The sequence below is a fragment of the Desmodus rotundus genome, chromosome 8, assembly GCF_022682495.2.
Source record: "Desmodus rotundus isolate HL8 chromosome 8, HLdesRot8A.1, whole genome shotgun sequence".
NCBI classification, from domain to species: domain Eukaryota; kingdom Metazoa; phylum Chordata; class Mammalia; order Chiroptera; family Phyllostomidae; genus Desmodus; species Desmodus rotundus.
In genome coordinates this window covers 31,853,851-31,998,029 of record NC_071394.1, presented here as the reverse complement: position 1 = coordinate 31,998,029, position 144,179 = coordinate 31,853,851, and the positions used below count along the sequence as shown (strand labels likewise).

The 144,179-nt window shown below is 37.2% G+C and overlaps 3 protein-coding genes across 11 annotated transcripts; 2 read left to right on the top strand and 1 right to left on the bottom strand.

Annotated features, from left to right (window-relative positions):
* Nucleotides 1–30,906: 30,906 nt before the first annotated feature.
* CIBAR1 (CBY1 interacting BAR domain containing 1) lies at nucleotides 30,907–59,495 on the top strand. Of its 2 annotated transcripts, XM_024572033.4 has the most exons (9): nucleotides 30,907–31,057; nucleotides 31,502–31,736; nucleotides 33,950–34,018; nucleotides 34,982–35,083; nucleotides 38,165–38,170; nucleotides 39,313–39,417; nucleotides 51,254–51,367; nucleotides 56,509–56,628; nucleotides 58,308–59,495. In XM_024572033.4, the coding sequence occupies exons 1-9, from the start codon at nucleotides 31,032–31,034 to the stop codon at nucleotides 58,395–58,397; spliced, it is 867 nt and encodes a 288-aa protein (XP_024427801.1). In that variant the 5' UTR covers nucleotides 30,907–31,031; the 3' UTR covers nucleotides 58,398–59,495. The 2 variants fall into 2 exon arrangements, with proteins under 2 accessions (XP_024427801.1, XP_024427802.1); XM_024572034.3 differs by lacking the exons at nucleotides 34,982–35,083; nucleotides 38,165–38,170.
* Nucleotides 59,496–62,242: 2,747 nt separating this feature from the next.
* Nucleotides 62,243–69,974, bottom strand: RBM12B (RNA binding motif protein 12B). 7 transcript variants are annotated; one of them, XM_053929382.1, is made up of 4 exons: nucleotides 69,551–69,974; nucleotides 67,638–67,752; nucleotides 66,414–66,468; nucleotides 62,243–65,829 (listed from the first exon to the last, which is right to left on the bottom strand). In XM_053929382.1, exon 4 carries the CDS (start codon nucleotides 65,799–65,801, stop codon nucleotides 62,868–62,870), a length of 2,934 nt encoding a protein of 977 aa, XP_053785357.1. In that variant the 5' UTR covers nucleotides 65,802–65,829; nucleotides 66,414–66,468; nucleotides 67,638–67,752; nucleotides 69,551–69,974; the 3' UTR covers nucleotides 62,243–62,867. The 7 variants fall into 7 exon arrangements, with proteins under 7 accessions (XP_053785357.1, XP_053785360.1, XP_053785356.1 ...); XM_053929385.1 differs by having other exon boundaries at nucleotides 69,792–69,974; XM_053929381.1 differs by lacking the exon at nucleotides 67,638–67,752 and having other exon boundaries at nucleotides 69,547–69,974.
* A 17,584-nt stretch (nucleotides 69,975–87,558) lies between these two features.
* Nucleotides 87,559–142,686, top strand: TMEM67 (transmembrane protein 67). Of its 2 annotated transcripts, none has more exons than XM_045181657.2 (28): nucleotides 87,559–87,808; nucleotides 89,310–89,398; nucleotides 91,217–91,310; nucleotides 96,471–96,570; nucleotides 98,239–98,308; nucleotides 98,412–98,486; nucleotides 106,326–106,388; nucleotides 108,666–108,820; nucleotides 108,932–109,040; nucleotides 109,624–109,710; nucleotides 110,132–110,197; nucleotides 111,946–112,102; nucleotides 112,688–112,811; nucleotides 114,669–114,774; nucleotides 116,450–116,506; nucleotides 117,549–117,647; nucleotides 120,274–120,372; nucleotides 120,626–120,712; nucleotides 121,820–121,919; nucleotides 122,014–122,153; nucleotides 123,637–123,777; nucleotides 126,773–126,853; nucleotides 127,335–127,451; nucleotides 137,521–137,637; nucleotides 137,742–137,846; nucleotides 138,411–138,513; nucleotides 141,508–141,650; nucleotides 142,317–142,686. In XM_045181657.2, exons 1-28 carry the CDS (start codon nucleotides 87,583–87,585, stop codon nucleotides 142,359–142,361), a joined length of 2,955 nt encoding a protein of 984 aa, XP_045037592.2. In that variant the 5' UTR covers nucleotides 87,559–87,582; the 3' UTR covers nucleotides 142,362–142,686. The 2 variants fall into 2 exon arrangements, with proteins under 2 accessions (XP_045037592.2, XP_024428080.2); XM_024572312.3 differs by having other exon boundaries at nucleotides 142,102–142,686.
* Nucleotides 142,687–144,179: the final 1,493 nt, after the last annotated feature.

The following is a 144,179-nucleotide window of genomic DNA, read 5'->3' as shown; positions in this document are numbered from 1 at the left end:
TGTTCTAACGCATTCAATATTTTTAAATATTGTTTTGTCGAAGGCCAACAAACAAGGATATGACTGAAAATGGGTGCAAGGTGTATTTTAGAGTTGATGAAAATATTCTAAAATTAGACTGTGGCAGAGGTTGCACACCTCTGTAGATATACTAAAATTCATTGGTTTGTACACTTAAAACAGATGCACTTCATGGTATGTAAATTATATCTCAATAAAGCTGTTTTTAAAAGCCAATCAGTAGAAGCTGTGTTTCAAACCACACACCAGTCCCCTCTCTCTCTCTCTGAAGAAGGCAGGGATCTCCAAATGAACAACCACCTTGTGTGAAGATGGCTTAGAGGAGCAGGCATCGGAATCCTGAATGAGACAACAAATGCCACAACCACCAACAAAATATGGAGGGTGATTCGAAAGAGATAATCAATATTCTCCACCTGGGGAGAATGAAATATTCTCGGAGACGGAGCCGTGGTCTCAGGAGGCCATAGAAAGAACACAAGGAGAGTCACAGGATGTGAATTAGAAGTCCCAGCAAAGAACTTCCCGCAGGGAAAGGGCCAACGTGGGCACACAGTGTAGCATCTGGAAGTGGCTCCATGACTCTGAACGAAGGATGAGTTGGATTTGAGTAGGTAAAACGAAGCTGGGGCAGCGGTGGCAGGAGCAAAGGCCAAGAGGTGGAAAGATCATGGAAAGTGTAGAGAGGCAGGGAAAGAGGTGCTGTCCCAGGCACGGTGCTGCCATTGTGGAGACAGTAGTCAGGATGACACCAGTTGGGTCAATTTGTTAAAAAATGTAACAGCAAATTCTGTATTTACTCTTACCAGCGATAGAGTCTAAACTCCAAGTCCTGGGGAAGATGAGGGGAAATATAAAAAAAGCAATGTTGTCAATAGACTAATTTAAATTTTGACCTGTCAAGTCAGATGTGAAGGGGAGAGCAAAAACACCCATTTTAACAATCCAAAAGAGGAACATTTAGGAAGAACTCAACAACCACAAGGGTTTAGGGAAGGAACAAGAGAGACAGAAGGTTCCAAATGTTACTGGTTTTTCAACCTGAAGGAAGAGACATAAATAAGGGGTTAAAAATACTACAGTTTGGCAGATAGAAAAGTTGGTTTGTGTCTGGGATATTGAACTTGAAAACAGAACATCTGAGGGAAACTTTTATCAAATCATGTCTGGTGATGAGAAACATAATGGGGAAGGGAGAAAGAGAAAAGATTACCTGCATTCTTACCTTTCCTGTTCTCATTCTTAGGTAGAAAAAAAATGGGGTTGGATCCCAGAAAATTTTTTGAGTCTTCAGAACTTCAGCTTTTAAAGATATTTGGTTTTCTCAAGTATCGTATATTTAGTTATGAAATAGTTAAATTATGAATTAACAAGAATTCCAATGTCTTGAAAATATAGTTCAACAACTATATGTTATTGCTAGTTAAAGAAATTTTCCAAGGCATGTACTGTTTTAGTTTTATAAGAACATCTGCTTCATGTGTTTTTTTCCTAGAAAATTAATAATTTTGGCAATGTGTTTGTGATGTTCTTTCTACCATGTATTGTACAGGATATTGTTGCAACTGCCGTTTTGTGTATTCTGGCTCTCCAAGATGATTTCTCACTGTTTGAATTTTAAATTGTGAGTTTTGCTGTGGCTGTGGCCAGAAAGCAATATCGCAGAATTAGAATAATGTTAAGAAACTTTTCTTGTCATTTTGGATTTCTAACTTTATTGAGAGGGAAAAAACCCTCCAGAATCTCAGAATTACAGGCATGTGAAGTACAGACTAATATTTTCCTTCAGATGAACAGTGTTTGCTAGTTCTGAGAGATCGGCGGGGCATATGCTGTTGAAACAGCTCATTCCGGAACGAAGCAATAAATCTAGAATTGACAGCTACACAAATCCATCGCCAAGGCAGAGGGGTGGTGGGTCCAGTGTGTAGGCATTCAGGTAATTGAAGAATAAGAGAACAACGGTCAAATGACAGGATTCCACTGTTGGGAGAGATCTTAGGTTTTTTTAGATTATAATCCGTTAAAAATCACCATATTCGAGAGTATATGAGAAATGTGTAAGTGTTTTCAATGCTAATCACAAAGCTCATCAAAAATTTAATTTATCTGCTAAAATATGTTTAGATTAACCTCTTAAACAGTAGCACAAGGAATTGATTGATATTTTTAAATTAAAAAGATGTTTTCCAGGGAAGCCAATACGATTTAGGTTTTGGTGGAAAAACTATGAGTTTTGAAGTCCTTTTTAGGAAAGTTAAAACCCTCTTTATTTTAATTTACATATTTAGGTTTTTGATTTTATGTGACATTTGATCAAATACCAAGGGGGAAAAGGAAGAAAGAACTTTTGAAACATGCATTCAATGAAATGATGTAATCGTATACTGGGAATATCTGTCGCTAGAGATACAAAAATTACAAATTTATTAATGATTAGATAAATTTCTTCAGACTCTGCATAATTTGGTTTTCCATGAAAATTCTTAAGACGCTTCCCATGAAGGTATTTTTGAAATTCTTACAAATGGTAGGCCGATCTTTCTGATGGCAGTATACTTTGTTACAGAGCGGTGTCTACCCGCTCTGCAATGCTCCCCTTGGCTTACCGGCACAGCGTTAGGACCACAATGGCAAAGTGTCCCCAGAAAAACTGATTCTCAACTGCCTCCTTTAAGACTGAAGAATGCCTTATGGCTTAAAGAGGAAGGGAAATATACAAAGGCATAAAAATCAAATGCACGATGCAATTTGAAAGGTTTCTTTTAAAAATTAAAACTAGAACTTCAAAGATTTAGCTAGGTGATATTGTCAATTATACAAGTTTTTTTGTAATTCTTAACCAACAGGCATTATGTCAATACCTCATGGTGGGCGGCATGATTTAATGAAGGTCTCTAAGGCAGAGGGCAAGTTTTCCTCACCCTTTGGCATCACACGAGAAACTAACTCTCCTACAGAAACATCTAAAACAAGGAAGCACTGTTTTGAGTATTTTACATAAATTTGTGAAATTGCTGCCTTAGAAGAAATGATTGCAAACAAATGAAAATAAGACATTTCTAACTCTAAGGTGGTTCGACACAGAACTTGCTCTAGGAGACCTGGGAACGCAGATGACAGCCAGGAAGACCTTTTTGATAGTACACCACCGCCATCTACTGTCTGGAAATAGCAACATCTTCTCTGGGGAAACAAATGGGAGGCTGGCTCAGGTGCAGCTAATTCTGGAAACCAGGATGAGTGTTGGCTGGTAAGGGGCTGAGAGTATTCTGCAGAGACTAAGGAGGAGGAAAAACAGAAAGAGGTAGTTGCTTTGGGTAAGTGGTGACCCCATAGCAATATCCAGCCAATATGAGCCTCTAGAAAAGGTTAAGAAGGAATGCAGGATCCTGGGGAAAGTGTCACCAATTTCCCTCAGGAGTTAACCCTTTTCAGAGGAAATTTCTCTCCTGTGCCATTTACTTCATATTAATTTCTTTTTTTTTCTCTTCTATCCCACCCTTCCCCCTAATGGCACCTTCTACAAATCTTTTAGATCTGGAAATCTGTTGATGATCCAAGGTTTCTAAAGTGCTTCATAAATTACAGAATTTCTGGCTTTAAGACAATACAGTAAACTTTGAAAACTAGACAGATCCTTACAGACCATCTAGCCTGCATTTAACATGTGGGAAAAGTGAAGCTAGGAACGTTTGGGTGACCTTGGGGTCACGCAGCTGGTGAGCGACCGAAGTCAAACTGGAAGGGGAGTTTTCCTCAATGACTGAGCCCTGTAAGAATAAAGCCACGTGGCCACACCTGCAAAAAGCTCCTCAAAGGTTTCCCCACCTCCAGCTTGTTTTTATTTGTTTTGCATATCTTTGGAATTTCAGAAGCTTAATAAAAATTATACACTTACCTCATATACACTTTTCTCATTTTCTTTGAGCTTTTTTAAAGAAAATCAGAATTTACTATAAATACATAGCTACAAGAGAAAATAAAATTGGCAGTTATTTCTAAGTTCATTATTCAAAACATTTCTGAAAAAATAAACTGATTTAACTCTGAATTTTGTGTTTTTATGGTTTTTTTCTAATTCAATGTAGCAAATGTTAACACCTAGCTTTTTATCTTTCATTCTTTCTATTTTTCTGTAACTTTCTGCCATAAGTTTCATTTATTATAAAATGAAACTTCCCAGAGTATAAGGATATAATTTTTTTTGAAACCAAGTAACTTCAGGTGACCTGGGTATTTACCTTTAAGGGAAAGTTTCTAGATATTAATTTTGATTAATTAATGCTTTAAAGAATTTATTTTCTTTGATAATTCTCATTCACAATTAAATATGCACTTCCTCTACCAGGCTGTCAGTTACCACATAAACCAGGGAAAAAAAAATCACATCCTTTAATACGTACTTTATCTGCCAGAATAAAGTTCCAAAGATGACTATTTCTTTTAATGAAATGTTTTATATATCACCTTTTCTTTTTCTCAGGGTTACGCAGGAAAGGAAATTTCCAATGTTAAAAAAAATTAGTAACCATCAGATTGTTTTCACTGTAATCCTTTTATAAAGAAGACAGAACAAGGCCAGCGCATTTTCCAAATTCATTCTGGGTAGAGAAGCTGACAGTGTTGAATTTCACCTGAGCCCTGTGTTCCTAGAAAAAAGCGGAGGTTAAAGAAATTCTCCCTCCCTTTTGCATCTGGAAAATGGCTTACTTCAGAGAACCACCCTTCCCCCATGACTTAAAACTCATGGGTGTTCCTCTTGCTTACCTATGACAAGGCCAGCCTTTGCCTCATAAATGATTGGCTGAACCCATGTCCCATTGATCAAAATGAAATGCTTGTTCACCAAAATTTGATTATGCTTATCTCCCTCCCTGAGGTGTCTGAACTTGAGCCTCCTCTCGGCCTGAGATAGCGTACAGGCCCTATTCGTGGATTCTTCCCAGGAAATAGGCTGGTGTCAGGGTAAAATATTCTCTGAGCTACTATCCCGTAAGCCATCGTTGCATCCCACGGCCCCACACCCAGGTTTGCTAGCCTTGGCCACTGCTGTTGCAAGAGAAATGCCCTCTTGCCTAACTCTTGATATCCTCGCACATCTCACTGTCACAGTGTTCTCCCTGGGGCGATAGCCCCTCGCAACAGTGCCATAGTTCCGTACCTGCCTTGCAATAATCCTTTCAAATAAAGGCTCTCCTTACCGAGTCTGGATTTCTTTTTTGTTTGACAAAACCAAGAACTCTAATTAAAGCTGAAGGAAATTGTCTAAATAAAACCGATCAGGATGATAAGATAGTCTTCTTGCTCTAGAAGCAAAGTCATATAATGTATTCATATTTCTCATATATTTTTCTCCACTGCAAGATAACATTTCAAAACTTTTTAAGGGCCATGCTTGCTGGAAAATACTTGCATTCATATAAATACTGATATTTTTTCTTTTACAAGTTCTACTAAAAGTTCCAGTATTTTCAAGTGTTGTCCTGGTGTATCAAGTTCCCCACATTTGCCCAGATCCAAGCTTACCTTCGATGACTGAAAAAAACGATTTACTAGTAGCTCACTAAATCTTCTTGCAACTCATTATTTTACAGTGGAGTGAAAAATCTAAATATCTGCATTCAAGATTACTGTCAATATTCCCAGTTCTCACTTGTTTGCCGAAGTAGAAATCTAACTTTTCAATGACGAAACCACACATCATAGGGCCCAGAGCTACTGCTAATCTGCAGAACATTTCTATGGTCAGAACTGACCAATACCATATGCCATATTATGTAAACAAATATGTACCAATGGGCTCAATTGTATAAGCCACAAGGGGAACCAAATATGATGAGCTGAACAGATGTCTTAGAAGCATAATCATTACTCTGACAATCCAGGAGACAAAGACCTGTGTTTCCATTTTGTCCGTGTAAATAGATTGGAAATCTTTATATGACCACTCTTTATGAAAAATATGTATGGTAAACACTAATGAAATGATTAGCTGGCTTTTCAGAAACTTAACGGGTCCAGGTAAAAGTGAATTAATTTAGCTAGTGCCCTTTTACACATGTTGGAAAGAATCATTCATTTCCCTTGAAATTAGTTCTAGGCTTAGATCCAATGCCTATAATACTCCTATTCATTTCTACTATGTTTATTTAATACTGCTATTTAATTATTCACTCATTTGTTAAATATTTGTTGGACACCTACTATGTGCTAAGTACTTGGGCTACAGTTCTGAACAAAATAGATAAAAATGTCTTCAATGAAAATTGTAATTTAGATAGAAACTAAACCAGGTAAATAGTAAAATATATAGAATGCTGTGGAATTTGTACTTGAGACAGAAAATGAACCAGGTAAATAAGTAATATAATATAGAGAATGCTAAATGTACTAAAAAGAAAAAATAAAGCAGGAAAGGGAACTACAAAATGCTGTGGAACAGAAGGGTTTTAGGCAGTGACAAGGTGATTTTTGTACCAAGATCTCAAAGAAGTAAAAGAGCTAATCACAGAGATATTTAGGGGAAGAACACTGGCAAAGGAAACAGTGTTAAGCACTGCAGTGTATATGCAGATAAATAAGCTCAAACAGCTTAAAATTTAGTAAGAGCCTTAAATACAAATATACTAAAACTGACATCAAGTAAACTGTTTTAACAGTTGGATGAGAGGGGATCCAAGATGTAGGCAGAGTAGGTGGAAGCTACACTCACCTCCTCCTAGGACAAAACTGGAGTTAAGACTACATTATAGAACAACCATCATGAATAACCGGCTGAAGACTAGCTGAAGAGGAGTGTTAAAACCAAGGACTTACAAAAGAAGCCACGTCAAGACCGGTAGACACGAAAAGAGCTGGCCCTATGGGTAGCAGCTGAGGTTCCAGAAGGATATCTCAGCTGCAGGGGGATACACTGAGAAGCGTGAGGCTAAACCCAAAGCTGGGCTCCCCAGCCCGGAGCAGCAGAGCCAGGAAGAGGCACCCACATAACATCTGCTATTGAAAGCAGCAGAGTTTCTGCCCACCAGGAAGAGAAGGGAATCTGCTAGAGATACAAGCACCCTCTTAAAAGGCCGATGCACAAAATTTCATTTGCAGCCACTCGCCCTCGGTTCTGGCAGAGCAAATAGAGTCATGTGAGGAAAGTTTGGGGTGTGTAGCTCTGAGGAGGGAGCTGAAGATACAGCCGCCAGGATTCCTGTGTTGAGTCATTCTCCCGTACCACAGATGCCATTTATCTTGGATTGAGCATTTACCTATGTACGGCATCAGCCGAGAGGAAAGCAATAGAGCTGAACTCTCTCTCCCCCAATTCTATAGAGCTTACACCCTGAGAGGAGTACAGCCAGAGGCTCTTTCAGTGACTGAGGCCCACCAGACAGCCAGGAGGCGGAGGCAAGCAGAGGCAGATCTCAGAGTGCCTTGGAACTTTTGCTGGCTTGCCCCTGGGTCTGGTGCAGCTAAAAGCTGGCCTTGATGCCTATCTTGGTCCTTCTCATGCACACCCTTGTAACCCAGCAGAGGCAGCCACAAACTTGTAGCTCCTAACTGTGGGGAACCATTCCAAGCATGGGAAATGTGGCTCAGCCCCCTCTTGGAAAAGCCAGTGGGGAGCGAGGTTGGCGGGCAGGACCCACGTCCATGGATAGGTTCTCCAGTGGGAAATCAGGCCTGCATTGTGTCTTGACTGCTATGAGACTTGCTCTTGCTAAAACTCCCTCACCCTGAGGCAGCAAATGTTTACTGAGTATCTTTATCTTCCCAAAATCTGAGCGAGACCTTCCAGATATGGAGCATTGCCTGTTTCAACCACTTCTCCCTTTACATTGCAAATATCCTCCTTTGAAGTACTCAGCGACACCCTCTCCTTTGTCTGCAAAAGATAACCACCCAAAACAAACCTTTGCATAGTAAAGGAGGACCTTCTTTGATGTAAGGGGCCTAGAAAAACAATAAAAGCCTGTCAAGGCAAGGGTAGGGGCGCTCTCCTCCTCAGGGAGTGGCCGCGCCGTCCCTTTTCCTCCACGGGATTTCTGTAGTCCACGTGTTTGTGTATATTGCAGCCACAACAGCAGATCCTGCGGGCTGGGATCTGCGTCATCTGGCGCATCCGCATCACCTAACAAGTTGCCAAGGTCCATCACAGCCACTGTCTTACATTGACCTGCACCAAGTCCCTCCCAAGAGATCCAGAACCAATACACCCAGTGGCCAGTTTAAGACAACATCAGAGCAGTATCCAGTGAGCTCCACAAACAGCACATCAAAAGGGAGATCTTGGCAGGTATCAAAACCTACTGAGGCAAGTTCCACTTCATGTGGTCAACATCTGCATAGTAGCTTGAACACTGTCAGGGTTCAACTTCATAGTCATCTAGCCTGAGGGTTGATCCCAAGCATGAATGGGCCAGTAGCAATCAACACTCAGTTACAATAGGTTCATTCCTGGAACACCACTGGACCCCATAGGACAGCTACTACATAAGACCACCCCACAAACCAGGAGCCATAGCAGATCTGTCCAGTACAACACAAAGAGGCAGCCGAAATGCGGAGACGAAGAAACAGGGCCCAAACAAAGGAACAAGCTATCTCTCCAGAAAAAGAGCTAAATGAAATGTAGACAAGCAATTTGTCAGATATAGAGTTCAAAGTAATGGTTATAAGGATGCTCAACAGCACGAAAAAGGACATAGAAACCATTAAAAAAAGGACCAGTTAGAAGTGAAGAATACAATATCTGAAGTGAAGAATATACTGGAAGGAATAAATAGTAGGTTGGATGAAACAGAGGATCGAATCAATGATTTGGAAGACAAGGTAGAAAAATATCCAATCAAAGCAACAAAAAGAAAAAAAGAATTTTTTAAAAAGAGGATAGTTAAGGGACTTGTGGAACAACATGAAGTGTAAACATCCACATCATAGGGGTAGCAGAAGGAGAACAGAGACAGCAAAGGATCAAGAACCTATCTGAAGAAATAATAACTGAAAACTTCCCTAACCTGGTGAAGAAAAAGACACACAAGTTCAGGAGGCCCACACCAAGACACATCATAATTAAAATGCAAAAGTTTAAAGACAAAGAGAGAATCTTAAAAGCCACAAGAGAAAAGCAGTTCATTACCTACAAGGAATCTCCCATAAGACTATCAGCTGATTTCTCAACAGACACATATCAGGCCAGAAGGTTTTGACATGAAATATTCAGTGTTGAAAAGCAAGGACTTAGAACCGAAAATAATTTACCCAGCAAGGCTATCATTTAAAATTGAAGGAGAAATAAAGAGCTTTCCAGGCAAGAAAAAAACTAAAGGAGTTTGCTCCACCAAACCACTATTACAAGAAATGTTAAAGGGTCTGCCTTAAGAACAAGGGGTAGAAGGAGGAGAAGCAGGAAGGGGAAGGGGAGGGGGAGAACAAGAAGAAAAGAGAAACATAGTTAAAAGAATAAAATGGTAACAAACATGCTCTTACCAATAATCACTTTACATGTGAATAGCTTAAATGCTCTAATCAAAATACATAGGGTAGCTGAATGGATAAGAAAACAAGATTCATGTATATGCTGTCTACAAGAGACACACTTCAGAATGAAAGATACACACAGACTAAAAGGGATGAAAAAATATATTTCATGAATATGGAAATTTTTAAAAACTGGGATAGCAATACTTACATCAGACAAAACAGACTTTAAAACAAAGGCTATATAGTAAGAGACAGAGGACACTAAGTAATGATAAAGCGGGCAATCCATCAAGAGAATATAACCCTTGTAAACATTTATGCACCCAACATAGAAGCACCTGAATATGTAAAGCAAATCTGGGTGGACATAAAGGGAGAGATTGACAGTAACACAGTCATATTAGGGGATTTTAACACTGTATTGATATCAATGGATAGTCTTCCAGACAGAAAATCAACAAGGCAACATCAACCTTAAATGGCACACTGGACCAGATAGATTTCATTGATATTTTCAGAGCATTTCACCCCAAAGCAGCAGAATATACATTCTTTTAAAGTGCACATGAAACATTTTCTAGGGTAGACTACATGTGAGAATACAAAATGTGTCTCAATAAATTTCAGATTGAAATCATACCAAGCATCTTCTCTGATGATTATGGTGGTGAAACTAGAAATTGATCACAAGAAACAAACTGAAAAACACACAAACCCACGGAGGCTAAATAACATGTAATTAAACAATGAATGGGTCAACAATGAGATCAAAGAAGAAATCAAAAGATACCTTGACGCAAATGAAAATGAGAACACAGCAACCCAAAATCTACAGGGCACAGTGAAGCAGTCCTAACAGGGAAATTCAAAAGTGAACTCAAGAAACAAGAAAAATCTCGAATAAACAATCAAATTTCACACTTAAAGGAACTCGAAAAGGAATCCCCCCCCAAAAAAACCCAAATGAGTAGTAAAAAGCAAATAATAAAAATCAGAGCAGAAATAAACTAAAGAGTCTAAAAAACAATTTTTTAAAAAATCAATGAAACCGAGAGTTGGTGTTTGGAAAAGATAAGCAAGATTGTGAACTTTAAGCAGAGTCATTAAGAAAAAAGAGAGAGGACTCAAATAAATAAAATGAGAAGGGAAAGAGAAGAAGTAACAACTGACACCAAAGAAATACAGAGGATTGTAAGAAAATATTATGAACAACTTTATGCCAACAAATTAAACAACCTGGACAAAAATAGATAAATTCCTAGAAACATACTCTCTTCCAAAACTACATCAGGAAAAATCAGAGAATCTGAATAGATACATTACAATTAGTGACACTGAAGCAGTAATCAAAAACTGCCAACGAACAAAAGCGCTGGACCAGATGACTTCACAGGGTAATTAACACCTATGCTTCCCAAACTCTTCCAAAAAAATTCAAGAGGAGGGAAGACCTCCAGGCTTCATTTTACAAGGCCAGCATTATCCTAATTTCAAAACTTATTTAAAACACTACAAAGAAAGGAAATTATAGACCAATATCCCTGATAAACATAGATGTAAAAATCCTCAACGAAATATTAGCAAACCAGATCCAACAATACATTAAAAAGATCATACACAATGATCAAGTGGGATTTATTCTGGGCACACAAGGCTGGTATAATACCTGCAGATCAATAATGTAATATACCACATAAACAAAATAAAGGATAAAAACCACATGATCATATCAATAGATGCAGAAATAACATTTGATGAAATCCAGCACCCATTTATAATAAAAACTCTCACTAAAGTGGGAATAGAGAAAACATACCTAAACGTAATAAAGGCCATATATGACAAACCAACAACCAACATCGTATTCAATGGTCAAACGCTGTGAGTGCTTCCTTGACATTTTGCCCTCACCTAACATCCTGCCCCCACCCTCGCCACGGCACTGGCCAGCATGCCTCATTTCTTTTTACCCCATGGTCATTCCTCGCTTTGGATGGTGTCTGCCTGATGGTTGAGAAAGAATTATGAATTCCCTCGGCTTTAAAATGATGTCCATTAGAATGTTAGGGATCCTGCGTCCCAATTCCAACTCTTTCCTTTGATTTGGGCAAATAAGATCTAAGTCTCAGTTTTCACATTAGGTTATTTAAGGATTACTCAGGTGCTATTTATTAACATTCTTTAAAGACCAACTGGCCCATTTTGTTATTCTGTGTATTATCCCTTTAAAAACTCTAAAAATAACCCCAAATCTTCATTTATAGTACCTAGCAAGTATACTCTTTTACACCTCAGAAAACCTAACTTAATATTTAAGTTGGTGGTCATTTTTTCCACACCACATTCTTCCTTTTTGAATCTTTAAAAAATATTTTATATACATAAATTTTAAATTCCATTTCTAATTAAAATACCCATTTTATTCCATTCTCTGTTTTTGAAATCAGCAAATAAAATATTTCTAAATAATACACATATCTGGCATCTTAAAATATAAAATCAAAGTGAAAAATATTAGAGATGCTGATATTTTTATAAATCAGATCAAGATGATAATCTTTCTGTAAATTTATTATTTTAAAGTAATATTTTTAAATGTTACTTTTAGCATGAAAGTAATTTTGCTCTAAAAAATAAAGAAAAGCTCAGGGAAGACTTCCATTTTCTTATTTGGGGGCTCATTATCTACAATTAAACTGTTTCAAAAGTGATCTGCTTTTTTTCATTTGCCTTATACATTGTTCAAAAGCAATAGTTTGCTGCCCCCTGGCTGTACAGAGATTCTTTATCTTTCAATAAAACTACTGTCTTTAAAAGAGTTACTGTATATTGAAAAAGTAAAGTGGAGAATTTGGGAAATTGCCTTCTATAGATATCGAGGCACTAACTGATACTGACTAGAACATGAACTTTTAGATCAGGCTGCCCAGGATGAAGTTCTGGCTCTGCCGTGTACCATATGTGTGACTTCAGTCAAGTTCCTGAACCTTTCTTTCCATGTGTTAATTCGTATTAATAAAGATAATAATGATGATGCCTACCTTATGTGGATAGTATGAGAACTGAGCTCAAAAAGTGCTGCACCTGTTTGGCTGAAGTGTTGGATATCAGTAGTTGTCATACTTGAAAGCAACAGGGAGTAGCTGGAGATTGTCCACCGTGGCACCAGTGCAGCTAATTGCTCTGACCCTGCTCTGCTTTCTTCTTTTGCTGCAGCGCTCATCACCTTATAACATACTATGGAATCGGATCATCTATGCCATCTGGTATTTTTTGCCTGCACTGCATCGCTACGTAAACTCCAAGGGCCCAGGGGTCTGTGTTTTGTTCTCTCGTGCATTCCAAGCACCATGGCAGACGCTGGCACATAGTTAAATATTTACTATTGAATGAATTCACTGCCACAATTTCATCAACAGTCATATAATCTTGGACTGTTGGAGTTGCAAAGAGTTTCAAGAACAGCTCATTCATTCATCAGCCTTTTCTAGACTTACTCTGTGACAGATGTTATTCAAGGGGCATGGTGTACAAAATGACTACCGCACAATTTGAGATCGAGGAGCAAGGGAAAACAAAAACAAATCATTTCAATACAGTAATAGAGTTAAGAACAAAACGTTGAGGAGTGAAAATGAGAGAACGTAAACCTCTGCAGGGGAGACGACTGAGCTGGAATGGGAGGGGCTCTCTGGGCAGCACACGGTGAAAGAGCACACCGTACCTGGGAGACCTACAGGAGCACAGGGGGTTTCTGGTGGGGAAAGGAGATGTAGCGCTGTAATTATTGGCTGAGATGCCCCTGGGCACACAAGGGCCATGTTTGTGATTATAGGTGTTAACAGTTTTGGGTTTGGTTTGGTTGGTTGGGTCTGATTTGTTTTGAATGAGGCGAGACTACAAGCTGAGAGGGAAGGTACCAGTGAGGGGCAGGGACCAGGCTAGCAGAGCCAGGTTGTTATAGTGAGTTAGTCCAGGTTCTTAGAGGTGGATAATCCAAGAACAAAGCAGGCCAAGAGCCAAGAAATTCAAAGAAATGAGTCACAGGGAACATGTAAAGGAGGTAACTACGGCTCTATTCTGTGTGGGGGTCCAAAGTATTATGGAAGTGCTTTGTTATATTTTTTAAAAGGTTTTGTGGATAAGTGTATCAGAACGACCAGCGGAAGGAACAACCAGAGGGAGGCTGGCCAGAACCTGGAAAGCAAAAGAAGGTCTCAGCCTTGGACCAGAATAGAACCTTGTTAGGCAGCCTCTCAAAGACAACCTGAATGAGGAGGACTTAACGTTAGTTCATAATCACCCTGTTGTTATGCCTGGATAGCACTACAAATTTGTTTTATTTGTTTTAGATATTAACGTTCCCTAGTTGTCTGAGTATGATTTACTCAACACAGCCTTTAGATAACTGAAATCACAAGTTGAATAGTCTCTCCTGGTATTAAAGGGGGAACCTGAACTAAATGGCCCTAACTACCATTGCAGCCACCACCCTACTGTCCAGAGAAGGTGGACCAGCCACAGGATGCTGTCCAAATAGACTATCCCTGCCTGGGTATGCCACCCCTCTCCAAGGCCAGGCAAGGCCCCCAGCAGGCAAGCATGCTGACATCTGATACAAGAAGGCCAGATCTTAACTGAGTGGCAGAATGTCAGTCCAACATTGGGTTTTAACAATCATCTTGCCCAGTCTTCCCATTCTAAGACATTCAGTGGTAACTCACACTACCCTCTGCTAACTTGCCTCAAGGTGAGGCAGTTGTTATCATGAGTTCAGGAAGAGAAAAACACCTTCAAACCAGTTACTCTGTACACAAAATGATGCATTGGTTGATGAATTTTTCCAGCTTTTCAATTGTTCTTCACACAGTACAGATTCCACCATATGGAAATGGAATCTCCTGCAGATTGATCATATTTGCAATCATGTAGAAATGTATCGATGATTTTTATTGTAGATGACTTAAAGGTGGGCAACTTCAACAAACATGCCATTGAGAATATTTTCAGGTCTACATTTGTAAAATGGTATTTGTGGTGGAGATGGGGTAATTTCCAATTATTTTAGATCCTTTCTTTAATGAGTATAAGTTATATAACACAGATAGTAGTGCACATGGCTCAGCAAGATATTTTTCTAAAGAACATATAGTCAATATTTTTTGCTTCTGAGCCCAACTGTTCTCTGTAGCAACTCCTCGACTCCATCCTTGTAGCACAAAAGCAGCCCCAGACACTATGCAAACAAATGGGAAGGGCTTTGTTCCAATAAAACTTTATTTTACAAAAACAGGCAGCAAGTTGTATTGTTTGTGACCCCTGATCTATATACTGTTTTGTAACTTGTTTTTCTCTTTCCCATATACCACAGAATGAATTTTACATGAGGACATTAGAGAGATCTCATTGTAAAGGGATATATAATAAGCTAATGTATAGATGTATAATAATTTATTTAGCCAATCCTATATTGATATACATTTTGGTTCTTTTCTAATATTTTGCTATGATAAATAATTGCCACAGTGAATTACATCTTACATATGTCTGTGCACATGTATGAATATATATGCTAGATAAATTTCTGGAGGCGGAACCATACAATTTAAATTCAGATCGCCAAATCGCCATCCAATTTTGCACTCCACCAACAACATTTGAGACAAAATGTCCTAGATCCACATCGCATTATATTGGTATAGAAGTAAAGTTAGTCTCCAGCTTTATTATTTTACGGTCCTGTAGAGGTGTGCTCAGTGGTCCCAAGATAATTATGTACACTGCCTTTGCCCAGTAATTTGAAGTGTTATTAAAGGTTTCTGCTTTTAATAGCAGTCAAGAAAAATGTTCTCTATCAAGATATGAAATAAAGAAATTAAAATCTGAATGTCATTTTCGTCAAAGCTACCTTCTCTTCCTTCAAATGTAGGAATAAACAATATTATTGTGATATTCTGATGTACCCATCTTTAAAAAGGAACACAGAGATCAATGTAGATAAAGATTATTCATAATCTAATTCTGAAAACATCACAACTAGCAATTGATCCATAAGGATAAGAAATTGTGCGTATTTTTTTAAAGATTTTATTTATTTACTTTTAAAAAGAGGGGAAAGGAGGGAGAGAAACATCAACGTGTGGTTGCCTCTCACTCACCCCCTACTGGGGACCTGGCCTGCAACCCAGGCATGTGCCCTGACTGGGAATCAAACCAGCGACCCTGTGGCTCGCAGGCCAGCACTCAGTACACTGAGCCACACCAGCCAGGGCAATTGTGTGTATGTTTTTATTAAAATACTATTATACTGTCTAATCCCTCTCCAAAATTCTGCAATTCTCTGAAAGAACTATATAAAGACCTGCACTCACAACCTTGATTATGTAAAAAGTCAGGTGTGATGGGAGAGGAAATCGTTCTTTGGACACTTGTCCTTTGGCAGCTGCACCCAAGCAGTGCAAAGCATTAAGAGAGATTACCAAGGGTCAGTCTAGATCTGCACTTTCCAACACACACACACCAGATTGTGCGTATTGGACCGTACAGTACCCACAAAGCACATGTGACTTGTGAGCACTTCAAAATGTAGGCGGTCAAAATGAGATGGGCTGCAAAACACACTCTGGATTTCTAAGAAATTATTAAAAACGAATATAAAATACCTAAATAATTTCACATTGTTTACATAATGAAATGGTAAAAATTTTGGACATATTCATCAAGTAATACATTATGAAAATTAACTTTACTCTTTCTTTTATTGTTCTAGTGCAGCTACGGCATTCGTAATTACAAACATGGATTGTGTTACCTATCTATTAGACAGTGGGATTAGTTCATGCCAGCAGAACCTATGCCCTCAGGATATGACTTGGAGGACTGCTGTGACTCTAGAGACCACAGATAGAAACTGCGACTGTAGGGATTCCCCCACAAAAGTTAAGTGTGAACAGTAGAAAACACAATGCACTAGGAGAAAGAACGTCATTCATTCTGCAAATACAAATTAAGCACCAGTTGTTGCCAGGAGCATGCTTGGCATTGGGCCAAAACTATAGACTCTTTGATGATCATATAAATTTGGCCTCGTAGACGCATTAAACTTCTCTGAGCCACGTGGCCTCTTCTGTAAAATTGCCCTTGACTGAAGAGAAGATATTGGAATGGATGCACTCTTGATATCTTTTTCTGCATAGAGATCTATGATTCTGAACATATTTCAATTTTGTAATCAAGGTCTTTAAATGCATATACAACCACATTAGAAAAGCTTATATCATAAATTTATAAACTACATTTTGGATATAATTTAGTATGAGCTTTTTTCTCAGCATGTAAATGTATTTCCTAAGTGTCTAAAATATTCAGTTCTGTAATCATTGAGCTTTAAAGACAGATAAAATCAAATATATTTATGTACTATATTTTGACAGTTTTATTTTAAGGTACATAAATTGTTTCATTCATTTATTCAGTACTTATTTAATAGAGTATGAGTCAAGAGGCTATAAAGGAAAAAAAAAACATTTTATAAGGCCAACGTAACCCTGATACCAAAAGCTGGCAAGGACAACACAAAGAATGAAAACTATAGACCAATATCTTTGATGAATACTGATGAAAAATCCTAAACAGAATACTAGCAAATCAAATACAAAAGTACATCAAAAATAATACATCAGGACCAAGTGGGTTGCATTCCAGGGATCCAAGGGCAGTTCAACATAAGCAAACTGATCAATGTAATGCACCACATTAACAAAACAGAGGATAAAAATCACATGATCTTATCAATACGTACAAAAAAAGCATTTGATAAAAGCAAACATCCTTTTGTGATTAAAACACTCATAAAATGGGTATAGAAGGAAAGTACCTCAACATAATAAAGACCATGTATGACAAACCCTCAGCGAATATCATACTCTGTGGTGAAAAACTGAAAGCTTTTCCTCTAAATTGAGGAACAAGACATGGACACCCACTCTCACCACGCTTATTCACCGCAACGCTGGAAGTCCTAGCCAGAGCAATCAGGCAAGAGAAGGAAATAAAAGGCATCCAAATTGAGAATGAAGAAGTAAAAGTGTCATTTTTTACAGATGACATGATTCTCTATACAGAAAACTCTAAAGGCTCCACCAAAAGAAGCTATTCGAAACAATAAACAAACACAGTATAGTTGCAGGATACAAAATCAATGTACAAAAATCCACTGCTTTACAGTATACTAACAATGAAATTTCAGAAGAAGAAATGAGAAAAACCAATTTCTTTTGCAATTACAACCAAAAGAACAAAATGCCTAGGAATAAATGTAACAAAGGATGTGAAGGATCTATATACTGAAAACTACAAAGCACTATTAAAAGATTTTGAAAAAGACACAATGAAATAGAATGGTACTTCATGTTCATGGGTTGGAAGAATCAACACAGGTAAAATGGCCATATTGCCCAAAGCAATATACAGATTTAATACAATCCCCATCAAAGTCCCAGTGGTATTTTTTATTTTTTTTTTTTACTTACCCAAGGACATTTTTCCATTGCTTTTAGAGAGAGAGGAAGGGAGAGAGAGAAACGTCAATGCAAGAGAGAAGCATCGATTCGTTGTCTCCCATCTGCGTTCGGACTAAGGAATCAAATCCACAACCCTTTGGTCACAAGATGACACTACAACCAACTCAACCATACCAGCCAGAGTCCAATGGCATTTTTTAAAGCAATAAAACAAAAAATCATTAGATTCATATGGAACCACGAAAAAAAAAAACAAACCTGAAGAGCAAAAGCAACCCTGAGAAAAAAAAAAAAGCTGGAAGTATCACACTACCTGATTTCAGATTATATTACAGAGCTATGATAATCAGAACAGCATGGTATTGGCAGAAAAACAGACACACAGACCAATGGAACAGAATTGAGAGCCCAGAAATAAAATCACAGCCATATGGGCAAATAATTTTTGACAAAGGAGCCAAAAACACACAGTGGAGAAAAGAAAGCCTCTTCAGTAGATGGTGCTTGGAAAATTGGAAAGCCACGTGCAAAAGAATAAAACTAGATTACAGTTTGCCCCATGTACAAATATTAATTCAAAATGAATCAAAGACCTAAATATAAGACCTGAAACAATAAATTACATAGAAGAAAACATAGGTATTAAATTTATGGACCTTGTTTGTGGAGAAAATTTTATGAATTTGACCCCAAAAGCCCTTAGGGCAGTAAAGGCAAAAGTAAATGAATGGGACTCTATCAAACTAAAAAGCTTCTATACAGCAAAAGAAACTGGCAACAAGACAAAAAGGCAAACAACCAAATGGGAGAAAATATTTGTAAACAACAACTCTGACAAGGGGCTAATATCCAAAATATACAGCTCAACACCAAACTAACAATTCAATTAAAAAATGGGCAGAAGACCTAAACAGACACTTCTCCCAAGAAGACATACAAAATGGCCAACAGATATATGAAAAGATGTTCAACTTCACTAGCCACTGGGGAAATGCAAATCAAAACTACAGTCTAAGATACCACCTCACATGTGTTATTACAGCTAGACTACAAAGCAAGTATCACCCAGATTCATCGGAAAATTGAGCTGTATGGAAGTCCAACAACCAAGAATTTAAAGAAGCCACACTCATCCAGACAGGTAGGAGGGAGATAAGGAGACTCACTGAGATGTGCAGAGAGGTGGAGAAGCACAAAGAGGAGCAGAGAAGTGGAGTGGCACTGAGAGGTGGTGGAACAGGCAGTCCCACATTCACATGGGGTGGATAAAAATCAGGAGGGACATTTCAGGAGTGAGAAATCCCAGCCCCAGACCAGGCCACCCAGCCCAGGGTTCCAGCAGCAAGAAGATCAGCCCCCATAACTTCTGGCTGTAAAAATCGGTAGGGGTTGGGGCAGTGGAAGAAACTACAGGATTCTCAGGAGACACCACTTAGAAGGTCCACAAAGGTCTTAGGACTTATGCAGACCCACCCCCTCTGGAATTCAGCTGGAAAGGTACAAGTGGCAAACGGGGAGAAAGTACATTGACTGGCAACTGGGAGACAGCTTTCTCCCCTGCAGATCTCCAGAGGCTAGGCAGTGGTATTGTGCATTCTCTGAGCCCTCCCTGACACAGAGCCGCAAAGTGGTGAAATGGGTTCCCTGGCCCTGGCTATTACCTAAGTCTCCACCCCATACAATTCACATGTGCAGTTTTCTACAATAGGCCACGCTACTAAGACAGGAAGTCAAAGTAACTTTACCTAATACACAGTAACAAACACAGGGAGTCTGCCAAACTAAGGAAACAAAGAAATATGGCACAAATGAAAGAACAGGGGAAAAAAACCCAGAAAAGAACTAAACAAAATGGAGACAAGAAAGCTATCAGATGCAGAATTCAAAACACTGGTTATCAGAGTGCTCAAAGAACCCATTGGGTACTGCAACAGCATAAAAAAGACCCAGGCATAAATGAAGGTTACATTAAGTGAAATAAAGACAAATCTACAGGGAACCAACAGTGGAGGGGATGAAGCTGAGAATCGAATCAACAATTTGGAACATAAGGAAGAAAAATGCATTCAACCAGAAAAGCAAGAAGAAAAAAAGAATTTTTACAAAATGAGGATAGACTAGGGAGCCTCTGGGACATCTCCAGATGTACCAACATTCGAATCATGGGGTGCCAGAGGAAGAGAGAGAAATTGAAAACTTATTCAAAAAAAATAATGAAAGAAAAGTTCCCTAATTTGGTGAAGGAAATGGACATACAAGTCCAGGAAGCTCAGAGACTCCCAAACAAGTTGGATCCAAAGAAGACCACACCAAGACACATCATAATTAAAATGCCAAATTTTAAAGATAAAGAGAAAATCTTAAAAGCAGCAAGAGAAAAGCAGAGAGTTACCTACATAGGAGTTCCCATAAGACTGTCAGCTGATTTCTCAAAAGAAACTTTGCAAGCAAGAAAGGACTGGCAAGAAGTATTCAAAGTAATGAAAAACAAGGACCTATGACCAAGATTACTCTACCCAGCAAAGCTATCATTTAGAACTGAAGGGCAGATAAAATGCTTCCCAGACAAGGTAAAAGCAAGGTAGTTCATCATCACAAGCCATTAATATATGAAATGTTAAAGGGAATAAGAAAAAGAAGATCAGAACTATGAACATTAAAATGGTAACAAATTCACAACTATCAACAACTGAATTTAAAAAGCAAACTAAGAAAATAAGCAGAACAGGAACAGAATCATAAATATGGAGATAATTTGGAGGGTTATCACCTGAGAGGGGGAAGGGGAAAAGTGGGGGGAAAAGTGCAGGGGTTAAGAAGAACAAATTGGTAGGTACAAAATAGACAGGGCAATGTTAAGAACAGTATAGGAAGTAAAGTAGGCAAAGAATTTATATGCATGACCCATGGACATGAACTAAGGTTGGGGGGATTGTTAGAGAGAATGGGGGTACTGGGTGGAGGGGGCAAAGGGGGAAAAATTGGGGTAACTGTAACAGCATAATCAATAAAATATATATATTTTTAAAAGATTTAGGATTCTGGTCTCATTTCTAGGCACATATTTTAAAGAAGCTTCCTTGTGACAAACAGAGGAAAAGAAATACATGGGGTCCCAAATTATCAGGGAAGACATATGTTATTAAATCAGTGTTTCTGGGAAAAATGACTAATTAGCCATATTGACCATGTATTGTGTTTATTCATAACTTAAAATGAAATAAATTTTAAAAGGATTAAAAAGTTAATGACATAAAATGAAACCTTATAGAAGAATGGGGGAGAAGAGGTGAATTTAACTCAAGTTGAAGAGCTTTCAAAATATAAAAGCAAATTACAATGGTAATATGGACCACAGTATATAATTATTTAAAATAGCCACGTAAATGTAATTATTCATTTGTTTGAAAGAATAACTTAAGAGGCAAATTACAAATTTGAGAATAATATTTTTAACAAATATGATTTGTTCAACAAAAACGTATTGATCATCTCTTACATCTAAGACACTGTCCCAGTTTCCGGGGCGTGCAGTGGTGACTGATGCAGCGTGTGTCTACGCACACAGTCTACCTGCCGGCAGGACAGACAGACACAAATACCATTCGTTACCCAATCAAGTATTCATGTACAATGGGATCATTGCCGCAGGGGAGAGCTGCGAAGTATCAGCTCGGGAGGGATTAAAAGTCTGCATCTTTTTGGCTCTCTTAAGATAATGTTATGACTCATAGAAATAAAGTGAGAAATATGTGAGAATTTTTTAATAAAATAAAAGTTTGAGGTACCCTTTTTAATAACAAATATATAGCCCTGGCTGGTATAGCTCAGTGGATTGAGCGCAGGCTGAAGACCAAAGGGTCGCCAGTTCGATCCTCAGTCAGGGCACATGCCTAGGTTGCACGCCAGGTCCCCAGTGGGGGCCACACGAAAGGCAACCACATACAAACATATGGATGTTTCTCTCCCTCTCTTTCTTCTTCCTTTCCCCTCTAAAATAAACAAATAAAATCTTTTTTAAAAAAATAATAAATATATACATTTTTTCTATGCTATAACATCACGTAGATAAAAAGTAATTGTTTCTGAAAATTATCTAATGTTTTGGTTACATCCATAATATATAGGGTCCAGCAGAAGTAAGGCCTGCTTGAGTGTGGTTGGTAGGGTAATAATATGGGTGTAATAATTTATGGTTTTAATTTGAACATTTCACCTAAAATGTCATATGGTGTGCTTGAGTATGATATTGTTATGTTACAGACTTATATGCTTATGATTTTGTAATAAAAGATTTTGTAATAAAACAGGGGCGTTATTTGTGCCAGACCCGGTAGATTTGGACACATTCTGATAAATGACTTAACTTTTCACTCCAAGGTATCTGTTATACAAACACTGTGTTTCTTAGATTCTGCTATCTATCAGAATGAAAAGTATGTCTAAAAACTGGTGATGCAAAGAAATATTACTCTTCCTTCCCATTAAGCTAAGCCAGCGAGTATATTAAACTACACTGAAGTGTCTCTAGTACAAGTACAGTGTATTATCTCAAATGGACTATTACAGAACTTTGCTTCTTTAGTTCAAAAGTATAAGAACACAACAAGCTATGATTTGACCCAGCTTTTTGGCTGTAATATTCAATTGTTTAAAAAGATCAACATACTGTTTCAGTGGCCATTACAGCTAACAGTCAAAATAGATGCATTCAACTTTTTACTCAGCAGGCTAGCTATTCCAAAATCAATCTCAAGAAAACGTTTCAATAAAGAATTTGGAGTTTTCAGTTGGAAGTGATCGTAGCTGTTCCGTGGAGAACTGGCTGTTCTCGGCCGTGAGAAAAGACCACACAGGTGAGCTTACATATCTTGTGCCAGAACCCAGGACATGTTTAAGAAAAATAGAAACGTGTCAAACACTGAGTCGTGAGCTGAAAAGGCTCCCCCCGGCCAACTCTTGGGTAATTGAAGCATCAAAAAAGAATAATGGCTGCAATCACTTCTAATGCATTGACTAAGGGAACCTCCAACTGCTCACCAAAAATACCTGTGAAGACTCCGAAAAACTCATACCAGCACTGAAAACCAATAAAGAAAAAAAATGCTTATGAACAAAACTATGAAGATAAAATGTGAAGCACAATTGGTTACTACACATCTGATAAGGAACATATTTAGAATATTTTTTTTTAAAAGCTCTAATAACTCAGCAATAAAAAAAACGAATAACCCATTTAAAATGGGTAAAGGATTTCCAATAGATATTTCTCCAAAAAAAGATATACAAGTGGCCAATAAGAACATGAAAAGATGCCCAACATTATTAGCCATCAGGGAAATGGGAATAAAAACCACCATGAGACCACTAACACCCACCACTAACCACCCACTAACACCCACTAGGGTGACTAGAATCAATAAAATCAGAAACTAAGCAGCCCTGGCTGGTGGCTCAGTGGACTGAGCTCTGGCCTGAAAACTGAGGGGTTGCCGGTTCAATTCCCAGTCAGGGCACATGCCTGGGTTGTGGGCTAGGTCCCCATTGTGGGGGTGCAAGAGGCAACGCCACATTGATGTTTCTTTCCCTCTCTTTCTCCCTCCCTTCCCCTCTGTCTAAAGGTAAATAAATAAATCTTTAAAATAATATAAAATGAAATTATATTTAAAAAAACTATTTAGTATTGGCAAAGACGTGGAGAAATTGGACCCCTCATATGCTGCCAGTGGGAAAGTAAAATGGTGCAGCTGCTTTGCAAAACAGTCTGGAAGTAATAAATCAACAAACAAGAAGTGTTGGTGAGGATGTGGAGAAGAGGACAGGGCTCTGTTGGTGGGAATGCAGATTGGTGCAACACTGTGGAAAACAGTGTTGAAGGTCCTCAAAAAATTAAAAATCAAACTTCCATTTGACCCAGCAATCCCACCCCTGGGAATATATCCTAAGAATCCCAAAACACCAATCAGAAAGAATGTATGAACCCCTCTGTTCACAGCAGCGTTATTTACAATAGCCAAGATCTGGAAACAGCCCACGTGCCCATCAGTAAAAGAGTGGATAAAACAGCTGTGGTATATTTACACAGTGGAATACTAGCTGGCTGTTACAAAGAAGAAAATTTTCCCATTTGTGATGGCATGGATGGACCTGGGGAACATTATGCTGAGTGAAATAAGCCAGTCAGAGAAAGACAAGTACCATATGATTTCACCCATATGTGGAATCTGATGAACAAACTGAACTAACAAGCAAAACAGATTCATAGATAGAGAGCAGGCTGACAGCTCAGGGCAGAGGAAGGGGAGCTTCCTTGGGTGGGGGGGGGGGGCGTGGAAGGGTTAAGCAAAAGAGAAAAAAGAGAAAGAACTCACGAACACGGACAACAGTGTGGTGATAGCGGCAGGGAGTAGGTGGAGGAGGAAGAGGATATGGGGGGATAATGGTCATGGCAAAAAAACTAAACTAAAATTAAATTGAATTAAAAACATTTGAAAAGAGTAATTTTTAAATGAATTTAAAATATCATACCAGTTATATGGAGTTTAAAAACATAAAGAAGTACCACATCACTAATGGATATGTACATATAAGGTAGCATACAAACAGGAACGGAAAGAACAAGCGCCACCTTGAAGACAGTGATTATCGTGATAAAAGTGGGAGAGCAAGAACAAGATGAAGGGGTGGGGCTTTACCTCATACAAAACTATGGCTTTTTTTTTTTAATCTGCAGCAAATATGGTAAAATCTTCCCAGTGAACATGTAGGGGTCAGTTAATTATTTTCTGTATGATATATTTCATAATGTAAAAAATTAAAAAGGCTCAAAACAAAATTTTAAAACACAAAAATCCTATTTTATAAGATTGTCTTCATGCCTCCTACAAATACTATAAACATGTGTATCTGAATGTATTTATATGTGTATACGTGTATGCTCTGTCTCCACCTATTTAGAAGATAACTATATAGATCCAGAAGAAGTAGACAGATTAATCTAGAAAAGTATTCATTCACAGTAGCATAACATTTTATCATAAAGCATTGGCATTTTTTCTTCATTATACTCAAGTTTTAATGAAACTGCTAGCAATGAATATGTGTCATTTTTTAAGTCAAAAAGCTTTGCTCTACTTTTTTCCATATTTTCCTCAGATTTCCTTAGTTTTTACCTGATGTCTATTTCATGTTCCAGGACTCCATCCAGGGTACCAGATTACTTTACTTGTCAGGTTTGCTTCAGCTTCTCCTGCCTGTGACGGTTTCTTAGACTTTCCTTATTTCTGATGACTTTGACAATTTTGAGGAGTACTAGTCAGATATTTTGTTTAAATCCCTGTACTGGGGTTTATCTGATGTGTTTGTCATCATTAAACTGGGGTTATAGATTCTGAAGAGGAAGACCACAAGTGGAAGGTACCATTTTCATCACGTAACGTGAGGGGTACATACTGGTAACGTGACTTATCACCTTTAATGTTGACCTTAACGCCTGGCTGAGGTGTGTTTGTCATGTTTCTCCACTGTACAGTCTCGCCCTCTTCGGAAGGAAGTCACTATGTGTGGCCACGCTTAAGGAAGGACTGGGTAGTTATGCTCTACCTTCTTTGAAGACAGAGTATCTGTGTAAACTATTTGGAATCCTCTGCATGGGAGATTTGTCTCTTTTTATTTATTTATTTATTCATTTATCTCAGCATAGACTCAGAGATATTTATTTTTTACTTTGTGTTATAATCCATTACTACTTTATTTTATTGCTCAAATTGTTCCAGCTCTGGTCATTGGGATCTCCATCAATGGGCCCCTCTCTCCCTTTGACATACCCTCTCTTTGGGGGAGAGGGTTACATTAATTTGTAAAAGTAATATGAAAAATTAATGTATTAATAATGAGATACATGCTAATAGTGTTTAGTAGGTGTCAAGCATAAGACCATAATTATAACTAAAATTACCAATATAACTTAGCTAACGATGTTAACAACAATATCATTTAAAACTTCTACTTTATTTTTTTAATTTTTTTTAAATTAGAAAACACTGACAAACCTATGATATTGACTTTTGTGGAGCACTTATTATGTTAGGTACCATGCTAAGCATGTACTAAATTCACCACTCAAATACTGAAAATTTAAAGAGCAAAAACTAAACAAAACCAAACAAATAAAAACTAAATCTTTTCCTGGAGAGAGATTTTATTTCTATTAAGACAATTTGCTTAAGCTATTTAACATAGAATGGCTGCATTTGAAGTTACATTGTTTAGGCATAATTAATAGCAAATAACTATAGTCTATCATAGCTAAGAACTGGAGGTTAAAGACTATGATGGACTGTGGTTCTTCATTTCTACAGTTCTTAATTTCCAAATGCGATGAAAAGGCTGGGGAGGGGAAAACTAAGACTGACAAAATAACATAATTTAAATAAATACCTGGAATAAGACGGAACGAAATTTCAAATAATGATCCCATTGTGTGTATAGCTATGTCCTTCCATTTCCCCAGAGCACTTGGGTTAGAGAGTGGTACATCCAGCACCTAGCACAGGACAAGTTCTCAGGGAATAGTGCTGGGTAAAGGAGTGAATGCGGTTAATGGACTCCTTGCCTCTACAGGATCTCTCTTAAACCACCCTCAATAAATTGGAATCCATATAATGTGATAAAAAATAAGATTGTTCTGTTTTTACAATAAAAATACAAATATCGTGTAGTAGTTGATGACGAAGTCTGTGAAAAGTCAGTAGTAGTTTAAGAAAAGTAACTGGAAAATCAGGTTATACTGCTTGTGCCCTGAGACAATAATCCCCAGAGACTTTGAAAGCTGTTCTCAATGGTTCACTGATCATGGACACACGCTCTCCCTGTTCCAAATAAGGAATGGCACTGGCTGACTGCTTAAAGTAATTTGTTTACATTTACATTTGTTTAAGAACTTTGCAAAACATCAACATAGTAGAGGAAAAGAGAGAGGGAGTCCGAGAAAGAGAACAGGGACAGAAAGATCGATCCCGATACAGTGGAAAGGACTTTGGAGAGGGAAGACAAAAATTTAAGGCCAGCCCCCTACTATCTCATCATTGGACATTGGCCAAGGGATTTGACCTTCCCATTCGCAGCTCCTCTTCTCTGACATGACGTGTCCTAGGAGGAAGTAGCAGTGAAAAGGCTTGAGAACAGTTGTGCTGATGCGTGCTTTAAAATGTCTGATGTGAGCTCAAAGAGCCCAGATCTCACAAGAAGCGTTTCTAGAACACATTCATTTCATGTATTTGTTTGAGATTGAAAAAGTGCAATTCAATATATATCTGTTCAACAATAACTATCCAATACATGAAGGCACTTGCTGAAAGTTATAAGAGTTACATGACTTGCTGAAACACATTCACATTGATACTAAGATAAGGACTATGATGTTCAATTTGTGTCAACTTAACTGGGCCACAAGATGCCCAGACTTTTGCCCAAATGCTGTTCTAAGAGTGTCTGTGAGGGAGTTTCTGGATGAGATTAATGTTTGAATTGGTAAACTCTATAAAACAGATTGCCCTCCCTAAATAAGTGAGGCTCAGCAAGTCAACTGAAGACCTGACCAAAACAAAAAGGTAAAGGAAGGAGAGGAACCTCCTCCTGCCTGACTGTGTAAGCTGGGATATTGTTTTTTTTATTTTTTCCCAGACTTCAGACTCAGCCAGAAAGATCAGTTCTTCTTGGGTCTTGAGCCTGCCAGCTTTTGGACTGGCATTTGTACCATCAGCTTTCCTAGGTCTCCAGCTTGCTGCCTGCAGACATTCCATACATCGGGACTTAGCCTCCATGCTCACATGAGCCAATTCTTTATAATAAAACTATATATATTTTTTCCTACTGGTCACGTTTCTCTGGAGAACTCTGACCAAACTCCTTAGCATGGTCAAAATGCCCAGTGGACCTGACCCCTACCTACCTCCCCCTCCAGCTATATCACATGTCATGACGCCCACCTCCTCCTCTCCAGCCTCACTGGTTTTCTCCCACTTCCTCACACATGCCATGCTCCTCTGCCATGGGGTTTTCACTCACGAACTCATTTATTCACCAGCAAACTCAAGTAATTATTGAGTTCCTACAATGAGTCAAGGACTGTGGTGGCGTGGGGAATATTATTATCTGTGAACAAGATAGCAAAGTGCCTAGTCTCATGGAGAATACATTCTAGTCATGGGAGACAGAAATAGCATATAAACAAATACTGTAATTTAAGAGCATTACCTGTGCTTCAGAGGAAACAAAACAGTGAGCTGTGGCAATAAGTAGGTGACCAGAGAAAGGCTTGCTCTGTAGCTGCCTTTTAAGCAGAATTCTATGTGGCAAGAAGGGGTTAGCTGTTACATGATGCTCTGAGAAAGGTGTGTTCTAGGCAGAGAAAACAATAAACACAAAACTGAGTCTGAAATGAACTAGAAAAGGAAAGATAGAAAGGAAAGGAAAGAAAGATTTCGTAGCTATATCACAGTGTAGTGGTGAGAGAACATAGAGGGGTAGGCAAGAATGAGGTAGGTCCTTAATAGCCAGAATAAGAATTTAGGTTTTTATTTTAAACATACCCAGTTCATTTGAGTTGCTACAACAAAAATACCATAAACTGGGTGGCTTATAGAAAACAGAAGTGTATTTCTCATAGTTCTGGAGGCTCTGGAGTCCAAGATCATGGTGCTGACAAAGTCAGTGTTTGCTAAGAGCCTCGTCCTCTTCGGTGACCATCAGTCTCTTCGGTGGCCGTCTTTTTAGTGCAACGTGGTAGAAGGAGCTGGGGAGCTCTCTGGGGTGTCTTTTTATAAGAACATTAATCCCATTCATGAGGGCTCCGCTCTCATGATTTAAGTACCTCCAAAGGCTCTATCTCCTCATACCGTCATCTTAGGGGTTAGCATTCTAACACATGAATTTGGGAGAGACACAAACATTCTGATCAGTCATCAGAGGCTTTGAAACGTTGGCATGAACTGATCTACATTTTTGATTTTGCGTCGCAGTGTGTAACTATGGACATGGAGAGACCAGTGGAAAGATTTGTAATAAAGGTGAATGATGATACTAGCTTTGATTATGGTAATGTAGAAGAAATGAAGAAGGGGGAAAAAAGAAAAGAGATGAAGAAGGAATGATCGAGGATGTTTATTTTTTGGAGGTGCCTTAAGCAAGATGGCCAGTGTGCCTGGGGTAAAGAAAGAATGTTTCCCAGGTTTTTGACTTGAACAATCAGCTGGAGGTTGATACCATCTTCTCAGAAGCAGAAGTTGTAGAACTAAGAATGGGGTTGGGGGGAGGGCAATTTGCCTTTATTCTCCCACTCTTTGGACTGTTTTTCCCTCTCTTCACTAAATTAACCCCTTCCCAGTCTCTGGATCTCAGCTCAAATGTCACTTTCTCAATGAAGTCCTTTCCCCGATCATGCAGCTCAAACCAAACTTCTGTATTACGTACATGCTCTCTCGGTGCCATGTACTTTTTCTTACTACCCGTGTTATGTTGCAAAAGTGACCACCAACATGTTGCCTCTCTTGCATCTCTGAGTGAAGCCATCCTAGCTCATCTAGCCAGCAACAGACCCACCAGCTGACCAAAAAGGTATGAAAGAGACCAGCTGAGCAGAACCAAAGTATAATAGAAGAACCACCCAACCCACTCAGAGAATCCTGAGTTAGCTGAAGAGCTGTTGTATGCCACAAAGTTTTGTGACGGTCTGTTATACAGCAAAAGTTGATACAGTAGCACATTCCTCATTTGCAGTTTCACATATGTGTTTGACTAGTGTCTATTCCTCAGAGACTGAGCTCTATAAAAGCAAAGACTCTTCTGATGTTGGATCACCATTCCATGCTCAGGGCCAGGCATAATATCTGAAATACACTAGGCATGCAATAGACAAATTGCTGAATGAGTAGAAGGGGAGAAGAAAGGTATACATTATAACATGAGAAAACAAGAGGACTTCTCTAAAAGAGGGAACAAGACTGGGGACATACGCTGGTCCAAAACAAACTTTGAGCTGTACAATATGCTGAGGAGTATAAGACTAAAATTGCATTTCCTCTGCCTCCAAGAGCTCTAAGTTTAGACTACAGAAGACAGTACAAAATACAGAATATGCTGCACGGGAGGGAGCCCCCATGGCTGTCTGGAAGAGGGGAGTGTGGGAGTTGTCTGGGGAGGTTTCTTGAATTGGAAAGCTTAGTCCTAAGGTGTTCACTTGTAAGAGTAGCACAGACAAGGCCAAGAAGCCAAGTGCATGGGTGTTTAAAGAAAAGTCTCCGGTTTGTTATATATCTCAAGGTATTGTTACGGTTTAAGTGTCTGTCTCCTGGGGGGAATGGGTCCTATTATCTTTTAATTATTCCCAGGGTCCAAAGCAATTTTTTCCACAAAATAGGAACTCAACAAATATTTGCGGAATAAATAAAAAGTTAAAGATGAGGCGGTCAGCCCTGCTCCTTCCAAAGGCAGCTTCCAAGGGCCACATTTCAGATTCGACACGGAGACTCGGACAAGGTGAACGAACCTATGTTCTAGGACTAAATGTCTCCAAAGCAGAGACTGGACCCCCATTAGCCTTAGTTTTGCGTTTCTGGTGGGTTGGCTTGGAATTTCCTTCCTCTGCTCCCAGTCCAGCCTGCACGTCCTGGAGAAGGGCGCTAGTTCCGTGCAGCTCTCCAGGAGGATGAAAGGCCCAGCACCGGGACCGGCGAACTCGAGGAGCACCTGCGCGAGGCACGCTGAGTAGCTCAGAGGTGAACGCCGCGGCCCCCTGCCAGACCCTCCGGACGCCACGGCTGCACTCGCGCCTGCTCCAGCTTAGGCCGCGGGGGCGCGCGCCGCGTTGCCGTAGAAACTCAGTGAAGACGCGGCGGCGCGCCGGGCGGGCTCCCGGGCTCCGGCAGCGGCGGCTCCCGCCCCTGCGCAAGCCCGGGCCCCGCGGAGCCCGGTCGTTGGACCCCAGTCCAGGGTCTCGGTGGTGCGCGAGGCAAGATGTTGAGGCGCAGCTTGGAAAACCGGTAACAGCCCCGGGGCCCCCGCTGCCCAGGGTGCCCCACACGCTAGGGCTCGGTGATGGGGGAAGTGGAATCTCTCTGTGGGGCCTCCGCATCGAATTCGACCTCGGGCCGGCGGCTGGGCCCTTCCCGCTGCATCGTGGGGCCTAGGCCTACCTCCCCGGGCTGCGGTGAGCCCCGGGTAGCAGCCGGGCGCCCCGGCTGAGCAGCCCTAGCAGCCGCCAGCCTGCAGCAACGTGGCTGCCGGAGCCGGGCCTCTTCGTGCGCCTTCACTGTCGGCTGGGATGTTAAGGCTGGGCCCGAATGGGGACCTAGGGGAAAGGGAATCCGCCTTGGGAGAAGCTGCAGAACGCCCAGGGAATATTTGCATATAAATTTAACGTGGAGATGAAGCCATCTTGTCCCTAATAAGAATGATTAGATTTTTTGTGTCATCTTTTTCTCTAGGGACGCTCAAACCAGACAACTGCAAAATGCTGTCACAAATGTGGAGAAGCATTTTGGAGAGCTGTGCCAAATATTTGCTGCTTATGTGCGGAAAACTGCCAGACTGCGAGACAAAGCAGACCTCCTGGTGAATGAAATAAACGTGTATGCCTCTACAGAGACCCCAAATTTAAAGCAGGGCCTGAAAAACTTTGCTGATGAGTTTGCCAAACTTCAGGATTATCGACAAGCAGAGGTATGGCGTGAGGTCACAGCGTCATTGTTATGAATAAGCCTGAAGTAGTGGATGAAGGAAACATGAAGACTCACTTGTAATCTTCAGTGGTGAACATGCACTTGATGATAAACCTACCTTTTTATGTCTGTAACATTGTGTGAGTCTATTAAAGGGAAGCTTCCTGGGATTTTGCCGTTTTCAAACTAAAACTTCAGGGTGTCTTGAATTTTCCCATTTCCTTCTCCAGCTTTTGGCCAAGGGGTGGCTATTACAGGGGGTCTTAAACATAGTGCCCATGAGAAAGAAAAGGAGCATGACTTGTGCCTTGTGGCTAGGTAAGTATAAAACATGTCTGGAGCTAGAGGATGTTGGGGAATGGTGGTGTGAGTGTGTAATAAATGAACAAAAGATCTTTGCTGCTTCCATGCTGGGGGACATTTGTGGGGACAGGGAGGGGAATAAGCACTGTAGAGATTTTTTTTTGCTGGTGGGGGAGAGGGAAGAAGTTGTCATTGTTTTTGTTCCAAAAGCCCATTTTTTCCTTTAATGACTCATAAGCAATTTCACTTATATTTATTTTAGGTTTCAAGACACAGGTTAACTTGTCAGAAGTTCCTCAAATTAGCTGCATTGCTCTTCTGGCACTTCTCTCATCAGTACTTTGGTCTTTCCCCCCCCCCCCCCCCCCCCAAAGCCTAAAACAGAAGGCTCAATTATTAAAAAAAAAAAAAAAAAACAAAAAACCACCTATAATGATCTTTGAACCTATAATTTCTATTCATACAGAAATTTGAGCAGTAATTACGTTTGGGTGTACATTTTGGAAAACTTATTTGTCATGTATTTCTTCTGTAATAAACAATTTTCAGTTATATATAACTGGTGACTATTTCAGAAATAATATATGTTCACAGAGAATCCTAAAATTCTGTGTTAGTCAATCATCTCAATGTCCCTTTCAGAAAACCTTTATGCTATTTATCAAATAGCAAAGTGAATTGATTCACATTTGTTCTCCTTTTTATTTCCCTTGCTTACCAAATGGTGGAGGTGCTAATGAACAATGACCAAAAGGTAGGCGACAAAAAGGAGAACAGAAAGAAAGACTTGGATAACCCTACACTGAGTAATCAGTGTATGGATTATTCAGAATGGTATAGACTAAACTATCCTGAATATTGATGGTTTTTACTTCAGGATTCCTAATATTTACATGCTCAATAAGAACTTGATTTTCTTTGTTTTTCCTAAAATCTTTTAAAATGAAACATTCAGATACATTTTATTTAAAAAAAATAAATATGAAATGTACTCACTGATTATTTAAACATGTATCATGAAAAAAAGCCCTTTTCCTGCTACAAAAATAACACATATTCCTCTTAAACAGTTAAATACATGTCATCTTATATTAACTATCCTGAAAAAAGAATATTTTAATGTCCAAGAGTTATTTTTCTTATGCTATGTATTTATCTGTTTTCTCCAGTGTTTTCCACTAGTGCTGTTAGTAAAAGAATTACCCAATATGTGATTAAAAAATTGTAATGTTTCAGAAAAACTGTTTACTTCTAAATAAAAGAGAGTGCAACCATACAGTTTGACAGCTCAGGAACACTTGAGACCATTTATCTTGTTCTCTCTGCTTTGATATTTTATGAATGGCTTCCTAGAAAAAAAAAATGCAGCTAATACAGTGGTCTCTAAGCATTCTTGATTTTGAGGTTTTTGTTGCTTTAAATATTTCCCATATGCTGTATCTTTCAGCTTTGCTTTTCTTGTCTGGAAGATTGGGCTATTAATTTTGGAGAATATATATTCAAAGTATCCAACACTGAGCTAAACACACTCAAAGAGATAACTCTTAAAAGTTGCGATGTCTTAAAACAGCCAAAAGCACCATCTTTGAGGTACAAAGTAAGACAGAGGTGATGGTATGGTAAGGATGAGCTCTTTGGAAACCTGAGACATTTTCTTGTCATAATGGGTACTAGGTCTTTTCTGTTTTGTTACTGAATAGCTTAACAGTTTTTAATGTGCTTAAGTTTAGATGCTGCGTGTTAACTAATTGTGATGATTATTGGAGATAAGTTGAACTGTGACATTTTAATTAAAATTGTTTTTAATTATTCTGTGTAATATGTTTAGGTTAAACATCACAGCTTTTATTTCAGAATTAAAATTTTGATCTGTGTTTCTTTTCAGTTATATTTTATAATAATTTTCAATAGGTTGAAAGACTTGAAGCCAAAGTAGTTGAACCATTGAAAGCTTATGGAACCATTGTAAAAATGAAACGAGTAAGTAAATTCATTATTTTTCTATTATTATTAGGTATTCCAGAGTATAAGGTTTCCAATAATTGTTCTTTTAATGAAAAGTACAAAGTAGTGTTCTATCATTTTTTTATACATTCTGAAGAGTCATCATTTCTTAGAACTTTGAGAATAATGAAATATTTTTAGTAAGCTTACTAAGTATAAAGCATTATTTTGTTTATTGTGGACACTTATTTCTTATAGTCATGAAGAATATATGAACAGAAATTATTTTAGTAAATAAATATAAGTTTATACTTTTGTTTTAAAGCAGGTAATAACATGTAAATGAAAAATGAGTGTGACAAAGTTTTATTTTTTAATTGAGGTATAATTGACATATTAGTTTCACGCATACAACATAATGATTTGATAATTGTAGATATTGTGAAATAATAACCACGTAAGTCTAGTTAACAACTGTCACCACACATAATTATAGAAATTTTTTTGTGGATAGGGCTTTGAGATCTATTTACTCCCTTAGCAACTTTCAAATATGCAATGCAATGCTGTTAACTATAGTCGCCATGCTGTACACTACATTCTCAAAGTTCTATTTTTTACATCAATTTTATTGAGGTATAATTTACATGCAATGAAATTCTCCCATTTTAAGTCTTCACTGAATTTTGACAAATGTATGTATACATGTAACTACCACCACAATCAAAATCATATATACATATATATATACATGTATGTTTTACACGGTTACAGTTTTGCATTGAAATTATCTTGTCTATGTCGTTATTTTGAGAGGATATTAAAGAAACACATGTGTGCACTCACACACAGAGACACACACTGATGACACAGTCATAATTCCTGTGGTGATGATGCCTGGATCGAACAAGGTGACTCTCCCATTCTTAAAACAGAGTGTGTGCATTTTTTTATTTCTAACATCACAGATTATTATTAACAAAAAATGCCTACTTGCAGGATGACCTCAAAGCCACATTAACAGCAAGGAATCGAGAAGCTAAACAGTTAACTCAGTTAGAAAGAACACGTCAGCGAAACCCATCTGACCGACATGTTATTGTATCCTTTGAATTCTGGTCTTTCAAAAAACATTTTGTAAGGTATGCAGTACAAAAGTAAATATATATGGAAATTATGCATTTCTACTTTTAAACATGCAGAGAATTTGAATATAGAGTTTGAAAAGAAATATGCATTTATGAATTCTCACTGTAGAATTGAGAAAACTTTGAAGAAAATACACCACTTAATTTGGTCCCCCTGTATTGTTTTTCACAATATGTATTCAAAAAATAAAACAGTCATAAATGCAGGTGTTTTTATAAAGAGTTAGTTCAAAATTCTGAGATTTGTTTCACATGATGACTAAGTGTTAACTATAAAATTAAAGATCTATCATTAATTGTAATTTCGCAATTACCATCTGTCCTGCTTTTGAGAACAGGAAGGAAAAATTTTTTTGCCAATATAATTCCCTTTATCTTAAAAACAAACAGACAAAAAAAACACTTTGTGGAACCTTAATTACAACTTCAGCCAAAACCTTGAGGAGACTCAAGAGTATAATTGATCCACAGCTGGACATTAAGTGATTTAGGCAGGAATGTCTACTGTAAAGTAATGAGGTTCTTCTGTTCAGAATAACTATTTTCTCAAAGTGGATTGTTCCTTGTGCTTGGCTAAACACAAGAATAGAAAATAGTGCCTGGCTAATTGCCAGCACCTGGGATAGGTGCAGTTGTATTGAAAGTACTAACTTATCCCCGCTGCCTCTTTTTCCCATTCCTTTATGTCTCCTTCCTACTTCTTTAAGGTTTTTACTGCCCAGCTCAGCCAGAAAGCACATGAGGAGTGGCTCTTTGGGGGCATTTGAGGTTCCAGAACACCTCCATTCCTGAGGTGAATCCCTTGAGCAGTGATTTGGGGCTGCGCCAATTGCCTGGTCCTTCTTCCTTTGGACCAAAGGTACATATGCCCAACCTTGTAATTAAAAAAAAAAAAAAAAAAAATGGGCAGCCACAGGGCTGGAACAGGAACATCTAGACAGTACTTGAGAGTTAAGATCTACAAACTGGAGATTATAAAGTCTAGGTTTTAAGTAAGTCAGACAAACCAGAGAATGATGGAAAATTTATGACTGACAAATAGCAACTAAGGCAGAGGCCAGGGGATATCACTAGTTTTTAAGAATTAAGCCAGAGGTAAAATTTCTGTTGTTTTGTTTATAGAAGAGTACATAAAGACAGAAAAAAATGTCACATCTGGAATCCTGAGTGTCTGGCAAGGTTGAATGAAGGGTATTAGTATTGACACTCAACACAGAAATGAATCTATTCCTAAAACAAGGATGTTACAAAGGTGACTTAGATGCCATTTTTAAACACTGCTGTGGAGAGAGCAGGCCTGCAGATTTATACGGGGAGAAAAATGCAACAACTAAAGAGCTTATTGCTATAGGTGAATTGCTGTGCTCACTGGGAAAAAAAATCTGTGAATCCAATGGATTTTGACAACCTGAGACAAGAAAATAAAGTATAATCTACATATAAATGAATTTGATATAAATATATTCTATCATAGCATGATAGAATATCTATGAGTCTAGGCCCTTAAAATTCATCGAACTAATCAAAAGAAGTCCATTAAAGTTCAGTATGTACCATATTCTGATGTGTATAATGTGCACTATTTTGCCCCAATTTTTGAGGGGAAAATAAGGATGTGCGTTATACATGGGTAGTACTAATTCCATATCTATATAAATGTTTTTAATTCTTTTATTTATGCTTATGTGTTAAAAGTCTAACTCTAGAAAGCAGTAACAATATCCATATGCAAAATAATACCCTGGAATACAATCATCAGTTTTGTTTCTAAATATAAATAAGTTGAATTTAAAAATCGAAACAAAAGATTTTTTTTCCTGAAAGTTTGGGCCAGAAATATGGGTGTGCATTATACATGGCAAAGTACAGTAAAATAAAATGGAGTAGTTTTGGTACAAGAGGATAAGGTAAAGAAGAATCCCAGGTTTTCTGCCTGCTCACCCCCTTGTGGCTTCTGAACAAGCTGCCTATAACACAGCTGGAAAAACATCAATCTGGCTCACCCTTTTATAAGCCATTTTGCACTCATGAGTACTTTTATTGAATTTACCGATATAAATAAAGTCATGTAGTATTTAATCAAAACCATTTCCTACTCAAATTGATACATTATAGAATCTTCAACAAAAGGAAGAAACAAATCTATACCCACTTTGTTAAAAATAGCTGTGTAACTTTGGGCAAGATGGCTATGCTGGAATAAAAAGATTTGAGACTAAGAAATGAAGAGTAGTTTTTGGAGGGTGGTAAATTAAGATACCTATGCCCCAGCTATCGCTTCGTCTACCCTTCCAACATTTAAAATGAACCTATTGATAAATGGTGAGGGGAAAGACATAAGTTAAAAGAAAATATTCACAAGTAAGAATTGCATGAGTCACATGTAATAAACAGTATTAAGAAATGAGTCCAGCCCTGGCCAGTGTGCCTTAGTGGATTGAACACCAGCCTATGAACCAAAAGGTCACTAGTTCGATTCCCACTCAGGGCACATGCCTGGCTTGTAGACCAGATCCCCAGATGGGACATGCAAGAAGCAGCCAATCGATGTTTCTCTCCCTCTCTAAAAGTAAATCTTTTTTTTTTTTTAAGAAAAATTAGTCTGCTTGAAACTCTCATTAGTAATAAAAGGTTAACATGCATCAAATAACTAAGAAATTTTTTCATATTAGTGGATCTTCAAAGAAGCTCTATTTTACTTTTGAATTTCCTGTGAAGTTTTTTAAAAATCCCCAGCCCAGTAATACAGAGAATTGTTTTTGATTACTAGGTATGATTAAAGTTAAAAGTTTATATGGTTTTAAAAAACTTTATACCTTTTATGGAAAACTTAACACACACACAGAGGTGTAAAAGAATGTATTTTTAAATGCTTAGTATCTTGAAATTGTTCGTGAATTAACCTAATTATCAGAGTATACTCAGTATACAGTTATAATTAATGTATAATTTAATTGTAAGAGTACATGATTCTAATTTATTGAAAAAAATTGTTCTCTTTGAAATGTATTTTTTCCTTTATGAAGAATTTCAGTCACAGGTGGGTAATAAAGTGGTGTGTCAAGATGGATCCTTAGAGTAAACCATTTTACTTATTTCAATTTATACATTTTCTTGAAAAAGAAAGCAAGGGCTAAATGTCAATATTATGTGTCAAATACATTGATGACAGATGCAGATTTTTCCCATGGATTAACTATTAAATGATGATGTGTGATACTTTTGAGGAAATATACTACTAGCATAGGACATAAAACTTTATTAGAAAGAAGTGAATCTGAAAATTGGACTTTTAAACTCTGTTACTGTTTAAAAAAAATCTTAAATATTTTTGGTTAATTATTGTCCTAAAGAAAGACTTGCTTTTTTAAAAGAAATGCATGATTAAATTGGAAATGTTCTGCACTGTACAGTACTGTAGCCACTAACTATATATGGCTATTGAGCTCTTGAAATGTGACTAGAGTAACTGAGAAACTAGATTTTAAATTTTCATTTAATTAATTTAACAATGAACAGCCACATGTGGCTAGATAGTATGAGTACTTATTAGAGTACATGAAGTATTGGACTTGTCATCTAATGTAGTAGTTACTGGTATGTATACTTCTTGTAATAAGTATTAACTAAATAGTGAGTGTACTATTGTTAGCTTATAATATACAAACAGAAACTTGATGCTGAAATAAATATTTGTAGTGTATATTCTACTCTATATACTACAGAATTAGAAACATTGAATGCATTTGAAGAACTAGAAATTTGAAAATACTTAAATCACAGGCCCTTTATTTTGGGGGGAGATAGGGTTAAAGGGGAGAGAAATGATAAGGAAAAAAAGAATAGTATAATAAATGGCACAGACCGTGAAATAGGTGAAAGCAGTAGAAAAATAGATCATTGTTTTTATAGTAAATCATCCAAGGGTGATGTAGGGAAAAAATGATTTTGTAGAAGGAAAGGGAGGAGTTTTGTTTTCTTTTGTTTGAGATCTTGAGACATGTCACTTAATAGATTTAACATTCTTTATTCTGCATGTGCTTGTAATATAGATCACTTTATTTTATGTGGCAAAAATATTATCAAACATTTACACCGTTATGCCAAAAAGCCAACAGACTGAAATGAATGGATTCTGACTTAATTTTCTTTCCTATCTTTTGCGGGGCAATGCTTCTGTAGGCAGAAACAGAATTACAGAGGGCTACGATGGATGCTACCCGAACAACTCGTCACCTGGAGGAAACCATTGACAATTTTGAAAAGCAGAAAATAAAGGATATAAAGGTAATAGAGTAGATGCTAAGGTACAAAACATGTTTTCAAACCTTTGTTTTAAATTTATGAAAAAGTTAAATTACTCTGATTTTTTAAATTTTTTAATTACAGTTGCCATTCAGTGTTATTTAACATTATTTCAGGTATACAGCGTAGTGGTTAGACATTTATATAACTTAAAAAGTAATCCCCCATCTGACACCATGTATAGTTATTATAATATCATTGACTACATTCCCTAAGCTATACTTTAAGTCCCCATGACTATTTTTGTAACTACCAATTTGTACTTCTTAAAACCTTCACCTTTTCACCTTCTGGGATTGCAAATTGATACAGCCACTATGGAAAACATTATATAGGTTCCTCAAAAAATTAAAAATAGAACTACCTTATGACCCAGCAATTCTACTTCTGGGTATTTATCTGAAGAAATCCAAAACACCAATTCAGAAAGCTACATGTACCCTGGGTTCATTGCAGCATTATTTACAGTAGCTAAGAAATGGAAGCAACTTAAGTGTGCCTATCAGTAGATGATTGGATAAAGAAGATGTGGTACATACATACAATGGAATAGCACTCAGCCATAAAAAAAAAGAATGAAGTTTACCATTTGGGACAACATGGACAGATCTATTATTTCTTTCTGAAATAATTCAGACAGAAAAAGACTAATATGATTTCACTTATATATGAAATATCAAGAACAAAATAAACGAACAAATAAAACAGAAACAGACCTATAGATACAGAGAATAAATTACTCTGATTTTTTTAACCCATATTCTGCATGAAAAAGATATTATAATAATATACCAAATGTTATTTTCTTATGGAAAAAATAGTATAAAGGTTCTACATTCCACCAGAGGCCAGATGTTCAACTTTTTATCACAAATACTATTTAATCAAAGGGAAATAACATTCATTATGTTTTTATGTATCAGGTGCTCTTCCAGGCACTTTATATAAATTATCTTTTAATCTTTACAGCAACTCCATGAAAATATTATATAAAAAAATTTTGAACTATAAACCAATTATGCATTTTAAAAATCTGTGCTTCCCCTTCTAATACAAATACACTATTATTAATTCTTTAATACATTTTATTATGTTATTACAAGTATCCCAATTTTCCCCCTTTGCCCTCCTCCTCCTGTTACCCCTTCCCTCCAGCATTCCCCCCTTAGTTCATGTCCATGGGTCATGCATGGGTTCTTTGGCTTCTCCATTTCCTATACTATTCTTAACCTCCCCCTGTCTATTTTCTACCTACCAATTATACTTGTTAATTACTGTACCTTTTCCCCCCTTTTCCTTCCCCCTCCCAGCTGATAACTCTGCAGATGATATCCATATCTATGATACTGTTCCTATTCTGCTTTCCTTAGTTTGTTTGGGGTTTTTTTAGATTCAGTTGTTCATAGTTTTGAAATTATTGCCATTTTAATGTTCGTAGTTTTGATCTTTTTCTTAAGTAAGTCCCTTTAACATTACATGTAATAATGGCTTGGTGATGATGAACACCTTTAGCTTTACCTTTTCTGGGAAGCACTTTATCTGCCCTTCCATTCTAAATGATAGCTCTGCTGAATAGAATAATCTAGGTTGTAGGTCCTTACTTTGCATCACTTTGAATACTTCTTGCCAGTGCCTTATAGCCTTCAAAGTTTCTTTTGAAAATCAACTGGTAATCTTATGGGAACTCCTGGGCAGGTGACTCTCTGCTTTCTCTTGCTGCTTCTAAGATTCTGTCTTTATCTTTAACATTTGGCATTTTAATTGTGATGTGTTTTGGTTTGGTCCTCTTTGGGTCCAACTTGTTTGGGAATCTCTGTGCTTCCTGGACTGTATGTCTGTTTCCTTCACCAAATTAGGGAAGTTCTTTCATTATTTTTTAAAATAAGTTTTCAATTTCTTGCTCTTCCTCTTCTCTCTCTGGCATCCCTATGATTCAAATGTTAGTACATTTGGAGATGTCCCAGAGGTTCTTTATACTATCCTTTTTTTTTTTTTTTTTTTTTTTTTTTTGAATTCTTGCTGCTTCTTGCTATTCTGGTTGAATGCTTATTTCTTCCTCATATTCCAAACCATTGATTTGAATCCTGGCTTCCTCCCCTCCACTGATGGTTCCTGGTAGATTTTTCTTTATTTCACTTAGGGTAACCTTCATTTCCTCCTTTATATTGTCATCATACTCAATGAGTTCTTTGAGCATCCTGATAACCAGTGTTTTGAACTCTGTGTCTGATAGGTTGCTTATCTGCATTTAGTTCTTTTTCAGGGTTTGTTCTGTTCTTTCATTTGGGCCATATTTCTTTGTCTCCTCACTTTGGCAGCCTCCCTGTGTTTGTTTCTGTGTATAGGTAGAGCTGCTTTGACTCCCTGTCTTAGTAGTGTGGCCTATTGTAGAAAAGGCACCTGTTAATTGTATGGGGCAGAGCCTTAGGTAATCGTCAGGGTGGGGCAACCCATTTCACCACTTTGTGGCTCTCTGTCAGGGGTGGAATCAGAGAGGGGACAGAGCCACTGCCTGGCTTCTGGAGGTTTGCCTGGCACTCACCCCGTTTCCAGTCACTTCACCCACTTCCCTTATGCAACTGGCACCCTTCCAGCTATTGCCCTAGTGGTGAATCCCAGAATGGGTGTGTTTAGGGACGTTCTAAGTCTGTGCGGGCCCTTTAAATGGAGTTATCTGAAAATCCAGCAGTTTCCTTTGCCACCCCAACTCCCACTGGTTTTTACAGCCAGAAGTTAGTGATTTATCTTCCTGGCTCTGGAATCCTGGGCTGTGTGGTCTGGCCTGGGGTGGGATTGCTCACTCTCAAGGTTTCACTCCCAATTTTTATCCACCATATGTGAATTTGAGACTGTCCATTTTGCTGCTGCTGCTGCTTCTCTGCGCCACACTGCATCTCTGCCAGTCTCCATGACTCCGCCCCCCTACCCGACTGGATGAAGGTGGCTTCTCTAAATCCTTAGTTGTTGGATCTAGTTGTAATTCTTTATATGGTTACACAAGAAGGTGAAGTGTCCTCATTTTGACTGAAGTCCCTATTATTAATTGTTATAGCATAAAGCTTTGTAATAACTACATGGTATCAAATAAATAGGGTAAGAACTGCTAACCACGTAAACTTGCGACCACTGTGATAAGGTGTCACAGAATTGCCTTATGCTATTGTAACACATTAATAGATATGAAACCGTTAGCATCATGGATTCCAGAAGGTCTTCAGTGACTTTTTCACAGATATCTTGGAAATATTTGGGGGATTCCTTATGACCACATTATGTCTTTTAAAACAAGTCATCTAAGGATGTTTTTTTACTGAAAATTTTCCTGGAAAACGTTTTAAAGAAAAGTATTTGGTCATTTTACAATTATTAACAACAAAAACATCCCATTTTCACAAGTTATGTTCTTATCAGTAAGCACTATCTACCACTTAATTTTATCATTCCTCTCTACATGTAAAATAAAATCCATTTATACCTTTAATGTTTTTTTTTAATTTCCTGCCGCAATTTCAAAGGATTCCAGAACTTTGCTTTTTCTGATAGCCAAGCTCAAAGTTCTCTGGTTTTGTACTGAGGAAAGTTTTTAAAGCCTCTCAATTCAGTCTGCATTCTGCTGTATGATGGTAGATTGCTACACATAACAGGCATCGCAGGAAGCTGCCCAGAGACAAACATCTTTCCTGAGGTGAGGGAGTATGAAGAGCAGATATAAACCTGAAAAATGAGAGTGAAGACTTGTGAGGTATGCCCGATTTCACTGCCACTGAAGGGCTTCTTTAGTGATGGGAGTCTTGATTTCCGGCTCTCACCAGTGTTCCTCAGGCCTGCAAAATTTTCTGTTACCCATGGCAGTCTGTCTCTGATCTTTGGGCTCACTTCAGTGTTCCTCCTGCATGCTGACTACCTCTACAAGGGTCTTTAACACTAACAAAACTAGGGCAGAGTGAGTGAGTGCTGAATTCCCAACTACAATTCCTAATACCTGGGTTTTCTTGAAGCAATAGGACATGGAGAAAGGGACTGCACACTGGAGGGTGCACAGAGAAGGGCTTCCAAGTTTCTCTTTGCCCGCTGTATCATGACACGGGAAGAGGGAAGTCTCCTGGTGGTCACAAAAAGACAGGAAGAAACCTACTTTTTTAAAAATTGAGGTGGTACATCATATACCATACAATTAAACCATTTAAAAAGTGATTTTTCATGTGTTCAGATGTGTGCAGCCATCACTACTCAATTTTAGACCATTTTCACATTTTCATCATCTTCAAAGTGAAACCTAGTACATTTAGCTTTTACCTCCCTGTTCCCCACTCCCACACCCCTACCCCAGCCCTAAGCAACCTCCTCTACTCTCACGTATAAATTTGGCTATTCTGAACATTTCATATGAATGGAATCCTTAAAATACATGATTTTTATAACTGGTTTCCTTCACTTAGCATAATGCTTTCAAGGCTCATCCATATTGTAGCATGTGTCGGTACTTATTGCCACATTTTACTTATCCAGTCATCAAGTGATGGACATTTCTGGTGTTTCTACCTTTTGGTTACTATGGTTAATGATACTCATCAAGTTTTTGCATGGACATATACTTTTATTTCTCTCAGGTATATACCTAGTTGAATTGCTGGATCCTATGGTAAGCTCTCATCATTTGAGAAACTGCCAGACTGTTTTCCAAAGTAGCTGCACCACAAGTATGAGGGTTCCAGTTTTCTCTGCATCCTCACCAGTCCGTCCATTAGACTTTTTCCTTATAGTCATCCTAGTGGGTGTGAAGTATTTCACTGTGGTTTTGATATGCATTTCTTGCTGATGCTAACTGGCCATTTGTTTTTCCTTCAAGAAATGGCTATTTAAATTCTTCAGCTATATTTTAGTTGGGTTGTCTTTATACTGAGTTAAAAGAGTACTTTGTATATTCCGCTAGAAGTTCCTTATCAGATGCATAATTTCCTATTCTGTGGATTCTTCTCACTGTCTTAATGGTATTCCTCAAAGCATAATTTTTTATTTTTAATCAGTTTTATTTATACACCACTGCAATAGGATTTATATGCTAATGCTTTAACTTTGTATAAGAGTTAAGGGAGTATTTTTTATCTCTAAAACAGATCAAAATAGAATTCTACCACAAAAGTCAACTCAAAACAGACTTCTCAACGCATAAGTTTTAATTCTGACAAAGTCCATTGTATTTTTGTTCTTATTGTCGCTTGTGCTTTTAGTGTCATACCTAAGAATCCATTGCCAGAGCTGAGGTCATGAAGATTGATCCCTGTTTTTTTTCCTAACAGTTTTTATAATTTTTGTTATTTCATGTCTTTGATCCATTTTTGTACATGATCTGAGCTAAAAGTTGAAAAACTTCATTTTCTTGCATGTGACTACCTGTTGTCCCAGCATAGTTTGTTGAAGAGACTCTTCTTCCTCCAGTGAAAAGTTCTGGCACCCTTGTTGACTTTTTAAATAGTTTAAATAATTAAATCAGTTGACATGGTTTTTGTTTCAGGTCTCTTGTTCTCTTTCATTGATTTATATGTCTTTCTTTATGTCAGTACCACACTGTCTTCATTAATTAGCATTGCTGTGTAGTAAGTGTGAGTTCTTCCTCTTTGGTCTTTTTAAAGATTGTTTTGGCTACTCTGGATATGTTGCAATTCAGTATGAACTTTAGACTCAGCTTGTCAGTTTCTATAAGAAGTTAGCTGGTATCTGATAGGGACTGCATCAAATCTGTAGGTCAATTTGGGAAGCATTGCCATTTTAAGATTAATTCTTCCAGTCCATGAACATGGGATGTTTTCCATTTATTTCAGTCTTCCTTAATTTAACAATGTGTGTAGTTTTTAGAGTGTAAGTTTTGTGCTTATCTTAAACTTTTACCCAAGTATTTTATAATTCTTGATGATACTAGAAATGAAATTGTTTCCTTATTTCATTTTTGAATTGTTGCAAATACACAAAAATACAATTTATTTTTTTAGTAGATTCCTTAGGATTTTCTCCATACCAGACCAGTCTGTCATAATGCAACCTAAACTTTTAATGCTGACCACAACTCTAATAAACTCCCCGAAATCAATACCAGAGTCTTTGACGGTTCTGAATCTCTGCTCTGTATGTCCTGCACTGCTCATAACTCTATTACCATTTTTGAGGTGGGATTAAATCAACAAGCCCATCTGAATTTTGGTAGCATTTATCAGCAAGATAGCATCATTTCTAGGCAAAGACTTTTCATAGGAACCTTGCAAAGAATTTGTCCTGTGAGAAAAGTTGGTATGAAACTTAATGTACAGAATATGGAAGAAAAATCACAGCCCCATTTGTTTTCCATATAATAGAAAGTCATCAGCTATATGGTGAGTGTCAAGAGAATCTCATACTTACGAAATGGATCTTGACCAGGGTTCACTCCTGAACATATAGGTACAGGAATTCAGAGTGTGGTAAAGTAGCTAACATGAGCAAGAAATATCTTCTAAATTTAATTTTTAGTAGCTTTATTTTCCTTATAATATAAAATCACCATACATTTTTTAATAAAATTGAGAAAAATATAATCCCACTAATCAGAAATAATTAGCATTTGGTTTATATCCTTTCATACTCTTTTACTATGTACTTAGACACAAGAAATACAGTAATAACACACATTTTTTTAGTCTTTGTGTCACAATTTGGATAAACCTCATTGACTCCTCATGACATCATTGTGGAAACTAATATTGTTACTCCTACAGTTATATTCAAATGGAACACACTAGCCCTGGCTGGTGTGGCTCAGTGGATTGAGTGCCAGCCTGCAAACCAAAGGGTCGCAGGTTCAATTCCCAGTTAGGGCACATGCCTGGGTTGCAGGCTAGGTCCCCAGTTAGGGGTGCACAAGAGACAACCACACATTGATGTTTCTCTCCCTCTCTTTCTCCTTGCCTTCCATTCTCTCTAAAAATAAATAAAATCTTAAAAAATAAATAAAATAAATGGGGACACACTATATATAGCATCTTTTTTAAATTTAACATATCGTGGATATATTTGTGCTAAGAAGATCCCTATAACCTATTAGTTTTAAACTTCAACTAGTTTGAACTAGTTGAACTAGTCCACAAAACTTGAACTAGTTTACCTGCCTATAAAACCTTGTATGAGCACTCCAATGTAACAATTAGTGGTATTTTTAATAGCCAATCTGATATGTAAAAAATCAAGTGTCTTAATTGGCATTGTTAGTATTGTTGAAGCAGAGTACTTTTTCACCTATTTAATGACACATTTTATTTCTTCCTTAGTAAATTATTCACACTTATCCTTAACCCACGTTTTTAAATGTTGGCATTTTTATTAATTTTTAGTTCTTTATATTCAGAAAACCCTTTAAGAAAAAATACACTGCAAATGTATTTTCCCATTTTGTTGCTTATTGTGTGTTTTTGCCACCTTAAGAGTTTTATTTTTGTTGTCAGGTCTATTAGTCTTTTTGGTTTCTGCCTTGGTGTCATGCTTAGAAAAGTTGTTTTCATCCTCAAGATTATATAAATATGTGCTTATATATTATTCTGTTATTTGTATGATTTTTTAATATTTTAAATACTTAATCTTGCAGTTGTGTTTTGATGTGGTATGAAAAGGATATGTGACCTTATGCATAGAAAGTTCTTCTGACATCATTTATGGAATAGCCTCTAATCTGGAGAGGGATCATTTCCCCTTTATTTGCCAAAATGTAAAAACAAGACCATTTATAACTTTTTTGTTAAATTATCCTGCTTGCTAATTAAAGCAGATGGAGGTTTTAATATTAGAATAAGGAACGTTTTCTAATTTAGCTGGTTTACTTCTTGAGCAATAAAAATACCTAATTTGTGTTGAGTACTTACTCTAAACTAATAGCCGTACTATACTTATTCCTGGATTAACTCTTTAATCCTTAAGACAATACCTATGAGGTTCATACTGTTCTTATCCCCATTGTGTATATGAGGAAAATGAGGGAAAGGAGCAGATATGAACTGTTTAATACTGCATAGCTGGTATGTTTCAGTCATGATTGAACCCAGGTTTATTTTAATCCAGAGTCCCTATTTTTAACCACTCTGCTATCCTGCTTTACAGAATACTTGCAGATGGGTAAAGAATTTTTCAGATTAGCTTTCTGCCCCCCACCAATAAAAACTGTCTTCTAGTCACACCAAATAAATACAAAAAGGGGTAAAAAAATTACTCTATCCCTGACCATACTGACCCATTCCAGATAAACAGACTACCTGAGATCACTGAAAGTTAGCCATGTTTGAGGAAAATTCTTTCTAAGTATGATTTGGTCCTAGAAAGTGCCACACTGAAATTACTGTATTTCAAAAGCATAATGCTTTCCCTGTTCTTGTATCATTTGCCATCTAACTTTATTGTTCTTTGAAATGTTATCCTCCTTTCTGCATGCTTTCAGTTATTTTATGAAATTCTAACTAGAAATAAGAATATAACTGGCAGTTTTCCCTCCTCACTATCCTCAGGAACATAATTCTCTATGGTAATCTTAAGGCTTCATGGCTCTTGGGTCAAAATTCCAAATCTAGGATACTAGCTTAGCAGTTCCACTGATTCCCCATCAGTTTTTGACCCCCCCCCCAAAAAAAACCCACTATAAAAAATTAACAGGGCTTATAGAGGTATATAATATAAATTTTGTCTAGAGATAAAAATTCAAACCATAGAGGACTAAACCAAAGTATCAGAATACTTGAGAGTTGAGTTTTTCTTCCTACCTCCATAGTAAATAATAGTCATTTATAGATTTAAAATACTTTAAACTGAAACTAAATTTTGAGATTGGAAGATGCTAAGAGACTCAAAGTCGATCACTCTTTTAAATGTAGTATGTCCTCTTACCAGAGGATATGTATAAACAAAAATAATGTATCTTCCTTTAGTGATAGGCCTATCTACGTATCTCAGGGCTTACTTAGGAACTAAGGAAAATGTAACTCTTGTAGAATGTTAGCACTGAAAAACTTAGTTCAGAGATGAAATTGCTCAAGAGATTTCAACCATCAGAAATTTAACAATAATCATCAAATATTTGAAAATTTTTGTTATTTGGAAATTCTCATGTATTCCACAAAGTTACCATAGTGGAGATTTGCATTAAGCCTAATACTGCCTTAGCTGTGATAAACTTAAAAATATTTGGATTTCACTAGGTATAAAATAGTGCGATGGTCTATTAAAGATTAATAATGTCTACTTGTAAAAATATCTAAAAATAGGAGTTAATACCCACCTCAAACTCAAATGATTTAAACTTCACTACTTACGTGAGGCTATTTTATTTATTTTTCAGGTGCTTTTATAATATAAGACAAATACCTCCTCTCTCGCCACATAAGTAAAGATAGACCTTAGAGATACAGTGGGTTCTGATCCAGACCACCATAGTTAAGCAAGTATCACAATAAAGCAAGTCATAACTTTTTTCATTTCCCAGTGCATATAAAAGTGATGCTTATACTACACTGTATTCTATTAGGTATACAATAGCATAGTGTCTTGAAAAAAAACAATGCACAGAAATTAAAACATACCCTATTGCTAAAAAATGACAAGCATCACCTGAACCCTCACGGAGTTGTAATCTTTTTACTGGTGTAGGGTCTTATCTTCAATTTGTAAAAAATGCAGTATCTGTGAAGCACAGTAAAGCAAAATGCAATAAAACAAGGTATGCCTGTAAACAGATCCACATAAGTAAACAGATGGTCTCTAAATCCTCGATTCAAGAAAAATTGAAAGTGTCTGACATTCTAAAATGTGTATTCTCCACCTCCCTCTGTACTCATCTTAAACAAGTCTAAGGGCTTATTCTACAAGTCTAATTTTAAGCCTAAATAATTAAAAAACAGAAATTTCTGTTCCAGCCTTCAATAAAGTCAAACTATGTCTATATTATTTTTATGTAGTAATTTACTAAATGTAGAGAATCTTTAAGATTCAGAAGGAAAGATGTAAGCCTGTGCTTGTTTTTATTACCTAAAATGAACTCCAGACCAAGAACCACGTAGGGATTCTTAGTGATTTGGCTTTTCACTGACTCCTAGTTATGCTATTTTCCATCTAGGATTTTCCATGCTCCTTTCTAGCTAGCCAACTGTCTTAGGAAAATTCACAATTACGAGAGTAAATCCCAGCCCTAGTCAAAAGACATTTCACCTCTAAGGTATTCCTGGGTATTTGGAAATTCTTAGTGTGAAATCCAAAATTGTACCTCGGCATAGTGCACTTTGTCAGTTGCCAGTCCTATATTCCAGAGCTCTCTGTTACCTACATGAAGTGATAGTAAGGGTCACTGTTAGTTATAAATCCCAGAGCCCAATATTTACAACCAGACCCACATATGTGCTTGGCAGCTCAGAAGGGATACTTTCAACTACAGATGGTCCCACTGATTAGTGATCAGAAGCCTGTTAGTACTACTTAAATATTTTTCTAGTCCTTAAGAAAAAAAAAAGAAATGGAGAAAAACAAAATTAGTCCATGGCCAGTGTGGCTTGACTGGGCATCGTCCTGCAAACCAACAGGTCACCAGTTAAATTCCTGGTCAGGGCACATGCCTGGGTTGCAGTTTTGGTCCCCAGTCGGGGCGTGTGTAGTAGGCAACCAATCGATGTTTCTCGTGTCGGCATTTCTCTTGCTCTCTCCCTCCCTTCCCCTCTCTCTAGAATCAAAAGAAAAAAATTTAATTTAAAAAAAAAGTCCCAGGACACTGAGAAATATCTGTATGACTATCTTCCAAAGTGCAGGAACACTCCTTATCTGGGTGGTTATCACAGAAGAACATTAATGAGGGAAGCAGATACCTGACTGTTGCCTCCTAGCCTGACCTGTCTCTTCTAACTTTAACCTTTCAGCACAATGTTTGATTGTATTTTCTACCCTGTTCTTATTCTGCCCACTTCTCCCTACATTAATGCTGATTTTTCACTTGATAAAGGACAAGATAATTAACAAAGGGGTAAGATCCTATTTTATTGAATTTGTCTAGTTGTATCTTCTCCCTGCCTACTGATTATCTCACCTGTTTAGATCAACAAGCACATCTTGATTCTCTTAGCTCATAATCTTCCTTGTCAGTTGTCATCATGCTCACAGATTACCTGCACAGTTATTTGTAAAGCAAATGATTGTTTACAGCAAGAACAACACAGTACAATGAGCAAGAGCTATTGAAGAATCAGATCCAAGCCTGAACATTACAACTGAACAACACTGGGCAAGTCATATATTTGTAAGCTAGGAAGCTTTATGCAACTGTATGCTGCTATTACTCAGTGATAGGAATATCATTATTACCAAGTAATTCCTTTGTGGTTAGAGACTGTAAGTAACATATATTCAAAAATATAATGGGATATAATTCCTATCCAAAAAAGCATTCTATTTAAACATTAGTTGTAGTTGCTAAAATACCAGCTTCAGAACTGAACTGATTTATCTAATACTCATAGGTATGTGGTAACAGTACATAATGTCATACATTTTAGCTAGATCTTTTTTTTTATCACAAATGTCAATCACAAGGTATAAAGAGAACTAAAAAAAAATAAGAGGTAAGTAAATGGTGATAGAAGATATTTTGTATAATTGGAAGGTTTTGCTGCAAAAGGTCTTGCAACTATTTTTTTATTTGCTCTGTAGAAAAACAAATAAACCTCTGTATTTCATAAAATGGCAAGCGTATAGTAAGGAATAACTTTACTACATTCACAATGCAATTTTATATGATTGCTTAAATTCAAATTTTTGTGTTTTTCAGACAATATTTTCAGAATTTATCACTATTGAAATGTTATTTCATGGCAAAGCTTTAGAGGTCTTCACTGCTGCCTACCAAAATATACAAAAGATTGATGAAGAAGAAGATTTAGAGGTACAACTATGTCTGTCTAAGTTCAGTTCTTCTATTAATATTGAAATATTTAAAAGATAGCATTAGTGTTTTGTAGTAAAAATATCTTAAATTAGATATAGGGTAAAAGTATCTTAAATTAGAATACTACAATGGTTAATTTGTCATTGTGTGCAATCCCAAAGAGCTGAACTCCTATGATTTTTTATTTATTTAACTTTGCAAATTAACCATGGTAAAGTTCCAAGAGTTAATTTATTAATAGCTAGCAAAACCTAATCTAAATAAAGCCATTACATAAAATAATGTATCATTTTGACTGGTAATAAGTCACTTCAGTGTGCTCAAAATGACATTCATTGATTTGAGCTAACATTGGAGTGTTTACACCATGCACAGTACCCAAAGCTTTACATGCAGTTCTCTCATTCACTCCTCAAACAATCCTGTGAAGTAGGTGCTGTTGTTATTTTCATTTTATAGCCACAAAAACAGGTTTAGAGGTTTTAAATAACTTGCCCATGGCCACGTAGTAAAAAGCAGAATCAGGTTTCTAATCAGCTTTCTGTGACTTAATCTGTAAGCTATGAAATAAATGTAGGCATATATGTATGACTTGCTTTGTACAGATAGTTAAATGCAAATAAATCTGGCTGACTAACATTAGAACAATTAAATATCAAAGCCTGGCAACAGTAAGCATATCTGAAGAGTATATGACCTACCCTCTTACCTTCCAAAAGAGAGGGGGAAAAGCACAAAAGTATTGTTGCTGAAATAGATAAAGTGAATATTCAAGACATACTTTGTACTGTTTCTACAAAAGTGAAAAAGGCCATGTTTTCTCAAGATATAACCATCTGTATTAGTAAGTGGTAGAATTTGGGAGTGTCTGCCATTTGACAATTTTGCAGATTCCCCCAATTTCTTTTTTACTAACTTCCACAAGCTTTTCACTGCTACACTGGTTCCAGTAAAACCCGATTATATAAAAAAAGGTACATGTTTAGTATGTGTAGATTTCCAATGCCAAAACATATCACAGCAGTTTTATCAGTTATGCACATGCGATTATACTTACCATTTGTCAACAGATGGCTTCCTAAGTGCCCATTCCTTCCAAATACTAAAACTAAGATTTCTTTTCATTCCTTTTCAGGTCCTATTTTTTTTTAAAAAAAATAGATTATCAAGCTTTTATCTGTCATTTGTAAAATAAAATATCAAATGCTTATATAGTGATTACTTTGGACCAGCAACTCATCTTATGCACTTTATTTTAATCCATCAACTTTGGTAAAAGTACTTATTGCTCTCCTTCCTATGGATGAGAAAACTGAGACACAATGAGGTTAAGAAACTTCCCGAGGTCCCATAGCTAGTAACATAGCTGGGATCCAAATCCAGTGCCTTATAACACTGTTTTTATCCTCTCTACACTATACTGCCAGAAGTGTGGTTCTTCATGAGTGACATGAACCACTTCCTGCAGAAACAGCACTTCACTGAGTAGCAGGTTCAGAACTGATGCCTTCTAATACCCCTGACATGCCATTTAACTGACACTAAAATTCCTTCAACCCTTTGAATCCCAAGATTTTCCTCCTCATTCCAGAGGCCCTAGATATATTTTTTGTCACACCATTTCCTTTAAAGCTTCTCTTGCCACTATTTTTAATTAACTAAGTAGCTTGTGGGATGAGAGATTCATAATAAACTAAAGATCTCAGGGCTGTGTGGTAGATCTGTTTTTGAGTATCACTTCCCCACTTTCTAAAGGTAAAATATTGAGCAAGTTAACTTTTTCACACTTCAACCTCCTTATCTCTAAAATGGAGGTACTTACAGTATTTACCTCATAAATGCTCATTCAACAACTATTTACTGAGAACTTATTATAACCAGGCACCATTCTAAGTGCTGAGGATTTAGCATTTTAAGTTAGAAATGGAGTTCAGACAATAAAAAATATATATACTGTATAACTATTTAAGTTTTATAATGTGATCAGTCTCATAGGGAAAACATACAGTGTGCTGTGAGTGTAATGTCATGGAGGACTCCAAATAGTATGAAGCATCAAAAGAATGATTTAATTAGAAGCTTGAGGGATGAGTAGGAGAATGCCTGGCAACAACTTTCAGAGAGATATACAAAGGTTCTGAGGCATAACAAATTATAGGTACAAACTATTACTATTATGTCATACAGAAACTGTGGAGAATAGTCTGCAGAGTGGTATAGCGCCAGGGGAAGTAAAATTATATCAAACGGGTACCAAGAGGAATGATCTTTTAAAACCAAGGTTTCTTGGAAACAAGTACAGGAAATATACAGAGAGGGATGGAGAAATAACTTGATGTTCTTCTTAGGTAGTCCATGCTTATGAGAACTATCGAGACTTATTCTGGCAGCACTTAATTTTGAGCAGTTAGCTGTATCACAAACTATCTTACCTTATTTGTTATTCACATAAAAAGTATTCTCTGGCCCATTTTTTCTGTGCAATTACTTCAGGGCATATTTAGACCTTGAGACTCACTGCTAGAAGAGATCTTGGGCCATACTGGAAAATGCATTATTGCCAATCTGTAAATCTGTTGTTTTGCAGTAAGAGATTAATTTTAATATTTAACTGGTTTAAAATTTTAAACCAAGGGTGTATATTGTTCTAACAAAAATATATCCCTTCCAAATACCTGTTGAATAGTAAGTCACCCAGCTTTTACATCACACCAGGATGCCAGTGTTCCATGCCTGGTGCCAAATACAATTGGGTCCTCAGTAACCTATTAAATAATCTAATTAGAATGCGTGAATTGCCCTAAAACACAAATCTTGCCTCTCATGTTAAGTTTCACGCCTTGATTCCTTTTTTGTTCCATACTTCTCTAAGGTTTAAAGAAATGCCATGTAGACATCCCCTAGTTTGGGTCTCCTTTTTTCCCCCAAAAACATTAGGATTAACTTCATGGTAACATCATTAATTTACCAGGTCACTGTCTTAAGCTAGGACAGATAAAACAGGGCTCCTTGCATTAGAGGAACTTAAAACCCGTTGCAGAGACGTAATTATGAAACAGTGAGATGAAGACTGTGAGGGTATGAATAGTAGGAGCTACTGACTAGAGAATAGGAGAAAGCAGAAGATGGAATTTGACCTGGCTCTTGAAGGTTCTTGGCTCTTGAGTGAATTCCAGGATGAGAAACCAGCATTGCAAAGTCATAGTATAACATGTTCTGCATGCAGGTATATAGGCTAGAAGTGAAAAGTGATGGGTAGGTTTGGGTAATCTTAAGCTATGGATGTCACCTAAGACATCTAAACTCTGGGTAGTCAGGAGCCACATAATTTTTTGGTATAGGATTCATATTTTGGTCTTTAGTAAGGTCATTCTAAGTAAGCCATAAAGAAAAAAATGTAGTCAAAAATAAAAATAGAAGTACAGTCAAACCTCAGTTTTCAAACATCTTCAATCTCAAACAGTTCAGTAACTGAGATTCCACTGTACCTCAAATAAGGAATTTAGGGAGAATGCTCAGGCTTCTAGCTTGGTCTACTAAATGTACGGTAATGTCTTTCATTGTGAACGTCAATCTAGAGCTACACTGTCCAGTATAGTAGGCCAGTAGGCAAGTGTGGCTATTCAAGGTTAAAATAAAAAAATTTAATTTCTCAGTCACAGGAACCACATTTCAAGGGCTCAAAAGCCACACACGTGGCCTTTTTGGACAGCCTAGAACAGTAAGCATTTCCATCATCTCATTAAGTTCTAGTGGACAGTGCTGATTGAAGAGAATAGAAGGCAGCTGGGAGCATAAATACAGCCATCAGAAGAGGTCCATAGAGAGCTAGTTGAAGGGTAGCCAGTAAACACTATAGGTAAGATTTTCAGAGAAAGGTGTCAGGAAAAGGGAAAGTGGCCTAAAGGAAGTTCTTTAAAAATATTTATGGTGCAAGGAATAAAAAAGAACATGTGAAGTAATACAGCAGCTGCACATGAAAAGTTCAGTGAAGGCATGCTTTGGGAAGTAAGTTTCAGTGCAAGGTCAGTGAAGATGACAAAAAAGTGACTGGTGGTTTTGCAAGAGCAATTTCAGTGGAAGGTAAAACCTAATTGTAGTTTACTTACAAATGAATAGACAAGTAGAGTGTTAAGAGAATTTTTTAAGGAGTAAAGTTTTATCTTAAAGTAAATAAAAAAGAAAAATTGATCTTGAGTTTGCTTGCTTTGGGAAGGGAACCTGTAGAGAGAGAAAGCTTTTATTTGCTGGTTTGGTTTGAAATTTTGGACAAAGGAAAAAAGCACCTTGGAAAGAGTCACAATGACATTTACTTTAAAGGGAAAAAAAACATGAGGTGAAGAGTTAAGGAAAAGGGGAAGGAAGTTGAAGAAATTCACATCTGATAACCATACCTTTTAGTCTACATGTTAGAGAAATGGGGCAAAATAAAAGATACATGTAGGAAGGCTTTAGTGGTAAGATCTGGAACCACAGCTTTAAGGAAAAAGAACGGACAAGTAATGGCAATCCAGATCCTAGTGAGATTGGAATCCATAAATTATAGTGGGTCTACAGTGGAGTTATATTGGTAAGAGTTGAGGATAGGCACAAAGAAAGAATCAAAGATGTGATTTGCAGCCTTCCTACTGGCTTGCATATTCTTTTGGGGTGGGAACTTTTTCATTTCCCCAGCAAAATCTCTCAAGTGACTGTTTCAGGACCCATCATCATAATATGGTTCAAATAGAATTTTTTAGTTTTCAGCTTTACAACTTAAATTTTTTAAATTTTTTTTTGTTTTAAACTTATACTAAATAATTGCAATTTTGTACTGGGGAATAGGGGTTGGGGGAGGTACTTTAAAAAAAATCTGAGCCCTGGCTGGTGTGGCTCAGTGGATTGAGTGCCAGCCTGTGAACCAAAGGGTCACAGATTCAATTCCCAGTCAGGGCACATGCCTGGGCTGCCGGCAAGGTCCCCAGTAGGGGGCACACAAGAGGCAACCACACATTGATGTTTCTCTCCCTCTTTCTCCTTCCCTTCCCCTCTCTAACAAATAAAATGTTTTTAAAAATCTTAACTAAGAGGAATTTAACATGGCTTTCTAGATTTCCATTATTTAATATCTACTTTATAACATTTTATCATTGCAACAGGTTTTCCGAAATTCTCTGTATCCACCAGATTATTCATCTCGTTTAGATATTGTAAGAGCAAATTCAAAGTCGCCTCTTCAGAGATCTCTGTCAGCTAAGTGTGTATCTGGAACAGGACAGGTAAGCTAGAAACCGTAACTTGAAAGAATTTGAGCTGCTGCCATTGGCATTGTTTAGTACTAAAAATGTTTCCCTTAAGTCATATGACCTCATGTAACTTATCTTTCCTTATCCTCTTAGACATAATGGTACCAGACTACACTCCATGCATCTGTTGTTTCTTTTATTATGTTTTATACGGTAACACATATTACTCTCTAAAGCAGAACCTTCAGAGCCAAGGTGGAAAGGACAGGAGAATGCTAATCTAGATCTGTTCTCTGGTATAATATGAAGAACATAGATTCTGAAGTCAATCTACTTAGAGTTTAAGTCCCATTATCATGATTATTGGAAATAATACCTAAAAAGGGCTTTTCCTGAACATTACCGTAAGTCCAGAAGCACAGATCTTTAGGTAAAGAGCCAATTTTCTCATTCTATATCCAGAAAGCCTGAGTTACCAGGTATGTAGAACAGGAAGGGGTCAACAACCTTCTTCTCTAAGGGACCACAAAGAAAAATAATAGATTTTGTGGGTTGTACATAAGGTCTCTGTCCCATCTAAGAGCAGCCAAAAAAAACAAATGGCTGTGCTGTAATAAAACATTATTTAAAAAATAATAAAAAAACGCAAACTGGGCCATGGCTTGCCAACTCCTATTCTGGAGAGCTATGTGTTTTTCACATCTTCCCTTCAGAATTTAAAATTGAGCAAAATATTTTCAAAATAAAATGTTTACGTAAATATGACCCAGCACCTTGTTTTCATCTGCCCTCTAAGTTCCTATATACTGCTTTATATTCATGTATTTCTCCCCTTAAACTATGTACCTTATGATTCCAACATTAAGTGGCATATACATATATTACAAAAGTTTAGTATTATAGTACCTATGAAGTTTTGTGTGACTATTTAGAGTTAATGATGTTACACCTAAGTTAGGTAACATCTCCATAGCACCTGAGAATACATTATCCCAGGGTTTCTCAACCTCAGCACTATGGACTAGGGGCCAGATAACTTGATGGAGGAGGTAGTACTGCCCTGTGCCTTGTAAAGATGTTGAGCAGCACCACTAGTCACTACTGAAGAGATGCTACACACAGAAGCACACACCCCTAGTTGTGACAATTAACAATGTCTCCACACGTTGCCAGATGTCCTCTGGAAGGTATAATCACTCTCAGAAAGGTTTGGAACAAGATGACCCAAGTGATAACAGTCAGGACTTAAAGCTAAGTGGTGAATTCAGACTATCGATTCATTCTATTTAAATTACTCTATTTTTAAAGTTTACTATTTCAACTGCCTAGTTGAACTGTCCTTGTGCTTTTGCCATCCCTTTGGTCATTCTTAATGTTTTGTGAACCAAGAATTGTTTAATCTAAATTTTTTTGGCATTCATAAATATACTGAGACTATACTTTTTTCTGAAAGTATTTTATGTCATTGAAGTACTACCATCCAACAGGAATGATTAATTTCACATTTTTATTCAAAAAATTACATGAATGGAAAACCTTTTGACTGGGGTTTCCACCTTAAAATGCAGTAATCCATAGGGAATTTTCATTACTAAAAATCATTATTTATGGACATTTTCCTGAAGTATTTGTTTTATGTGCCCTTTCCTGTAAGGGCATGTTTAAAATACCAAGCACGTACAAACATTTTTTTAAATGTGTTTTTTTAACAGGTATCTACCTGTCGACTAAGAAAGGATCAACAAGCAGAAGATGATGATGAAGACGATGAAGACTTAGATGTAACAGAAGAAGAAAATTAGTTTATGAGGACAAAGATGTAACAGAAGAAAATTCATTTTCTTAAGTAAACCTCACATTTCCATTTTTATCTTAAATGAGTTGGATTCCAAAATCACTAAATTGTAAAACTTTATACTGGTTTGATACATTAAACCTCAAAATGAAATCCTACTGGAAATGAAAAATAAAGGAAATTTATGCTGACAAAAATAAAGGCTTTAAAAAACATTACACACCAGTCATTTCAACATCCTGTCTAGCAGTATGTGATCTTTTCGTATAGGTTTCATTTTTTTAAAAAGATTATGTATTTTAAAAGTATTTCATATTAATTACCTAGTTGAGGTTACAACAGATGACAAAAAAGAAAATATTTAACAATACCACTTGCTTCTTTTAGGTTAGGACAAAGCCTTAATCAAAAAAAAAAAAAAATCTTTCACTTTTACTATAACCTGAAGTTTTATCTTTTAATACATAAATTTACTTTTCAACAAAAGCATAATCACCCTTGATTAAAAGTAATGGGAGCCTAGGATGTAAGTGTTCTACAACTATACATACAGCACACATTTTAGCTTTTAAAAGCCACATTCAGCCTGATTCTAGTTTTAAAACAAAACTGCTGTCATACTCGTTGTCGTGGTACTACTGCAACCTTTGGAAAGCTGTAATTTGGTGGAATTTGCCTAAGAAAACACCATGGAAAGGCATAAATCATTAAAAATTCTAAGAAAATTTTACCAAATTACCATCTAATAAAAAGGAGTATATAGTCACAATTATTCCTGAAAATGTAAAACTAATTAGAGCCTTTCAGTATGTCTGATGCTTTTGTTTCTTTGGATGGGGAACTGTACTTTGTTATTTCATGGATCACAATCAGACATATAAAAACTACTAAATTTATACAGTCATTTGGGAAAACAACAAAAGCAATCATTCATAACAGAAAAATAAAGACTTTCTAGGATGGTTCTTTGACTTTGTTATTCATGGTTCCGTTCTTAACAAAGCACTGTTTCCTGAGTGAATATTCCAATGTGATAAAATTACTTCAGTACTTTAAAATATTCAAAACATTTTAAAATCCTAAATAAACTGGAATTCTTAAGGAACCGAGATATCACTGCATTTTTATTTTCCCAGTACTTAAACCTAGTGTTGTACTTGAGAGAAAAACAAGGTTGTATTTCTTTTGCTGCAACTTCTCCTGAGCATCAGTTGCCCTATCTGTACAGTCAAAACAGTGTGTGACATGTAAAACAATCAGCAAATAATTGATATAGAATGTATGCTCTGCCTACCTCAAAGAAACATTCTAAGGACAAAAGGAATACTATACATGATAATGCTTTCACTGATGTAAAATTAAGTTGCTTTTAGATCAGACATAGGTGCAAACTTTTCCGTTAAAGGCTAGGTGGTATTTTTTTATATCAGTGAGCCAAAAGACAAAAAGCAGCCATTGAAATGTAACCGCCTTTAAATATGGAAAAACCTCTTTTACCTTGTAAAAAAAGCAGGCAACCACCTCAAGCAGTTACTTAGTTTATAGGCCTCCACTTCTTATCTCCAAAATAGGTTTGTTATTAGGGTTATTCGGATTACAGGATATAGTTAATTAAATGACAGCTAACATTTAATACAAACACGGAGGTGACAGGGTCACTACTTAACAGATAATTTATGGACTAAGTAACTCTTGGCCATGTTCTCAGTAAGTGGTAAAAGTGCATTCCTAATATGATTCCTTCCTACCTGCTGGTCATGGGCTTAGGTTTACTTTCTGGACAGGATCTATATTTTCCACATACCCTCTAGACAAAAATGTTTTTAAGATAATTAAAATGGCATTAAACTGAAGAACCAATATGCCCTAGTGTACCTGATATATCTAGCAGTAACAAAAAATAAAACTGGCTAGGAGATGATATTGAAGTTGGATCATGAGTATGTGGGGCTTTATTTAGTACACATATGTACTAAATGTGTACTCTTTTATGTGTTTGAAATTGGTGGTGTGCTGGTAAGCTGACGCCCTAGAGTGGAAAATGTCCTGATTTGTTGCATTTGCCAATTTCCATGGTGTAATACTCCTACTATGGCCAATTTCAGTCATCAACATACCACTGTAGAGTTGGGAAAAGATATGAAAAAATGGCTCCCAACCAGCAAAATCCAGCTTTGTAAGATAAACTTTTTATTTTAAAAAGTTTGAAAATATATTAAACTAGATTACAGAGTAAAATTAACTTCGTATCAATCCATTATTTTTACATTTATAGTCAAAATACAAAGCTTGTGTTTACTATTATTGGCCTATCATCCACCCCTACCACACACTAGCCTCCTTTCAGCAGTTCTACAGTGATATTTCACTTTTAAGCTTCATCTTAGCTTTTATTGATATATATTTGAGAACCATTTAAGTCTTCCATACATTTCTCAACAATGCTGACCAAATGAACTATGTATAGTCTTTTAGCATGTAAAAATATTCCTTCCTATTTTGTTCATTGTGCTTGGTTTGTATATTAGCTTATCATTCTCCTTGCTACTTATAAAAGCTTACTAGTTTGAAGAGCCATACTGATGTGCTTTTTTTGAACCAAACTTTTACTAGTTTACTCATTTTACTAGCAAGCAGAATATTCACTATTATTAAAAACAAACTTAAGGTTAGCTTCTCTCAGACTTCTTTAAATCACTGAAGATTATTCCAAAATACTTACAATACTAATTGGCAAAGTACTGACACCGTCAGTTTTCTACTTCTGCAATATCCTAATATTAAATGACAACTACTGTTCATCAATTCAGATTTTATACTTATTTGCTCAATGTGGGAAATCTCTGGACACAGAATTGAAAAAAATTACCTAACTTGTTTTATGTAACTATAAAAGGCCAAAGTCAAATCATGTTTAATAAAATTAATTTTAAGTTACAAGCCAATATATAATGTTAGTATCCAAGAGAAACCCTGGATATATAAAAACTTTTACTTTGTCTTTTGTTAGCAATGTTTGAGAACACTAATTTTATTTTTTAATGTCATTTTTAAAACTACAATGGAAGAAAATATGGTTCACTCTTGAAAATGTTTTTAGCAACGTCTCACTAAAATTTAAAGTACCATTCAACAAAGTTAGTAGGCAAAAGTGTATAGAGCATGAACTGAATGAAGTCACTGGTGTGTTCAAACTGGCTCCATGATTTACTAGCTGTGATTTTAGGCAAGTTATTTAACCTCTCTAAACTTTATCTCATCAATGAAACAAAGGTAAATAATACTTACTCTGTGGTTCTTACCATATTGAGATCATGCATGTAAAGTGCTTATACTTCCTAGCACACAGTAAGTGCCCAATATTTCTTAGCCATTAACATCATGAATATAGGAAAATCAAACCCAGTATTTGTAAAATTCTATACTAAATGTTGAATATCAAAAGTCAAAATTTGATCTCCTAAGTCTTATAGTTGTTTAGTCTTTTGATACAAAGTTTTGAAATTAAAAAAGGAGAACCTAATAAAAATAGAAGTTATATGAATCATCAAAAAATTCTTCCTAGAAACACAAACCACATCTATTTATCAGGTGTTCCCAGCACAAGCCTGAAAGTCTCTGTGTACCTACAATTACTTTATTTTTTGTCCTTTAAGTATTTTGAGTTAATCTTACCAGTTTGGTTGATGAGATGTTGAATAAACCATAGGAACTATACATAGTACTCTAGCATTACAGAATGTTTGGTCACTCCTATTGTAAATACTGTTTACTGTAACTGTTGAAAAACTTCACAAAAGAAGCTGTAATTCTTTTTTTTCCTTTTATACAAATCCAAATTAGTTGGTCTACTCAGTTGCAATTTTTTTATTTTTATAAAACTTTTCAAGTCATGAACATGGAAACTAAGAATCTTCTAACCTTTTTACATAAGTAAATTTCAAGTTCACAGTATGTTCATTTAGAAGTATTTATAATTAACAGGAAGCTTAACACAGTAATAGCTCAGACAAGGAAGAGGGCTTTAATTCTGCAGGCAGTCAGCAATGAAAATGCTAAACCTGAACAAATCAGTTACTGACCATTTCCTTATACATTTTGAGTAAAATATATAGACTACAGAATGTGAACAAAAGTGAATATAAAACTTGTCTTCCTCAAATACAGCTCTACTTTATACAGGTCTTGAGGTATACCCATGACATCAACAAAAATTAATGAACTCAGGGAATTAGTCCTCTTCCCCACTGTCAAAAAAACCCCAAAAAACCATATATAACTTTCATTAGAAAAAGTAAACAGCAATTTGCAAGCAAAAGAAAACTAGACTTACATTCCACTACTTACATTTGTTCCAGTCACAGGTCAAATTTAAAATGTTTTTCATTAGATTATTAAAATAAACACTTCTTAAAAAACAAATGTATTTTACTTCATCAATACTGTGGGGAGGTAACTCTGAATATAGACGTGCTCTCTAGAGCAAAATTAACCGAACTTTGCGCGGGCCAACTGGCCTATCATTCAGATCTTTAATAGCAGCCATAGCTTCATTATAGTTTACCATAGCGACAATGGCTTCCCCTGTAGGTAATCCTTGCTCATTATACTGTATCCTAACTGAATCAGGTATGATTCTATAACCATGAAAAAAGTCTAGAATTTCATTAACATTCGCTTTAAATGGAAGATTCATTATCTTAATAGGTGTTATTCTACCTGAACTACAATTTAATTTTGGATCAGGCATAAATCTCCCATCAGGAAAACTTCCCATATTACGCTTTCCAAAATCAAACTTGCCACCTTCTGGGCGACCGAAATTCACAAAAGGGCGATGACTTCTAAAATCATCTGATGGGCTCCTGAACTCCTCACCAGGCGGTCTAAAATCGTCAGGAAGTCTAGAGTCCTCCTCTGGAGCTGCCCTGAGATCTTCCTCCGGGAGCCGCCTGAAGTCCTCATCAGAAGGGCATCTAAAATCTTCCTCCCGGGGGCTCCTGAAGTCCTCCTCCAGAGGATTCCTAAAGTCTTCATCCGGGAGGCGCCTGAAATCTTCATCAGGTGGATGCCTCAAGTGTTCCTGGGGTGACCGTCGGAATCGGAAATGCTCCTGGAGCGGCCGTCGGAAATGCTCCTGGGGCGGACGCCGGAAATGCTCCTGGGGCGGCCTCCGAAAGTGCTCCTGGGGGTGCCGCCTCAAGTCCTCTTCAGGAGAACACCTGAAATCCTCAGGAGAACGTCTGAAGTCCTGTTCAAAAGGCTGCCTTAAGTCTTCCTCTGAAAGTCGCCTGAAGTCCTCCTTGGGTCGTCGCCTCCATTCCCCCTGGGGAAGCCGCCTAAAGTCATCCTCAAGGGGTCGTCTCCAATCCTCCTCACGAGGCCGTCTGAACTCTCCCTCGGGAGGTCGCCTCCACTCCTCCTCGGGAAGCCGCCTCCACTCCTCCTCGGGAAGTCGCCTCCAGTCCTCCTCGGGATGTCGCCTCCAGTCCTCCTTGGGAAGTCGCCTCCAGTCCTCCTCAGGAGATCGCCTGAAGTCCTCCTCGGGAGGCTGCCTGAAATCCTCCTCTGGTGGACGCCTCCAGTTCTCTTCCCTCGGGTGCCTTAAGTCCTCTTCCCCATGGTATCTGAAATCCTCCCAAGAGCATCTAAAGTCTTCCTCCTGAGGCCTCCGGAAATGTCCCTCTCGAGAGTGCCTGAATTCTGGGGAGCGCCTGAAGCCCTCTGGGGAGCGCCTAAAGTCTTCCGGAGCGCACCGATCCGGCTGCTGGAAATCCCCCTGGGCGTGCCTGAAATTGTCCAGCTGCCTCAAGTCTTCTTGCCGATGCCGAAAGTTTTCAGAAAGGCCCACTGCATATACCGGTGGGTCATTTGAGTCAAATGAATGGGAAGGGTCCTCCCGATCACACGATTTTGAATGGTCTTGTCTTCTCTTACTGGACAGCAAAGAAACATTTACATCAAACTCCTGCATTTGTGCCTCAGATATAAGTCTTAACAACACCTCTGTCCCCAAGAATCTTCGACGATTTAAACGTTCAGCTTTCATGGCCTGTTCTTCTGATGTGAATTTCACCAGTGCTTCCCCCAGACCAACGCCTTTGTCATCATAAAGCAAGTAAATGTCATCCTCATTAAGAGAAAAGTCTGCAAAGAACTTCTGCACTTCAACTTTTGTAACATCAAACGGAAAATTTCTCATATATATGCACAGTTTCTGGCCAGAGTAGCCTTCTTGAGAGTATTTTTGTGAAACATGTCCAAGCCTCTCTTTCTCTACTGATGCTGGCCTTTTCTTTTCATAACATTCAATGAACTTCAGCATTTGCTTTCTTGAAATTGGATCCACAAGAACTGGACGATATTGTAAAACAGTCTTATGTAAACCCAGAGCAGTGTTATAGTCTTTCAGCGTCTTGAACATCACAAAGGCATATCTTGTTCTTCTTTCATCTTTATACAAAAACCTAATCTGTTCATTAGTCAGATCAGTATCTCTAAAGAAATTTCTTAAATCTCTTTTGTTAATACTTAGGGACAGATTTTTTAAGTGAACATAAAATCCCAGTGGGGAACGAGAACGTGTTCTTCTGGGAGATCTCGAATGAGATCGTTTTCGAAAATGCCTATCATTTATTCCTCTTGGTGGAGAATGTTCTTCAGTTCTCATAGGAATGTCACCCTCCTTACTTGTGCTACCACCAAACTCAATCCACTGTTGTTCTGAGCCTTGCATTACTTCTATAAATCTGGAACCCATAAAACTTCTATGACATTTAAGACCTCCTGAAGCATCAACACACGAAGCAAATTTTACTATGGCATCACCATTATTTCGGCCATCATGATGTTTTAAGAAAATTACTCCATCCACACACAAACCAGAGAAAAAAACACGTACATCATCTTCATTTACTAAGTAAGGCAAACCTCGTAGAAACAAGTAAGGATTCTCCGCCTTTAATGGCCGTGTCTTTCTTGGCCTTAAATCACCATGTCCTGTACCATTAGTATGAAACTCAGCATCTTGATTAATCGGAGAGCCATATCCAGAATTACTTGCTTCTTCTTTAATACCCTCAACAAAATTAGATAAGCAGCCAACCCCTGATGCCCCAGATCCTGGTCGCTCTCTTCCTTTGTGATCAGTTCTTTTCATTTCTATAGTCTTCTGCATTTCTGCCTTACTACTAAGAAAGAGCTCTACAGATGAATCCTTGATAAACCCTCCAGAACGACTTATGGCACGTCTTGCATCTTCATCTGTTGCAAAAATAATAAAAGCCTCCCCAATTTCCCCTCCAATTATATGCACTCCTCCATCAGGAATAGTCAATCCCGTAAAAAAGTGACGAATATCCGCAGGCCCCGCAATAAAAGGAAGCCCCAGTAAACGGATGACTACAGCCATGCTGAGCTCAAATCACAGCAATAATGACCTGCAGACAAAAAGGTACACATAATAGCAAGTCTTATTTTTGAAGTACCTTATCTGACAGCTTAATAATTACTTGGTTCCTACTTTCTTCAGCACTTTATAAATGAAAACAAAATACGAGTTCACAAAAATACTGATTGTATCTAATTCTTTAAAAAAAATAAGTATTAAACTTTTCTCCTATCTAAACATACAAATAAACCAACTACTTTGAAGATACATTTTCATACCACCTATCCTATGTAGTATGAATATCAAAAATATAAAATCTTCTTTGTAAGTCTGCCAGGTACTGTTTCACAACAAGACCAAAAAATTTTCACTCACTAAGAAACATATTTTCTACTGACACATGAGAAAGAACTTTGTGGATGAAAGAATTTTACCATGATGAATTTTACATATTTATAAAAGCCATCTATGGTCAGTATATAATTTTTGCTCATTATTTAATAAATTGCTTACCACTAGTGCATCCCTGGCCAGACATAAAGTACAGAAGCCATGGGTATCTAATATGTATTATTCTACTTTTACATTTTTTGTCAAGCCTCTGTGAAAAGCCTTAAACTCTGGATATCTTACCTTTTTTTTTTTTTTAATTTCTTGGACACCTGTTAATTCTGTAAAAGCAACTTAACTGTGGAAAGAAAATGAAATATAATTAATCCCAGGACTCTATAGTTGATTTTAAACAACGCCAGATTAGGATATTCACTTCAGAATGACCTATTAAAAAAGTGAAGCAATATAAGGAACCACAATTATGGGCATTACAAGATGGTCTTCTTGTTCTGAGAGGAAGTAAATCATTCTTTAGCAAAAAGGGCCTACAAATTCTGAGAAGACATCTGCAAATTATTTTTTTAAAAACTTCCTATAAACTAAACTTGATTGGAAATGGTAGGAGGAAAGGGGTGACAGAAATCTTATACGTTTTAATTGAAGTGTTGGTTACATGGGTACATAAATCTATCAAAGCTAAATGAATTTTATCTTTAAGGTCTGTGCTTAAATTGTATATAAACTTTACATCCACTTTAAAAAAACAGAAGACAATCTTTCCACAAGTAAAATGAAATTTTAAATAAATTAAAAAATTCCCCAATTTAACAACAATAAAAACTTTCTATCTCTTCCAACCATGAAAAGACCAACACCTAACTCACTAATATGTCTGACACTTTTAATTCTCTCCCCTTTCAAAACGTAAGACCAAATCGAATTAAAAAGGCAACCATTCAAAATGATAAAATAAATTAATAAAACACTTCAAAAACCAATTTTTAAAGCAAAATCCAAATAATGGCTACCATTTGGATACAATTTTAAGTTCTACATATACACTTCCAAACATGGAACCAAATATAATTAAAGCAAATACTGGAATATCTCTAAAATCAAAAACTCAGCTACTACCATTTCTTATCTTAAACTCAACTATTACACTACTCTGTAAACTCCTAAAAGAAATCACTATTTATCTCAAGTCAAATAGAAAATGTTCAGACACAGAATCTTCTCAAGCTTATAAGTTTATTCCATTTCAAACAACTATCCTGGGTTCTAATGAATAAACCCAAATGACAATGTAGAAAAATAAAAATATCTGGAATGTTGGGGACTAACAGTAGGAACTATTGAAAAATCTCAACCTAGTGTTTCCTTAAAGAAATTCACATCTACTTTCAGAGATAACCTAACAATATTTAATCTAGTTTTCTAAATAAGTTTTTAAGAGCCATTAAATTAGTAATTATAAATTTGTTTTTAATGTGCAAGTAAGTGTTGCTTCAATTCAGTACTTACACTCAATTACCACTTTTCCACAAAGTGGGGTCTGAAGACGTATTCTTTAAAGTCTGCAAGGTTTATTTTCCTTTGAAAAGGGTCCAAGATTAAACTTTATAAACTACAAGGTAAACTAAAAAAAGATACCAAGAAATTGCTTAGCATCTTAATTATCAATGTCAAATTAATATTAAAAATATTAATGAGATTTACTATTAAAATATTTGCATGGTATATTTGGGGGCAGGGTAGGTATTTGGGAAATATCTATACCTTCTGCTCAAAATTGTTGTAAACGTAAAAAAACTGCTCTAAAAAATGGTCTATTTAAAAGAAAAATCTGCACAGTACCAAAAAAAATCAAGTATAAGCCTCGTTGTTCAACAAACCCAACATCCACACCAGCATTTTAACAAAAACTATAAACAGTTTATGGAATAGTTGTCCCCATTCAAGTTCTAAAGATTCCTTCTTACGCAAACTGACTTAGGTCCTATTTTACTTTTAAAGTGTTTTAGAAAACAGTGTAAGGTACATATAATGTATCCCTCTCAATTTTTTTTTAACTTTAAAAGGGATTTACCCTGAGAACATAAATAAATCTACAAGAAAAGTTAGGGATGTTTCAGGGAATAATTATGTCAAATTCCAAAGATTTCTAGTAAGTTATCCTAACTTAAAAACAGTATTTTAACTAAGTAGTTCCATGAGGGCAAATCTCATGAACTCCAATTCAAGCAGACTATATAAAAAATGTGTTTTAATTTGCCACTGTTAGACATAACTAATGCTTAAAATTTTTTGCCCTTCAGATACTAGGGTAACGTACCATTTATCTCTCTGCAATAACACAAGAGACCACCTATAAGTGACCTGATCTCAAATGAGCACTTTTCCTCTGGCTGCCAAGTAATTTCCTTAAGCAAATTCTCCAGAAACTCTATTTTCAGAACATTACACAAAAAGTGAAATACTCTAAAGCACTTAAAATTTTTCTACTTAAGAATGAAACAAAAGTATTTTCTGTGACTATTGATTTAAAGACAGTGATAGATTAGAACTTCAAACCTATGAAAAGAAGGAAATGGGTCCTCAAAAGCTCGTTTAAGGGCAAGTCACTGAAATTTTAACAAAATCATTTTAAACTCACTTTGCTGCATTTTTATCCAACAATTCATCCCCCTTAGTTATCATTATCACTAAACAATGAAATGTACATCTTCTAATCAAGCCTGAGAGGGCACTGGAGGCTAAATTTTTAATAGGTATCATTTCAGATCTATTTGATTTTAACTAGAAATAACAAAGTCATTTCCCAAGCATGATGAGGGAGCGAAAATTGCGACAATGTTTTAAATCTCAGTTATTTTAAAGCACAAACTCTAAACGCCTAAGTTTCCTCTGCAGAAAATAATCTACGCCCAGCCCACAATTATTCTTTAGGATGACCTGCCTTTTATCCTCTTATAATGTAATGGTTAAAATGAAAACCAAAGGCATGAAGACAGAGCCATAGTCCCCAATAGGCTCTGTAAATGAAGACGAATCCACACGGCACAGGATTTCCCATATCATCATCCATCAGTCCTCAAATGGGGATCAGCAGAAGGCATCGTTTCTATAGCCCAAAGCCTTTGTCCAGACTCCCAGGGGTCAGAGCTTCCTTTTTTCACGCCAGGCCCAGGTTGCTATGTGCGATCCGATGGTGTCGCCAGACCTTCCAACAAAATCAGCTTTCAAATTAAGCTAGACCGCCCCACCTCCGTGCCCTTCAGTTACCCGGTCCCAAGGGCAAATATTCCGCCCTAACTCGCCAGAGCGTGAACTTCCAAATTTAAAACACTTTGGCCCCTCTCAAGCCTAACGAGCCGGGCCTTCAGCGCTTTCCTGCCACCGCTAACTACAATGACAGAGGAAAAAAAAATACCTACGAAATCCCTGGAGATCTTCACTTTTAAGAAATCTGGAAAGCGCACACACAACAGCACATGGAGACTGACGGGAGAGTGAGTGTTTAGCAAGTAAAGACGGTGCCCTAACGGCAGACGCTAAGCTAGGTCCAGGCGCGGCTGCCGGCCCCGCCTTTCCCAGTTCTTCCGTCCCAGACGCCAACTCCTCCCCACCCCCGACGCCCCCAGGGTAACTGCTTCGCACTTGGCAATAAACACACACCACTGCTGCGGAGTCGGACACACAGGCCGGGGGCGGGGGACACTCCTCGTCGCAGCAGCCTCCCCAGAAGAAGTAGACAGAGCCCTCAGTGAGCCTAGAAGAAGATGGCGCCCACTCTCCCCGGCGCTCCGGACAAACGGACGTACAGTTCGCCCATGCGCTCTCCAGGCGTAACCCACCACCCCGGCGCCCCGGCCAGGTTTGCGCACGCTCCCTGACACTCACCCGTTTCCCGTTATCGGTGGTGAGGGGAGGCGCCAGCCCGAACCCGCCCGGCTCTGCTGAGCTTCTGCGCATGCTCGGATTCCAGCCAATCCGGGAGCTTCACCAAGGAAAAGAGATAATTCAACACAGAATTCGGGGATCAACCCGTACCTAGAATGAGAAGCTTCAGTGAAGAACTGCTTTAGTACGTTGGTCAATGGATAAATGTTCGTGATTTCTAGGAGTTAAGGAAAGGGAGGTAAAAGCAGAGAAAACTTGGCAATTTCTTTTTCTTTCAGCGCTGCAGTTAATGTGTGGCATAAGCATCTTCTCAAGGATCTTCTGAAAGGATCTGTGTAAACTATAAAGGGACACAAAATATTAGTTTTACTACCTTAGATATTCCCAGGATACAATGCCAACACCCAGGCGGCTTAATAAATGCATGCTTATTCAATTTGATAGACATTAATAACTTTATGTCTGGATTTGTTGTTCTATCTTAAGGTGTTTTGAAACATAAAAACAGGCCAATCATGAAAACTAGGAAGTGAAAAAGCACAATTACAGTCATGTTCTATAATGCCTGCTCTGTAATAGCTGGTGAACCACCTTGTGTTTGATTTTATTTTATTGTTTACAAACAAAGCAGCTCACCACGTTCATAACTACGTATGCATTATCATTTGATACAAAGCTAACAAAGCAAAAAAATCTTTAAAATAGTTACAGGTGAGAAAAATGTTTTCAAGCCCTCACTCACTGCAAAATACACATTCTTTAATTTAATATGATTGTGAGTAAGAAGAAGTAGTTTAAATGGACAATAGGTGGTTCCTGGAGTGAGAGCCACCATTTACTCACTTGGGCAAATTACTTAGCCTCTGTGCCTGTTTCTACATCCGTAAAATGAAGATAATAACAGTAGCTACCTCTTAGGGTTGCTGGAAATGCTGAATGTCTCCCTGTTTCTCTTTCTCTCTCTCTCTCTCTCCCTCTTTTCTCTCTCTTCCTGTCTCCACCCCCCCCCCCCCCCGCCTTCTCTCTCTCTAAAAGCAATAAAAAGAAGAAGAGGAAGAAGTCCATCATTCAAAATATAACAGAGGCCAAAGGGTTAGGGACATTTCCGAAGTGAGTGTCTTCGACACATACATGCCAAGCCATATGTGAAACTACATTACTGTGTGAGCTGTGCCATTCAGAGCAAAGTAGTCAGGAAACATTCTCGTGAAGCCTGGAAGGACCAAACACCCAACACTGATTTAGCACCCTGCAGGTGCTGCCCCATGACCTCCACCAAGGCCCACGTAAGGAGCTAGGTCCTTAAGGACTGAAGAAAAGTTTTCTGGAAAAAGATTAAATGGAAATTGTACTCAAAAAATAAAATAAAATAAAAAGCACGCAAAAGAAATTCTCCAGAATGTTAAATTGTTGATATTAATTCACAAGAATAAACACTATTAAAGTGAACCTGAGATGAACTCAGGCTGACCAGAACTTTCCTGGCTATGTACACTCTCTATATGAAGTCAAATGATCAGGGAGTTGTTTGCTAAGCATGGAAATAGAACACAAGTTACCTAATCTCAAAAAGCGTTTCTCTGTTAACACCTGGAAACACTCTGGTCTATTTTATTTTTGAAATTGGTTTTAGAAAGAGAGAGGACGGGAGAGAGAGGAACATTGGCCTGCTGCCCCACCCATTCACACACTCATTGGTTGACCACTGTGTGCACCCTAAATGGGGACTGAGGATCGAAATGGAAACTTGGTGCATCAGGATGACACTCCAACCAACTTAGCTACGCAGCCAAGACCATTCTCATCTATTTTAACAAGAATAACAGGTATCACTTAATGAGCACTTACTATAGGATTCATCTGAACAAGTGTGCTTAGATCAAACTGCCTTCCTTGGATAGGCTTGGATAGGTATTACCAGCCTCCTTGATTGTTCTGGGATGACCATTCCCTTCTATTCATTCAGATTTTCTCCAAACAGGACACTATAGTGAACACATGTCTTTCCTATTCTGCCTCTGCCTTTCTCAGATAACCATACCATTACAATTAAAGAATTCAGTCAAAGTATTTGGGTATAATTACATGACATTCTGGTTCTTGAATAATTGCTTGAACCTTTAATATATCAACATTAAAACCTGATCATTCTAGAGAACAGAGAGAACTAACTTTCTGGAACAGCAAAACATAAAACTATACCCTGAAACATGGTAACCACACCAAGCCTTAGCCATTCTGTGTCTCTACCTGGGTAATTAGCCCCTCTCCCAAGTGTACTATCACAACTACAGCACTACATACCTTTCTGGATGATTTTGGTATCAGACAGTTTTCAGCTGCCTTTCCTAACTCTTCAACATCCAGAAGAACAGTCTTCAATCACTTGGTCTCAGAGTTCCTTGATCCTGTCACCTCCAAGGTGCTTCATGTCTCTTGTACACCCTGACTCCCATTCAACTGGCACTTATTGAGTGTGGACTGTGAGTCAAGCCCCTTGCTTAAGGCTCCTGAAAGACAAACCTGAAGAACTCATAATTCTCTTTCCTCAAGGAGCTCATACTATAGCAGAAGAAAGAGCACACTTGTGCAGTCAGTCATCACATACAGGAAGATGTGTACAGCTTAGGAATTAGGACCACGGGCTCTTGGATCAGGAAGATCCACGTGTAAATTCCAGCTCTGCTATCTCATGACTGTAAACAATCCTTATCCTTAGACTTCTCCATTTATAGAGTGAGGACAATAGTACTCATAATACAGGCCCATTATGAGGATTAAGTGAAATAATACTTGTAAAGCACTTAGCACAGTCCCTAACATGTAATAAACTCCACTTAGAATCCAAGAAGGCTGGTTCAGAAATCAGAATACCATAGTTCCAAGCCTAACTCTGTCACTTATTAGCTGTATCACTTTAGTTGCTGAACCTCTCTGTGCCCTGATTTCTTCACTTATCAAATGAAGATGACAATAGCAAGATTGTTGTGTGGATAAAATGATCACACACAGACACACATTAAAGGTGCATAATGAAACACCAATAAAAGCTTATAACATGAAATCTTACTTGTTGCTCTGGTGGCCTGCATGCTCATTTCTTATTTTCCCTTGCAGTGGTCCTCAGAGGCACATCTGTAAAACTCCTAAGGGTCATTGGAACACTATTTGGATACCACTGATTAAATAAGGAGCTCCCTCAGTTGTGTGTGACTGAAGTCAGTTCTAAGAGACTTAACAGGATCAACAAATGAATGACGTTGGTAAATAAGAATTGAACAGGACCCCCAGGATTTAAGCTGGATAACTCCTTTCCTGAGGTAAATGGGAGTCTTGTCTCCATGGTGGAAAGACAGAGTAGACTGAGATCCTGAACATTCTATTGATGCTATAGGTTAATAAAGCAGGCATGCAGAAAGAGCACTGTATAAAAATCTTGATGTTTCATTCAAGGGTAGATAAACCGGGAGAAACATTTGGGGAGCGAGACAGACCATGCAACCCAGGGTTCCAGTGAAGGGAAATAAAGCCTCAAAACCTCTGATTGAAAATACCGGTGGGGTTGCAGCTGTGGGAGAAACTCTCAGCCTCACAGGACAGTTCATTGGAGAGACCCACAGGGTCCTAGAATGTACACAAGCCCACCCACCAGGGAACCAGCACCAGAAGGGACCAATTTGATTGTGGGTAGTGGGGGAAGCAGCATTGTTCCTTCTCGGACCCCTCCCCCACATACAGCATCACAAAGCAGCAATGTGGGTTGCCCCACCCTGGTGAACAACTAAGGCTCCGCCCCTTATATGTAACAGGTATCCCAAGACAAAAAAAAAAGGGTCCAAATGAAAGAACAGATCAAAGCTCCATAAAAAATACAACTATGGAACGAAGAGATAGCCAACCTATCAGATGCACAGTTCAAAACACTGGTAATCAGGATGCTCACAGAATTGGTTGAATTTGGTCAAAAATTAAATGAAAAAATGAAGGTTATGCTAAGTAAAATAAAGGAAAATGTCCAGGGAACCAACAGTGATGGGAAGGAAACTGGAACTCAAATCAACGGTATGGACCAGAAGGAAGAAAGAAACGTTCAACCAGAAAACAATGAAGAAACAAGAATTCAAAAAAATGAGGAGAGGCTTAGGAACCTCCAGAACAACTTCAAATATTCAAACATCTGAATCATAGGGGTACCAGAAGGAGAAGAGGAAGAGCAAGAAATTGAAAACTTATTTGAAAAAATAATGAAGGAGAACTTCCCCAATCTGGCAAAGGAAATAGACTTCCTGGAAGTCCAGGAAGCTCAGAGAGTCCTGAAAAAGTTGGACCCAAGGAGGAACACACCAAAGCACATCATAATTACATTGCCCAAGATTAAAGAGAAGGAGAGAACCTTAAAAACAGCAAGAGAAAAGGAGATAGTTACCTACAAAGGAGTTCCCACTAGACTGTCAGCTGACTTCTTAAAAGAGACCTTGCAGGCAAGAAGGGGCTGGGAAGAAGTATTACAAGTCATGAAAGGCAAGGACCTGCATCCAAGATTACTCTATCAAGCAAAGCTTTCATTTAGAATGGAAGGGCAGATAAAGTGCTTCTCAGATAAGGTCAAGTTAAAGGAATTCATCATCACCAAGCCCTTATTATATGAAATGTTAAAGGGATTTATCTAAGAAAAAGAAGATTAAAAATATGATCAATAAAATGACAGCAAACTCACAGTTATTAACAACCGCACCTAAAACAAAAACAAAAACAAAAACAAAAACTAGCAAACAGCTAGAACAGGAACAGAATCACAGAAATGGAGATCACATGGAGGGTTAGCAGCAGGGGAGTGGGAGGGGGAGAGAGGGGGAAAAGGTTCAGAGAATAAGTAGCATAAATGGTAGGTAGAAAATAGACAGGGGGATGTTAAGGATAGTATAGGAAATGTAGAAGCTAAAGTACTTATATGTATGACCCATGGACATGAACTAAAGAGGGGGGCAATGTGGGTGGGAGGGGGAGTACAGGGCGGAAGGGAATAAGGGGGGGGGAATCAGACAACTGTAATAGCATAATCAATAAAATATATTTTTAAAAATCTTGGTGTTTTACTGATAAGGTGAAACTTTGACCCCCAAATCTCAGTGTAGAACCCACTTTTAGTGAATGGTCAGGACCATGAAATGGGGCATCTCCTTTTGCATAACTTTCCTTTCCCTGAGTTCCATCCAGTTCCAGGAAAATAAAATAACAAAAAAGCAAGAGGAAGACCTAAGAGTCTACAGAGAAATTTCAAAGACAGAATATAAGGAGAAAACGAAGAAAGAAAATCCATAAGACTGTGTTGGAAAAGGCAGCCACATAAGAATGGCCCTTGGGCCCTGACTGCTGTGGCTCAGTGGGTTGAGCATTGTCCCACAAACTGAAAGGTCACCAGTTCAATTCCAGGTCAGAGCACATGCCTAAGTTGAGGGCCAGGTTCCTGGTTGGGAGCATGTGAGAGGCAATGATCAATGTTTCTCTCACACATCAATGTTTCTTTCCCTCTCCTTCTCCATCCTTTCCCCTCTCTAAAAATAAACAAATAAAGTATTTTAAAAACAAAGAATGGGCCTTGGGTCTGGAACAGTTCTTAGCAAAGGTTAAAAGCCCACATAGATTGTGTGTGTTTATCACCTCGTTTAGTAATAAATTTCTTTTTTTCAGGCTCAATGAGTACTCTTTTGTCTCTGCTTAGAGTGTGTGCATCATATGGCACCTGGCCAACCCCATTGTATATCTGCCCTCCAAGGGAAGGAGGCAAGATTCCTTCTATCGCTGCATGAGGCCAATTACCCTGTGTCAGCAACCAGGAAAGGCCTGCTGGCCATGAGAGACCAACACCCACTATTGAAGCTGATCTTGCTGTCTCTTCTCTCTGTAAGCAAAGTCTTGTCCTATCTGGTGCTTGAACGTATTGTTTTTGGGGGGAGTTTTTTGGCAACTCTGACACCAAGATTCAATGGGCAGAAGTGTTTGGAGTCTTCCCCTGGGATTGGTAACCAGTGCACAGTACTCTGCTTGACACCATGCTATATGGACCCAAAAAAATCTATCCGTTAGGACTATGGCCAGAGGCCTTATAGTTAAGGCCAAACCCTCATTGGTCCTCTCCTAGGGATGAAATGAGGGGAGACAGCATTGAGCTCCCTTAGAGTTTGGAAGATGACAATAAACTAGAGAATTAGGAAATAAAGCAAGTTTTGATTTCTTCTTTTCCACTCCAAGAAATGTGTATTAAATCCTTACAATGTATTATGAACAACTCCAGGCACTAAGGAGACAATGGTGAACAAAAATGGATATGGTGCCTGCTCTCATGAAACTTGCAGTCCAGGAGAGGAGAGGAACACTAATGAAAGAATTATTAAATTAAATGTAAATTTACAACAGAGATAAGAGCCACGAAAGAGAAATACATGGCACTGTGAGAGTATTTCATAGGAGAGCCTGGCCTGGTCACAAAAGTGAAAGGAATTTGCTAAAGAAGTGATGTAGGATGAGCTACAAGGAAAGGAGGAGTTTACAAAATAAACAGAAATTGCTTGGGAAGGAGAGGGAGGAGGGATGCTCCAGTCAGTAGAATGCACAGAATTTGTGGCATTCGGAGAACTGAAAGACCAGTGCGGGCAGAGTGCACAGGAGTGCGCAGGACAATAAGAGGTTGCAGGAAGAAGTCAAATCCTGCTGGGGGTTACTGTTTATGTTAAAGACTTAAGCTCTCCACTGGAAAACCAATGAACTATTCTAAGCAGGAAGGTGATATATTATGTACTTGCATTTAGAAGATTACTACAGCTGAGGTATGGAGAATGGATTAGAAGGTGACATGTGTATGAAAATAAGAACATGTGTATGAAAAGAGGGTAACAGCTTATTTTCATTTCCAGTTTAGGTGAACAATTTTAACATAGGTACTTACTTCCAGTCCTTCCAGAAATGCTAATAAAACAACAGAAAAAAAAAAAACTTTCAAAAGAAGCAAAAACTGATAAGAATGAAGATCATAGGGTGGGAGGAAACAGCAACAAAATTTTGCAAGCAGGAAGCAGATGGGTAGATGATAATTTCTTTCAGGAATCCAAAAAGGTTGAATACTAAACTGGTGGTGGGAAAGCTAAGAAGCAACTTGATATATACCAAATAAACCCTCAAAGGCTTGGGAGCCTTCAATATCTTCTCTTCGGGAAAGAGGTGAAAACAGAGTTCATTGAACATCAATTTATAAAGCATTATATACATGCACTTTAGAATTTTTCCTTCCAACCAGGAAACCTATCTGTCCCCAGTTAGCATAGAAAATTAAAAGTTTATTCTCTGGAGGAACTATGACTAAGGGACAACAGATACAGATGAGATCAGAGGCCCTATATGTTGTATAAAAGAAGCATATTACATGAATGATGAAACTGAATGATGAAACTTATACTCTCTTTCTTCACTAAACCTGGCAGCTAGATTTAAGTCCTCCAGGGAAAGGATTCTTTCTGGGGAATTTGATGAGCACAGTGGGGGCAGAGCAGGGCGGGGATGAGAAGGAAGAAAAAATACTGACATGAGGAATGCCCTGTGAGAAAGCCCAAGCAAATATATATTGTCACTCAGGCAAGAAACCCCAACTATCCTTACAGAGCAAAGGTTAGCTTTTTGGTGTGTTCCATTCTAATATGCATATAATTCATAGGTATATATATGTGGGGGGGGCTCCGCCTGTAGGGCCCCCCCAGCCACCACGGATGAGAATAAGTCTACCAAGACATGATCTGCTTAGGGAGGAAAGGTGGCCAATTTCTCAAAGGAGAAGGGCCAAGAGCCTTTTCCTCAACGGGCTTTTATTGGGTTCAATTTGCCCAGGAATACAGGTAAAGCTCATCAATAACTGTCAGGCAGTAAGGATCAAACAATAGATAACATACAAAGAACTATGAGGGCTTTTTCTGAGTCAGGGTCAGCTAGCTAAAGGGCTATAAAACTTTGGGAAACAAACTCATTTCTTGCTTGGACCCTTATCAGAAAACTGAGAGCATTCTTAGCAAAGCAGGTTTCACTGGGTTTTATGTATTCTTTTTTAGGCCTGATCGCCCCCAGGGAATCCACCCTTTCCAGCACAGGGCTGCACCACCCTCTGTCATTGTTTCAGGCTTAAATCAGGCAGGGGAAGTAAGGCAGCCAAGAGATTAGGAGACTTCTTGCAGACAGAATGAGGACTCGGTCTCTGTCAAAGCCGACGGGCGAGGGTCCATCACCCCCTTTTTCTATAGACACCCAAGTCCTTCCGTGAGGGCCTCTTTGTGACCATGCCTGTCTTAGGTCATCCCTCCCTTGAGGAATCTTACCCATCATTGGCTAACTGGTCAGGCTCAGAGCCAAGCAAGGTAAAGTAAAGTGCGCAGAGGCGGCACCCCTGCCAGGGAGATAAGCTTTGTCTCCCTAGTGGCTTATGGTCCCAAGGTCTCTGACTCAGCCTTAGCCATGGGGGTTTACAGCTTCTGAAATCAGGCAGGGTGGTTCCCAACATACATATACATAGATATAAAATACATATAGATCAATAGCAAAGGGTCACTAGACTTATGAGGACATACTCTAAAACAAAACATAACTTCAAAAAGATGAAGATTATGTAGGCAAACGAAAACTTTAAAACATTATTCATAATGTCCTCAAAGAGTTAAAATATTGCATCCATGAAAGAATACTAAGGTGTTATAAATAAAATATAGTCAGAAAACAAAAAAGGAACCTGAATTAATAATAATGAAAATGAAAAGTTCAAGAAAATGAAAACAGAGAAAGCTTAGAAATATTCCAGAAAGTAGAGCCAAGCAAAATAAAATAGATAATGAAAAGGATAATATATAAAAATTAGAGGAACAGTCCAAGAGGTCTAATATCTGAAAAACAGGGTACCCAGAAAGAGGGAATAGGGAAAAAGGAGAGATCTTCAATGGAATAGCTAAGGTCTCACAAGTGCTTAACACAAAAAGACAATGAAACACCCCAAGATGCTTCACTGTAAAATCAAGAAAAATGAGGGTGAAGGGACATTGTAAAGACTTCAGAGGATAAAAAACAAATTACACACAAAAGATTAATGAAAATGGCAGTATTTTTCAACAACAATTTTAGAAAACAAAAGAAATAGGAGCAATGCCTTTAAAATTCTAAGGGCAAATTATTTCCAAACTAGCATTCCATGCCTTAGTAAAATAATAGGTTTACGAGGGAGAAGAAGGACGTTTTCACATACCTCTCATGCACCATTTTTCAGCAAGTCGCTGACGCGTTCTACCCAAATGAGGAAGTAAAGTCAAGAGAGAAGAGGATAATGCAATCCACTAAACTTGAGATCTCTCTTTAACATCACTCCATTTTCCCCTTCCAGCTTAAGAGATTGCACATTCTCTTCATTCTTTGTTTACTGTCTTGAGAAGAGACCACAGAACATAGAGGTTAATAACATGAATGCCTGAGGCAACAAAAGCAAAAATAAACAAGTGGCACTACAACAATAAAAATAAAGTAAAATAAATAAATAAATAAAAATAAAAAGCTGTACAGCAAAGGGAACTATCACAAAATAAAAAGGCATCTTATAGAATGGGAAAAAATATTTTCAAATCACATATCTGATAAGGGGTTAATATACAACACATATGAACAACTCAATAGCAAAAACACAGCCAATTTGATTAAGAAATGGACAGAAGATCTAGTCATTTCTCCAAAAAGACCTACAGATGGCCAACAGATACATGAAAAAGTGCTCAACATCACTAATCATCAGGGAAATGCAATTCAAAACCACAATGAGATATCACCTCACACCTGATAGAAAGGTTACTATCAAGAAGATGAGAATTGGCAAGTGTTGGTGAAGATGGAAAGAAAAGGAAACCTTTGTGCACTGATGGTAGCAATGTAAATTGGTGCAGCCACTGTGGAAAGTATTAGAGGTTCCTCAAAAAATTAAAAATATACCTACCATATGATCCAGCAGTTCCACTTCTGGGTATTTACCTAAAGGAAATCAACCAACTAACTTAAAAAGACATATGCAGTCCCATGTTCATTGTGGCATTATTTACAATTGCCAGGATATGGAAAACTTGTGTCCATCAATGAATGAATTGATAAAGAAGATGTGGTATATATATACAATAAAATATCATTTAGTCATAAGAAAGAATAAAATCTTGCCATTTGCAACAATATGGACAGACCCTTGAGGGCATTATACTAAGTGAAATAAATTAGTCAGAGAAAGACCAATACCATATGATCCCACTTATATGTGGAACCTAAAAAAAATCAACCAACCGAACAAAAAACCTAAGCTTATAGATGGAACAGACTGGTAGTTGCAAGAGGCAGGGGTTGAAGGTGGGCAACATGGGTAAAGGGGATCAAGAGGTATAAACTTCCAGTTGTAAAATAAAAGTCATGGATATGTAATGTACAGCACAGTGACTATAGTTAATAATACTGTACTGAATATTTGGAAGTTGTTAAGACAGTAGATCTTAAAAGTTATTATCACACAAAAAAATTTTCACCCTGGCTGGTGTGACTCAGTGGATTGAGCACCAGCCTGAGAACCAAAGGGTTGCTGGTTCAATCCCCAGTCAGGGCACATGCCTGGGTTGTGGACCAGGTCCCCAGTGGGAGGTGAGCGAGAGGCCGCCACACATTGATGTTGTTCTCCCTCTCTTATTCCCTCCTTTCCCTTCTCTAAAAATAAATAAAATTTTTTAGAAAATTTTTTAACTATATATGGTTTTATTGTGATGGTTATTAACTAGAGTTATTGTGATAATTTCACACTATATACATACATAGGTTATTATATTGTACACTTGAAACTAATATAATGTTATGCCAATTATAACTCAATACAAATAATTAAATAAAATATTTTCCTAAAAACAAAAAGAGTATAGATTCCTGAATCCTAATACAAGTTCTTATTGGCTCTCTTTGTTTCTAAATTCCTCATCTATAAATTGGGGATAATAGTACCTATTTTAAAAGGCTATTATGAGGGTTAAAAACACTTGGAGGAGAACCTGGTAATACTAAATGTTTTAAATAAATTGAAAGGAGATTAATAGCTCTGAGAGAAAATTTAGGAATTAATTAATGATAACACGATAAGTAAAGAGGCAAACTTATTCACATTAGACAAAAACAAAAAGTGTGGTATGGTACATGACTTACTTTACAATATGTAAAAGTGATTACTACTCTATCTTTAAATTTTAAAATACATATTAGAAATAGGAAGGGGTTCAGAAAATGTGGTAGAAAACAAATCTTTGGCTTCCATAGTGGGCAGTCAATTGCTAAAAATATTAAGTTTTAAAATAGGTCATATGGGAGAAGATAGCATTTTAGGGTGGTAGCGATGGTAGAGGTTAAGGAGAGTAAAATAATTTAAGGGACTTTTGTGCAATAAATGAAAGAGATATTTAGAAGACAAAAATCAAGATGTCTTGCTAATGGACTGAAAGGTATAAATGAAGGAAAGGAAAACCTCAAAGTTGACTTCTAGATTTTTGGTGTCTATTATAGGTAGGGTGATGTTGTCATTCACCAAAATACAGAACACTAGAAAGGACAAATTGTGGGTTGAGTAAAGGATGGAGATCATGAGATGTTTTGGACACCTTGAATTTAAAAGCTTCATTCCATTCAAATAAAGTTTTAAAGCAAGCATTTGAAATACTGGTTCAGGGCTCAGAAAAGATACTTGACCTGGATATACATAAATACATGAGTCAGCTGCAAAAAGTGATCTTTCAAGTCATGGACATGGTTCACGTTGCCTAGGAAGAAAACCAAAAAATGAGAAGGGAAAAAACTGTAGGACTGAGCCCTCAGGGACTGCACATTTAGTAGCCAAGTAAAGAATGCTGACCCTACAAAGGGCAGAGAGCAGGAATAATCAGAAAGTTTATTCTAGGAATAACCTGGAAAAAAGCCAGGAGAGTGTTCCATCACGGAAGCCCCGTTCAGTTTGGAAAGTACTGAATATGATGCAACAGTTGTTTATATCTAGAGGCTTTGGCACTAAGAGTCTGGAGATTGGGAAGGAGTACAATGATCACCACACAAGGCACCCCAGGTGTAAGATCTTTTTTAAAAAAAAAAAGAATTTATTTATTTGTTTTTAGAGATGGGGGAAGAGAGGGAGAGAGAGAGAGAAACATCAATGTGTGGTTGCCTCTCGTGAGCCCCCTAACTGGGGACCCGGCCTGCAACTCAGGCGTGTGCCCTGACTGGGAATAGAACCAGACCCTTTGGTTTGCAGGTGGGCACTCAATCTACTGAGCCACACCAGCCAGGCCCCCAGCTACAAGATCTTGACTTTACTAATTCCTCTTTCTGACCAAAACCTCCACTTCTGCACTTTGAATTTGTTCTTCACATTCTTTGTAATATTTTAATTCATTAATCCCCTAATGGGCTCACTGGCTTTCCTTTTTAAAAAGTTGATGCTTCAGAAACACATCCAAGGATTCAAGAACAGCAGTAGGGAATCAGTGCTAAGAGTATGGGTTCTGGTATCAAATTGTCAGCATTAGAATCATGATCTGAGTGTGCCCCTAAGAAGTCATCTATGCTTTCTAAGCCTTGGTTTTCTCATATGTAAAATAAAGGTGATGGTAATGGTCCCAATTTTATCAAATCAGATATTGTAGTGACTGACACATAGAAAGCCAGCAATTAATAGCCATTTTTCTTTCCTTCTTTTTTCTTCCTTCCTTCCTTTCTTTTTGCAGAGTTTAGCCTTTTATTAAACATGTTACAAAAAAGATTTAGTCAAAAGGACCAAATCCCATGTCATCATTAGACCCCCTCAGATTCTTTTTTCTTTTCTTTCATTTTCTTCTCCTCAGCTGGGAATTATTTCAATTATTATTCATGGCCATAACTTCCACCAACATATGAGATAATTCCTGTAACATTAACTAACACCTTTAATATTTTATCTTTATTCAATATGAAGATTGTATCTGCCGCAAGTCTTTCCTATATTCCTTTAATGTCACAATTCACCCAGCCACACAAAGCAGAAACTGGAAGTGACCCTTGTTTCTGTTTCTTTACTTCCTCTGTCTAAATCATAACACTCTATGATTCTTCCTCCTAAATAGTTCTTTCATTCATCCTCTCCTTCCCCTCCCTTCTTCCACTACCCTAATTTAGACCCTAGATTTCTGATTTAGCCTCCAAAGTGATCTCTACCTCTAGAGGCTTCCATGTAACTCCTTTATAGGATATTTTCTAAAATGCAAATCTGATTGTGTTGTTCCCTAGCTTAAAGTCTTAGCACGCTTGATACCGTGGTAGACAAATATAGGCACCCAAGAGCTTTCATTATTTCTTCATACCTTTCCAACCTCACCTCCTGCCACTCATCATACAACCCCTACATCTCAGGCTTACTGAGAGCCATGTCATTCCCCAGTGTGACTGCTCACTCAAGCCTCTGGGGCTGCTCTTGCTGGTACTTCTGCCTGTCCTGTCCTACAGTATCTCCTTGCCTGTGACTTCTTCACTGATCTCTTTCCCACCCCCAAGGCACGGTTAATGCCATTTTCTAGTTTCACAGTCTCAATTAAAGAAGTCATCTCAAAATATTTTAATGATTTGTTTCTATGTCTGTTTCTCTGCCAGATTATGAGGCCCCTGATGGAAAGCACCATGGACAGCTCTTTCCCCCAAGAAGTATCTATTCATACAAATGCTCAAAAACTCAGGTTGGGGATTCAAATCACAATTATCTGTGAAGCACCCAAAATTGCTCCCATTTCTGGTTCCAACCTCTTCATCAAGCATGGAACTCCACATCCATTTCTGCTATAACTCTCTACCTGAGTAGGCAACTCATGTTCAACATAATCATACTACAATAAACTTCACAAACTGTTCACCTCAACCCTAGGACTTTCCTAAACCATCCTCTCTCTGCTTCCGCTCCAACATGATTTAGCCTTGTAGGCAAGATCTGGACTTGCTGCAAATTTTCATACCTAAATGATTTCTCTCCCCATTATCCCCTCTGCCTTTTCAAAATATTTCCTACTTTTAGCTATGTTCTTTACTCAGGAAACTGAGCTTCTCAATTTCTTTGTTCCCCAGCCCAGGATTTCTTTATGGCTTCACTCATCTTCCTTTCTCTCAATCTTGGAAAGTCTGACTCTCTTCCCCTGAGATGGTGCTTTTCCTACTCTTACATCCAAATCCTTTATCTCTTCCTTGAAGCTCAAGAGAAAGTAAATTATTCCCTTTTTATTGTGAACCTCTCCTCTACTAATCCTTTCCTCCCCACTTACAGACATATTCTTATCCTAAGAAAAATTAAAAACTCTTTTAGCTCAGTTCCTACTTTTGCCCTCCTTTCAATGTCAAGTTCCTCAAAATAGTCTATACCTGGTGCTTGCTCTTTCTCACTCTGCTCTATGGCTTGCTTCTACCCATCCCACTATAATGAGACTGAACTCTAAAACGTAACTAATTGATAGCCTAATTGCCAAATCCAAAGACTTTTTCTCCACCTTCAGACTCCTTGATCTTTTTGCAGAATTTATACTGTTAGGGAAATAGCATTGTGGTTAAGCAGCTGCAAGAGTTAAGCTGCCATAATTCAAAGTTTATTTCTGTAATTGCAAGCTGTGTATTTAGATAAGTTTTTAAAACTCTATTTGTGCCTACATTTAATCATCCATGAAAAGGAGATATAACAACAGTAGAGGTTTGATAAGGTTGTTGAGTGGATTAACTTTGATAATTTAAGTAAAGCATTGCGCAGTACCTATCTCGTGCTATCAATAGGTGTTCAGTAAGCATTTGCTATCCTCTTAGAAACCATTTTCTTACTTTTTGGGCATACTTCTTCCTAAGCTGACATTAAATTATGTTCTCTTTGTCCTGTCCACTTTCATGTATAATTCTTTCACATATTAACTGGGTGATGCTGAGCATGTCTTTAAGCCTAGTAAATGGGGATAATTTTACTACCTTTTCATAGGGTTGTTAAAAAGATTGAAATGATGCATGTAAGAAGTTAAGCTCAGTACGTGGCATAGAGAAAGCATTTGCTTTCCTCATTAAAGAGACAGGAAACATCTCTTGTTCAGCTCCTTTCCTTCATCCCATCTTAAACCGGAATGTTGGTATCTGGTGTAAGGCAATCACACTGCAACTAAAAGGGAAAAGGCAAGAGAACTGCAAAAATCACTATTTGACATCATTGAGTAAACTCCAAAGACCACCTACCTCCAGATTTCCTATGCTTGCTTGTGTCTAAGCAACTGGGAACTGGCAGAAACTACCTGATCTTCTATTATCTGCAGCAAAATTATCCCTAATAATATATGCTTAACCATTTTAGCTAACATTCTTTCTGCTATCCTTGTAGGAAGTTTATACAATGAACCCATAGTATCTACACGTACCTCAACTTTAACTGTCTATTTTGAATCCTTCTACTAAAAATAAGTTCCCTGTTTAGCTCTTTGGGAGCAGTTATGTCAGGTGCAGTGCCCAAAGGTCTTACACAACCATAGTTCCACTGTTTCTAATGTATAATGGCAGCATCATCTTGTTAAGTAAAAATAATAGCTTTGTCTTATTATAGAATATACCAAAATATTTTTCTATCTATTCCACAAAAAAAAAACCCTGCTTAATAAATTGAAAAGATAACATTTTAGAGATAACAGAAGGGGTAAATTCTAGTTTTACTCCTTCTTAAATAATGTAACTTTTTTGATCTTCAATTTCCTTTTTTGTAAAAGCATTAAAAAGAAATACTATTTCCTCAAAGAGTAATTATGAAGAATTAAGGTTAATGCTGTCAAATGCCTAACACAGTGCACAATATGGACAAAGAAGGCCATCATGAATGGAAGTTCTTTCATTGCTTTAATCATATGATGAGTAAATATTATTGTACTAATCTTTTGCATAGAACATGAAAAATAGTAGGCACTTCATTAAGAAAAACTAATATTCACCCATAAGAAGCTTCTGCATATTAATCTCAACTATTTTCCCCATGCCCTTTCTGAGTCTCCATTAACATTTATATAGTCACATTTTTAAAATTTGTATTCTGTGATTTTTCACTTCAAATTAGACACTTCAACAACACAGTAATTATTCTAACTTTTTAAAGAATTTCTCTTTAAGGAAGGGTTTTCAGAACATACATTTCCTGTGGCATAGATATTAGTGACCGAGTGAATGCTGAATTTGGGGGAAGATTACATGAGAAATACAGGCCTAACAGTGACCAATGTTTAAAGTTATCTAACTTCCTTCGATGCATTTTCCACATGCATTGAAAATAGTATATGTTATTTTCCTTACAAGTGAGAAATCATCGCTTTCGTTACAAAATTTGGTGTTTTGTTTTGTTTTGAGTTTTGAGAAAGCCAGAAGTATTTCAAGCTGCTGCTGCTGAATAAGGTGGCTTGAAAATATGCCAAGTGATTTTAGGGGGTGGGGGTGAGGGGCAGGGAACAAAATACAATACAGAAGTGAGATTTTTTTTAATATATAAACTAAACTATTTTTAAAAAGACTTTATTTATTTTTAGAGAGAGGGGAAGGCAGGGAGAAAGAGAGGGAAAGAAACATGAATGTGTGGTTCCTCTTGTTCCCCTCTACTGGCACCTGGCCCACAACCCAAGCATGTGCCCTGACTGGGAATAGAACCAGTGACCCTTTGGTTCACAGGCAGGCACTCAACCTACTGAGCCACACCAGCCAGGGCTAGAAGTGAGATTTAAATATCAAGAAATAAAAATTTCTTTTATGATCTATGAGCTGGCTCTGAAGTAATTCTGAAATGTTTGGGGGTGAACAGCCTTCAAGGGCGCCTACTTTGAAAGACAACATTCATGTATGTGTAATTTGATTCAAAAATATTAGGCTCCTTGCTTATTCACAAGTAGGATAAATATTATCACATTTTATATACATGGTTTCCTGTATTCAAAACAAGGAAAGTAGAAACACAAAGAAATGTCTGGCAGGAAAAACCTTTTGGGGCGGGGGGGGGGGGGGGTGGTTCTTGAGCCAGTCTTCCAGCATTGCATACCAGGGTTTTGCCTACTTTTCTGACAAATGTATTTTGACAAATACTTTGTTGGACTGTCTCGTTTAACACGAAATGACTTCGGCTGGATAAATTCTGATGTAAAAATCATTTAATAGTTTAACGTAACAATACTTTCAACGTGTGCGATGCAATCTAATATTTTCTTTCCTGTCTTATTTTATTTCCCGACCTCCTAAGTGATTTCACTTCCTGCATATGGGTCGCGTCCCAGAGTTTGAAAGAAACATTTTAAAGAGCGGGCTCCCAAGTTAGGACTCGCCAACTTCCCACGGCTTTGGTAACTTAGCAACCAAGCATCACTCCGTGTAGACACTTCCGGAACCCTAGGTCGGAGTTGTCCAATCGGTTCTGCAGAGTCGCTGCAAAGGCTGACGGGACCCCGGAGACTGGGCGGTCGCCCGCGTCTGCACCATGGTGACGGGTGGCGCTGGGGCTAGGGAGGCAATGGCTGCTCCGTTCACCTCTTCCTTCGCTGCTTTGACTGCATACCTCCTGTTGGTTTTCCTTCACGTCTCACAGGCCCAGACCTTCTCGTTCCCGTTCCGGCAGCCAGAGACCTGCGGCCATAACCAGTATTTCGATATCTCCTCGCTCTCCTGTGCCCGATGTGGAGCCAACCAGAGGCAGGACGCCCAGGGTGAGATGGTTTGGGATGGGCTCTGGCTAAATCCACACTCCCGCCTTGGTGATGCGCGCAGTCCCCGGCGTCGCTGAAACACCTTTTGGTCTGCGGAAAGACTATTTCAGGAAAGTTAACCGCCAACGCTTAAGAGGTTTACCTTGGAGGATTGCAGGTGGGGGGACGCCGAGTCCGCTACTCCGCGAGCCGTTGCTAGTAATATCTCGGCGCCAACCCCCCACTTCTCACCCTAAGGGTCTTTAGGGAGCACCTAGAAAGCTACCTGTCGGAGGCAGAAAAAATGGAAAAGTTATTGAGGTGCAGAGGAGCAGGCGATGGGGCAGGTTGGGGAGGGAATGCAAGTTATCCCTTGTAACTTTTTGGTAACTTTACTTTTCAAGTCCCAGAAACTTAGAGCTGGAAAGGACCTTAGTCTTGAGCAGGTCCAGTCTTCACATTTTATAAATAAGGAAATTGAAGTCCAGGTGAGGTTGTAATGTCCTCTTTGTCACCTAAATTGTGGATTAGAAGAACTTGTGGCTTTGTCCCCAGCCTCGACCTATTTTGTCCACCATGGGATGTGACCATATTATAGATCTCCTTAGGACTTATTCCTTTGATTATTGAATATTACTAATTGCCCTTAAAGTTTTGGGGGATTACTTTTTTTTTTTTTTTTGCTTGAAACATCCATCATTTGGTCCTGGGTCTGTTAACTGAAACTGCCTAGAATAAAACTTTCCCCGTATTCTAAAGTCCAAGATGTTTTCAATCTCGATTGGTTACCCATGGTATCAAATTTCTGCCATCTTCAAATTTGATATATCCTCATTTATGTCATATAGGACAGTTCAGGCTCCTCAGGTGAGGATATATGAATGAGAGAGAGTTTCACGGAATGCTGTCCGTACTTATCCAGCAAGTTGAGTAGTGATTATTTTATACTGTTTACTATCCGTGTACAGGAGTATGGTAATTTATTTGAATGAATGTAACTTTTTTAAATAAAGTTTTTTTTCGACAAAGTAAATTTAAATTTATTGGATATATGTATATGTTTGGGTGAAATAGAAATGTAAAATGTCCAGACCTGTTAATTAATAGTTTGATTATTTGTTTAATAGTTCAATAATATAATAATTTAGTTACGCTTGCACTAAAAATTGTAGCAAACACAATACCTACAATGTTCCAGACACATTCTAAGACCTTTATATATAGTAACTAATTTAATATTCATACTAACCCTAAGAGGAAAGTAGGGTTACCATTTTACCATTTTACCAAAGTGCAAGACAGAGCACAGAAAAGTTCAGTAAGTTGCTCAAAGTCACACACACAGAATCAGCATCAGAACCCAAGGAGTATGTTTCTGGATTTGAACCTAGACAGTACTGGCTCCAGAGTCTTGCTCTTAACTACTATACTTCTTCTCTATATCTTAAGAATTACTTTAAGTTTCCCTGTCTCGGAGTTTATTACTATTTACCAAGGTCAGAATTGGCCCTCTTCTTTTCAGGAACTTCATGTGTGTGTCTGCCGGGATTTCAGATGATCTCTAATAATGGAGGAGCTGAAATTATTTGTAAAAAGTGCCCAGAAGACATGGTATGGAGTATTTAGCTTTAAATAATTTTACTCTAAAAAGTAGTAAATTAAATGTATTTTTTAAACTGCCATTAAATGCGTACACTAATATTTTCTCCTACAACCTTTAAAGTTATATAAAGCTCAATTTGTTTTTACTAGAGTATATTTTGGAAGATTGGTGAAATTTTATGCCAACTTGGAAAAAAGGAATTAATTGCTTTTTTTTTTAATCTGAAATTTAAAAAACCCACAAAGCTATGAAAATTTGTGTTTTACCTTAGAGTCAGTTATAAAGAAAAATAGATGAATGATACATATATAGAGCAATTTAGAATATGTGTATCCTTTGGTATAGATTGAGTTCAGTGACTTAGACTTATGTGTCAATGTTTTATGTAATAACTCATGTTTATAATGATATCAAGGTGATAAGTTTACAAAATGCCAATTGCATTATTAAATAGGTTAAAAAATATCTGTTGCTGTTTTGTTAGTCATTTCATTACATCATAATTTTGGAAAATTAGGAAGTTAATAGTTATATATAATGATTTTTAATTAACAGAAATATATTTTCAATCATTTTGGATAATTAGGAGTCTCTACGTGTCTGTTCTGACTTTTATAATAATGTGTCTTTTCATATGTATTAAAAAAACATTGAATTTGGGAATTTAATATAAAGTTACCAGTTGTCCTACTTTATGTCTAGTACTTATAGATTTGATGATCATTTGATACTTATTTTATATTTTTGGAAGTATTGACTGTATGATAAATAGCCACTAATAAGAAATGATGCCAAAGCTGATTGGTTTTTTAGCGATATTACTACTAAGAAATCATAATTTTTATTTTATTTTTTTAAGATTTTAAATTTATTTTTAGAGAGAGGTGAAAGAAGGGAGAGAAACATCGATGTGTGGTTGCCTTTCGCGTACCACTCCCCCACCAGGGACCGGGCCTGCAATCCAGGCATGTGCCCTAATTGGGAAGTGAACTGGCGACCCTTTGGTTCACAGGCTGGTCTCAATCCACTAAGCCACACAGCCAGGGCAGAAATCATAACTTTTAAATAGTCTTATATATATGTGCTGCCAAATAAATGAACATTTATTGATATATCCAGTTTTTCAACCAAAATTTAAAATAATTTGTGGCATTGTTTTTTATTGCCATTGTTCTCTATTAATTTTGGCTACATTGATGTTTGTAATATAATACAATAGGTTAAATAATACAATATTTCACTGTATTGTCCCAGGTTTTTCCTAAGTCATATAATAAGCCCAATTTTGAATGATGTCATACTTTACCAAAAACCTTTAGTAATAAAAACTGTTAATGGATAGAAGGAAATACCCTCATAATTTAATTTTAACAACTTTGCATATTAGCTATATGTAACATTTGCCTGTTTTGAATCATAACTTGATTTTTGAAAGCTAATGTATTTGGATTTTTTAAAACTAGAATAATTATTTTAAGGCAAGTAGGACTATTAATTAGCTATTTATTAAATCCTGTTGCATTTTGTTGTTTTATCTTTGTAAATGGAAAAACTAAATGGCTATTAATTATGAAAGTAAGGACTCATTTGAACTGAAAATCATGAAGAACTATTGCCCAGAGTCAATATATAATTATAAATGTGTATCTTAATTTTGGAATATAAGCTCAAATTGGCTACCAAGGAAATTTTTATGTGGCCTATGTGCACATGATGTATTTGAATATAAATTGCAGATTATACACTATTGTGGCTTTTGGACTTACATGGTCAGTTAAGGAGGAAAAGGTTGATTAAGGAGAAAATGATTTTTTTTTTTAATTCAGAAAGCTGTTACGAAAGATGGCTGGAACTGCATTTCTTGCCCTAGTGGTTTAACTGCAGAAGGAAAATGCCACTGTCCTACTGGCCATATTTTAGGTAAGTAGATGTCTTATGAAATAGTAACACATCTTCTTTTGTATTTGTTTTTGATAAGGACATTAATTGAAATAGTACGGTGATTTCTTAACAATATTTTTTTATTACTATTGTTCAAAACTTGATGATGTTTGAGACAGCAGCAGGCATTAAGAAGATAAAAAAGCCCTACCTGATTTTTAAAAATTCTTTATTCTTAATAATGTAGTATTAGATGGATACTTCCTTAGTATAATATGATAAAATACATGTTTCAACTCAGAAGCCAACATGATCCCTAATAAGGAAAAAATATAAGCATTCCTCTGAATGTCAGGACCCAGATGGAGATGTAAATGATGTACTTAGGTAAGCGAAAGAAATAGGTTATAGAGTAATTAAAAAAGAAGATAAATATTATTAATTTTCGATGATTTGATTGTATGTTTAGAAAACCCAGTGGAATCACTAAAAATCATTATAACCAAGTAAAGGTTCCTAAAAACAAAATTAATATTCTAAAATCAGTAGGCTTCTTATTCATACAGTAATCCTTTAGAAACTGTGAAGGAAGGAAAGAGCTCATGTATAGTAGCAACAGCAAAAAAAAATACTGAGGCATAAATGTGCAAGAGAAGTTAATTGAAGAAATCTTTGAATGCTATTGAGGGACACAGAGGTAGGCTTTAATAAATGGAGTATACATCTCCTTTTTGGATGTGAAGATAAAATATTGTAAAGATGTCAGCTCTCCCAATACCAAGTCTATTTAAAGGAACCCTAATAAATCCTACTAGGATTTTGTTTCTCTTTTTTAGGGACTGCAAAAACTAATTCTAAAGTTTATCTGTAGAAAAATATGTGGAAGCCAAGAAAATTATGAAAGAGGAGGAAACAACCCCATCAGATATTATACACATTTTATAGCTGCTATAATAACATCTATGGCTAGCGTATGAGTAACAGACTGGTTGATGGAACATACCACATGTGATAAAAGTCGCGTTTTATATCAGTGGAGAAAAGACTGATTAATAAATGGTATTTGGGGAAACACTAAGTTGGGTTTCTACCTTACTCCTTAAAAATAAATTTTAGGTCAATCAAATATTTTAATATTAAATATGAATCTATGAAAGTTTGTAAAAAATAATAGGAAACACTTTATATCTCAGTATTGAATAGGCCTTTTAAGTATGGGGCAAAAATCTTAGAAGCTATGGAAGAAAATTTGGTAAATATGATTATATATAAAAAAATTTAAAAAATCATAAACAATACCAGAAAGTAAACAACAGAGTAGAAAAAAAGTTATAATCTATACAATAGACAGAGAGTTAAGTTCTGTAATATATGTAAAACTTCTACAAATAAATAAGAGCAAGATAAATAACTGAATTTTTTAAATGGCCAAAAATCAGGAATAAAGTTTGCAGAGAAAAAAGCATTTAAACATGAATAAATTGCCCAACCTTACTCAGAGAATAATATTAATTGAAATTTTAAGGGACTGGGTGAAAAAGGTAAAGGGACAGAGAAGTACAGATTGATAGTTACAAAATAGTCGTGGAAATCTAAAGTGCAGCATAGGGTGTATAGTCAATGATACTGTAATAACTGTGTGCAGCCAGTTAGGTACCGAAAATATCAGGAGGAACACTTGGTAACTACATGGTTGTCTAACCACCATGCTGTACACCTAAAGCTAGTACAAAATAATATGGAATGTAAACTGTAACTAAAAACATTTTTTAAATTAAAAAAAGGTTTACAACAATGTAAGGATTATGAGAATTAAAGTCAGAATTCTTGCCTATTCAAAAAAACTGAAATTTTATTTTAAAATTGTATTTTTAATCAGATTTTATTGTCAGACTTTTCGAATTTTGACAATGTGTTTGCGAGAATACAGGGAAACAGTGATGTATTATTGAGGAAGTTTAAGTGGTTGCAACTTCTGTGGAGAGCAATTTGACAGTATTTATCAAATGTAGATCATTGCCCAGCAAGCCTTTATCTAGGAATTTCTTGTTCTAGTACAGGTAAATAAATGACTGAAGAAGTATATTCATGTTTGTCTTTTTATTGCCACATTATTCCTAAGACAAAAGATTGTAAATAATGCGAAAGTCTGTCAGGAGATTATTAGTCAAATAAATTATGGTACATCCTTACAATGGTATAAGATGCAGCTGTAGAAAAATAAAGCAGTTTTGTAAGTATTGCTTTGAAAAGAAATCAAAGATATATTAAGTAAACCAGTGAAGTGTAGAAGTTTATTTATCCATACACGAATATTTATTGAGTGCCTGCTATTTATCAGCACTATTTTATGTATTTGGTATGCTATCATTTATGTTTTCTAAAAAAGATTATATATGTATACATGCTTGTATAGGCATGTACATGCATAGCCTATTCTGGAAGAATTCATAAGAAACTAGTAGCAATGCTCGCTTCAGGTGGAGAACTGAGTGTCTGGAGGGAAGGGGTTGGGAAAGAGGCTTAATTTTCACTTTGAATCCTTCTGTGCCTTTTATTTTTACAGTTTGAATATTACCTCTTTAAATATCATTCTTAATGGAAAAATTCCTACCATCAATTGATTTAAAATTATTTAGAAGGCAGGGCACACATATGGAAAAATAATGTGCAGAGCAGGAGAGCAATAAAAGATTTTTCACAAGGGGCATACATGTTAAATAATCAGTTGACCACTATAGGCAATAAATGTTCTGTAAGGAACAACCAGGGTTGTGTGGAAAGGTTGCCATGAGAAGGCAGTGTAATGATTGGACCTTGAAGGATTAATGGTGTTTCAAAGGTAGCAAGAGACTATTCCAGGCAGAAGTTAAAGTGTGAGCAGGGGTGTTAGCATAAATGTAAAAAATCCAGATTGACTATGAAGGGAATATCAGTTTGCTGAGTTTAAAGGTGCATTGGTCCAGATTGTGGAAGGCCTTGAATGACATAATAGTCTATAGGTATAGACATTTCATCAAACATTCTCCACAGGGAAATGATTCAGATTAATCTGACTGCTATCTGTTGTATTTTTCCAGAAATGCTTCATGTATTTGTTTGTCTCTATACAGCCTTGAAAATTTTCATGGAAGTGTCATCATACTTAATCATTTATTTGTAAATATCTGCTGATAAAACATTAAAATAAATTTTAAAATTTATTTTAAAATTTCATTTCACCAAAGGGCCTTTAAGCTAAAGGGCACTAGCAAGCCCCAGTTCAGCTCTAGCAGATTGTCATCACATGGAACCCAGGAAAACAGACTTGCCTATTTTTTGAGATGCCAGAAATACAAAGGTTTTAGGTGAAACCTCCCAATTTTAAATCTTTCTAATTAAAAAAAATATCTGTAGAGCAACACATGCTAGGTGCTAGGGTACAATAGTGAATCAAGCTTACATTCCAATGGCAAGAGAAAGAGTAAACAAATGAATGGGTATACCTGTCAGGTGGTGATAAGTACTAGGAGGACAAATAGGACAAAGCAAAGGGAGAGGCAGCAGGGTGCTATTTTACATGGATGATCTTGGAAGACCTCGCTAGAAAGGCGACGATGCCTGAGCAAAGGCTTGAAGGAAGTGACAAAACTGGGCATTCTAGGCAGAGGGAATAAATAGCAGATGCAGAGGTCCTAAGATGGGTGCATACTTGGTATAATCAAGGGTCAGCAATATACTAACGTGGCTGTAGCAAAGGAGGAGGAAAGCAGAAGCAGATGGGTCTGAGAAGTGGATGGTTTGCAGATCATGTAAGGTCTTTTAGGCTACATAGTGACCTTGGAAATGAACTGGTATGAGATGGAAGACCATTGGAAGGTTTTCAGAGGAGTGAAATGATCACATTTAGTTTTTAATGTAGCTTCTTCCTGGAGAATAGAACCAGGGATCTAGTTAGGAATCTGTCACATAAGTCCTGGTTACAGATGATGGCACTGGGCCAAGGTAATAGTTATGGGAGCAGAGAGAATAATTCAGCTTCTGGATACACTTTGAAGAGAGAGCTGACAGGATTTGCATCTTTGTTTTCTAATTCTTTTTTTATGTGACGCGTGAAAGGAGGAGATTCTAGATGAACTGAGGAAATGATCAAATGGAGTTGCCATTTACTGAGACAGGATGACTGTAGGAGGAATAAGTTGTTCACCTTTACTTCTGTTAAATTTGTTTTTACCACCTTGCAAAACCTTAAGAGAGTATGGATAACATTATGATTGGGACTAACGGTCTTTGGCCTTTTTTCGCAATGCTGTTTCTCTATTACTCCTTCAGCCCCAAAGTAATTGTTATCATTTTGTGTGTGTGTGTGTCCTTTTAGGATCTATTTTTTCTCTTTTTAACATACAGATGTGCATTGTAGTCACAGGAAATATGTAGTATTTTTATATAAATATTTCATACCAAAAATATTGTTTTACAGCATACTTTTTTCACTTAACAGTATAATCTACTTTGTTATTTTAAATATTTAGGTTATATTCTAACCAATAATGCTTTGATGAATATCCTTATACACATGTACATGTATTTCTGTAGGTTAGGTATCTAAAAATGGACTTTTAGTGTTGTACAGTAGGTGAATGTAAAATTTTAGTAGATGCTGTCAAAAGCTAAGTTGCAGAAACATGGCAACAGTCTGCGAAAATGCTTGTTTCCCCATAACCAGTGTAACAGGAAAAGTTATTTAAAGATTTATTTATTTATTTTCAGAGAGAGGGGAAGGGAAGGAGGAAGAGAGGGGAAGGGAAGGAGGAAGAGAGGGAAAGAAACATTGATGTGCGAGAGAAACATCGATCGCACTCCCCCAGCTGGGGACCTGGCCCACAACCCAGGCGTGTGCCCGACGGGATATCAAACAGATGACCTTTTGGTCTGTGTGGTAACACCTAACCCACTGAGCCACACCAGGCAGAGCACAGGAAGTTTTTGAAGAAAAAATATTATTTTGTTATTTTGAGGATTTGGAAAATTAGTTTCTGTAATACTTTGATGTGAATGGGGAAGGTTTCACTTTTCTGTATTATTGAGGTGCTTAACGTGCTTTTAATGCAAAGCAGGTGTTTTGAGAATTATTAGAATTACAAGTGAGTTTTACTAAGCATGCCCAGGCTTTTATGTTGACAACAAGTTATATCTTAATTTTGTTTTTAAATTGTTTAGTGGAAAGAGATGTAAATGGAGCGTTGTTGTCTCAAGCGACTTGTAAGCTCTGTGATGAAAACGAAAACTCTTTTACAGTAGCAAATGCTTTAGGAAACAGGTAAGCGGTGTGCTGTGTGCTGACTTAATATCATTTTATATATATATGCAGAATGTGCACCTTTTTAAATTACTTTCTAATCATATCAGTTGCTTCTCACAATAACCCGGGGAAGGATAGAAGTAGGAATTAGCAGCTAAAGAAGCTGATGCCCAGAATAGGATTCTGTCTCTTATCAGTTGTTTGACCTTGGATAGCTCAATAAGTTAGTCTCCTTATCTCTAGGGTGGGGACATACCACCTAGTTCATAGGCTGTTATCACAGCTTAGAAATAAATATATTAAGTTCTCAGCATAGTGCTACAGAGTAAGTGTTCCGCTATTTTTGTTTGTTATTATGTAACTCGTGCATACTCTGTAATATATGGTACATAATAGTAACTTCTATTTTCAGCATCGTTACTATATATCAGGTATTGCGCTTTATATGCCATATTACCTAAGAAAATATATTAACATGATAAATAAATTCAGGTACCCTATTATAGCCCTATTCTCTATCACGTTCTGTTCCCCTTTGTGCAGGCACGTGTACACACCAAACACACCAGCGCACACACTACTCCCTTTCTCTAACTCAAACACATTATTCCTATTTCAACTTCAGTTTTAGAGGCTACATGATGACCTCTCTTTAAGCACAATTTTCTCTTCAGTTCTCAAGTTTAACATAGAAAATACTTGAGCAGCTTTTTCTGGGGATAATTCGTGTTAGATCATCTCTTCTTTCAGGCTGACCTGCATCGTAGCACATAAATATGGACTACTGGGCTGATCCTCAGTTTTTCCCCTCCAATACCTATCTAAGCCTAGTTGGAGTTCTGTGCCATGTCGTAGCCCCTTCTCCTACCTGCTCTATCTTGCAAGTAATTAATACCCACCTAAAACCATCAGTGTCCTCACTCGTCCAATGCCCTGCGTCCTTTTATATCATTCATTAATGAAAAATATTTTTTTCTAAAATTAACAAAGAATGTCTATTCATGAATAGACTTGAGGCGTGATAAGGAGTAGATACATGTTTCTTTTCAGCATACATTGCCTTTTTGCTTTGTGGCAGAGAAAATAAAAGTATATTGATAAAAGTACTTATAAAAATGGATTGGGTTTCATTTATATGAGTTTGTTGGGCTCTTTTGTTAATTGAATGACACAACCATCTTTGCTACTCAGTATTTATTCTTTACAATCCATGTGGTTTCAAAAGAATACTCTCTTATTTAAAGGAAAAAATATATATATATAGAGAGAGAGATTCCAGAGGAAGAGAGAGAGGGGGGTAGAGAGAGAGAAACATTGATCGGTTGCCTCCCTCATGTGCCCCAACTAGAGACCAAACCCACAACCTAGTTATGTGCCCTGACCGGGAATGGAATCCACAACCTTCTGATGCATGGGATGATGCTCCGACCCACCGAGCCACACCGGCCGGGCAAGAATACTGTCCTATTATTGGTTAATTTTATTTACTTATACCTTGCCTTGTAATACTAAGAGAGGGATAAAATTATTCAAATCAGGGTTTATATTTTTAATTTGTTTACTTATTAAAAGTAATTGCTTAGCTGAATGAGTCTAATCCGGTGTTTAGGAAGACAAGTTCTTAATTAAATTTAGGTTTAGTATAATTCATTAGCATTTAAAAAATGTTTTTTGTTATATTGACAGGTGTGTCCGGTGTGAGCCAACATTCATTAATACCAGCAGGTCCTGTGCGTGTTCAGAACCTAACATTTTAGTAAGGCTAATCAAATTGATAAAATATATTTTTTTAATTAAATTACTTATACTAGTCCCTAAACTGTTTTATTCATTCATTCATTCATTCATTTATTTTTTAGACAGGGGGCTTATGTTTCAGCAGCACGGGGAATTTTCCTCCACGTGTAATTTCAGCCACACGTTATGGAGAGCTTGTGAGTATGTTTACATTTTTTGCTTCATTGTTAAGAATATGTCTGCATTTCTTTGGTAATTAATTTGGGACTACAATGAGGAACACTTACGTGTGAATCACTTTAAAACAGAAATTATCAGTCTAAGACTACTAGCTTGGCATTATAATTTATAAGTTCAGTTACTGTCTTCTCTACCCTAGCTCATTCCTTTCTCAGTGAATCTCAGAATATTCAGGCTGGGCAGGTCCATTGTAGATCCTATAAAGAATGCAGCAGAATATAGTTAGGAGCACCAGAGACTAGATTCCAGCCCCGGATTTACCAGTCATCTGCTTTGTATCTTCGGACTTGGTTAACGTTTTTAAACTTCAGTTTAATTGTCTGTAAATTGGACATAATAGTAATACCTACCTCACAGTCCCTGTACATGGCAGTTGCTGGAGAAATGAGGATTATTTATATCCAGCCAGTTTCCTTACTTACAGATGAGAGCATGTTGGCATAGAGTTAGAGCTTTTGTGACAGATCCTGGTGATGACAACATCTGGGATGCAAAATGGGAAGTAGATGGATGGTTTGGCACTGAGGAGGTCACAAATACAAGAGAATAGGCATTAGATGACTGACTGGGAGTTGGTTGATAAGCAATGAGGATACCCAGTATACTAGCAGAGCTTAGGACGGACAGGCTAGGATCTGGTTGGTAAAATCATCATTGAATAGGTGGGAGCAATTAGGAGGACTGTGAGGATAGCCATAATCATGGTGGAAACTGGGATCTTGATGAACAAAGCAAAAATTTCTCCTTCAGTAAAGTCCTGTTGGGTGATAGTCACGTACGAAATAATTGCAAAACAACAGAATAAATGCTAACATAGGGGTATGCATAGGGAGCTTGAGATCATCAAATTTGGCTCATTTGTAACAAGATGCAGGTCTTTGGGGGCATTCTTCTTTAGATTTGGATTATAGTGAACATCTGTATCCCATTAGCACATTTGTAGGTCTTTAATTTTCACTTTTTCCTTTTCAAAATAAGTTGAAATAATTTTGCTAAAAGTCTTAAAAATGTCTCTCTCTCTTACTTGGTCTCAGGTCACCAGCCATTTAAGTCATGTCCTTCCAGTCTCCTCCATTCTGTAAGGGGTCCTCAGTCTTTCCTCTCTGAACTCAATGGTTTGGAAGATTATAGGCTTTACAATCTACTGGATGATCCTCGACTGGGTGTATCTCATCTTTCTTCACAATTAGAACGTGCTTGGCGGGAAACCACAAAAAACATGGAGTGCTGTTCTCAGTGCATTGCCTCACATGGTGGGGCACAGGGATGTCCATCTGTCCCACCACCAGTGACGTTAACCTTGATCGCCTGCCGTAAAGTCACCACGTCTGCTTTACCATTACCATTTCCCCTTTGCGATTGATTAGTATTTTTAGGGGAATTTCCAAAATTATGTTTCCTCTTTGTCACTAACACTAACTTAGTAGCTTTAATATCCACTGATGACACTTGTCTTTATCAACCACTACTGTGATGGCTAACGTATCTTTTCATTATGCTTCCCCATTTACTAATTAACGTTCTACTATAAGGAAGATTTTTCCTTCTCATTTCTATACATTTATTTGTATATTAATGGCAGTATGGATTCATGGGTTCCTGTTTTATTCAGTTGGTTTTAATCCAATACATGTGTGTGTTTTAATGCTCAAACTGCCCTAGATTTGGCCAGTAGAAGCCCTTTCATGTTGGCTTCCCTGTCTCTTTTGACATGTCCCCATCATTCTTTAATTGTTTCCTTACTTTCTGGCACAGCAAGATTTCCAGGCTCATCTTGGACTTTTTCTGCCTCAGCCCTGGAATCAATCATCTCTCTAAGGAGCTCTTAAGAATAATATTTAGAAACCAAGATTACTACTTTAGTATGCCATCTTAGCAGACATAGCTAGAAAGTATGTATATAACTGTGTCGATACTTATCTTGTATATATATATTAAAATAAATGAGTTCATACTGATATTTTCAATTCCAAAGTGATACCTCAGAATTCTTTTTTGCCTTTCCTTTTGACAGTAGTGAAACTTTCCACAGTATCCTTTCCAGTAGTGAGAAATCTGGGCCTCATCCTCAATTTACTCTTTTGCTCAACGTAACAAAGCTCTCTTCCACTCCACCTCACATCCCCCCTTTCCCCAACACCACTGTGCAGTAGATCCATAGCAGACTACTCGGCTAGAAAGGGAAGGTGGGCGGGCAAAGGCTATTCCAACTGTAAAGTTAATCTGATTCAGTTAATGTATGTTATTTATTTATTTACTTATTTAAAGATTTTATTTTATTTTTTTAGAGAGAGGGGGAAGGAGTGAGACAGAAAGTGAGAGAAGCATCAGTGTGTAGTTGCCTCTCGTGCAGCCCCTACTGGGGGCCTGGCCTGCAACCCAGGCATGTGCTCTGACTGGGAATCAAACCAGTGACCCTGTGGTTCAGAGGCCAGCACTCAGTCCATGGAGCCACACCAGCCAGGACTAATGTATTTTATTTAAACGTACCAGTCTTGAAGATTGACACTTTTCCAAGGACAAGTTTGTAGTTCCTAACTTTAATAATATGTTATTAAATGTTAATTTATTATAGATTCTGTGTGGCCAATGTATGAATCATGTCAAGAAAATGTAGTTAAGATGGTATAACTATCTTGGCCCACTTCTCAGCTTTGCTGGTATAAGAACTCAGTTTTATCAGTGAACTTGTAGGTCAGTCAGGTTCTAAGGAACCAGTTCAAAGTAATTAAACTCACCAGAGATTAGATACACTGATACACAAATGCATGTTTATTGGTTTATGTTGAGACTATAGTTGCCAACTATACTAAAATACTTGCATGGGCACGATAACATCCGCTCTTCCTAATTGGAAAAATCTACTTAGAACACTACAGGTCAGTGTCTTCCCATTCACTTTCCTTGAAGGTAGTAGTGGTGATATTGTGTCATGCTTTTTTCTCTTTTCCAACTTTTATTTTGAAAAATTTTTTAATTGCAGAAAAGCTGGGGAAAAAAGACAATGACTATATTTAAAAATTGGTTTACCTAGGTTAACCAATTTTTAATGTTTTGCCACATTTGCTTTATCTCTCTGTATATATAAATGCATGTATGCACACATTTTTTTCTGAGACACTTAAAAAATAAGTTGTAAACATGTGACATTTTCCTTTTAAATACTTTATTATGTAGCTCCTAGGGAAAAGGGCATTGTTTTGGCATCACACCTAAAAAATTTTAAATTAATGTAATAGAATTACCTTATATACTTGTTTCAATGTCTTTTACCCTCCATCCCATTTTGGGGGGTGGGGTGCTGTATAGGATCCAATCAAGGATTTCAAATTGCAGTTAGTCTTTTTATCTTTTTTTAATTTAAACCATTTTTTTTCTTTTTTTATTGAACTCATTGGGGTGACAGTGGTTAACAAAATCATACAGGTTTCAGGTGCACAATTCCACAACACGTCATCTCATCTGCACACTGTTGTGTGTTCACCACCCCAAGTCGAGTCTGCATTGCCATTAGTCTTTTTAGTTTTCTTTAATTTAGAACAGAGACTCTTGCTCTGTTCCGCTGGAGGGATTTTTGTTTTTTTTACTTTTCTGCTTTAATGAAATTGATTCTTACATAGCCAGGGCCAGCTTTTACTGTATGACAGTCTGGATTTTTCTCATTGTCTTCTTATGATTAGATTCAGTGAAATATTTTCAAGCAAGAATATAAGTTACTGTGTACAGTTCATTGCATCAAAACAAGGAGCACTTAATGTCAGATTGTCTGATCACTGGTGATGCTAAGCTCTGTTGCCTGGCTGTGGTGGTATCTGCCTCTTCTCTCCAGTGTAAAGGTACTCTGATTCATAAGGTAGTCTCACACCTTACTCTGAGACTGTGTAAACATCCATTTTAGTAGCCATTGATGAGCCTTGCCTGAATCAAGGAAATTGGTTATTTCTAGATGAATTTACAATTCTGTTACTCTCTTTATATTTATTAGTTTGCAGTCTTCAGTAAAGAGCACTTTCTGTGCTTTTTTTTTTTAGCTCTACTATAAACTCATAGAATCTTTATTTATTCAGTGTGTTATAATGTTATTGTTATTCTTCTTTTCAAAGCTCAAACTGTCCCAAGGTTGTACTTCCCTTTCAGATAGTTCCTGTGTTATTTTGACATGTCTCCATAAGTCTTTAGGCACTACCTTGGTTTCTCTTTTATGTTCCAGGCTCAACCAATAATAATAATAATTGTGAATAGTGACATAATACTCTTGTTTTAAATTGTACCTTCATTGAATATTTAAGTTTTCTGTTTTTAATATTGCTGTCGACCATTTTATGCACATAGTTTTGTTTTTTCTTTTGGAGAGATTATTTCTTTAAAATAAACTTCCTAAGTGTTTGTAAATTCCTGGGTTAAAATGAATGCTCATTATTTTATGAAAGGATGTACAACTTTAACACTATTGCTGGCATTATCTATGGCTTTTCATTTTATATGTGTTGTCATTGCATTCCAGTTTTACTCATTTTTTGGTGCATTGTTCAACCTTCATGAATATATTTTTTTTCCTTACACGTGAGAACTTTTGCTTATTGAAGAGATAAAAGTAGAGATTCAGTTTTGTTTTAGATTCCTTTGATAGCTCTGGTGCAATGTTCCACTAAATTAGTTTTATCTCCTTTGTCCATGTCCAGATTATTTACTCTGAACTGTGCTTCCTAGTATCTTATTTTTTAGCAGTATGCACAGATAAACTTTAAAATAGTTCTTAACAGAGGCATGTATCTGTAGCTTTCAGAGCACATCTATGCTTTGGTCTCATCCTGGATATCCTGATTCTTTTTGTTTGGAATGAAGCCAGGCATTTTCTGCTTTTAGGAAATTCCACAGGTGATTCTGCTGCCCATCATTGTTTGAGAATCACCACTTCGGAGATTTTAACTGTTACTCAACATATCCCCAATCTCTAATTACTTAGAAATCATTCACCAGTATTTCTTTTTTATTACTTTCAAATTTAATACAGTATAATAATCCTAAATTAGCAAATGTTAACTATTCAATACTAAGTAAAGATCTGGTTTTTCTTTTATTTTTTGACACTTAGTTTTCTATATTACTGAAATGGGCATAATAATTTCTTGGACTATAGACAAATTTCTTCCCTATATCTTTTGCCTATGTGACATGATTTTGTAATGCGGTCCTATTTCTAAAAACTGACATTGGTTAGAATTAGTTTTTATATTTCCATTAAAATATGTTTCTTCATTTTTAAATTATATTTTATTGTTTATGCTATTACAGTTGTCCAGTTTTTCTCTTTTGTCCCCCCCACCAAGCCCTCTACCACTCCCTCAGGCAATCCCCACACTAGTGTCCATGTCCTTGGATCATATACATATGGTCTTTGACTACTACAGTATATCCCCTGTGCTATACTTTATACCCCCGTGACTATTCTATAACTATAAACTTGTACTTCTTAATACCTTCACCTTTTTCACCCATCCTCCTGACCCCCCTTCTACGTGGCAACCATAAAAATGTTCCCTGTATGTATGATTCTGTTTCTGTTCTGCTTGTTTATTTTGTTTCTTAGATTCAATTGTTAATATATATGTATTTATTGCCATTTTAGTGTTCATATTTTGATCTTCTTTTTCTTCTTCTTAAAGAAGATCCTTTTAACATTTCATATAATACTTGTTTGGTGGTGATAAGCTCCTTTAGTTTTTTCTTGTCTGGGAAGCTCTTTATCTCCCCTTTGATTCTAAATGATAGCCTTGCTGTGTAGAATAATCTTGGTTATAGGTTTTTGCTTTTCATCACTTTGAATACTTCTTGCCAGTTCCTTCTATCCTGTAAAGTTTCTTTTGAGAAATCAGCTGACAATCTTATGAGAGCTCCCCTGTAGGTAACTAACTGCTTTTCTCTTGCTACTTTTAAGATTCTGTCTTTAACATTTGGCATTTTAATTATGATGTGTTGTGGTATGGGCCTCTTTGGGTTCATCTTGTTTGTGACTCTCTGTGCTTTTTGGACTTGTATGTCTATTTCCTTCACCAAGTTAGGAAAGTTCTGTGTCATTAGTTTTTCAAATAGGTTTTCAATTTCTTGCTCTTACCCTTCTCCTTCTGGCACCACCATGATGCAAATGTTGGTATGCTTGCTTAAAGTTGTCCAGAGGCTCCTTACACTGTCCTCACTTTGGGGGATTCTTTTTTTTTTTTTTTGCTGTTTTGACTGGGTGTTTTTTGCCTCCTTATATTCCAAATCTCTCATTTGATTCTTGGCTTCATCCACCTTACTATCGATTCCCTGTAAATAGTTCTTTATTTCAATTAGTGTAACCCTCATTTCTGACTTTTTTTTTTTGCGCTATTGAGGTTCTCACTAATTCACTGAGCATTCTTATAACTAGTGTTTTGAACTCTGCATCTAGTAGATTCCTTATCTCCATTTTGTTTAGTTCTTTTGCTAAATTTTGATCTTTTCTTTCATTTGGGCCATGTTTCTTTATCTCCTCATTTTGGCAGCCTCCCTGTGTTTATTTCTATTTATTGGGTAGAGCTGCTACATCTCCCTGTCTTGGTAGCCTGGCCTAGTGTAGTAGGTGCCCTGTAGGATCCAGTGGCACAGCCTCACCTGTCACCCAAGCTGGGTACTAGAGGTGTATTTACCATATGGACTGTGTACACGTTCTTGTTGCACCTTGATTGCTGTTGGCACATCCAAAGTCAGCCACTGCCTGTGTTCTCTCCCTGGCAGCCTGGAGTAAGACAGAATGATCTGCAGATGGCTGCTCCTTGTGCTGGGCTTGGAGGTGCCCATGTGAGGCCAGCCTGTGAATAGCCAGAGTTACAGGGCTCACTGTGGCCATATGCTGTTTGAGAGGATTTAGGAAAATCTGAAGCATGAGCCAAGAGAAGCCATATACATGGAAAAGCTACTGGAAACAGCTTTGGTGGGCCTGAAAGTTGAGTAGGGCGGGGCTTCGGGGAGTCACCAGGAAGGGGCAAACAGTGTGAACCAGGCTTAGAGTCTCAGATATGGCTCCTGCCTGCTGACTTTGTGTGGGGAGGGCTCAGAAAAGAAACAAAGGCCTCTGCTACCACTTCTGTCTGGGAAAAAGCTGCCCCCTGGTTCTGGCCCTGATGCTGGACAATTCAGTTTCTCCCAATATGTCTTTGGTGCCTTTCAATCTGCCAGCCCCATGCTGGAGCTCAGAGCCTGTGAGTCTGAGTAAGTCTGTATGCAGACCCTTTAAGAGGAACTGCCTGGAACTCCAGCAATTTCTGTCTTCCACACCCTAAATTACCCTTGGTTTTTACAGCCATAAGTTATGGAAACTTATTTTCCTGGCACAGTAACCTTGGTCTGGGTGGCCTGGTGTGGGGCTGGGACCCTTTGCTCCTAGAGATCCCCCCTGATTGTTATCCACCACACATGGGTACGGGACCATATCATTCTTCATCTCCGTCCTTCCTACCAGTCTGGATGTGGTTTCTTTAATTTCGTAGTTATAGGAGTTAGATTCAGCTCGATTTTTGGTGGTTCTGAATGGTGGTCGTTCTGTAGCTTAGTTGTAATTTTGATGTGGTTATGTAAGGAGGTGCGCCTTGTTTATGTATGCTGCCATCGTGACTGGAAGACCGATAGTCCAAAGTCTGTTTTTCAAATCACATTGAGAAAGTAATGTTAGTCTTTTCGCATTCAACAATATGTGTATTAATATCTTCCTAACAGTGTAGTGTTAAGGAATCTTTATTGGAACTTAAAACTAAAATTCATCTTTTTGTTTGCAGGGCATGTCTTTAACTTCAGAATGGTTTACAAAGTATTTGCAATCATCAGCAGCTGCTTGTTGGGTAAGTTTGAGTTTTTTAAAAAATAATTTTATATCATTTTGAAGAATTGTACCATTTTTCCCCCAGATTATAAAAGTTTTCTAACTAGCTATATCTCGTTAGTCATAGTCTTTAATAAGAATAAACCCTTTCTAGTAGATTGAAAGAGAATACATAAAGAAAAAAATGTTATTCATGTTATATTTCATTATATACAAATTGAGTGTCTCTGAACTTAGCTGAAATTTAGTGTTAGGGAACACTGATTCATACTGTCATTTAGTAAATGTTTATTGATGACCTACTATGTGCCTGGCCCTGTTCTCAAATCAAGTGTTGTATTTCAGAAAAAGACATTGAAAAAATCTCTTGGAATTATAGTCTTTAAGTAAATGTCAGGTGATGCGAAGTGCCATGGAGACAAATAAATCAGGATAAAGAACATACAGAATGGAAGGGGATGCCATGTCACTTAGGGTGGTCAGGACAGGCATCTTTGAAAGGGTGATATTTGAGTAGAGATCTGAAGGAAGTCAGAATGAGCCATGTAAAGGAAAGAATGTTCTTAGCAGAGACCACAGCAAGTACAGAAGTCCCAAAGCAGAGTTACCTGGCTCGTTCGTGCTTAAGAAACAATAAAGAGGCTAGAGTGGCAGAAGCAGAGTGAGCAGGGAAAGTGGAAAAATGAGTTCAGGGATGAAAGGAATGGCTGGGGCTAGGACCTGGAGTTTACTCTAGGGAGATAAGAAGGGAGATAAGAAGGATTTTCTGCATAGGAAGACATGATTGAACTTCAGATTTTAAAAGGATTGCTAATGCATGGAGGGTAGATTTTGTTGGGGCAAAGACAGAAGCAGGGAGACCAGTTAGGAGAGTATTAGAGTCATTTGTTTAAGGGATAGTTGACCCACAAACAAGGGTAGTACTGTAGAAATGAGGTACACTTTTGGATATACTTCTGTTTGTATTGCGTTGGCCAAAAACGTTTGGTTGTTTCTGTAAGATGGCTCTGGTAGTGCTTAGTTGTCTTTATTTGAAACAATTTTGTTAGATTGTATTGACAGCTGTCATATCTGCATGTATTTTAAAAAAAACTTACCAAATTGGTGAATTTTTGTGAAGCCATTTTAATATCAAAGATGGAAGGAAAAAAGCAACATTTTTGGCATATTATCTTTTATTATTTTAAGAAAGGTAAAAAACTCAACCGAAATGCAAAAAAAAAGATTTGTGCAGTCTATGGAGAAGGTGCTGTGACAGATTGAATGTGTCAGAAGTGCTTTGCAGCCCTGACCAGTGTGGCTCAGTTGGTTGGGCGTCAGCTCTGCAAGGCGAAGGGCCACCAGTTCAATTCCTGGTCAGGGAACATGCCTGGCTTGAGGTTTAGGCTCTGGTCAGAGCATGTACAAGAGGCAACTAATCAGTGTTTCTCTCTCACGTCAGTGTTTCTCTCCCTCTCTTTCTCCCTCACTTCCCTTCTCTCTCAAAATAAATAAATAAAATCTCTTTTTTAAGTGGTTTGCAGAGTTTCGTACTGGAGATTTCTCACTGGACAATGCTCCACTTCAGGTAGACAAGTTGAAGTGGATAGCAATCAAATCAAGACATTAATTGAGATCAGTGTCACACCATGCGGGAGATAGCCTACATACTCAAAATTTCCAAATCAGTAGTTACTGGTGAAAAGGAAAAATGTGTCCTTTATTTTTTGGAAAAAAATGTTCAGACTTTTTGGCTAACCCAACGTTTTGAAGATTAAGCCAACGTGATTTACTGATGAGTTGGATATGGGAGGGGAGAAAGGGAAGATCTCTCTAGTGTTTTGACTTGAATTACTGTAAAAATGGACTTCTTTTTTTCTGATTGGGAAAACTGAGAAGTTTGAGGGGCTTAACAAATGATCTTATTTTGTTATTAATGAAATAAGTTATTTAACTCAAAAAAGTGGATCAGATTTACAGTATGTAAGAGCTAATATGCAAATTATTCTTTCAGATAAAATTATTCTACTTAATAGTTTTTTTTTAATGTCATGTTTTAAGTTTTAAGTTAGTTCTTTCAGTTGCTTATCTTTTTATTTCAGCCTAAAATTTACAATTGAAATATACACAGTATCTCTCTGCCATATGGAAAGTTCTTTTGTACTGAAACTAGAGGAAAGGTATCAAAAAGTAAAAGAATACCCAAAAGAAGAATTTTTAGACTAGGTCAAATTGAAACTGAGCATAACCTATTATATCAACTTTTCTTAGGGTATTAAAATCCATGTTACATTCCTTTGTCGTCATTCTCTTGTAGGTATATGGCAATCTAACATCTTGCCAAGCTCTCGGAAATATGTGTGTGATGAACATGAATTCTTACGACTCTGCCACTTTTGATGCATGTCGACTGTTTCAGTTCGTGTTTGAAAATACTGCTGGACTGCGCACTGTTCATTCTGTTTCGTTTTGGTAAGGATATTCTAATTGGTGAACTGTCATTTTGACCAGATTCCGTTACTTTCACAAATATTAATATAAATGTTGCTTCCCCATTATTAAAACAGTTGTAATTGATTGTAGGAGACAGAATCTTCCGTGGCTGTTCTATGGAGATCAGCTAGGACTAGCACCTCAAGTACTCAGCACTACACCTCTTCCTACAAATTTCAGTTTTAAAGGGCAAAACCAGGTATAAGCACTATATTATTAAAGGATAGCTACATTCTAATTTATGGTGGAAAAGGTAATAAGAATGTTACTACTCATAATTCATGTTTCTTTACAGTGCTTTTAAGATTTAATTACTGACCTAAATCTAAGTATATGCATATGTCTGGATTATGTGATTGTGGCGGCAAGTAGTACTTATGGGGTTGGGAAGGGTAGTTCTCATCACCAAATGCAAAACAGTCTCAGTCCCTCTTTGTCTCTACATATTTAGGAAGTGCTTCCAATCACAAATGAGGGCTCTATGCCATTTCCCCAGCACTTCACAGGTCCAAAGTCTCACCTCCAACTTTTTGACTTTGTAGAATGAAGTAATAGATTAATTCCTCCCCCCTATTTAACAGGTTTGAAAGGAGCTTATCTGTTCATAGCACTGCTCCTCCTTTCTGAAACAATGGTTTTATGCAAAAAAAAAAGTGGCCCATTTATTTTAGGCATGTTCAGTCATAGAGATAGTAGATTAATTTTACTTCAAAGTAAAGATAATTGAATTTATTGCCTGTAGAGTATGTGACATTATTTTATTCTTGTTTTTCTTTAATCAGTATACAAAACTGAAGTTTGTTGCTGCTTCCTATGATGTGAGAGGAAATTTTCTCAAATGGCAAACTTTAGAAGGTGGTGTTTTACAGGTGAGCATGATTCTAGCTAAAGAATTATAATGTGCCTTATTTTTGCCTGAGGAAAAAACTAACTTACTGCTTGAGTGGAGTTTCAGTTGTGTGCTACAGTTGATTTTTTTTCTTGTACTTTAAATTGGAATTTCTTACAACCAAATCAAGTTATGACTCACAGATGAGGAAATGGTGCTCAGTGAGGTTAGGTAATTTACACAAGGTCTTGCATCAAGTAAATTGTGTAGCCAGTGTTCTGTTAAGTTTAAAAATCATGATTTTTAATTTATGACAAAAATGCTCTCTTAACTTTTCATACCCTTAATGCATTAAGTAGTATTATATAAAGTATATATCCATGTTGGGACTTGAGAATTCTTACTATAAGCCAAGCAAACATTTGTAAGAGGTATTTATCAGTTGTATTCTTTTGCTCTAGCTTTGTCCAGACACAGAAACAAGATTAAATGCTGCTTATTCTTTTGGAACAACCTATCAACAAAATGTAAGTTTGAGCTGTATTAAACAGTCTATATTTTAGTTTCATTTTTACATTAACATAGTTGGAATAATCTTTGAATGTTTTGAGACTGGAAATGTTTTTAATAATGATGAAGAGTTTCACTGGTTGCTATAATTTTTATTATCTGGGTATAGAAAATCTTAATTTAAGCAACATGAAAAGAGTAAGTGCCTTGTCCTCTTAAGAGCCTTATATATCATACAGTGTTAGATTTTCATAGTCAGTTGTTGATTTACTTGTAGACATATAGGCCTTAAAAATAAGGTCTACTTCTCAGTGTTTTGGGATAAAGTAAAAATATTACTTTATTTTTAGTGACTAATAAAATGTTACCTTCATCTCCATCTATCCCCCAGTAACAAATAAAGATGCTTTCCTTTATTATCCTCCATACTTTCTTTCCTCCTTCCCTCCCTGATCTTCCTTCTGTTGGTAACACATTTTGAAATTACAGTATGGTACAAATAAATATTATGAGCCATTAAACATTCACTAGTCTACAAAAATACCTCTTGATTAAATTGATACACATACACCATAGAACCAAACTGTGATTCCAGTTTTCTGAAAGCCATGATGAAAAATACTATCATGGGAAACACTGGAAGAAAACAAACATTTTTAACAGTGGTTATGTCTAGATTGTGGGATTACAGGTGATCTTCTTTTTTAAAAAAAATATATTTTGAAAATCTTCTATCATGGGCATGAATTTACTTTTATTATTAGAAATGAATTGTATATTATTTCCAAAAAAAAATGTTATTATGTGTCTCCCATAGTCAGAAGAATCAATACTTGTTAATGCCCGCTGCTGTGTGTTCAGCATTTTATCTTTGTTATCTGACCCATGAAATACCTACATGAGATACACATTATCTGCTTCTCACAGATGAGGAAATGGTGCTCAGTGAGGTTAGGTAATTTACTCAAGGTCTTGCATCAAGTAAATTGTGTAGCCAGTGTTCTGTCAAGTTTAAAAATCATGATTTTTCATTGAATTTAGCTGCCTCTCAGGTAGTTCAGAGCATAGTAGAAAAAACAGCTATATAGGCAAAGAATTGCAAAGAATATGTGTCGATCTATAGGTATGGACAAGGTACGATATTGGCACAAAGGAGGGGCCATCAGCAGTTCGTGAGGAAGTAGAGAAGGACTTCAAAGTGTTAGTATATTTGGGCTTATAGAATAAATGTGAGTTTACCAGGAGAACATAGTGGGGAAGGGAGTGTCAGGCAGGAACAATATTTTCAACATTAGAGAGACATGGAATAGCATAGCATATTTAGGAACTGCAAGTCGATTAGAGTGAATGGACCCTAGACTGGCAGGGAGCAGTGAGAAGTAAGCCTGGCTTTGTTAAGGGGGGCCAAATCATAGCTAGCATTGGACATCAGGATGAAGGATTAGGACCTCATCCAATAGGACAGACAGGAGTTTTTTAAACCTTTTTACTGCCTGTACCTTTAATGTTGAGAATGAAGGCATACCCTCTTCAGCTGGCTTTTGCAGGACAAGAGCCAGGCAGTTCTTTACTGTTAAGTTTTTTTGGTCCTTATTAAAAATAATCATCTTTATAGTCTTCATGTTTTGGAAGCTACATATAAATATGCATATAAACAAAGTAATTTAAAAATATTTTATAAAATTAAAGAAGACACTTTTAAAGATCATAAATATGATTTATAATTTTCATTTGGGATGCTTTTATTTTTAATTTTATTTTCCAGTGTGAGATTTCTATCTCTAAGATCTTAACCAACTTTCCCACTCCTGTATTTTATGACTTATACCTTGAATATATCAGTGAAAATCAACACCAATATATTTGGGCTGTGCCTGTGTTAAACCTAAATCTTCAGTACAATAAAATGTTTGTGAATCAAGGTAAGACATTCATACATACCATTCTTTCTCTGAGCTGAACCCAATAAATAAGTCAACCAACCTGATAACTTAATAACCCTGGATTACAAGAAAGGTCATAGATTCTCTCTTATTATATGGTTTTATATAGCATACTAAAAAGTAAAACAATAAGATTGCTGGTATGTTTGGAAATTTTTACAAACTTGTCAGGCTTATTGTTTAGCAGTTATATTATTGCTAAAAGTATGTTCTGAGAAAAATTATTAGAACTTTAAATTGGGGCTTCTTCAAGTTCTCTTGGAGCTGCTTTCTGGACAAATTAGTTTATTTTGTTGTTTCCCTATTATAAAAGTCTGCTTATTCAAGCATTGTGCAGGGAAAATTCTTCTGAACTGATGAAAAGTGCAAACAATCAAAAAAACGTTCAAATGAGGAGGGAAATCTAATAGGAATTTTTTTCAGCAATAGCTTTTTTTGCAGCCATCTTATCTAAAACAAAATGTACTAATTTTGTGTTTTAAATGTATTCAGTAAGCTTCATGAGAGCCATCTTGAACAATTTGAAGGTATTTTTCAATGCTTTTTTTCTTTTTATGATCAAAGACAGTAACTCTGGCAAGTGGCTTCTGACTCGGCGCATTTTCTTAGTGGATGCACTAAGTGGGCGAGAAAATGACTTAGGAAGTCAGCCAAGATTAATTCGAATTGCTACACGAATATCATTGAGGTAAATAAATGTCTTATGCACTAAATTATGTTGGAATATACAGCAAAATGTTACAAAAGTGTTTACCAACAATTGGCAGATGAAAACAAAAAGAGCCTGTCAGGTGATTGCAATAGGCAGTCCTCCTTTTTTTTTTTTTTTTTTAAGATTTTTTTAATTGTTTCAGAGAGCGGAAGGAAGGGAGAAAGAGAGGGAGAGAAACATCAATGTATGGTTGCCTACTGGGCACCTGGCCTACAACCTAGGCATGTGCCTTGACTGGGAATGAAACCGGTGACCCTTTGGTTCACAGACTGGCACTCAATTCACTGAGCCACACCAGCTAGGGCAGCAGCCCTCCTTTTATTTTCATCTCTGAATAGCTACTGTTTTTAGATTGACCCTGATTAACTAGCAACTGATGTGGACTCTGGCCCGCAGGGTCCATGTGTTGTGGCTGCAGTGGACAAATTCACATGGACTACAGAAGTCCTTGGAGAAAAAGGGACAGCATGGCCACTCTCTAAGTGAGAGAGAGAGAGGGCCATGACCCCTGCCTGGACAGGCTTTAATTGCTTTTCTGGGTACATTTCATGGAGGATGGTCCTCATTTACTATGCATAGGTTCACTGTAGATGATTACCTTTTACAGATAACAAAGGAAAGAATGTTACTAATTACTTCAAAGAGAAGGATGTTGCAGATCAAGGGGGAAAGTAGTTGAACTGGTTACACTCCGTACTTGGGAGGTTTAGCACAGATTTTAGGAAGTTACTTTAGAGATATGCAGTAAACATTTGCTGCCTCAATCCAGGATGAGGGAGTTTTAGCAAAAGCAAGTCTCATAGCAGCCTAGGTACAATGCAGGCCTGATTCCCCACGGGAAAACCGATCCGTGGGTTTGGCTCCCTGTGTGCCGACCTCAGTCCCTGTTGGTTTTCTGAATCGGGCTGGGCTACATTCACCATACCATGTGGACAGGTTCCCTATAAGAAACATCTTCCTCTGTTTAGTATACTTTAACAGTAACCCCTATTGTTACGTTCGGTCCTTATTTCTCTCTTTTCCAGTGTGAGATTCCTGTCTCTAAGACTTTAACCAACTTTCCCATTCCAATATTTTATGATATATACCTTGAATATACTGATGAAATTCAGCACTATCATCTTAACATTAGTATCACACTTCATCATACATTATTTTTTTTCACTGTTTTGATTTTCATAGCGGTATTATGAGGTAGGCAGTACAGAAGCTTTGTCTTGTATCTTGCTGAAATCCAAATGTTTTTAGTATTCCCTCAATCTGCCAGTGTATCCCTAGTGAAGATGGTATCACACCTAGTCAGGCCTGACTTGATCCTGGTGAAACCATGCTGGCCCCTGGAGCTTAGCAGTTTTCTTTTGAGTTGACAAACTCAGTACTAATGCACTGAATTCAGCAAAATGTACCCCACTCTGTGCCATAAACACTACTAGAGCTGATATATTACTTTGTTAAGAATTCATCTTTCTCTTTTGAAAATCAGGATTCATCTGTCTTTCTCTAGGCTTTATGTACCACTTCTTATTTGAATATTACTCAAAAAATGGTTCACAGTATTTCAGTGATTTCATTTGTAAACTTCATAGGACCTATATCAAAAGGAGTTTTCTAATTTGTCTCAGAGGGTTTATTTTAATATTAAAGTTTTAACCACTTAACATAGCTTGTGTTATTATCATTAATTTATGTTTAACCTTCCCTAGTCCTTATTAACTGGTTGGTTCTAAGATCACCAAAACTGTCCATGTTAAATTCAAAAGAAACAATAAGTTAAATATATGTTTTAAGGGCCCAGGTGGACTTATGATGAGAAGTGTATTTTCTTTTAAATAGCATCCACCTTGTACCCAGTACAAAAAATGGAAACATCTTCCCTCCCTTAATGACCATTGGCTACAGTGACATTGATATCAAAGATCCTGACAGCCAGTCTGTGAAGGTGAGTTGCTTACTAATCAGTGCCTTTATATGTGTTAAGATGGGGTGTGGTTTACGTTACAATCAAAAGACAGTCCTTTTTCAAGTTTTACATAAAAACTGTTCCTTATATAGTCAAGTCTTAATTATTTTTTACTAATAACGGTAAGAGATGAGTTCTTAGGGATCCTGAGTGTAAAAAAGCAAGAATGAAGTCTTTTAGTAGACAGAGTTCCAGGAGTTGGGCATCGCGGTTCAGGATGCTGGGTGCTGGGCTGCAGTACAGCGTCTGCTGCCGTTCTCTCCGGCCACCCGCTTCTAAGATTTGGTCTCCTTGCCTGATTAAGCCAGGAACTCACACTTTACAGTGGGCAGTCTTGCCCACTTGAAGACACATGTCAGTGGACAGAAAGAGATTAAAATGATCAACTTTATCACCAGTAGTGCTGAAATGAACCTGAGAATGCAGTTTGAACCTGCAGCCAAATAGGCTTTCTGTCACTTCCCCAATTCAATGAAACTTGAACACAGAACTGAAGGCCTCCCCTGCCTGGCAGGGTCTGTATATGGAAGAGACCATGTATACCCTGAAGACAGGCTACGCCTAAGAGAATGAGCCCGGAAAAGGCCGAGCCATGCATGCTTAGTGCCTCCTCTCACTCCCACCCAGTTGGTAAAGCATTTCTGCTCTGAAGAGCAATGAATGAGAGAGGGATGGAGAGCCAAACCAGACGTAGTCCTTCTAGACTTTTCCCTCAGAGAGATCAAATGGTTATCCCCTAAGAAAAAAAAGGGCCCTTCCTCCTTTTTAGAGCTAATCTTCTCACTGTTTACAGACTTTCCCCAGTGTCCTGTTTCAGCCCGAACTTATTCAGCCAGCTTCCCTATTAGTCCCTTTCCTTTGCTGATAACACCTTTCACGTTGTCCCCTCTTAAAAACAAACTAAAACAACCAAACAATAAAAAGTTTCCTCAATCCCTCTAGCTTTTCAGCTTGCTCTCATATATCTTTCCTTATTTTCCAGCCATTTACATTTTCATCATTTGCACTCTGGCTCTTGCCATGTTGCTTCTTTGAAAAACTCTTTCAGTGAAGGTGGGCAATGAATTTTACAAACACTGGCTTTATTTCTTTAACTTGACATTTATACAACATTTGACACTATACTCTTGACCTTCTTGGAACTCCTTATGCTGTAACCATGGTAAGACTTAGGTATCTTACCTCTCCTACATCTCACAGTCCTGTTTCTCTTACCTTTTACTGGTGGTTCTTTCTCTCCTTGTCTCTTAATATAGTGACGTGCCTAAGATTCTTGTTTAGCCCATCAAAGGGTATGATTATTGAGCCAGTCGCTAAATTCTTGGTATGTAAGATACGTCACATTCCTCAGTTACACAAACCTATCAGAAAATGAAATATGATTAGTTTGGGTTGACTCCTGTTAATGGACCTAACCTAGCTCCTAATGAACCCCTCTTTCCTTAATGTATATTCAAAAGGGATATTTAAGCAGCACGAATAATTCCCAAAAAGATATCCATTTATGTGTAAGTAAGGGTCAACTCTAGTAATATTGATAGTTCAACAATATGGCATTTATGGTAAAATCCAGCTACAAATATATTTTTATAGTAAAAGTAGATTTGTGCTATATAATTTCAATATGACTAATTTGCTTTCTTTTAAATATCAGGTTTCTTTCTCAGTCAAGTATGAAATGAATCAAGAAGAAGCACGTATCCAGACAGATGTGAGTTTATTTTAACCTGTTAAAATATTCACAGTATATTTTTTAATTTAAAAAAAACTTTATATGGACAAGAAAGTTGTCAAAATAAAGAGATTTACATTATATCCTTCACCCAGCCTCCACTAATATTAATATCTTACGTAACTGTAGTACAGTGATTACAATCAGGAAGTTAATATTGATGTAGTTTTATTAACTAATCTAAATAATCTTTGAAGCTCAAAAAATTTTTCACTCATCTATTTTTGTTTAGGATGTAGTCCAGGGTTGCACATTGCTTTTAGCTCTCACGTCTCCTTCAGTCTGTGACAGTTCCTCCATTGTTCTTTGTCTTTCCCGACCAACCCTAGCACTTTTGAAGAGTATCGGTAATTTACTGTGTCACTCAGTTGTATTTATCCGATACTTTCCTATGATTCAATGTAGTTTGAGAACACGTACCACAGAAATGAATCATATCAGTGAATCATATCAGAAGGTACTTATGTCAGTATGTCTCACTGCTGATGTTAATTTAACTTTGATCATATGGCTAAGGTGATATCTGCAGAGTTCACTGTATTTTGCCATTTATAATTAATAAATATCTTGGGGAGAGATACTTTGAGATTATGCAGAGATCCCACTTACTCTTTTGTCCTCTAATTTTAGCATCCATTGACACGTCTTGCCTGTAAAAAGTATTACTGTGATATTTGTGTGATTGTGATTTTCTGTTTCCATAATTTCTCCTATATTTGTCAATTTGGATTCTACTATAAAGAGGAGGTGTTCTTTTGCCCACACTGATTTATTTATTTAAATCAGTGTGGACTAGTGGATACTTACTTATTCCAGTGATTATAATCCATTACTATTTATTGTCTTGCTCAAATTGTTCCAGATTTGGCCATTGGGGGTCCCTTCAATTTGGCTCCTGTGTCCTTGGAGTATACCATTCACCACCATTTTTTGAGTACTTTTATATTTTCTATTTATAGTATTTTTGAACATTGTTGAGGGAAATTACATAAATTCCTAAAATTTCATTTTTTTTCTTTAGATTGCTTTGGGTGTGTTAGGTGGGCTAGCTGTTTTATCATCTCTTTTGAAGACAGCAGGGTGGAAGAGGCGCATTGGGAGCCCTGTGATTGATTTACAGGTATGGTCTCAGGAGTTTTTAAGTATATTTTTATCTCTGACTATTTAATATCTTTCTAACAGGAAAGAGCTAGTGGATGAGGAAAAAGTCTGCCTGCAGTTTCTCGGGGGTATATAACCAGAGAGGTTATGCCTGCCTCCTTTCCCTCCCATGTCGCTGTGCTCCAGTCTGTATTCCCACCTGCAGTGCTGTTCTTTTCTCACATCCTCACCCCGTTTGCCTTTTCCCCAGCCTTTCCATTTTTTGCCAATCTGGTGGTGTAACTAGCATACCATTGTTGATTTAATTTTTATTTCTCTGATTATTCTTCATATGCTTCATTAATCATTTGGGTTTTCCCTTTGGTGAACTGCCTGTTTATATCTGTTTCCCATTTTTCTATTAGATTCCCAATTTTTCTTGTTTATTTAAAGGTTTTTTTTTGTATTTTCTAAATATGAACCCCGTTTTGGTTTTTGATGCTGAAGTGTCATCTCATCTGTTATTTTATCTGTGTGCCTTTGCTTAACAGAAACTTATTTTTGATATTGTCACATCTGAATAATTCTTTATATCACTGTATATTATGTGCTTTTAGGGTCTTGGTTTAAAAAAGCCTTCCCTATGTAAAGCTTTAAAAAGTACCTGGAAGCTATCATTTAGAATGGAAGGGCAAATAAAGTGCTTCCCAGATAAGGTGAAGTTAAAGGAGTTCATCATCACCAAGCCCTTATTATATGAAATATTAAAGGGACTTATCTCAGAAAAAGATGATCAAAAATACGAACAGTAAAATGACAACAAACTCACAACTATCAACAACCAAACCTGAAAAAAACAAAAACAAATTAAGCAAACAACTAGAACAGGAACAGATTCACAGAAATGGAGATCACATACAGGGCTGTCAGCAGGGAGGGGAAGAATAGGGGAAAAGGTACAGGGAATAAGAAGCATATGTGGTAGGTACAGAATAGACAGGGAGAGGTTAAGAATAGTATGGGAAATGGAGAAGCCAAAGAACATATATGTATGACCCATGGACATGAACTAAGGTGGGGGAATGATGGTGGGGGGTAGGTACAGGGTGGAGGAGAATAAAGAGGAGAAAAAAATGGGACAACTGTAATAGCATAATCAATAAAATACATTTTTTAAAAAACATGAGAAAAGCAACAAAGTAACTTGTTTATGTTGGGATAGCTTCCTGACTCCAAAGCCAATATGCCAAGGAATCAGAGGATGGACCTTGATTTACCTTTTGGGATAGTCTAGAAAGTCTTCCCAGAGAAGTGGACTTAAAGCTGGTGTATCTGTGCATTCCGCAGATAGTCCCTGAGGGCCTGCTGTCTGAGTGCCAGGCACTCTGTCAGGTGCCAGGGCATGGGAGTATGTGATAGTGAGCAAAGACAGACGTGGCCTCTGCCCTCGGAGCTCACGAGTTTGCCAGAGAGAATAAAGGAAAAATATTTGATGCAACAGTACCCATCTCATTCCACAAAATATTTGAGATGAAAGAGTGTAGAGTGGCAAATGATTAAATGGCTGGAATTGGTAGATGAAGCTAAAAAAGTTGATTTTGGTTTAGGTTGTGAAGGACCTTGTAGGTCAGGAATTGATATTTTAATGAGGAGTCACTGAGGAAGAGAGACCCAATCCAAGTTACATTTTAGAAAGCTAACTGGTGGCAGTGTGGTGGCCAGATGGAGGAGAAGGGTTCCAAACTAGGACGAAATTAGGAAGCGGTTCTAACTTTCTTAGATGGTCAAAGATGAGAAGGGTTGAATAAGACAGGGGCTATTGGGAATGGACCAAAAGTTAAGGGCCCCAAAGGTGTCTAGAAGTGGCCACAGTTGTTTAAATGACGTATGTGTTTTGGGAGAAACTCCCAGAAACTCAGTTCTTCTCGCCAGTGCAATAAAAAATTACAGATCAGCGAGTCTATCAGCATGCAAGCAGGGTTTATGGGTGATCTGTTCTCATGGAAGAGAAAGGGCCTAGTTAAGGTGGGGGTGGGGGTGGGGGTAAAAGGCATAGGTTCAGGGCAAAGCAGGGAAGGGTGGCCAAAGGCTGGGGTGGCAGGCGCACACGTGGCAGGAGGCCAGATGGCCTGAGGCTGGGCTGCCAGAGTCAAGAGCACCAAGCCCAAGAGTCCTTTGTGCTGCGGACTTACACAGTTGGCGGGATGGGGTGAAAAAGTTACATACTGATTGACAGGTAAAGGTGCTGTCAGCTTTTGGTGGGGGAGGCTGGCATAAATACCCAAAGGTGTTAATGGGCTTCTTCCTTTGGGTGCTGTGGGCCCTTTCTGCCTTTCAGCCTTGGGATGAAAGCAGTTTCAAAGGCTCTTTCCCAGATAGTGGAGGCATAAATAGAATTGCAAGAGCTGCCCTCCTCCCGTGCTAGCATGGTGTTTCCTGTGGTGAGGGAACACCTGGCAATATTACCGGACCAGGCTCAGGACCGCTGAGTCAGTGGGTGGGACATGTCTCCCTCCTTCTCCCTGCCTTGGCTTGCTACCTGTCCTACCTAACACATGCATACATGAAACAAGGCTGCAGGCTTGAGAAACTGGTAGATAATGTTATTAAAAGTGATCATATAAATATATTGAGTCTGTAACAGTTATACTCTTCTTAAATTGCAGACAGTTATGAAATTCTTGGTATACTATGCTGGTGATCTGGCCGATGTATTTCTTATCATCACTGTGGGAACAGGCCTTTATTGGCTTATTTTCTTCAAAGTAAGTGAGTTTCTGCATTTAACCTGAATGTCAATGCCTGAATAGCTGGTAAGTGCTCTTTATAAAGGAGCTATATTTATTTGGGGATCTTTCTGATTAAGAGTATCCAGGCAAGTGCTGAACTCACCATTCCTTGAATATGCATGTTTGTTGAAAGCATTACCACCTTCCTCTTTTATGCTTTCTTTGGGCTATAAATGCTGCTTAGTAAAACCCTTTGATGGTTGTAGTTAATGGTGTATCTTTGTCATAGGCTCAGAAGTCTGTCTCTGTTTTGCTACCAATGCCAGCTCAGGAGGAACGTTTTGTTACTTATGTGGGATGTGCTTTTGCTCTGAAGGTAGGTTTCAAAGGACAGGTTAAAACATTTAGAAGGTCTGCTAATAAACTTGTAAGTCTTTACAATTAAAGTACTTTCAAAATCTTTGGTGTAGAATTTAGTTTGATTCTGAAAGAAAACATGAACTACTCCATTTTATATAGGAAGTCTACTTTTATGTATAATAGCTCATTCTGAAAATCTGGCTTCAGTAATTTTTCCCAAGAAACCATAAATATGTTTGAATTAACATGAGTTATAGCTAATTTGAGAAAAATAGTATTTCATTATATGACTTTCTTCTTTGAAGTCATATAAAGATGCATTCACAGCAGGGACAAAATGCCTTCAGGCATGAATTCTGTCTCTGTTAATTGAGAGTAAAAGGTACTGAAATCTTAGAATTTGTTTTCCGTCTCCATATTTCTTTCCTCATCTTCGTTGTTTGTCAGTGTACGGAAAGCTCTTCATATGCCTCTGTGGCAGATCCGATCCCATTGTATTGTGGTTATCAACTGCTTTTCCCACTGATCTGCGAGCTCCTTGAAGAGAGGAGTCATCCCATCCTTAGATTTTTATCCTTTGTTTAATTAATAATGTGTCTACTGGAGAGAATGCCTCAGTCTAAACGTATTTCTTCTATAAATGAAAAATATGTGTTTCAACAGCACATTTTTTTAAATCAGAAATTTCAATACCAGAAATAAAGATACTGTGAAAGCATCGTAAAATTTAATTAGAACAAGTAAGTTACAGTGGAAAATATCTTTACTTATAAAAAGAAGTCAGGTGATCTAGAAAACAAAGTATATTTTTGGAAACCTTGGGAAAGAGAGTAAATTATTCAGGGCCCTTCTATGTGGAGGGGTCAGTATATCTCCTTTTTTCATGCTCTTATTGCAAAGAAAGATAGAAGGGAAGGTGAAGCATTGTGTGTATAAAAATTCTGTGAATTTGGTGATTCCGTGTTATTTGATGAGCACCTAGTGATTTTAGTGATATAAATTTCTCACTTGTGAAAATTATATATTTTTATCATTGCGGTATATTTATTTTTAAATAATTAGTATTGGCTTCATAGGCAGGCTTAATGTGGATGCTTTTAGGTGTTTTGTTTGTCATTGTCAGGCTCTGCAATTCTTGCATAAGCTCATATCCCAGATTACCATTGATATATTCTTTATCGATTGGGAGCGACCTAAAGGAAAGGTTCTTAAAGCTGTTGAAGGTAACTGAAATAACCATTTGCACCAGAATTCTTTTGCTACCCTTGCAGAGCAAAGAAGATGAAACCCCTTTACTCATTTTATCTCCCTACCCAGGTGAGGGTGGCATACGGAGTGCTACCGTTCCCGTAAGCATATGGAGAACGTATTTTGTAGCAAATGAATGGAATGAAATTCAGACTGTGAGAAAAATTAATCCACTCTTTCAAGTTCTTACTGTCCTCTTCTTTCTGGAGGTATAAACTATTTGACATAATTGTATGCAATTTATGAGTACCTCGTAGATTTTTTTTGTGGGGGGGGGATGGTTATTGGTATAAGATGATTTCTTTCTTTTTTTTTTTAATTTAATTGTTGTTCAGTGATTATAAATGTTAATTGAATTTAATTCCGGCTAAGTTTTCATGTCAGCAGAAGAGTTTTTGTAAAGGTTGTAATATTGTTCAAGTCATTAAAAAAGGAGTGGCTTTTGAAAAGTCACGGTAAAATCCACAGAACGTGACATTTACCATCTTAACCATTTTTCAGTATACAGTTCAATAATGCTATGTAAATTCACATTGTTGTGCAAACTATTCTAGAACTCTCTTTGTCTTGCAAAATTGAAACTCTGTACCCATTTAAACAACTTCCCCTTCTCCCCTCTCCCCAGCCCCTGAACACCACCACTCTATTTTCTGTCTCTTTGAATTTGATTACTCTACCTAGGTAAGCAGTGGGTTCTAAACCATTGGTTTGTAGTGAAACTCCCTGTGAAAGCTTTTGCAAAATACCTATGTCTCGCCTCATCCCCTAGAGATTACGTCTGATTCAGTAGCTCTGAGGGAAGCGCAAGTATCTTCCTTGAAAAAGCCCCCTCGCTCTATGATTCCTATTTGCACTCGCGTATTGGAACCGCTATTATAAGGTTGAAGTTTTCCAACAAGTTATATGGAACACCTACTATGAACAGTGTTCTGTGTTAAGAGTGGAACAAGACACAATAAGTAAATGATCTTTATAGTTATTTCATGGGTCTGGTTGGAATTATAAAGGTAGTATTCAGTACTGTATATGGGACTGAAATATGGAAATGGTTTATATGAATAATAGGTTTTCTCAGGAATTATTAACTCTTATGTCTATCTGTCTGCCTGCCTTCCTTTTGCCTTCTTTTCCTCCTTTCTTCCTTTCCTTCTTTCAAGCAAGGAGAATATGTGTGTCTCTAGGACATATGAACAACATCTCAAAATTTTATTTATAGTATTTTTTAAAGCTTTAAAAAGCATTACATGACAAGGAAGTTTATATTCAAGTAAGTTTGGAAAACAATGTGTTTAATAAAGTCATGTAGATTTCTTTACCATAAAAATTCTTGCAAGTGCCTAACATATGTTAAAGTCTAATGAAATGTTGGTTTTTCAATGGTAGTTTACTGAAGAAAATTTTATTCTTGTAACAGAAATTTTGAGCTTTGTCAGTGTATATGATAATAAGGTAGTATTTGGCCCTTAATCATATTAAAAGAATACCAAATGAAATAACTAAATATTTGGTTTTAAGTGCTTTGTAATTAAAAATACTGGATGATTGTTTTATCTAGATTTTCTACTGTTTGTATGAACTTAAATGTTTTCATTTTTTTAAGGTAAGGAGTAGGGAGCGGTATCTTATTTTCATACTAGACAGGTTTTCTTCATTCATGTCTGTTTAAATTATTATTTTTCCTTTTAATTCTAGGTTGTGGGATTCAAGAACTTAGCGTTGATGGACCCATCCTCTAGTCTTTCCAGAGACCCCCTTGGCTACATAGCTCCTTACAGCCGCATTTTGAGATACGCAGTGTGCACTGCTCTTTGGCTAGTGATCGGAATAATACAGGTAATGAAATTGGACTTAAGCAACATTGCCTCTCTATATTTATAATTGTTTATTTAATAATTACCCTCAAACATCGACCACATTCCAATTTCTGTCAGTAAGAGCAACAATAATGATAGCTAATTCTTACATAATGTTATAATCCAGGCACTGTTAATTGCCTTGTCCATATTAACTTTCTTAACCTTTCCTTCCTTCCTTTCTTCCTTCCCTTCCTTCCCTCTCTTCCCTCTCTTCCTTATGCTATTACAATTATCCCAGTTTTTCCGCCTTTGCCCCTCTCCACCCAGCACCACCTACTCCCTCCGACGATGCCCCCTCCTTCGTTCTTGTCCACAGGTCATGCATGTAAGTTTTTTGGCAACTCCCTTTCCTACACTTGCTCTTATAACAATCAGTGTAACAATCTTTGTAGCCTTCAGAGATAGGTTCTGTTGGTAGCCCCATTTTACAGATGAGGACCCTGAGGCCCAGAGAGGTTAAATAGCTGCCTGTGGTGATACAATTTAGAGATTTGGCAGAACTGCAGTTGGAACCCGAGCAATCCAATTTCAGAGTCTTATCAACAGTGGGGCTCTGGAGTCTACAGTTTTCTGGTCATGTGATGGACTCCTTGTTCAGTTTGTATATAACTACAGGGTGGTTAATTTACCTTTAGTATTTTTCTTTGACGTATAACTTATTATTAATATTTATTTCTCACTCAAATTGCCAATACTCCTTGTAAAATTTTCTTTGAAACATTAAAATAGCTGAAACTAAAAATAGCAAATCTTCCCAGCCTCAAGTCCCGTGGCTGTAGCGGAGGATTTTTGTCTGTGCTGACTTCCCTTATTATTTTAAAGCTTTAAAAGAAAAAGTGTGAAAGAAAAGGAAGAAGCAGCAACTAACATACTTTCATATCTGCGCATCTTTCCCTTGCTTCCAGACATTCCCATGAATGGAAAGAGCCTTTTTGTTTGATTAAAAATTTCTTTAACTTTTAAATAAGCAAATTAAGATGGAAGTTCTGGAAGACTAGGCTAAACTTCCTATAACCTGGGAAACAATGTCTGCCTTAAAAAGCCTATTTTTAAAGATCTTCTGGGATGGAAATCCCAGAGTGCCTGTGACCTAAGGCATTCTGTGACCTAAGAATAGAATCTTTAAATTTGTATTTATTTAAATTGGTAGGACTTGTTAAAACAGGGCTAGCTTTGAACCTACAGCTAGACCTGGTGAGGTATGATAGTTTGACAGTCAGAAAAGGAAAAGAAACAGATTAGAATTTGATTTAAGATAGGATCAGGAGCATGGAGGTTTGACATTTATCATCAGTATAATAGAAAATATTTTGTTTTGTACATTTACCAGTATACGTTTTTGTGAATAAACCAGATTCATCTGGATGCAGATAATTTAAAGGGATGATATCTGAAGCTTTTCATACTTGGCTGAGTATGATAAAAATAAATAACTAAAATAATAGTGTCTAAAACAAAAGTGAACTGTATCTCTCCTGAGAAAGGAGAGCAGAGGTGGGCAGTGCAGGTGGGTGGCTGATCTCAGACCCGGAAGCTGGTTGTTCTCTGCCTCTCAGGACTTCGTCTCTAAGGTCACCCCATGGTCCATAATGGCTGCTGGAGTTGCAGGTGCAGGCCGGTGGGGACCCAGGGGAAAAGAGCTCACCCTGTCCACTTGTAAGAGCCTTTTCAGAAGTGCCTTTCAGCACCTCCTTGGCCAGATCTTAGTCACATGGCCACACCTCACTTTGAGTGAGCAGAAGAAGGGGTCTGTCGCTAAGGAGAAAGGGAGAGGGATTGTTGGGGCAGCAGCCAGAGTCTCAGGCACTAACCTCCTTTATTTCTCACTCTGCTCTCGTTCTGATAGGAAGGTATTTCCGTGGCCACTTTTTGAGATTATCAGTGTTTATTCCTCGTGGATCCTAAAGAGTCCCCTTAACAACCTGAGAATTCCATAAATTCGTCTGTACAACTTTCCTTCACTCTGATCATGTTAGGCTTCATTGTTCACTCCTTTATTTCCCTAACTCAGCTTCTTCAACTTTTAAGTGGTACCCTTTAATTTTTAAACTTTAAATGTTGCTGTTTTTCATGGCCTTTAAAGAGGCTTAAAAAATATGTACATAGAGTGTTTTAAGTGTACACAGAGGAAAATGTTTTCAGTAATCAGCTGCTGTTTCGTTTTATTTATTCATTCACATATTTGGGTACATATCATGTACTAGATACTGTGCTGAGCTCAAGGATATGCTGTAACATGAACATGTTATAAATTGTGACAAGCGCTATGAAAGGCATCAGCAGGGAGGGGAGACCTCAAAAGAAGATAAGGGGAGTGGAAGTTAGGAATGGGGGACTGCCGAGTCAGCAGGGACAGCTTCAGATTGGGTGGTTAGGCGATGTTATCTTTCTCTGAAGCCCATTGAAGGATTACAGTGTAAACTTCTCTGACTTATACAGCTTCCCTTTGTATATTGTTATTAAATCTAGAAAACACTTGAAACTATTCTGTTTGAATATTTGAAACATTATCTATAGTTGAAATAGATCTCTTCATACATGCTTTTTATGTGCGAATGTGTCAGAGATTAATTTGCAAACAGCAACTTTTCTAATGGCTTTTGGAATTTAGGAATGGCCAGAATTTAAGAACAAGACATAGATCTGGTCATTAATACACTGGTTTATCCTAAATTTTAAAAGCACCTTTTTTTCTTCCCTCATGTCTGTCCTATCTTGTTTTAATGATACAGAAAAAGTTTTTAAAATTCCGAATACACTCCATCAATGAATCATAGATAACACAGTTCTGAAACCTTCCTTCCTTTGACAGAAGAATCAGAAATGATAAGTAGCATTTTATCCCATAGGACCCATTATAGGCCACTGTGTTCTTGGTGAGAACTTCTTTTGTCTTAAGATACTACATTGTGGCTATAAAAGAAAATTAAATCCTAAAAGCTAATAAGCATGAACTTGACTTAATGTTTCAGATCGTGTTCTTTGCTGTCTTTTATGAGAGATTTATAGAAGATAAAATTCGACAGTTTGTTGATTTATGCTGTATGAGCAACGTAAGTACTTTCTGACTTTAGCTTGCAAATGTTATTTTTCCCTTTTTAAAGGTCATGAGTACATTAAGAGAGGCTCTAAAAGTGATTTGGTATAATTGGATTTTTAGGCTAATTTGCACTGGCTGTTAATTTCAGAAATAGTTATAATGAGCTACAAGTTAATATTTACTGTCTTAGTTTTTTTCTTTTTTATTAGCAGTTTCTTAATTATGAATTCCTTATGCCACAAAATAGTTCACACAGCTGAGAAAAGCTTTCACATATAAATCCTATTTGTCCCTTTCTTGAGAAATATCTTCTAACTCTTTTCCATCTACTTTTTAAACAATAACCTCATTATCCTTTATTACCTTATTCTTTTTATGTATTTTCCAAGAATTCAACCCTCATTATTTTGAAAGCAAGCAATGTTAAGAAAAAGTTAATTTTTATTGTTTTGCAGATGAATTGCTAATTGCTCCTTATTTTTCTCCTTTTATAGATATCAGTGTTTCTGTTATCCCACAGATGTTTTGGATATTACATTCATGGTAGGTCAGTACATGGGCATGCAGATACTAACATGGAAGAAATGAACATGAACCTTAAAAGAGAAGCGGTATGAATGTATTTTACATCTTTTTGTTTCTAAGTTGAAAGATAGGTTCTCTTTTCTTAATCTAGAATTTGTAGTAATATTTTTATTTTACATAATCAAATGCACATATTTTAAAAACAGTAATGGTGTTTGGTGTAACCACATACAGTCACAGAAGTGTATTGTTGTAATGGGATTCTCTAGTGTATGGATATTGGGGGAGTTCTCTCTTTTTTTTTTTAGCTGAATTTATTGGGGTGACATTGGTTTGCAAAACTATAAAGGTTTCAAGTGTACACCCAATAAAACATCATCTGCACACTGTATCATGTGCCCATTGCCCCAAACAAAGCTCTTTCTGTCCCCATTCCCCCACCCGCTTTGCCCACCTCCACCTAGCCCCTACCCTCCTTCCCTCTGGCCATCACCACACTGATGTCTGTGTCTCTCTGTTATGTATGTATATTTTTTGGCTAATCCCTTTATTTTTTTCATCTGGTCCCCCAAACTCCTTCCCCCTTGACAGCTGTCACCGTTCCATGATTCCAGGCCTCTGTTTCTATTTTGTTCATCAGTTTATTTCGTTCGTTATATTCTTAAATGAGACCATATGGTATTTGTCATTTCTCTGACTGGCTTGTTTCACTTAACATAATAATCTCAAAGTCCATCTATGGTGTTGCAAAGTTAATTCCTTCTTTTTTATGGCCACATAGTATTCCATTTTGTAAATGTACCACAGCTTTATTTATTCTCTCGTCTACTGATGGGCACTTAGGCCATTTCTAGATCTTGTAAATATGCTACAATGAACATAAGGGTGAATATATTCTTTCAAGTTAGTGTTTTGGGTTTCTTGGGATATATTCCCAGAAGTGGAATCTCTGGGTCAAAAGGCAGTTCCATTTTTAATTTTTTGAGTAAACTCCATACTGTTTTCCACAGTGGCTACAGCAATCTGCATTTCCACCAACAGTGTACAAGGGTTCCCTTTGTTCCAAATCCTCACCAACACTTGCTGTTTATTGATTTATTGATGATAGCCATTCTGGCAGGTGTGAGGTGATCTCTCATTGTGGTTTTAATTTGCATCTCCCTGATGATTAGTGACATTGAGCATCCTTTCATGTGTCTGTTGGCCATCTGTATATCCTCTTTGGAATCTGCCTTTTCAGGTCCTTTGCCTACTTTTTAATTGGATTACTTGTCTTCCTGGTGGTGTTGAATTCTATAAGTTCCTTATATATTTTGGAAATTAACCCCCTATCAGATGTATCACTGGCAAATAGGTTCTCCCATTTAGTGGGTCCCTTTTCATTTTGTTGATGGTTTCTGTTGCTGTGCAAAAGTTTGTTAGTTTAATGTAGTTCCATTTATTTTTTCCTTTGTTTCACTTGCCCAAGTAGATATATCAGCAAAATACTGCTATGAGAGGTGTCTTGAGATTTTACTGCCTATGTTTTCTCTAGGATTTTTAGGGTTTCATAAAAACCATAAAAAGACATAATAGTCTTTCATAAAAGACTTAGGCTTTTATGCACTTTGAGTTTAATCCGGTATATGGTGTAAATTAATGATCTAGGTTTTGGGGTTTTTTTTTTTATGTGCTTGTCCAATTTTCCCATCACTATTTATTGAAGAGACTGCCTTTACTCCATTGTATACTCTTGCCTCCTTTGTCAAATATCATGGGTTTGTTTCTGGGCTCTTTTCTGTTCCATTGATCTATCTGCCTGTTCTTATGCCAGTACCAGGCTGTTTTGATCACAGTGGCCTTGTAGTATAGTTTGATATCAAGTATCATGATACCTCCAACTTTGATCTTTCTCAAGATTGCTGAAGCTATTTGGGGTCTTTTTTGGTTCTATATAAATTTTTGGAATATTTGTTCTAGATCTGCGAAATACACCATTGGTATTTTAATAGGAATTGTGTTGAATCTATAGATTGCTTTGGGTAGTATGGACATTTTAATGATATTAATTCTTCCAATCCATGAACATAGTATATGTGTCCACTTATTTGTATCTTCCTCAATTTCTTTCTTCAGTAACCTATAGTTTTCTGAGTACAGGTCTTACTTTCTTGGTTAAATTTATTCCTAGGTACATTATTTTTGTTATTGTTGCTGAAATAGTAAATAGGATTGTTTTCTTCATATCCCCTTCTGATAGTTTATTATTGGTGTGTAAAAATGCCACCAATTTCTGAATATTAATTTTTGTATCCTGCTATTTTGCCAAATTCATTTATTAAATCTATAGTTTCTTGGTGGAGTCTTTAGGGTTTTCAATGTACATTATCATGTCATCTGTGAATGACAGTTTTACTTCCTTCTAATTTGGATGACTTTTATTTCTTCTTCTCTGAGTGCTGTGGCTAGGATTTCCAGTACTATGTTGAATAAGAGTGGTGAAAGTGAACATTGCTGTCTTATTCCTGATCTTACGGGAAACACATTTAGTTTTTGCCCGTTAAGGCCGATGTTGGCTATAAGTTTGTCACATATGGCCGTATGTTAGGTGTGTTCCCTCTATTCCCACTTTGCTGAGAATTTTTATTAGATACGGGTGCTGGATTTTGTCAAATGCTTTTTCTGCATCTATTGATATGATCATGTGATATTTAGCCTTCATTTTGATATATCATGTTTATTGATTTGTCAGTATTATACCAAATTTGCGTCCTGGGATTTCTTCTAGGATCATAGTGTATGACCTTTTTAATGCATTGCTGAATTCACTTTGCTAATACATTTGTTGAGGATTTTGGTATCTATGTTTGCCAGGGTTATTGGCCTATCATTTTCCTTCTTTGTAGTATCTTTACCTTATTTTAGAGTTAAGATAATACTGGCCTTATAAAAAGAGCTTGGAAGTCTTCCCTCCTCTTAAATTTTTTGCATAGTGTGAAGAGGATAGGTGTTAGTTCTTTGAATGTTTGGTAAAATTCTCCAGTGAAGCCATCTGGTCCAGGACTTTTGTTTGCTGAGAGGTTTTTTTTTCTTTTTTGCCTCAGTTTCATTCGTTGTAATCAGTGTGTTCAAGTTTTCTGATTCTTCCTGATTCAGTTTTGGAAGATTGTATGTTTCTAGGAATTTATCCATTTTGCTCAGGTTGTCCAGCTTGTTTACATATAATTGTTCATAGTATCTTCTTACAATTCTATGTGTTTTTGTGATGTTCATTGTTACTTCTCTTTCATTACTAATTATTTATTTGAGTCCTCTCTTTTTCTTGATGAGTCTGATTGAAGGTTTATCAATCTTATTTATCTTTTCAAAGAACCAACTTGGTTTCATTGAGATTTGTGTGTTTTTTAGTCTCTATGTCATTTATTTCCATTCTGATCTCTATTATTTCCTTCTTTCTACTTACTGTGGTATTGTTTGTTGTTCTTTTTCTGGTTCTTTTAGGTGTAGGGTTAGATTGGCTATTTAGCACTTTCTTGCCTCTTGAGGCAATGCTGTGAACTTCGTCTTGGTGGTTTAGGTGCGTCCCATAGATTTTCAGTTGTTGTGTATTCATTTTCATTTGTTTCCAGGTAGTTTTTTATTTCTTCTTTGATCTCATAATTAACCCATTCATTGTTGAATAACATGCTATTTAGCCTCCATATGTTTGAATGATTTTCATTTTTTTTGTTGTAGTTGATTTCTAGTTTCATATCATTGTGTCAGAAAGGATGCTTCATATGATTTCAGTCTTCTAGAATTCGTTAAGACTTATTTTGTGTCCTAACATGTGATGTGGTGTGTCTTTGAGAATGTTTCGTGTGCACTTGAGAAGAATGTATATTCTGCTGTTTTGGAATCCAATGTCCTATAAATACCAATTAATTCTATCCAACCCAATCCAGTGTGTTGTTTAAGGTCACTGTTGCCTTGCTGATTTTTTGTCTGGGATATCTATCCACTGATGACAGTGGGGTGTTAAAGTCCCCTAATATGATTGTATTGGTGGTGAGCTTTCCTCTAATGTGCACCAAGGTTTTCTTTTTATATTTAGGTGCTCCTATGTTGGGTGTGTTTACAAGAGTTATATCCTCTTTTTGGATCCATCCCTTTAGTATTATGTAGTGATTTTGTCTTGTTAGGCCTTTGTTTTGAAGTCTATTTTGTCAGATTAAGTATTGCTCCTCTAGCTTTTTATATTTGTTTCCATTTGCATGGAATGTTTTCTTCCTTCACTTTCACTCTGCGTGTATCTTTTGTTCTGAGGTGGGTCTCTTGTAGACAGCATATACATGGGTCATGTTTTCTTATCCATTCAGCTACCCTATGTCTTCTGATTGGAGAATTTAATTCATTTACACTCAAGGTTATTATCGATAGGTACACATTTATTGCATTTTATTCACTGTACCTATATTTATCTCTCTCAATTAATTTTTTTCTTTCTTCTTAAAGTAGACCCTTTAACATTTTTTGCAATATTGGTTTGTTGGTAATAAACTCCTTTAGCCTTATTTTTGTTTGGAAAGCTCTTTAGTTCACCTTCAATTTTAAATGATAGCCTTGCTGGGTAAAATAGTATTGGTTGTAGGTCCTTGCTTTTCATGACTTTGAATATTTCATGCCAATCCCTCTAGCCCAAAGAGTTTCTGTTGAGAAATCACCTGACAGCCTTATGGGAGCTCCTTTGTAGGTAACTAATTGCTTTTCTTTTACTGCTTTTCAGATCCTCTCTTTGACTTTACCCTTTGCCATTTTAATTATGATGTCTTGGTGCAGGCCTCTTTGGGTTTATCTTCATCGGTACTTTCTATGTTCCAGAACTTGTATGACTTTTTTTCATCAGTTAGGGAAGATCTCAGCTATTATTTCTTCAAACAGGTTCTCTATCCCTTGTTCACTTTCTTCTTCTGGTACCCATATGATGCAGATGTTGTTATACTTGATGTTATCCCAGAGATCTCTTAGACTTTTCCTTATTTTTTTAAAACTCTCTTTTCTTTTTGATGCTCTGCTTGGGTGCTTACTGTTATCTTGTCCTCTAAATTGCTGATTTGATCCTCTGCTTCATTTAATCAGCCATTGAGTTCTCCTAGTCATTCCTTCATTTCAGATATTGTATTCTTTATTACAGACTGGTTGTTCTTTTATGGTTTCTATGTCCTTTTTAATGTTTACTGTCTCTTTGTTTAAGTTCTGACAGATCATCCATTCTTTCCCTGACATCCTTGAGCATTCTTACAATCATTATTTTAAACTCCGCATCTGGTATTTTGGTTGCTTCCATTTCATTTAATTCTTTTTCTGGGGATTTCGCTTGTTCTTTATTCAGGGCATATTTCTTTGTCTCCCCATTTTGTCTTTGTATATTAGGTAGTTCTGCTGTGACTCCCAAACTTGTTATGATGGTTTTATTATGAAAGTGTCTTGTTGGACTCAATGGAACAATCTTCTACATCACTTGAGCTCCATGCTCCACAAATGTTTGTTTAGGTTATGTGCGCCCTTCTGTGTACATGAGTCTTGAATGCTGTTGGCCCTTTCGCGGGTGGAGTTAACTCTTCAGGCTGGCTGACTCTAAGGGTAAAGCTCAGTCACCATTTACAAAACACCATACAAGGGCTGCTTGAAGGTGTGATTGTTCCCAGCAGGGTCTGGTGCCTGTCAGAATCCCCCTTTTGGTGTGCTGGTTGTGTGGCTAGTTGGGCCAACCTCTGGAGTGGTCTGAAGCCCACCACTGGTTGTGTTGGTGCTGGGTCCAACACCACTTTGGTGGTGTTCAGTTACAGATCAATATCAGATGTTGTGAAACCAACTTTGGGTTTTCTCTCCAGAGCTACCATGATGTTCATTCTTTGTGGCTGCATCTGCTGGGCCTGAGTGTGCATGGGAGGAGCCAGTCTGTGTAAAAGGGTGGGCTTTCTCAGCTCAGGGCTGGGGGTGGCTATTAAAGGACCATGACTCCCTAAGGTCCGCCACCATTGCTCAGCTACTCCCCCTTCCCCTAAGAATGCCTTGTCTACCTCCAGAGCCTTCCAAAGAAAGACTATGGAGTGAGCATAGGCTGGCCACAATTCACAGACCTTTCCACTGTGTGCAAGCTCGGTAGGTTGGGAGTCAGGAGGATGGGGATAGAAGATCCCCTACTTGGGGGTCACACAGTCAAGCACACAATGAGGGGAAAGTGGCCCCTACTCCAGAGCCAAACCACTCAGTCTCCGCCAGAGTCTCCAATTCTGGTTCCCCAAGAAGGGGCATCCAGGCCAGGTTGGGTGCATCAGGCTGTCCCCTCTAGAGGAGCAAGCTCTGCCAGACTGAGCCACTGGGCTCAGGAAGACAGATCAAAAGAGTTTCCAGTTGGGAGTGATGCCTGCCCAGCCTGTAGGAGGTGGCTAAGCACTTTATACCAGTCTCAGACTTTAGCCTCTGAGGGACTCACTCTGAATAATCCAGCTCTGAGCCACTCTCCCTTTTCCCCACGAAACGGAGCTCAGCAGAGCAGGGTATCCAGGACTTAGCAGGGTGGATCCAAACAGTCTCCCATTGCGGTCTCCCAGTGCCCACAACAAGCCTGTATGAGAGGGGCAGACACTTTTTCCCCTTCCCAGATTAGTGCGGGCTGAGCTCACTAGCGCGATAGGAGCAGTCCCTCCACGATGTAGCCGTGCAACCCATCACCTGCCCATCTGATTCCCAGAAAAAATCTTCCCCAGGAGACACACTCTGAAAGTCCCAGCTCTGCACAGCACTGTGGTCCCTCTACGCAACTGAACTCAGCAAAACAGGGGTGGCTAAGTGATTCAACAGGTAATGTGGGGGTGCGCTGGCTGTGCACTTGAGCTGGAGGACACCAGTCCCCTTTCCAAGGCCACACAGTTTAGTCACTGAGTCTCCGCCAAGTGTCTCCCCAGAAAAAGAGAGCCACAGAGGGTACTGCTGGGTGTAGCCACTTGACCCCTGCGCAGGACCCAAGCATGGCAGAGTGGCCTTGCCACAGTCGGGGACTGGGCAGTGTACTCTCCAGGCTGGTGCTGTAACAATAGGAGTGCTTGTCCCTGAGAATGTGGCATCTGGGCTTATTAGGCATACTGAATGCCCTGATTTTTACCCCCAGATGCTCTGTGGGGTCCTCTTCCTGTCTTTATTGCTCTGGGTTGGGGATCCCTGCATAGGGTTAAGACCCCACACTCCTGGGGTAGACAGTTTTGCAGCTGCACTGTCCCTTTGGCTTCTCAGCCACTGCACCTGGGTGCAAATGCCAGCCCTTTCCATGTCTCCGCTCTTCTTACCTATCTCTATGTGCCTTCTTCTTCTGTAAATCCTTGCTTATAATATTTCAGTTTAGCTAGGCTTCAGTTTGTTATTCCAAATGATCGCAGGTAAAAATCACCATTTTTTAATGGCTAATGGATTAATCATATAGGCTACAATCATCAATGGATACTAAAACAATTAAGTGAAAGTAGATGGAATTTTATAACAAAGCATCAGATTGTCATGATGTAAACACAGTGGCTCAATCTTACTACAGGTAAGAATTAGGAAAACTAACATTATGTACTTCCTGTTACGACACAGTGCAAAGTACATGTCACCCATGAAATATTCTTGCCTAAAAAATTGAACCTGAATATAATCAAGTCTCTAGATCAAAACACTAGGTTACAGGAAATAGAGGGGATAGAAAGGAAAATTACATAATACCACAGGAAGCGATTAGCCAGATCCAGAAAGTAAGACGTCTCACGGGACAAGTGACCCAGTGTCCCTAACAAATCAAAGGCAGGAAAATAAAAGAGGGGGTGGTAGTGGAGGTGGTGGAAGAACTGTTAGATAGTAAGAGAAATTTAAGAAACAAAACAATGAAATACAATGCAATGTGTTGACTCTGGTTTCTGATTCAAACAAATCAACTATTTAAAAAAAAACAGGAAAAATCTGGAAGATTTAATGAACCAAATATTAAATTATATTAAGAAAGATTAATTTTATTAGGTGTGAAAATGGCATAATGGTTTTTCTAAACACCTTATTAGATACACTTGAGACTAATATCAAAAAACATTTAATGTAAATCATAATTGAAAAATATATATTTTTTAAAAAGACCTTACTAGAAATACATACAGAAGTATTTAGAAATGAAATGACATGGTATCTGGGGTTGCTTGAAAAGAAAAAGAAAAATTGGAAGGATAAATGAAATAAAATTGGTAAATAAATACCCAAGAGGAAGAAAGTACAAGAGGATTTATTGATAAATGGATTGTACCTATGACTTGTCAGAACTTAATACATGATAATCACCTCTCAAAGACGATTTATTTAATACGCTTAACTGGATCAGTTGGCTAACTACTAGAAGTCATACATAGATTGAAAAGTGAAATGTAAAATATTAAACTATAAAAATGTAGAAAAGAATATTTCAAGTTGGGAAGTAACATTGTAAGCATAAAGAATAGAAAGCATCAAAAGGGACTATTCATTGATTTTACTTTATGATTATGGAACATTTACATATCTGGCAATCATAAATAAAGGACATGGGTAGATTTGAAAGTCATGCAAATCTGTAAGCAAACACTACATTAAGACCTCAATGGAAAAGTTACAAAAAGATTTTTAAAAACACATAAAAAACAGAAAAGACTGATAAACCTCTAAAAAATGTTTAGCTCATAAATAATCAGAGAAATGAATGTAAAAATAACATTTTTGTCCTCTACACGTTAGCAAACTTTTTTAAAAAAAGGAAAGCTGTTACTTTATCACATCACGGACACGGTGAAACGGGCACCTGTAAAACTCCTGGTCGCAGGATAAATTCTCCTGAACCTCGTGTGGAGCATTTGTTATGTATACCAACGACTTTTTAAAGTTTAGTACCTTAGACTCACTGATTCTCTGAATCTAGCTGAAGGAAGTAATTAGCAATGTGAATAGCTAATTAGGTTCAGGGTCTTCATCACAGTGGTTATAAAGGCAAAAACGTGTAAAAATGAGAGAATATTAAATAAACTGGTTTACCTGTACAATAAAATCTTAGGAAAACATTTAAAATCATGTTTTATAGAATATTTGATGACATGGAGGGTTGCTTAGGATATAATGTTAAATGAAAAAGAAATCTGTATGATCCTGATTTCATGCCATCTATATACACATGTAGACAAAGGACTGGAAATGAAATACCTGCCCCTCGGGGGGTGAGGCTATAGGTAGATGTTTTTTCCTTTTCTTTTTCATACCTCTTCATATTGTATAAATCCTCTACAGTAGCATGTGTCTGATTAGGGGGGAAAAAAACGGCACATGTTTTTTAAAAAGAAACATTTACTCTATGTAGATTTCCTTTAAGTCTGTAGAAAACTAAATCTTATGCTTGCAGATTAAGTTTAGACAAAGAAGGATGATTGATATTAAGCTCAGAGGAGGCAAATGAGGACAAGAGAATGGAGGCAAGAGGACTCGAGCTGACACTGAAGCATCGATGGGAATTGGCTAGGCGGTGGGATAGTGTAGAATTTCATACGTTTACTGTTGTCAGGAGTCATGGCGAGGAGACCTGAATGGATATCTGATGCATACATTAACTGTGGGGTCATAGATCACTGCCTCATTTTGGAATTAATTCAAGAAGTGCTTTAAAAGTATTTTTGAACAACAATAATAAAATAAAATGAAATGTATTGAATATTCAAAAAATAAAAGTAAAATTAGTTATATTAAAAAAATAAACATTTGGAAAACAAAAAAGGACTATTTGTATGTATAAAAATAGTTAATTCTAAGATTCAACTTTTTGCATGCATTAAATAGTAATAAAGTTAATCATAAGAAAGCTAAGAATATCAATATATAATGAACTTAGTATGGATTTTTTGAAGACTAGGACAGTAAGGGAGATGAGATAGAGACCTGCGATGGATTTTGACGAAATAGAAGTCAGTCAAACCTAGAGGAGAATGGGAACCTTGGATAAAGTTAGAATCTCTTTGTTTCAAATATGGTTTCAGTAACATTTTAGTTGCCTTCTGAATTTTGTAATATGTGAAACCAATTAAGAGAAATTTTTTTAAACAGATGAAATTTTTATAATCTTGACCTTATGATTTAAATCTTTTAACTTTTCAGGAAAATTTGTGTAGCCAGAGAGGTTTGGTTCCCAACACTGAGGGTCAGACTTTTCAGATTGCAGTTTCCAGCCAGATGCGACAGCACTATGACAGAATCCATGAGACGCTAACAAGGGTCTGTATAAAATGCAGTTACGATATGTTTTGCCGGTATTTCGTGTTGTTTAAATACCAAGAGCATAAGAATGTGTATTTATTCTTGTCTGTTTTTCCCATTAGAAAAATGGACCTGCTAGACTACTGAGTTCATCAGCGAGTACTTTTGAGCAGAGTATAAAAGCATATAATACTATGAATAAATTTCTTGGCTCTTTCATTGATCATGTATGTATGTCAGCATTTATATAATTTAAGCTAGAATCAAAATGCAGTTGCTTATTTTTTTTAAAGTTAGCCAGGAATGTCAGTTATTTCTTTAGTCAAGCAAGGTGGCAGACTTAGGGAACACCCCACTTTCTTTGCTGTCCAAATTAATATCTGTGGCTTAATAATAGATTTAGGTTACGCAAAAGTAAAATGAAATTTTATACATCTATTAGCATATTGGTGATTACCGTACAATATGTCTGTACTCGAATTTTGTCAGCCAGTTCCCGAAACCTTACTGTATTACTTGTAGAAATATGTTATGCTATGGTTATGTTCCTGAAAAACTTATTATAAACTAATTGTCAGTATATCTAGCCCTGAGTACTACTAAGGACATTTAAATATTAAAATATTCCTGAAAGAAATCTTGTTATAAAGTCTAGTGGAGTAAATTCAGTCTTTTTGAAGAACAGGTTTTCTTTGTGTACTATTCATTTTTTGTTTTCTTCTGATTTTTAAAAAATTGGGAAACATTGATTTCACTGCTGTTTTTGAAATGACTGTGGCTTTCTATATTAGGTTCATAAGGAAATGGACTACTTTATAAAAGATAAATTGCTTCTTGAAAGAATTCTTGGAATGGAATTCATGGAACCAATGGAAAAAAGCATCTTTTACAACGGTATCCTTCAGCTGCCTTTGCTGAACTTGATTACTATTTTCAAAGTTTGAAAAGAAGTCCTTGTAGTTATTAATTTTTCTTCTGATTTTGTAATTTTATATAAAGAGAAAACATAATGAACCTTGTTAACTTCATGGAATTATAGTAGTTTTCTTTGTTCCATTTTATTATGTCTTATAGCAAGAAACAAATACGTAAATGATAATTCTTCCACAGGAAAGTGAAAAGGCTGAACTTCCAAAGCAATGGCACACATAGAAGAGACAAACAAATAAAATTCAGATTTCACTGAAATGCTCATTCAGTAGCAAATTTATGAAACACTTGGAAGGTTAACACTTGTTGACTGGTTTTTAACATTTAATTTTCCTGTTATCCAAATGCCTAAAAACCGCAGCTATCTGTGATGGGACTTGACCAAACATGATTTTTTATCATTAAAAAGGTGACTAATGTATGTGCCACCTTTAACATGACTGATAAGCTGTTCCATGGCTTAGTAGGAATGGAAATGGCATAACCAGCGTCCTGGCCTGGGTATCACCTACCCATGGCATCACTGAGTGCCACGTGCCGTGCCGGTCCTGGAATGCACAGACCAGTGCTCTCTCCCTTAGCAGCTTGTTTAGTAGACTGTGGAAGGTAGGCGTGTGCCTGGGAGAGGGGAGAGGTGCTGGAGTAGATGTCTGTGCGGGCACAGCTTACACTGGGTACAGAGAAGAAAGTAGAAAAGCTAACCAGACAAGGGTGAAGCCAGAGAAGCAACATGGATAAGTTTGAACTGGGTCTTAAAAATGAGTAGCTGTTGTCACATGGGAGGGTCAAGGGAAGAGAGGCAAAGACACTTTGTGCAGAAGGGGAAGGGGGCATTATGCACTTGGGAACTTCATGGCTGAAGCCTTGTGTGAAGTGGGACACAGTGAGAGAGTACATGGAAGATAAAGTGGGCAGAGACCCAACCCTGAGAAGTTAACTTTATCCCACAGAGCAGTTGTTTCAAATAGTTTTTTAAATTTTCATCTCGTTGGAGGTGTGCAGGTTAATCCATGGAGATATGAGAAGAAAATATTAAAATGTCTACTTGTATATTTGCAATTCCATAATTTTTAATTTATACTTTAAAAGTATAATGTGTACAGTAGTAATTAACTAAAAAATGTGGTGCCCACTGAGGGATGCATGCGTCACATTTTATTCTGCTAAAGATACATGATGAAAACAGTTTGGAAACTACTGTTAGTGAACATGGATGTCATCAGAAAGTCCTAAACAGAGCTCATGTGCAAATTGGAAGGATTATTCTGGGAGCAGTGAATAGGTTACGATAAAAACAGAACAGTGTAGTTTTCAGTCTTCTGGTCTCAGATTCAAAATCCAACTCAGTTTTTGTGCACTTGAGAAAATTGTTTACCCTTTCTGAACTTTAATGCCCTCTCTGTGAAATTGAGTGTAACCCTCTAAAGGTTGTTCCATTTTTACATGTGTTACCTTGTATAAAGAGCCTGGTATGTACCAGTACCTGGTATGAGTGGGCACCCAGTAAAGTGATGTTATTATTCTTTCTAATAACAATACAGTCATCATCATCCTCTTCATTTTTATTGGGAGATGATGAGAATATGAACTAAGGGAGTAGTAATGGGGATAAAGAAGGGAGATTACATTTAATGCCAGAGACCTCAGGGAAAAAAGTAGTAGAAGAGAAAGAGTAGTCAAAAATCACCCCGATTTCCAGCTTGTGTGACTATGTGGTTGGTGGTGCCTCTCACTTAAGATGAAGGGTGCAGATAAAGGACCAGGTTGTGAGGGGAAAGGATGAATTTAGTTTTGAATACGTTGTGTCCTGAAGTATTTTTGAGACCTTTAGGAAGAGATGTCCAGTAAGGCATTAAATGTAAGAATGGATTTTAGAAGGAAGCAAAGGCACACGTAAGCTGGGGAGTCTCCTCAAATGAGGTCGTTGTTGGAGCAAGGGCAGTGAAAGATGACCAGGAGGAGCGCACGCAGACACACACACAGAAGTGCACGTCTTCTAAGGGCATAGCGTAAAGGGCAGCGAATTTTCACAAACTGAAAATATCCTGGAACTAGCACCCTGGACAAGAAAGAACGTTACCAGCGCGCCACATGTCCCTTGTGTGAAAGAGCTCCCAAGTGGGTGTCGTGGGCAGTGTCAGTGCTTCTCTGGGCCCCCCTGAATATATGTGCCCTTGTTTTTCCTCCTCCTGGTGAAAGGGTCTGTAGCTTCCAGCAGAATCTTAAAAGGTGTTTACATCCCCAAAAGGACCAACCTCTCCTTGTAAAGTGAGAAGAGGTTTCAAAGCAGAACCTTAGAGGACTACTTGAGACACAAATTATAGCACATTGTGTATCATTCTAGTCCTTGTTGGCTTTGTTTTGCGTTTTTAACTCTGAGAGTTATCCTTTAGCTATATTAACAAAAAAGGATATTCATTAACTGGTCTTTGAAGCGTATTGACGGTATACTTAGACTACTAGCAATCACCAACGGAGTTGGTGCAGGGTTAAAATTGAATTTTAGCCCTGGCCAGTGTGTCTCAGTGCTCAGAGGGTTGGAGCATCATCCCGTGCATCGAAATGTAGGTTTGATTCGCGGTTAGGGCATATACCTAGGTTGTGGGTTCGAACCCCGATTGGGGCATATACAGGTGGTCGCAACAGATCGAAGTTTCTCCCTCCCTCCCGACCTTTCTCTCTCTCTCTCTCTCCTCACCCCCATCCCCACCTCCTTTACCACACCCCCTTCCTTTCTCTCTAAAAGCAATGAAAAAAATGTCCTCAGGTGAGGATAAAAAATTTTTTTAACTGAATTTTATGAGCAGAGTTCCTTAACTAACCTTTTAGATTACCAAATTTTAATATCCTTTGTTTATTTTTTGTAAGCCATAAAGTATTATAGATAGTAACAAGTTTCTTTTGTACTGTTTTTAAATTTCTAACTTATATCTTATAAATTGCTTTTTTTTTAAATAGATGAAGTTTATTCTTTCAGCAGTGTTCTGTATTATGGAAATGAAGCTACTCTTCTTATTTATGATCTGCTGTTCTTCTGTGTTGTGGACTTGGCTTGCCAAAATTTTATTTTAGCAGCCTTCCTTACATACCTACAACAAGAGGTAATGCTTTACATTTTTTCTGGGTTTCTTTTAAAAGAAATGTGTTGGAAGTAGATAGTTATTTTTATGGCACAAAGTAACAATTTGACTTTCACTAGGAACTTGTAAAGGTCTAGAATGTGATTAACCCTACCAAAAAAAAATAACATTTCAACCAGTGTCATTGCACACTCTCCGTCAGGATCAGTGAATTACTGGGGGCTGTGGAGGGCATAAGGTGCTTAAGCGAGTGTGAAAGAATCCAGTAGGAAGACACTTCAATTGTTCATCTCCTAGATGCCAGCTGTGAGCAGTGATTAGCGTCCCAGTCACCCTCCGCCAGATGCTAGCTTAATAAAAGGGCGAGCGCTGGAGATCTAGCTCAGGGCTAGTTTAATTTAGGTATTTTAATTGATTTGCATATTCAATTTATATATTTTTATAATTCTGAATTGTTTTAATTTTTTCCCAGATTTTTAGATTTATCCGTAATATAGTAGGACAGAAGAATTTGGCATCCAAAACATTGGTGGATCAAAGATTTTTGATTTAGTTTATTAAATAGATAACTTAAGGACTCAATATAACCGTGGCCAAAAAAGGGTCATGATTATCAGGTTAGTTTGCTATATTTTTTTAAAACTTGTAACATAAATTATTCTATTTTTATTTGTTTTTAACTTCCAGAAAGATTTATTTTTATCATTTGTGGATACATTACTTGCTTTGTGAGTATATAATATGATATAATGGAAAATACTGTTTTTTATTATGTATAATATTTAATTCACCAACTTGTACATTAACACTGACAAGAGGGAAAAAATCTAAATGTTGCTTTCAGCATAACACTTTCAATGGGAATCAGCACAGTCTCCATCATTTGTCTCTGTAGATTATTGTTTAAGCTGGGATTTGCCTGCATATTTTTCACGTTGAAAAGATTATTTGAATCCAAGTTCAAGCCTAGTTTTCATTTCAGTATTTACTTGTTTTACATATTTTATGGTTAAATAAGTACTGAAAAATATTTTAAAGTTTACTTAGAAATTTAAAATTGTATATTGCTGACCCAGTTTCCCTCATCTTAGTTGCTCACCCTCTCTAGCAGTAGACTAATCCACTATTGGATTAATAGGCATCTCAAGACATGGTGCACATCCCTTCCTTTGTGTACTTGTATTATTAGGTCAGTGTACTCTTCACGAAATGTCACCTACCTTTATTAGCCTATGATGTGTGACATTTCCCCAATGTAGTTTTTTATGCGTTTTAAATTACTTAACATTTTAAAAGCATTATCAAAGTTTTGCTCCTCTATTACACTTAAAGATTGTAAATAACAAACCGTAAATTTATTATGTTATGTTGATGAAGTGATTTATTGAAAGGAAACTTAGGTTTCCTAATTCAATAGGCTTATAATTTTTTTAAATTAAGGGGAAAATAATAGGACCCAAAATATACTTACTGTAAATTCTCAGCCATGCAGCTAATAATTTTTTATTATATGATTTTTTCTCCATCATGCTCTTTAATAATCCTTTTTATTGTATACTTCTGTACTTGAAAGGCACCTTAAATCAACATTTCAAGTATAATGATCATTAACCCCCAAACCAACATTTCTTACTGTCTTCTATCGTAATACTATGTAAATACTTCAATGTTATGTAAGTAATGTTTATATTTTTGAATTTAAAATATGGAATAAAACATTTGGTGTTTCTGTTTCCTGTTTGGTTACTGTGTGTTTCATGGAGTAGCGCTCACGAATAAATGCAGCATACTGGGGCAGCAGTCCCCAGCGCTGCCGAAGTTGAATCTCACACGTTTCCCTGAATCCTGAGAATTGCTGAGGAGAAAAAGGGAGGGCTATCGAGTCGGAAACTCTGATTCCTGAAAGGTCACATTACAGGACTCCCTTTATAAAAGTTGCAGACGTAATATACTAGCATGGATTTTTTTCAAAACCACCTGCACAGAAGCATATGACAGATACTCCGCTCTTACCCACATGTAAGAAGTTCATATTAGTGTGAATGTCTTTTTAAGTGGAAATCTCAAAAACAATAGGATCAGTTGACTCACCTGCTGATAAATTAAAACAGAGAAAGGACATTTAAAAATTCTACACTATTATTTTTACAGTATTTTATTTTGGTTAGATACAGAAAATTGTGTTCATATGCCGTTGAGTCCTCTGTTCACATTGCCATCATTTAAATGTTATGATCACATGACTAATTTTCCACAGTTTTAATCTTCTGTCTATTTCTGTAGCACCAACTGATTGTGCTTTTTTATGTTGTATTCCTAATTTTACTGATTACTTAGAACCATGCGATAAGTCTCTTCATCATTTCATAGTGAAACATTCTCTAGATTCACCTACAGGTTCTTTACAAGCTGCTGTGTGCTTGTGTCCTCCCTGGAAGCGCAGGCTCCTCCAATCATTCTGCACTCATCCCCTCTGTTAAGACATGTTTATATTTGCTTACTTGTCTTCTGCTTTCTTAACAAACTGCTTTTTGAGAAGGCTCTACTAGT

What these genes read in the sequence shown, in the direction of transcription:
- TMEM67 (XM_024572312.3), top strand. Translation starts at nt 87,583, where the DNA reads ATGGTGACGGGTGGCGCTGGGGCTAGGGAGGCAATGGCTGCTCCGTTC. An exon ending in GCTACACGAATATCATTGAG is followed by an intron (nt 112,812 to 114,668) that starts GTAAATAAATGT and finishes TCTTTTAAATAG; the next exon opens with CATCCACCTTGTACCCAGTA. An exon ending in TAGTGATCGGAATAATACAG is followed by an intron (nt 123,778 to 126,772) that starts GTAATGAAATTG and finishes TTAATGTTTCAG; the next exon opens with ATCGTGTTCTTTGCTGTCTT.
- CIBAR1 (XM_024572033.4), top strand. Translation starts at nt 31,032, where the DNA reads ATGTTGAGGCGCAGCTTGGAAAACCG. An exon ending in AGGATTATCGACAAGCAGAG is followed by an intron (nt 31,737 to 33,949) that starts GTATGGCGTGAG and finishes AATTTTCAATAG; the next exon opens with GTTGAAAGACTTGAAGCCAA. An exon ending in CCATTGTAAAAATGAAACGA is followed by an intron (nt 34,019 to 34,981) that starts GTAAGTAAATTC and finishes GCCTACTTGCAG; the next exon opens with GATGACCTCAAAGCCACATT.
- RBM12B (XM_053929381.1), bottom strand. Translation starts at nt 65,801, where the DNA reads ATGGCTGTAGTCATCCGTTTACTGGGGCTTCCTTTTATTGCGGGGCCT.